The following is a 144,179-nucleotide window of genomic DNA, read 5'->3' on the forward strand; positions in this document are numbered from 1 at the left end:
CCTGTCACAAGCATGAGTCATCAACATAAAGTAGCACTAATATATGATGCAGATTGTTGTTAAAAATATTATTTTTCATTCATATATAATTTTTTTAGATTTTTCAAATGTAAGCTTTTCTGTTTTAATTTTAAAATTCATCTAAGTTTTTTTGTCACAATGTTAACAATTGCACTAATTTTAATTTTAGTTGAATTTTTATATTTTGAAGAAATTCACTACAAGAAAACTTAAAATTGTTTACCAAATTTTGTGAGGGCTAGAAGCCCTCAATAATGTATCGAGGGTTTATTGAGGGCTAAAAGCCCTCAGTGATGCAAAAATCAGTCTTATAAAAAAAAACAAATAAAATATGCATTATTGAAGGCTGAGGGCCGCCAATAATGCACACCGGGAGACGCAAAAGCTAAAAAGTTGACAGAAGCTATTTCACTCTCTCACGGTAGCAATTACTACTCCCTCACCCTCTCAAGTCTCAACAATTATTTCTCTCACTTCCTCACCCTCTCAACCAAACCACCATAAAATTTCATTTCTCCAACTTCACAAAAACCTAAACTTTAACCAAACCATAACTCTAATCACCATAGTCCCTTCACAAAAGCTTCTCCATTTTCAATTCTCTACACCATGCTACCAACTTTTTACTCTAACTCAAACTTTTCTGTCACACTAAAATTACTTAATGTTATCAAACTTTACAGATCTGAGATTTTGAGTTGTTATGCTAGGATCGCAATACTATTTCCTCTTGTTATTCTGAGATTCTGAGTTGTTATTTTGAATGAAAGATTGTAAACATTTTGATATTCCTATGCACCCAAATGTGTAGTTTCTACCTGGTAATACATTGTGAAGAATACAAGGTAATAAAAACATTGTGAACAAATGATAGGAGCGAAGGAGTCTTTGTTTGTTTATAGTAGTTTTTTTTTTTTTTTTTACTCATTCAATGCACAAGTATTGAATTGTATTTTGGAGTCCAAACTCTTAAATCTTAATAAATCATTGATTCATTTTTTTTACCAATATAACCTTCTCTGTCTCTCTTCATTTTCACCACACAAATCTCTTTTCTAGAATCAAACTCGAAACAAAACCATGGACTTGCATCATGTTTAGTATGAGAGAACCACATAAAATGGTGTGTACGGTTCCCGAGAGAGAACCACATAAACAAAAATGGTGTGTACGTTCCCGAGAGAAAGAACCACGTAAAAAAATTAATTAATTTTTTTTAAAGAAAAAAATACTTAGTGAGGGCCGTAGGCCGCCAATAATGTCTGAGACAGCTGACAGACATTAGTGAAGGTCTCACGCCGTCAATAACACTTACTGGCGAGCGTTTTGCTGAGGGTCTTGGGCCGTCAATAATGCATACATTATTGACGGTTTTTAGCTATTCTTGAAGGCTTTTGGCCCTCAATAATGCAGTGTTTTCTTGTAGTGATTGTTGACTTAAAATTTTAAGAAAACAAACAAGATTTTTATATTAAACCAAGAGTTAAATATATGTTTAATTTCAATATTATATTTAAATAAAAAATTTTGGTAACATTACATTAAAGCTAGCTAAGGTAACATAACATATATAAAACAATAAGGTAACATATTTTTTGCAACAATATAAAACATAACATTTAATTTATTATGATGTTCCATTCTATGAGGTTATTAATAATGTACGAGTAATATAAATAATTACTTAAAGTTAACAAACCGACATTATTAATTAACACAAAGGGTGTATTTGATAAGTCCAATAAATTAATTTATTGGAATAGCTTATAAGTTTATTTGATAAAAATTGACGTGCTTATCTGGTAGCAAACTTATCTAATTAGTTTATAGCATTTTTTTAGATATTATTTCAAGTAGGGTATCAACTTATAACTTTTTATATTATTTATAATTTACTTATTATTTTTTTATTTTTTAAAAAATATAATAACTACCCACTAACCATATATTTTTATGTCATATGTATTTACAACAAATAAATTTATCAAACAGTTTAATTTTATTCTACTAATTTTTCAGCTATAAGTTATCACCTGGTTATAAGCTAACTTTTAAGATATGTACTAGTTTATTTTTACCGAATAGAGACAAATTAACATAACACCTCTCTCAAATAACGTAGTTAACGCATAAAACAAAAAAAAACTTGTTTTTCCTTTTTTAATGTAAGCACTGTTATTTATCAAACTATACATTGAGTTAAGATGAAAACTTGTTGAAACTAAAAAACATTTAGCAGATTTTAAGGAGAAACAGAAAACTGAAGTGAAACGTGATCTTACAATTGAATAACAGTTACCGTTATTTGTTATAAATATTATACTTCTCAATTTCCATTGTGGCATTCTTAAAAGAGTGTTCTTCTCTACTCTTCTTGTTCCAAACCCAAAACGTATGAGGTTTCATAAAAGCTTTATTTAAAGTTTGCTTTTTTAATTCACTTTTTTCTTTTCTCATTGTTGACTATTGTTTCTATTTTGTGGATTTTGTTTGTAGTTAAGGGAACAAGAAGAAGAGAAGAACAATGTCAGTGAAAATCAAGGTTGGTGGTGTTGAAGTGGGTGCAAGAACTATGTTACACAGAAAATGGGTTTTTTTGCTTTGTTTGGCAAGTTTCTGTGCTGGAATGATCTTCACTAATAGGTACCTTTGTTTCTGGGTTTTTTATTTGATCATCAAGTTTTGATTTTTCTATTTTTTTCTTCTCAGTTATGATCTCAATGAGTAATGTTTCTATGTTGAATTGGGTTTGGTTTGAACCTAACTGATTTTGAAGGATATTGTAGATATTGACAGCTAATTGTTAGTATTATATTATTGATTTAGAGAAACTTAATCTGAATTAGCATTTTTTTTTAATATTATTATTTTAAATTTAAACCAAGGTGGGGGTTGTTTAAATATGAATTAGTGTCATTGGTTTTGAACTGCATTGCCATGGATTAGGGTACGTTTAGATTGACTTATTTTTGAGTTTATGGTAAACGACTTATGCAATAAATAAGTTTTTATGCATTATTATAAGCTTTTCAAGGTAGTTTATAAGAAAACAGCTTATAAAGAAACAATTTTTGTTACTGAAAACTTATGAATTAACATAAAAATTTCTTTATTTGCATAAGCCATTTTCATAAGCTCAAAAATAAGCCAAATCCAAATGGGCCCTTAGTGTCATTGGTTTAAATATGATTTTTGTCCTATAAGTTTTAGAAAATCTCCGCTTGTAAAGCTATGTTTCTACATCAAGGGTTGATCATATCATTATCTGAAAACGAAGCCAGCCGCCCCCCACCACAATTTCTACTACTAGTTATTACATTGCTATCTCAAGGGAGCTAAAATTTACAATATCTTAATTCTAACCCTAAATTATGCATCAGGATGTGGTCAATTTCTGAGAATAAAGAAATTTCAAGGAACTCTAAAGAGATCAAACCAATAAAATTAAACTCTGATGGTTGTAATCTTAATCTAGTAAGTGTATTAGTCAGATTTCTAGTCATATTTATTGCTATGATTCTATCATGCATTTCTCTCCTACGATGGACGGTTATTGAGCTCCTACTGGAATTTATAACAATCTTAAAAGTTATGTTTCTTTTGATAACAATCTTAAAAAGTTATAACTGCATCTTTTGTTATTTACAAATGTGGTCATGACATTTTTTTGCTATCTATGTTTCTGCCGTTGTCCAAAGGTTGTAAAGCCTACCTCCAATTACAGCAAACTGGAAGTTTCAAATACCCCGAACATTATCAAGTAAGCCAAACCAATGGTTTTATGCGCTGAATCTACTTCTATTCTTATCAAATAACTTTGATTCTAAAACCATTATTATACATAAACTGCAGGAAATCAAGTAAGACTATCTTCATCGGAGCTAAATCTTAAATTTACTTTGCTAGCTCATTGCCTGTATTTATGGTCATTGATTATTCTGTATCAGGAAAACCAGAGAGAGTTGAATCAACTCCAAGGAAAAAATGTTTCATTGTTATAGGGATCAATACAGCTTTTAGTAGCAGGAAACGAAGAGATTCTGTTCGAGAAACTTGGATGCCACAAGGTGGTTTAATGATATTTCAGCGTTTTCTAGTTTTTTTTTCTTCATTTTTTGATACTATGTACCTACCTAATGCATCTGATCCATGGTTTCAAATATAACTCCCACAGCTGAGGATAGAAAGAGATTGGAGGAAGAAAAGGGCATAATCATACGTTTTGTTATAGGTCACAGGTCAGATTCACCGGTTTTTTCAGCATACTTACATATTTATGATTATTATGTTGCAGTTAAATTCATATTTCTTCGTGGTGTTAGAATTAATCGATTGCACATATTTAGTTAACCTTTTTGTCTATAGTTCAACATCAGGTGGAGTTCTTGACAAAGCTATTGAAGCAGAGGAAAAGCTTCATAATGACTTTTTGAGGCTGGTGATCTTTCTCTCCTGTTATTTTTCATTTAGATATATAATTCTATGTCCTATGTGTTTTGTACTCTCTTTTTTATGAAACAAAATACATCCATGTTTGAACAGAACCATGTCGAGGGATACCTGGCACTATCAGCTAAAACAAAAACCTACTTTTCGACTGCTGTTGCTTTGTGGGATGCAGAATTTTATGTCAAAGTTGATGATGATATTCATGTGAATTTAGGTAAGTAGAAGAATTTTTCGGTGTTCACAGTTAATTATGATAAGTAGCAGTTCTTATTTAACTCATAATTGTTGATCAGTATAAACATCCATCATTAACTCATTGTGCTATTTATTTCTTCTAAATCTCAGCAACACTTGGATCGACTCTGACTATGCACCGTCTGAGACCTCGGGTGTATGTTGGGTGCATGAAATCTGGTCCTGTCCTTTTTCAGAAGTAAGAAAAGCTGAATTGTATTTATTTTTTTATTTTTTTCCTTTTCAGTAAGTTCAAATCTATTTCCTAGTGTAACTAACTGTCTTGCCACAGGGGAGTGAAATACCACGAACCAGAATACTGGAAGTTTGGTGATGTTGGGAACAAGTACTTCCGTCATGCTACCGGACAAATATACGCCATTTCACAAGATTTGGCAACTTATATATCAACAAATCAGTAAGTTTTGTTTTCGTTGCTTAGAAATGCACATTGTGTGGCCGTCTTTACTCCTATATAATTGAATAGTTTTCTGAAGAATTTGGTACACAGTAGTTCTTTGATAGATTGTTAACAGTTTGATCTTATAATGTCAGGAATGTGCTGCATAAATATGCGAATGAAGATGTTTCATTGGGATCATGGTTTATAGGTTTAGATGTGGAACATATTGATGATAGGAGTATGTGTTGTGGTACACCTCCTGGTATGTTGTTTTGATACTCTTCACAGTATATAAAAGAAAAATCGCATGACACCAATTGATCTAGTACACCTTTTCAGAAGCATTATATATATAACTGGACAACGAATGAAAAACTTTGCATCTTAATGTTCTTACGGTTACAGTTTTTGTGATGCAAAGTTGTGATTCTATGAAATTAGTTTTCTTTTCTCATATTCAAAACCCGGATATGATCATTTTCAATAGTTTCTGAGAGACATCATGAATATATGTTAAAATCTAGGTTAACTATTAATTAACTAACTTTGGAGTATTGTTACCCTTGTGCAGATTGTGAATGGAAGGCTCAGACGGGTAATACATGCGCTGCTTCATTTGATTGGAAATGCAGCGGGATTTGCAGGTCTGTTGAGAGGATGGTTGAAGTTCACCAACGTTGTGGCGAGGATGAAAATGCATTGTGGAGTGCAACTTTCTGATACGTCGCAAGTCACAATTCATCTTCTAAGCTCAACAAGCACAAGATTCAGAAACTTGAAAGAGTAAAGAGTAGTAGATTTGCTTCTTGAGAGCCCTTCTTTTTAAAACTTAGGAGAATGAGATAACCGCGGAAGAAAACGAACAAGTAAAGAGTACAGTAGTAACCAACCCATTCTTTTGTTAAGTGGCCGGAGAGGGCATTATATTCTAGTGCTCTACCACGACTAACGTTTCATAGCAATAAGTTCACATTACAACCAATTTTAATATAATTTGAGTTATTTCTCATGATTATGTTAAATATCAAATTTTGACAGAAGTTTGGAACTTGGAGAGAAATAATGAATGACTAAATTTGAAGTAATATTGTTTATTTCATAAATGAGAATGCTTATTTTACAGGCTTACAACCAATCTGAAATATACCAAAAAAATCTCAACAACTAAGATTTTATTGGTATTATTATTATTAAAACAGATAATGAAACAACAGTTAAGATTTATTCAAATTTCTAAGGCAAACTATCAGAGCTTTAACACTCTTTCTTTAGCTATCTTGATTTAGGAAGTGCTTTAGTCATAGTGTCAGCAAATTACACTTGAGTTGAGCAATGATGCACTTCATGATGCCAAGATCAGTCATCTTGAAGTTGGCCTGATACTGTAATGTAAACTACTTCCTGTCACAAGCATGAGTCATCAACATAAAGTAACACTAATATATGATGCAGATTGTTGTTAAAAATATTTTTTTTCATTCATATATAATTTTTTTCGATTTTTCAAATGTAAGCTTTTCTGTTTTAATTTTAAAATTCATCTAAGTTTTTTTGTCACAATGTTAACAATTGCACTAATTTTAATTTTAGTTGAATTTTTATATTTTGAAGAAATTGTTGACTTTAAAATTTTAAGAAAACAAATAAGATTTTTATATTAAACCAAGAGTTAAATATATGTTTAATTTCAATATTATATTTAAATAAAAAATCTTGGTAACATTACATTAAAGCTAGCTAAGGTAACATAACATATATAAAACAATAAGGTAACATATTTTTTGCAACAATATAAAACATAACATTTAATTTATTATTATGATGTTCCATTCTATGAGGTTATTAATAATGTACGAGTAATATAAATAATTACTTAAAGTTAACAAACCGACATTATTAATTAACACAAAGGGTGTAATTGATAAGTCCAATAAATTAATTTATAATTTATTGGACTAGCTTATAAGTTTATTTGATAAAAATTGACGTGCTTATCTGGTAGCAAACTTATCTAATTAGTTTATAGCATTTTTTTAGATATTATTTCAAGTAGGGTATATGAACTTATAACTTTTTATATTATTTATAATTTACTTATTATTTTTTTATTTTTTAAAAAATATAATAATTACCCACTAACCATATATTTTTATGTCATATGTATTTACAACAAATAAATTTATCAAACAGTTTAATTTTATTCTACTAATTTTTCAGCTATAAGTTATCACCTGGTTATAAGCTAACTTTTAAGATATGTACTAGTTTATTTTTACCGAATAGAGACAAATTAACATAACACCTCTCTCAAATAACGTAGTTAACGCATAAAACAAAAAAAAAACTTGTTTTTCCTTTTTTAATGTAAGCACTGTTATTTATCAGACTATACATTAAGTTAAGATGAAAACTTGTTGAAACTAAAAAACATTTAGCAGATTTTAAGGAGAAACAGAAAACTGAAGTGAAACGTGATCTTACAATTGAATAACAGTTACCGTTATTTGTTATAAATATTATACTTCTCAATTTCCATTGTGGCATTCTTAATAGAGTGTTCTTCTCTACTCTTCTTGTTCCAAACCCAAAACGTACGAGGTTTCATAAAAGCTTTATTTAAGGTTTGCTTTTTTAATTCACTTTTTTCTTTTCTCATTGTTGACTATTGTTTCTATTTTGTGGGTTTTGTTTGTAGTTAAGGGAACAAGAAGAAGAGAAGAACAATGTCGGTGAAAATCAAGGTTGGTGGTTGATGACTTCACGTCATTACTATGTTTTAACCACATTTTAGGGCATTTCTAGATAGCATTTAGTATGTTTTTATGCAAGAATAAAGAGGAAAAGAATCATGACAAGAATGCTCGGAACACAAGGATTTGAGGCCAAAAAGTGAAGGAATAGAAGTGTACTGCGCCTAGACCAAGAAAGCATCACGCGTCGCGCCCAGAAGCTGCTAGAAGTGTCTGTAGATTCTGTCAAGCTGGCGCGCCGCGCAGAAACGATGCTGGAATTGCCTGAAGATTCTGTCAGTCTGCGCGTGGCGCAGACGGGCTGGCGCGGGGCGCCGGTACGCAGATTACACCATATATATACTTTTTCTGTTCAGAATTAGGGTTGGACAGTTTTGACGGCGACAGAGGCACTTTTGAGATCAAGTTCAGAGCACGAAATTCTTCATTGTTCTTCATTGTAATGAATTCTTTCACTCTAATTATTGTTATTTTTATGATTATGAGTAACTAAACTCTATGATTGGATCCTAGTGGATTCTAGTTATTATTGTCTTGAACCATGAATTTCATATGATGTTTTAATATAATTACGAAGTTAGTTTCATTCTATTATCTCTTGTTCTTAATGCTTTATACAACGTCGTGAATTGTATGATGATGATAATTGTTTGTTTACTAAGACATTAGAAACGAATTGATTGACCTAGAGATAATTGTACAATTAACTTATTCTTTAGACATATAGGTTTGTTAATTGTGAATTCAAGGATTAAAGGGAAACAAACCTCAATTGATTATAGGTCATCCTAAGACATTAGGGATTGATAATCAATTGAGAGGACTATTGATCACTGCATTTTGGCACATATTTTCTAGTATTATAATTTAGCATATTAGTAGTCTTTCTACAATAATATCGAGTTTTTATTATGTTTCTAAACTTTGGGTCATAATTGAGCTCTAATGTATTTCTTTGATTAATTTTCGGATTTAATTGCATGTTGATCCTTCTCAGTCCGCATGTCATAACTTGAGCTACGAGTATCGGATTGAGGTGTGCGAATATGCGTTGGAAAGACAAGAGAAAGAGCTACAACTTTCATGTTAAGGCCAGAACCCAGTTCGGAGCGCAAAGCAGTCAAATATTTACATTTATGTTCCAGACTTTATGAAAATAATGTAATTTCGGGTCAAACTTATGTTTTTCGACCCGTAGCTTTTTAAGCCCAATTTTCTCTGAGTACTTAAGCAAAAACACAGCTAGGGTTTCAGGGACAATTCTGATTTCACGCAAAAAAATAGAAAAGAAAGGCTGCTACATTCTCATGGAGAACTAGCAACCCTAGGTTGATCCATTGGTATACGGGAACATCGTTCATGACTTCTTGAGGTTCAATTCTTAATAGTAATTCAGTTTATTTATTTATTGTCTTCTCTTATCAATTCATGCTCTTTATTTATTTATGAAACTCGAATATAGTGATGCTTAATCTCTATTTTGAGTTATATATTGTGAGACTTTTCGGATTGATTCATCGCTTGTATGACTAGTTCGAATAGGAATTGATATAGGTTTTTTCGCGCTTAGCAAAAAAGGGTTGGTCGAAATCTGTCATGATACAAACCGTGTTCTAAGTGACGCTTGTTCACTACTCATGGTTAGTTGAACACATTCTTTGCTTAATCGAATGAATTCGTATAAACTGTTTATCGCTTGTATAATCGGTCTTATAAACCAACCAAGGCATGAATATATAAACAATATTTTATGTGAACCGAGGATAGAATCATAACGAAGTTTGCCTAAAACCGATGGATTGATCGTCTTTTTTTTATCAATTGAATTTCAAATACTCTTTCAATCTAAAAACCAAAACCCCATCTAATTGTGTTATTCATTGTTCTTATTTTTACTAATTATTAAATTAGAGATCCTTGTGAGACGACCAAGGTTAACTCCCTTGTACTATATTTTATAAAACTTATTTTTGACCGCGTACGACAGCGATCAAATTGGCGCCGTTGCCGGGGATCTCTGATTAGGATTAGTAAAATTGAGAACTAACTAACATTACTAACAATTTTGTTTTGTGAGTTTTAGTTGTGTTTCAGGTTCTGACGTTGAATTTTGTAGTGAAGCTGAAAAATAATTAATTTTCGGTTCATATCTTGGATTGATCCGAAATTTGGTGCACAAATCCGAAAAAAATCAAGGAACAAAACTTTCGTATCTTTGATACGAAAATTCAGGCTGAGATTGCGAAATTCCTTCGTTTAGACCACTTTTTATTTTTTTTGAATTTTCCATATATTTAAAAAAATCCAAAAAAATTATATATAGATTTGTTTGATTTTTAGAGATTTTAGGTGGTATTTTTATTTTTTTTAGATTTTATTTGACTCAATTTTTTATTTTTCTCTTCATTTCATTTAGACAAAAAAAAAAAAAAAAAAACCTATAAAAAAAATGGAAGATTCATTGGACCAGTTGACTTATATAATTAATTGCTTGGATGCAAGAAAACAACAAACTTGCTATCAAAATCATATTCCAACTGTGATGTGTAATATTTGTTCTTCGAGTTTTCATATTAGTGATGCATGTCCTATATTGTTAGATACTGCTCTTTGTGGTGAGACCCAATTTGTAGGTAATTTTCAAGGACAATACTATCAAGAACAAAATTCATATCTTGAAGAACAGCCTATTTGGTCACATCCACAGTTTCAGCAAATTGATTCATTGGTAGTTGAACCACAACCTAGTTTGGAAGAAATGATAATGCAGATGGCTGAAAATAATAAGAGAATGGCTGAAGATCATTTGCAATTTCTTCAACATATGCAAGTTATGAAAGTCCAAACTGATCAAGTTGAACAAATAATCTCCACCGTCCATCGAATTCAAGAGGAGAAGATGTCTCATGTTGATGTACAACCTGCTGCACTATTAGAGGTAATGCAATGTGATACAAGTCTTGATGAAACTCCAAGTGAGCCCATTGAAACAATACTTGTTTCCGTTGATGAACACAAAATAAGCAACATAAATTCAAGTGAATGCATGGAAGAGATTACACCACAAAATTTATTGAAATCTGATTTAGATGAATTATATACTTCTCTTGAAGTAGATAAATCTTTTGAATTTTTTGCTTGTGAATGTGGTGTTTGTAATATTTGTCATGAGATCAATGCAGCTATTTTAGGTGAAGACATTTTGATTCCGGCAACCAGTTGTGCAGAAATCCCAACAAATTCAATAACTCTTGAAGTTAACACAAAAAGTGTGGATTTTAGTCGGAAGCAACCATTGTCTATAGCAAAAAGATTGTTGGTGGAACCTCTGATTAAGCCGCACAACAAGCAGCCATCCTTCATCATTTGTCCACCATATACATTGGCTATTCCTCCTAAGCCACCAAATTTTTTACTAAAGGGCAAGTCCACTTGCCACTTGCTTCTTCCTGTTACGTGTATTCGTAGTGTGGAACGACCTCCTCCAAAACCACCAGACATGAAAGCTACACCTTAGCCCTCGGGTGTGTTCCTTCCTTTTCTTTATGCTTATTGTTATACATTGCGGACAATGTCTGTTTTAAGTGTGGGGGGGACATTTATTTATTTTATTTTTTTGTCAATTAAAAAAAAAATAGTAATAATAAAATAAAAAATAAATTTAGCATGCATGCAATTGTTATGAGTAGTTACATGTTTTAAGACTAGAGCAATATAGCTGTAGGATTGGTGAAATTTTTGGAAATTCTTGTTTTCATGCTTGATATGATGATCTTTGCACCTTAATGCACAACTGCTGAAAAACATGCAAACTTAGTAGTGGCTTGATAAATCTTTAAAATACACAGTCATTATCCTAAGTTGTCTGAGTATAGAATATGATAAAGAGGTATGATTAGGACTAAGTTTGAGGGAAAGCTGGATTACTTGATTGTAGGATCATGGCTAGATTAAATGATGGGATACTACACAATAAAAAAAAAAATTAAAAAAATTAATTATAGAATAAGTTCCTGTGCCCGAAACTGGAAGAACAATAATGAATATGTTGAGTTCCTGTGCCCGAAACTGGAGGAACAAATGTTGTGTAGGGTGCTCTATTCGGAGTAACAGGTTGGACTCATTACAAGTGAGATCCCGTCAGGTGAAAAGGTAGAGTAGCACCTAAAACATAACTAAAATGAACTTAAGTAGTATCCTTGCGTATAAAAATCAAAAAGCCTGTGAGAACAAGAAAAGCGTAGCTTCCCCTCAAGCTGAAATCCGAACTCAAACTCTGAGTTGTAGGAAAGAAAAGACAGCTTAGTATCCTGACTGTGTAGTTTTCAAGAAGGATCATGTCATGACTCTGGTTGACAGTAATAGGCAGTACACACACACACGCAGGGTTATCGTTGACAGCTGATATACAAGAGTTATGTCAATCTTTGAAATACAGTCCACGGTTGGAAGCTTGAATCCTAGAATTTGTTGATTGCTTGTGATGATTGTAGCATGCTTTGTTCTTGAGTTTTGCTCAGGAGAGCAAAAGAATAAGTGTGGGGGAATTTGATCACTGCATTTTGGCACATATTTTCTAGTATTATAATTTAGCATATTAGTAGTCTTTCTACAATAATATCGAGTTTTTATTATGTTTCTAAACTTTGGGTCATAATTGAGCTCTAATGTATTTCTTTGATTAATTTTCGGATTTAATTGCATGTTGATCCTTCTCAGTCCGCATGTCATAACTTGAGCTACGAGTATCGGATTGAGGTGTGCGAATATGCGTTGGAAAGACAAGAGAAAGAGCTACAACTTTCATGTTAAGGCCAGAACCCAGTTCGGAGCGCAAAGCAGTCAAATATTTACATTTATGTTCCAGACTTTATGAAAATAATGTAATTTCGGGTCAAACTTATGTTTTTCGACCCGTAGCTTTTTAAGCCCAATTTTCTCTGAGTACTTAAGCAAAAACACAGCTAGGGTTTCAGGGACAATTCTGATTTCACGCAAAAAAATAGAAAAGAAAGGCTGCTACATTCTCATGGAGAACTAGCAACCCTAGGTTGATCCATTGGTATACGGGAACATCGTTCATGACTTCTTGAGGTTCAATTCTTAATAGTAATTCAGTTTATTTATTTATTGTCTTCTCTTATCAATTCATGCTCTTTATTTATTTATGAAACTCGAATATAGTGATGCTTAATCTCTATTTTGAGTTATATATTGTGAGACTTTTCGGATTGATTCATCGCTTGTATGACTAGTTCGAATAGGAATTGATATAGGTTTTTTCGCGCTTAGCAAAAAAGGGTTGGTCGAAATCTGTCATGATACAAACCGTGTTCTAAGTGACGCTTGTTCACTAATCATGGTTAGTTGAACACATTCTTTGCTTAATCGAATGAATTCGTATAAACTGTTTATCGCTTGTATAATCGGTCTTATAAACCAACCAAGGCATGAATATATAAACAATATTTTATGTGAACCGAGGATAGAATCATAACGAAGTTTGCCTAAAACCGATGGATTGATCGTCTTTTTTTTATCAATTGAATTTCAAATACTCTTTCAATCTAAAAACCAAAACCCCATCTAATTGTGTTATTCATTGTTCTTATTTTTACTAATTATTAAATTAGAGATCCTTGTGAGACGACCAAGGTTAACTCCCTTGTACTATATTTTATAAAACTTATTTTTGACCGCGTACGACAGCGATCAACTATGAAGTAGCAAAGTTTTTTCACAAGAAAGGGGGGTTTGAATTGTGAACCTTTTTAAATTTAAACTTAAGTCACAAAATAAAAGGTTAGTAATAAAATTAATTTTGTGCTCAGTGAGATCGTTCTAAGAACGATCTGTGCTGTGTAAAAACAGATGCAGAAAATAAAAGTTTAAGGGAAAGAAGATAAACACAAAGAGTTATCCTGGTTCACCCCTAATCTTTGGGTTACGTCCAGTCCCCACCTCCTGTGAGTTTGTCCACTAGAATCACTTAAATGTTACAGATCCAAGACTTACACATTCACCTTGATCTTGACCTAAGATCAACAACTTACCAAAGCTCCTAGAGCTTTGAACTTTCCTAGTCAACTTGACCAATCAACACTCAATCAATAGTCACGTATTGACTTGAGCAATTACAATATTGATGATTTGTTTCTAAGCTTAATTTCAGACTCACTATAAAAGAGAAGCTTAGATGAAAGCTGTAACACCCAAACCCGTTATTTAATTATCTCTGCCTTTATAAAATCTTTTTCGAAAATACGCAGCGGAAAAATTGAAAATCTGATTTATAAAGCGCTGGTTTGAATATCACAAACTCCATTCAAAGATAATACTAATACATTTATCTAGTAAAATATTCGAATGAACTAAAAACAAAACCTCGCATCGAACGAATGCGTTATTAGTTATACAAAACGGATACTTTTCAAATGAAAGCTTAAGACCAACAGAGTGTACTAAGAGGACTACATGTATATACATATAAAAACCCCTTTTTCCCGTGTCTCAATCAGAGCAGAGCTTCACCATTGCACTCGGACGAGGCTAACACATAACCTGTCAACCTGGACCCCCAAAGGTCCAGCAATTAACACAAAGCAGAGAGTTAGAAAACATAAACATAAATATAAGTGTGAGTAGTATACTACACACTTCACACGCTATCATGCATTTCTAACTCACGCACATACATCGTCAAATACGACTACCAATTAATCATTCATTTACAAACACACCAATCATATAGTTTCACGTCTTCTCGGACACTAACAAAGTGTTCATTTTATAGTCATGACGGACTCTACACCTGTTCATTTTATAGTCATGACGGACTCTACACTTGTTCATTTTATAGTCATGACGGACTCTACTCACATACCAAATCATGGCAACAATCACAGTATTAAACAATTAGTAAATACCAAAGCTTAACACATACGGAAAACACATTACAATCCAATCGGATATTGTCACATAACAATTATCAAATACATGTGCATTTACCCTAATGCATCTAATGCCAATTATCCAATGTCATGTCATCCCTAGACACGACTAATGCATGTGGTACCAATTGCCTTTTACCCCTCATGGATAAGTTAAACAATTTTACATCTTGCTGGATTGTTCGGAACTTACCAAACCTTCATATCCCTCATGGATAAGTTAAACAGTTTTATATCCTGCTGGATTGTTCGGAACTTACCAAACCTTCATATCCCTCATGGATAAGTTAAACAGTTTTATATCCTGCTGGATAGCAGCTCTAGATCTTATGGATTCATCTAATCCGATCCTCGGCTTCCTTATGGACTCAAAAATCCATTTAAATCTATTGGAACCCAAGTTTCCAATTCAACATATATATATACATGAATGCATGTATGTTTGCACATATCATCAATATGATATTTCTAGCTCGAAGCTACTCATTATGAATGCGGAAACACAATTCCAACATCTAACACATTAGGATAACACAATATCCTATCACTCTAATCATAATTATTCACATGATAATTATCTGCATACTCATTTTATACACACAAGGTTTCATTTACACTTATGTTATAAAACACACATCATTTCCTTAACATTGCAAATTATTGCTAAAACATCACATTGCTCACTTTAAGCTACAACTTATTGCATACACGTTTATCAATCATATAACGATTAACAATAAGTATTAACAGTATCAACAATCATGTAAGGATACCCTTAAACCATGTTACAAGTGCCTAACTACACTTACAAACATCAGCAAAAATTGCTGTCACAGAGGCCTTCGCTAAGCGAGGGCTTAGCGAGACATGGCGAACCTCACCAGAGAATCACCTGCTCATAGCGAGCTTCGGCGAGCTTCAGCGAACCTGTTCGCTACAGCGAACTCCTGGTCGCTTAGCGAACTACACCAGAAAGAAAATATCTGTTCTTGAGTTTCTAAGGCGGTTTAACCTTGAATCAACTCAAAAATTCATCCAAACATGTTATAAATTCATATAAACAGCCATTTCAAACATATATGGTATCAAGGAACATTAATCATCCCTTCCAAACATCCAAATACCTCTAACAATCAAAATCATGCCAATTTCTTGCAAAATAAGCAAAGTTGCATAAACATGCAAATCATTGATCAAACATCTACATATACCCACTTTCAACTCCCCAAAGTTGTTTACCTCATCTACCATGAGTTCACTACACATGTTAGGATCAAAAGAATCCATTTTCCATTAAGAAAATCACCCACAAAACCCACAAGAAAATAGAGTGGAAAGAGTTTGGGAATGGAGGAATCGACATCCTCCCCTCTTTCGAATCACTCACGAATATGTAATCTAACTCTCGTACCTTAGTTCGACGATTCCTCGAGCTTGCTCTTCTCTTTCTCTCCCACGAGCTCTCCCTCTCCCTCATGAGCTCCTTGCCCTAGCTAAGCTCTCAATCTTCCTTTCTCATGAAACATGAATTATGAGACTATTCATGGTTTGACTTGCTACTTATAGCTCTCTCTATTCTCATGGATCAAAGCCCAATTGGCTAAGCCCAATAACCACTTACACGCCCCAAGGCCCAATCAACATAACTTCTCGCTCATTAACTTACGTTCTCGCTAAATGATTATTCGCCGCTTAATCATTTAATCATAAATCACGCCCTCGCGTAATAAAATAATTAAATAACGAATACTAAATTTTGGGTCGTTACAATTCTCCCCCACTTAAAATATTTTCGCCCTCGAAAATGGCTCGACTAAGAACAACCTCGGATGAACTCTCTCATCCGACTTTCTAATTCCAACTTACATTCTAACCAATGGGTTTCCTCATACTACCTTAACCAAAACATACAAAACACTTCATGCAAATTCGCCCATGATGGCGGCAAAACAATCCTATACGTCACTTTTCCGAATCATTTTACTTCCCTCGGTATTCCTTTATACCATCTCCGGTCAAAATAACACTTCTTCCGGATTCACACCAACAATTATTCAAATTCCAAACAAACCAAGTCTGACAAAATCAGTTTATTCCAATCTACACAATGAAGTTTACTACCAACAATAGATCAAGGATAGCTAATCCCTCGATTTGTCGATAGATAGTCAACAATCGTGACAACGGTATAAATCATTCTTATCAAACTACTTAAAATTTCAACTTAACATCTTACGATACTCGCAGCACCACTCCAAAACAAAACCACTTAACCCAAAATACTCCGAAAGACCCTTCCGTTGCATACTTCACAACTTTTCAAATTCCATAAGTTCTCAACATTTTCTTAAATCGTTTCACTGTGCCGAATCTCATTCCAACCATTCATTCGGTAGCACAACTTCTACACTCATTTGTTGTCCAACTTCTCAAAGTTCTTAACACATTCCAAAAATATATTATTTCCAACCGTCAAATTCTTTTCCTTCGCAATTCCCAAATCGTTGCGTCAAACCCCATCATAACTGTTTTATTTTCCAAACAATCTCTTATCCAAATTTCTAGGTTCCTTAACACGACATTTCCAATGTCACTTTTCCGTCGAGGTACTTTTATCCAAAATATTACCTTAAGTCACTCGTCGACTAACTATCATTTCATCGTCCATGATGAAAATATCCAAAATATTTTATTTCCTTACCACCTAGTATTACTATACTACTCCAACATATACGATGTTCCCAACATCACTTAGTTTCCAATTGCTACAAAACATCTCTGATACTTACTTCAAGCATCACTTCTAAATTCTCAACACACATTTTCCAAACACAACAATCACTTATGTGTGAGATAGTCCTTTCCGCAAATTCTTACTTGACATAAGTCACTTTCTTACGTCTCTCTAATACTCGTGCTCGACACGTTTCTAAAGGCTAACTTTCTTATCCCCAAACATCCAAAGGTAACACTTCGCACTTAGCTTCTCAAATCCTTCCAAGAAATGACCACTCGGTTCAAACATACTCAACCTTTATAAATCCTTCCTAGGCTCTTCTTGATCACCTAGTAATTCTGTATTTAAATCTCAGCTACTATCAAAAGTTGATTTCCAAACAACCATGATCTCCGTCTTGTTGATTCCAACACAACTCTCATCAGATTCCTCTGAAAACTTTTCATCAACAAAGCTTCCATCTTTATCACTCTTCCTCCCCTTTGAGGATGAACCATCAAGTGAAAGACAACCAAACAATGGAACATTCTTGCTACGAGTTCCGCTAGAAACACCACCAGTCCCACTTATTGTAATCGGGTTTTCAGTTCCCTAACCACACCTTCCATCCTTGACATCAATCTCCCTCTTAACTTAACCCTCAAGGTATCCACCATTCGCATACTCGTCGTATGATCATCACTAGGTTTTCTTACCCTCGACGCACCCGTCTTCTCCGTTTCCCAGCAACGGTGTTCACTTAACATTCAATCTGCTCCATCGTTCCCCAATGGCCACATTCTCCCTACGGCTAAACAACTTCATTCCGACTTACTCCGAAATGATCATCTGATACTTCCTCCAAAGTATTCTCCAAATAAGAACTCCACTTCGAACAATGCTACTCAATCTTAAACAATCCACTTCAAGAACATCTCTATTCGTCCTTACTTCTCGCGTTCGAAACATCTTGGAGAGACAAAATCTTCTCCCCCACTTATCTCAAACCCACCTTTACACTTCCACTAGAACATCCGGTGTAAGCACCTAACCGTCCTATCGATTCCAAATCTATTCCTCCCAAGAGAAATCTAATACCGACAGCATTCACATGCATGTCGTATGCAAAGGGTAAACATAAGGTAAGATATCTAAGCATCTACTCAAAACCCCGGTGCAGTCCTCTTGACATACACACCACTACAAAATACATAAACACATTATTCCCATCTATGCTAATGTAACAACCTACGTAACAACTAGCATACATAAACACAACAACATGTCAATACATATATTTATAACTAAAATATGTGTAAGACAACAAAACATCCATGTACACAAGACATCGAGTCAAGTACATGCATTACATTTCACTTGCCCGCATACTTACAACACCTACTCAAACATGTATAAAACATAGCATGTTCTAAAACAAGTTCTCATCATGAGAATACATTCACATAGTTCAATTAAAGAACCACACTAAGTACTAGTAATCAATCTACCACATGTTATAAACAAACATATAACAACACACATTAGGATCTACTTACATCCTACTCCTTTCTCACTCTAGTGAAAAATTCATTTTCACTTACTCAAAAGAAAATAATCTTATGTTTTCAACAAAATCTTCATCACATGCAGTTTTACATCATGCTGGATCATTGACAATACAGTTTTACATCATGTCGGATCATCAACTATTAGCAATAAGCATCTACAAACCAAAAGTTCAAACCACACAATTTTTTTAAAACTTTAAGCATAAAAATACTCAACCACTACTTGACTTGATAACTTATAACAATGATAAGTATCAATCGCATCAAGTACACACAACAAGAAAAGACAGACACAACTGGCATACACGCTCACTCGATCTGACTACACAGAACGGCTCTGATTGACACATAACCTCACAGTCCGAAGACAACTGCTCTGATACCACTTTGTAACACCCAAACCCGTTATTTAATTATCTCTGCCTTTATAAAATCTTTTTCGAAAATACGCAGCGGAAAAATTGAAAATCTGATTTATAAAGCGCTGGTTTGAATATCACAAACTCCATTCAAATATAATACTAATACATTTATCTAGTAAAATATTCGAATGAACTAAAAACAAAACCTCGCATCGAACGAATGCGTTATTAGTTATACAAAACGGATACTTTTCAAATGAAAGCTTAAGACCAACAGAGTGTACTAAGAGGACTACATGTATATACATATAAAAACCCCTTTTTCCCGTGTCTCAATCAGAGCAGAGCTTCACCATTGCACTCGGACGAGGCTAACACATAACCTGTCAACCTGGACCCCCAAAGGTCCAGCAATTAACACAAAGCAGAGAGTTAGAAAACATAAACATAAATATAAGTGTGAGTAGTATACTACACACTTCACACGCTATCATGCATTTCTAACTCACGCACATACATCGTCAAATACGACTACCAATTAATCATTCATTTACAAACACACCAATCATATAGTTTCACGTCTTCTCGGACACTAACAAAGTGTTCATTTTATAGTCATGACGGACTCTACACCTGTTCATTTTATAGTCATGACGGACTCTACACTTGTTCATTTTATAGTCATGACGGACTCTACTCACATACCAAATCATGGCAACAATCACAGTATTAAACAATTAGTAAATACCAAAGCTTAACACATACGGAAAACACATTACAATCGAATCGGATATTGTCACATAACAATTATCAAATACATGTGCATTTACCCTAATGCATCTAATGCCAATTATCCAATGTCATGTCATCCCTAGACACGACTAATGCATGTGGTACCAATTGCCTTTTACCCCTCATGGATAAGTTAAACAATTTTACATCTTGCTGGATTGTTCGGAACTTACCAAACCTTCATATCCCTCATGGATAAGTTAAACAGTTTTATATCCTGCTGGATTGTTCGGAACTTACCAAACCTTCATATCCCTCATGGATAAGTTAAACAGTTTTATATCCTGCTGGATTGTTCGGAACTTACCAAACCTTCATATCCCTCATGGATAAGTTAAACAGTTTTATATCCTGCTGGATAGCAGCTCTAGATCTTATGGATTCATCTAATCCGATCCTCGGCTTCCTTATGGACTCAAAAATCCATTTAAATCTATTGGAACCCAAGTTTCCAATTCAACATATATATATACATGAATGCATGTATGTTTGCACATATCATCAATATGATATTTCTAGCTCGAAGCTACTCATTATGAATGCGGAAACACAATTCCAACATCTAACACATTAGGATAACACAATATCCTATCACTCCAATCATAATTATTCACATGATAATTATCTGCATACTCATTTTATACACACAAGGTTTCATTTACACTTATGTTATAAAACACACATCATTTCCTTAACATTGCAAATTATTGCTAAAACATCACATTGCTCACTTTAAGCTACAACTTATTGCATACACGTTTATCAATCATATAACGATTAACAATAAGTATTAACAGTATCAACAATCATGTAAGGATACCCTTAAACCATGTTACAAGTGCCTAACTACACTTACAAACATCAGCAAAAATTGCTGTCACAGAGGCCTTCGCTAAGCGAGGGCTTAGCGAGACATGGCGAACCTCACCAGAGAATCACCTGCTCATAGCGAGCTTCGGCGAGCTTCAGCGAACCTGTTCGCTACAGCGAACTCCTGGTCGCTTAGCGAACTACACCAGAAAGAAAATATCTGTTCTTGAGTTTCTAAGGCGGTTTAACCTTGAATCAACTCAAAAATTCATCCAAACATGTTATAAATTCATATAAACAGCCATTTCAAACATATATGGTATCAAGGAACATTAATCATCCCTTCCAAACATCCAAATACCTCTAACAATCAAAATCATGCCAATTTCTTGCAAAATAAGCAAAGTTGCATAAACATGCAAATCATTGATCAAACATCTACATATACCCACTTTCAACTCCCCAAAGTTGTTTACCTCATCTACCATGAGTTCACTACACATGTTAGGATCAAAAGAATCCATTTTCCATTAAGAAAATCACCCACAAAACCCACAAGAAAATAGAGTGGAAAGAGTTTGGGAATGGAGGAATCGACATCCTCCCCTCTTTCGAATCACTCACGAATATGTAATCTAACTCTCGTACCTTAGTTCGACGATTCCTCGAGCTTGCTCTTCTCTTTCTCTCCCACGAGCTCTCCCTCTCCCTCATGAGCTCCTTGCCCTAGCTAAGCTCTCAATCTTCCTTTCTCATGAAACATGAATTATGAGACTATTCATGGTTTGACTTGCTACTTATAGCTCTCTCTATTCTCATGGATCAAAGCCCAATTGGCTAAGCCCAATAACCACTTACACGCCCCAAGGCCCAATCAACATAACTTCTCGCTCATTAACTTACGTTCTCGCTAAATGATTATTCGCCGCTTAATCATTTAATCATAAATCACGCCCTCGCGTAATAAAATAATTAAATAACGAATACTAAATTTTGGGTCGTTACAAAAGCACTCTAAAGAGGTTTGTACTCAGATTTACAAAAGAGTGATTAAAAAGGGACTTTGAGCTAAAGAGATTGAATGAGATTTATATCACTTGAATTGCTTGGAAAACTCTTGCTCTTCCCCTTGGACTTGATTGCCTTTTATAGATGCTTGCTTGAGGTTGAAGCTTGGCCTTCAAGTATATCAGTTAGAGGGCAAAATAGAGTTGTTACTCAGTGCTCTACATGCAGCAGACAACTTCTGCATAATGTGCAGATTCTCTGTTCAGTCTTGGAACAGTCTTGATTTCCTTTTGGCTTTGATCCATAAGATCCAAATATGTGTGAGCTGTTACCAAGTACATATGAGTTGTTTCTTACTTCCTTCCACTGTCATGTATCAGATATAGCCGTTTGGATGCTCAGAAAAGGACTCATGACAGTTGGAAATGGTTTTGAAAAACTGTGTGCAGGATCAGTCTTGCATCAGTCTTGAAACAGTCTTGACTGTACCAGCAAATAAGATGAACCTTCATCCTTCCTTTCTTGTGGCATGCAGCTGTATAATAGCTCTAAGTGCTGATCAGTAGTAGCCTTAGCTTGAGAATAAAACCAGCTGGAATAGTACATGAGGATATAAGACAAAAATGTACTTCTATGACAAATCATAGAAGAATGTTCCACTTGTGTACTTTTGCATAAGTACAATACAACTCATAGTTTAAATATGGTTGTTCCTTTGTGATTGGTCCATGATATTATATCAGATGTATTCATTGGTTGGCCAATACCACAATTGATCAACCTCATGGTTTTCTTCATGATATGTGACTAGGAAAGCATATACTTAAATTCCATCACATGTTGTTGATCCCAAAAGAGATTATCTCCTGTAGTGATTTGGTCCATAAGTCCATTTTAAAGTGCTTATTTGTTTTGTTCTTAGTTGACTTGAAAAACCAGAAAGCACTTATTCCAAAACGTGCTTATTGTCAAAACTGCAGTCTGTCTGCTAAGAATGTTCATAGAATGGTCTTGAAACAGCTTTGCAGGATTTTTACTTTGCAAGTGGTTTGTTAGAATCTATTTAATCTTATGCCACTTAAAAGCACTTGTTAGATAACAAAATGATCAGAATCATTTAAAATATAATTAAAGATGTTTGTAATCTTTAAAACATCAAAAGTGGATTTTGCCTCAACAGACTATGTACCAAGACATTGGACATAGTTATTTATTTTAATCGAATCATGGAACTAAGTTTGTAATTTGTTAATACGCATGAAATATCCGAGACAATAGTGACCAGATGAACCGAAAAGGTCCAATCGCCTTCACATCTTGAAAGAAAACCTTATTTTCTTGTCGTTTACTTTCTCAAGTCTGAAATCTGAACACTTCCCCCTATTTATTTTATTGCAAATTACTCTCGTATGATACCAATTTACTCCTATTTGATTCGGAACAATCCCTGTGGATACGATAATTATATACTTACTTTGATACTCCATCAGTGGTGTTGAAGTGGGTGCAAGAACTATGTTACACAGAAAATGGGTTTTTTTGCTTTGTTTGGCAAGTTTCTGTGCTGGAATGATCTTCACTAATAGGTACTTTTGTTTCTGGGTTTCTTTATTTGATCATCAAGTTTTGATTTTTCTATTTTTTTCTTCTCAGTTATGATCTCAATGAGTAATGTTTCTATGTTGAATTGGGTTTGGTTTGAACCTAACTGATTTTGAAGGATATTGTAGATATTGACAGCTAATTGTTAGTATTATATTATTGATTTAGAGAAACTTAATCTGAATTAGCATTTTTTTTAATATTATTATTTTAAATTTAAACCAAGGTGGGGGTTGTTTAAATATGAATTAGTGTCATTGGTTTTGAACTGCATTGCCATGGATTAGGGTACGTTTGGATTGACTTATTTTTGAGTTTATGGTAAACGACTTATGCAATAAATAAGTTTTTATGCATTATTATAAGCTTTTCAAGGTAGTTTATAAGAAAACAGCTTATAAAGAAACAATTTTTGTTACTGAAAACTTATGAATTAACATAAAAATTTCTTTATTTGCATAAGCCATTTTCATAAGCTCAAAAATAAGCCAAATCCAAATGGGCCCTTAGTGTCATTGGTTTAAATATGATTTTTGTCCTATAAGTTTTAGAAAATCTCCGCTTGTAAAGCTATGTTTCTACATCAAGGGTTGATCATATCATTATCTGAAAACAAAGCCAGCCGCCCCCACCCCAATTTCTACTACTAGTTATTACATTGCTATCTCAAAGGAGCTAAAATTTACAATATCTTAATTCTAACCCTAAATTATGCATCAGGATGTGGTCAATTTCTGAGAATAAAGAAATTTCAAGGAACTCTAAAGAGATCAAACCAATAAAATTAAACTCTGATGGTTGTAATCTTAATCTAGTAAGTGTATTAGTCAGATTTCTAGTCATATTTATTGCTATGATTCTATCATGCATTTCTCTCCTACGATGGACGGTTATTGAGCTCCTACTGGAATTTATAACAATCTTAAAAATTATGTTTCTTTTGATAACAATCTTAAAAAGTTATAACTGCATCTTTTGTTATTTACAAATGTGGTCATGACATTTTTTTGCTATATATGTTTCTGCCGTTGTCCAAAGGTTGTAAAGCCTACCTCCAATTACGGCGAGTGGAGGCGCGTGAGGCATCTTGGGAACTTCAATTGTTTTTGTTCTTTTTACGGTAAAATAATAAATAATTTTACGAGAATTTTGGTACCTGTTTGGTAATTTTTGGACACTCGTAGCTATTTTTAAATAATTATTTGGAGTAAAACTATGATTAAAAATATTATAATTTTGTCAAAATTTCCTAAACTTTTATGTACAGTATTATGAACATTTTAGAACCTGTTAGTGTAACTCACTCTCCTTGGTTTTATATTCTCTTAAGAATTTGAAATTATTTCACAATAGTTATTAATTAAATTGATGTAAAACTGTTATTGATGTCGATTTTACATGATATAAAACTATTGGTGTTGATCCTACATGATATAAAACTGTTGGTGTAGTATATTATAATTGGTGTAGTATTGGAGTAGTAATGACGTAGCAAAGATGTCTTGCTTCTTTGAGTTAAACTTATTTCGACTAATGAGTTGGATTATTTTGTTTGATGACTTGTGTTTTTTTTATTAAGTCGTGTAGTTGTTGTATTTGGATAATTGTGATTGTTTGTATATTTGACCGCCCAAAGGCAACATTATGTTTTGACTATCTCTTGTACTATTTCGAATTTGGTTATCTTATGTGATTGTGTTACTCACCCTTGCTGCCCCTTCTGGTTTGACCCTACGATGTGCAATCGTAGATTTTCAGGTAACAATGATGCTTAGCTAAGAGTCCGGAGATGGCATTAGGAGCTGTTTTCCTTTCCCGTTTTTAATAAATTGAGTCGCTCTGCTAGGAAGTCCTATGAGGGAACTCTATGTTTTTAATTCAGTTGTTTTATTGTTTTAAAGATTTTTAATTGAACCGTGATGTCTATTTCTAAAACCTTGATAATTTGAATTTTTCAGACAATTTAATTTCCTTATGAGTTTATTTCCGCTGCATTATTATAAATAAGTCGATGCATAGTAGTGTGACACTCCTCGAAAATAATTAAAGAGACATTTTACAAATAAATTAAAGGGTAAAATTTGGGGTGTTACAACTTGGTATCAGAGCAGTCGATCTAGCCCGGTTAGGTACTTAACTTGATTTTCTTTGTTTCCTCAGATGGCAGGGCGAAACGATCAAGCTATCGCAAATACTTTGACTGATGTAGCCCAGGCTATTGCTCAGGGAAATGTTGCGACTATGGGTCAACAAAATATTCATGGGACTACTGAAGAGAATAGGGTGGACCGTTTTACGAGGCAAAACCCGTCGAAGTTTAAGGGTAAATATGACCCCGATGGCGCACAAGAGTGGATAGACGACATTGAAAGAATTTTTCGAGCAATGATTTGCACGGATGCTCAAAAGGTGATGTTGGCTACCCATGTGCTGGTTGGAGAAGCGGAACATTGGTGGAGGAATACTCATCAGAGGATGGAAGCTGCTGGTACTCTTATTACCTGGAATGGATTCAAAACCGAATTCTTGAGAAAGTATTTTCCGTTGGATGTGCGCAACAAGAAAGAAATGGAGTTTTTGTCCCTCGCTCAAGGTAGCATGTCGGTCGGGGATTATTCGACTAAGTTTGAAGCATTGATTCGGTTCTGCCCACACTACAACACGACAGGAGCAGAAGTGTCAAAATGTGTTAAGTTTGAGAATGGACTGCGACCTGAGATTAAACAGTTCATCGCCTACCGTCAGATTCGTCAGTTTCCAGATTTGGTAGATGCTTGCCGTATTTATGAAGAAACCAGTCAAGCCAGGAGTGATCATTACAAGGCTATCGGTGAGAGGAAGCATAATGGTTCGAACAGAGGGAAACCATATGACAAGCTTAAGGTAGACCAGGAAGATAAGCAGAAGGCTACTTATGAGTGTGAGATAAGTGGGGGAGGGAGCCCTAGTACTCCCCGCTGTTTTAGGTGTGGTGCGGTCGGGCACAAGATCATTGACTGCAAGACCGAGAACCCGAAATGTTTCAGATGTGGAAAGTCGGGACATTTCGCCAACGAGTGCAGGAGTTCCGTAATTTGTTATAACTGTTGGGAACCAGGTCACATCAGTACTCAATGTGACCAGCCGAAGAAGACATCAGATGCTACTCCAGCAAAAGGGAAAGTGTTTGCCTTGTGTGGCACAGAGCCAGATTCTTAGGTAATTTTCGAGGACGAAAATTCTATAAGTGGGGTTTTTAGAGATCATAATGCTGATTTTGTTTATGCTTTTACTGAACCTTTAGGAGTTGCATCTTCATACTTTGCAGAACTTTGTGGAGCAATGAGGGCAATTGAAATTGCCTTTGAAAAGAATTGGTTAAATATTTGGTTGGAGACAGATTCCTCTCTTGTAGTTGCAGCTTTCAACAATCCAACCAAACCGGTTGCTTGGCCTCTAAGAAACAGATGGCAGAATGTTTTGTTTATGACCAATCATATGAATTTTTTTGTTACTCACATTTATAGGGAAGACAACAAAGCTGCGGACCTAATTGCTAATCATGGTTTGACTTTATCATCCTTCATCTCTTGGAACATTGCACCTTTGTTCATCACTGATTGTATGTCTAGTAACAAACTAGGAATGCCTAGTTTTAGACTATGCTCTTCTTAATGGAGTTTTGGTTTGGTCCCCTCCATTTGTACTTGCTTCTTTTATTTTATAATATTTTGTGTGGTTAGCTCTTTGCTTCCACCTTTTGATCAAAAAAAAAAGAATATAGTTAAATTCTAGATTTATTTTATTAACACTTGTTTGTCTTGATGTGTTTACGTGTCATTTCTTGTTTGTGTTGGTATGTGAATTAATTAGTTAATTGATATAAAAAGAGTTCTAGAGTAGAGGAGTTCCAATGGTGATATGATATGATTAAATAATTAAGTATGGAGAGGGGTGGCGAGATAGCGCGCGAATAAAATATTAATAAACTAAAATCTAGATTTTAGTAAAAGTTAATGAGACGAGAAACTAAAAATAATAATAATAATAATAATAATAATAATAATAATAATAATAATAATAATAATAATAATAATAATAATAATAATAATAATATAGTTTTGATGAAGAAATAGAGTAGAAAATACATTTAATTAGATAACAAGGTAGGGGGTGGGGATAAGATTATGGTAGAGATAAAAAGAAAACAAAAACCATGATTTTAATTTTAATGAATTCACTTCAATTGTATTAAATATCTTGTCCCTTGGAATTAAGTGGTTTAAAGGGGAATAAGGTTAGGAAGAGGTAGTATACTGATACAAACAAAATAAAATTAAGAGTGCAAGTGGGAGAAAGAGGAAAGTCACGTGGGAAAGAAGGGAAGGAAGGAACTCGATCTCAAATCTTAGGGATTCACTACTAATCAAGTAAGGGGTTTAACCTTTCGTTTAAGTTTGTTAAATTATAGATAGTATGAGTGTAGTCCTTTACTTGTTCTTCTTTATTTAAGCTTATTTAAATTTGGCAAGGCTTAATTAGTAAAATGGTCCCTTAAAGACATTTTTGGTTTCATATTGGTCCCTTAAAGAAAAAAAAGGTCCAAATAGGTCCCTTAAAGAAAAAAAGTCTGAATAGGTCCCTTAAAGACATATCCGTTAATCAGTTTGGTCCTATTTAGACCTCTTTTTAGGGACCAAACTGATTAACAGAGATGTCTTTAAGGGACCTATTCGGATTTTTTTTTCTTTAAGGGACCTATTTGGACCTTTTTTTCTTTAACGGACCAATCTGAAACAAAAAATGTCTTTAAGGGACCATTTTATTAATTAAGCCTTTAAATTTAAATTCTTGATCGATGATGGTGTTGTTATTATTTGTTTATGCTTTATATATGAAATTGAATTCTTATCCTTATTATGTAGGTGAATTTAATTAACGTGTAGTTTTGTGATTAGTTTCAATTTGATTTGTTCCTGTTTATGATTAATGATTTTTGGGTCCTATTGGGTTGTTGTTAATTCATGAAGTTGCTCCTTTTAGTGCTAAAAGATATAAAGAAACTAAAAACATGATTTCAACCCTTAAATAGCCAAGTTAAACCTTTAAGACGTTTCAAGAATTATAATCAGTTTCTAAATACCTTGGGGATCTTTCTGAGACGAAAAACACATCAACCCGAAGCCTTGAACAACCATCATTGGAGTTTTATGTTTTCAAAACCGTATGAACCTTTGTCATCTTTAAAACGTTCGTTTCGATTACCTAATATTAAAACTAATACCGGGAATCCTTCCTAAATTGAGTGACGATCAAAACGGTATAAAGAACGTCGGGTTTCGTTGAGTATTGAGGGAGATATGGACGGGTCGGGTAACCGGGTCGCATGACCCGTTTTGCAGGAATCCGGGTAAGGAAGATGATGAACAGTGTCGCGCTGGCTACGCCCACTCTCACCCACGGAGAGTGGAGGCGCGTGAGGCATCTAGGGAACTTCAATTGTTTTTGTTCTTTTTACGGTAAAATAGCAAATAATTTTACGAGAATTTTGGTACCTGTTTGGTAATTTGTGGACACTCGTAGCTATTTTTAAATAATTATTTGGAGTAAAACTATGATTAAAAATATTATAATTTCGTCAAAATTTCCTAAACTTTTATGTACGTTATTATAAACATTTTAGAACTTGTTGGTGTAACTCACTCTCCTTGGTTTTATATTCTCTTAAGAATTTGAAATTATTTCACAATAGTTATTAATTAAATTGATGTAAAACTGTTATTGATGTCGATCTTACATGATATAAAACTATTGGTGTTGATCCTACATGATATAAAATTGTTGGTGTAGTATATTATAATTGGTGTAGTATATTGGTGTAGTATTGGAGTAGTAATGACGTAGCAAAGATGTCTTGCTTCTTTGAGTTAAACTTATTTCGACTAATGAGTTGAATTATTTTGTTTGATGACTTGTGTTTTTTTTTATTAAGTCGTGTAGTTATTGTATTTGGATAATTGTGATTGTTTGTATATTTGACCGCCCAAAGGCAACATTATGTTTTGACTATCTCTTGTACTATTTTGAATTTAGTTATCTTATGTGATTGTGTTACTCACCCTTGCTGCCCCTTCTGGTTTGACCCTACGATGTGCAATCGTAGATTTTCAGGTAACAATGATGCTTAGCTGAGAGTCCGGAGATGGCATTAGGAGCTGTTTTCCTTTCCCGTTTTTAATAAATTGAGTCGCTCTGCTAGGAAGTCCTATGGGAGAACTCTAAGTTTTTAATTCAGTTGTTTTATTGTTTTAAAGATTTTTAATTGAACTGTGATGTCTATTTCTAAAACCTTGATAATTTGAATTTTTCAGACAATTTAATTTCCTTATGAGTTTATTTCCGCTGCATTATTATAAATAAGTCGATGCATAGTAGTGTGACACTCCACGAAAATAATTAAAGAGACATTTTACAAATAAATTAAAGGGTAAAATTTGGGGTGTTACACAATGAATCATACATTAGTGAATTCAAAGGTGACTTAAGGAAAGAGTTTGAAATGATAGATTTAGGACTTATGACATATTTTTTGGGCATTGAGTTTCTGAGAAATGAGCAAGGAAACTTAATGCATCAAACCAGATATGCATCAGAGATCTTAAAGAGATTTGAGATGGACAAATACAATGTTGCATTGTCACCTCCTGAACCAAGGTTACAGTTGACAAAGTGTACAGAAGAAGAGGATGTAGATCCTACATTTTATAGAAAACTGATTGGTTCTCTGAGATATTTGTGCAACACAAGGCCTGATTTGGCTTACAATGTTGGAATTGTTAGCAGGTTCATGGAAAGGCCTAAAAGCTCACACCTAATAGCAGTAAAGAGAATACTTAGGTATGTGAAAAGTACCATAAACTATGGTATTATGTTCCCTGCAAGTGACAGAAAGAAAGAGTGCAAACTAATTGGCTATACAGATTCAAATTGGTGTGGTGATCATGAAGATAGAAAATCAACTGCTGTTATATGTTTTTCTATGGTGGAGCACCAATTTCATGGTGTTCAAAGAAGGAAGCTGTGGTAGCCCTATCCTCCTGTGAAGCAGAGTATATTGCAACATCACTCAGCACTTGTCAGGCTATTTGGCTGAAAAATTTGATTGAAGAGATAAGCCAAGACAAGTGTGAAACAGATACTTTGAAGATTGATAATGTGTCTGCTATCAACCTTGCAAAGAACCCTATTGCTCATGGCAGGAGCAAGCATATAGAGTTAAGGTTCCATTACTTGAGAGAGCAAGTAAACAAAGGCAACCTGGCTCTGATACATTGCAGAAGTGAAGAACAAGTTGCAGACTTGTTGACAAAAGCAGTGACAGTCCAAGTGTTTGAAAAACTGAGAAGTGAAATGGGAATTGAGACAGTGGACAATATGAATTAAGGGGGAGTGTTGAAATTCATATTTCTAAGTTGTCACTTGTTGTGTAAGTAACCAAAAGTTTGTTGCAACTACTTGCTTAGGTGGCAAGCAATTAGTTAGTTTGTTAGTTAGTTGAGCTAACAAACTTTAGTAGTTAGTTAGAAGTGTCTTTAGAGTTAGTTGGAGAGTTTGTTAGGAGTTAGTTTCAAATTTTGTGGATGTAATTGCTTGGTGTGTCAAGCAAAGTATAAATGCACTAGATGCATCAATTAGTGATTGTAACCATTCTTTTTGTGCCCCTATGTGGAAGAATAAAAACTTTCTTTTTCTCTATATTTCATCATCTTCTTCAACATACTTTACAATCAATTCTTCTTCATTCTTTTCCATTCAATTCTGATCAAGCCTGCAAGATTAGTGATTCTGCAACTGTGCTCATAGGCAAGCTGTAACACCCTAACCCATACTACCCTTAAAAACGTAATTTTAAAAACTTTTCAACAAGTGTAAAGGCAGAGTGCCACGCGGTAATTAAAACACAAGCATACACACAGAGCATCATGAAATTTAACATGAAAAGCAACAGCGGATTCAATCAAACCAAGCATGCATATATATACATATATATATACATAAGCCATATTCATCCCTAAGGATGTCACTTATACAAGAACTAGCATATCAAAAGGTAACACCGATATACGATGAAATCCAAGAGTAAACCCCGACTCGATGTTACATTACCAGAGCATTCACTATTTACAAACTCTAGTCAAAAGCTAGTACTAAGAGGAGTAATCTATGCTAAGTCTCCTCACCAAAAGGTACTTCAACACCAGGCTAGAACAGCAGTCTAAACGTCGGCACAATCCTCAGCCTGAATATCTGAACCCCCAAAGGTCCAGCAAATAACACAAAGCAGAGAGTTAGAAAACATAATCGCATATCATACGAGCATAAGAAAGACCTTACACTTTCGAACTACATCATACATATTCTAACTCACGCCAAAACATCGTACTAAACAATTATCAATTAATAAGGTTCAACACAATGCAACCAGATAATGTCACTTACCATTTATCAAATATATGCGCATTTACCCTAAGGTATCTAATGCCAATTAATTCACTGTCATGCCATCCCTAGACATGACTAAATGCATGTGGTACCAAGATGTCACACCAACGGTGGACCAAGAACAGTTTTATATCATGCTGGATATGTCGGAACTTACCGAACCATCTTATCTCCCTTGGATAAGCCAAAACAGTTTTATATCCTGTTGGATAGCAGCTCTGGACTCATGGATTCATCTAATCCGATCCTCGGCTTCATTATGGACACATAATCCATTTTCGTTATTGGAACCCAAGTTTCCAATGTTCACATACAATCATGAATGCATGTATGTATGCACATATCAACCATATGATGTTCTCTAGCTCGAAGCTACTCTTTTATGAATGCGGGAACACAAATCCTAACACATTCACTTAACATTGCACATTAATGCCAAAACATAACATTGCTCATTTTAAGCTACAACTTATTGCATACACGTTTTTCATTCATATAACGATTAACAATAAGCATTAACAGTATCAACATGTATCAACAATCATGTAAGGATACTCTTAAACCATGATACAAGTGCCTAATCACACTTACAAACATCAACAAAAAATTGCTGTCACAGAGGCCTTCGCTAAGCGAAGCCTTAGCGAGACATGGCGAACCTCACCAGAGAATCACCTGCTCATGGCGAGCATTGGCGAGCTTCAACGAACTATTCGCTGAGCGAAGGCTTAGCGAGCCTAAGCGAACCTCACCCGGGAATCACCTGCTCATGGCGAGCATTGGCGAGCTTCAACGAACTATTCGCTGAGCGAAGGCTTAGCGAGCCTAAGCGAACCTCACCCGGGAATCACCTGCTCATGGCGAGCATTGGCGAGCTTCAACGAACCTGTTCGCTACAGCGAACTCCTGGTCGCTTAGCGAACTACACCAGAAAGAAAATATCTGTTCTTGAGTTATCTAAGGCGGTTTAACCTTAAATCAACTCAAAAATTCATCCAAACATGTTATAAATTCATATAAACAGTCATTCCAAACATATATGGTATCAAGGAACATAAATCATCCCTTCCAAACATCCAAATACCTCAAACAATCAAAATCATGCCAATTACTTGAGTTTTAAGCAACTTTCATAAACTTTCCAAAAATGATCCAAACACATACATATTCATCATGGGATCAAGCTAGTGATTAACACATACAAAGTGATGATGAAGAACATCATACTCACATACAAAAGCTTAATCAAAATCTAAAAGAAATTGAGTGGGAGAGTTCGGGAACGGAGACATAGACAATCTCCCCTCTCCTTACCACTCAAGAATCATGAATTCTAATCTCTTACCTTAAGTTTGGTGATGATCCAAGCCTCTCTTGCTCAAGCTTTCTCTCTTGATCAAACCCTAGCTTAGCTCTATGGTTTTGCTCTTGCTCTACTCACTCAAAGCTCAAAGAAATGAAGTTATGATACTATTCATATGTTTGACTTGCTACTTATACTACTTCTCATGTCATGAACCAAGCCCAAATGGCTTAGGCCCATGCCTCTCACGCCCCTTTAAGCCCAAAACAAGGTTCTCGCGTCTAATAACTTACGTTCGGCTAAATAATTATTCGTCGCTCAATAAAATAATAAAAGCCAATTAATAAATAAAATAACATTTAATAAAATATACGAATACGAAAAATGGGTCGTTACAATCCTACCCCCCTTAAAAGAATTTCGCCCTCGAAATTACCTAGAAACAGATCGGGATACGAATCTCTCATCTTGCTTTCCAACTCCCACGTTGCATTCTCACCAGCCGGTCCTCCCCACACGACTTTCACGGATGCAATCTCTTTGTTTCTCAACCTCTTCACTTCTCTTCCTTCGATTCTCAAAGGCACAGTCTCGATGGTCAAGTCATCCCTCACTTGAACATCGTCCGATTCAATCACGTGTGTCGGATCAGACACATACTTGCGCAACTGTGATACATGGAAAACATCGTGCAAATTCGCCAATGATGGCGGTAATGCAATCCTATACGCAACTTTCCCAACTCGCTTCAAAATCTCAAATGGCCCAATAAACCTCGATGTCAACTTCCTTGACTTCAACGCACGTCCTACTCCAGTAGTCGATTTAACTCGTAGGAATACATGATCCCCCTCTTGGAATTCAATGTCCTTCCTCCTCTTATCATGATAACTCTTCTGTCGACTCTGAGACGCTTTCATCTTCTCACGAATCATCCGAATCTTCTCTGTTGTTTCTTGTACAATCTCTGGTCCAAAAATTGCACCTTCTCCAGTTTCATACCAACACAGAGGTGTCCTACACCTTCTCCCATACAAAGCCTCAAACGGTGCCATTCCGATACTAGAATGGTAACTATTGTTGTATGTAAACTCTACCAACGGCAAACAAGAATCCCAACTCACGTTTTGCTCCAAAACACACGCCCTCAACAAATCCTCTAAGGATTGTATCGTCCTCTCCGACTGACCATCTGTCTGAGGATGATACGCTGAACTCAACCTCAACTTCGTTCCTAAAGCTTCTTGCAAGCTTTCCCAAAATCTAGAAGTAAATCTCGGATCTCTATCCGAAATAATACTTGTTGGAATACCATGTAGCTTCACAATCTGCTCCACATAAATCTCGGCCAACTTTGGCACCAAAGTACCTTTCCTGATAGCAATGAAGTGAGCACACTTCGTCAGACGATCTACCACTACCCAAATCACCTCGTTACCTTTCTTGGTCTTCGGTAAACCTCCCACAAAATCCATTGCAATGCTATCCCATTTCCATTCGGGTATAAACATTGGTTGTAACAAACCAAACGGCTTCTGATGTTCAATCTTCGATTTCTGACAAGTTAAGCATGAATAAACAAATTTAGAAATTTGCCTCTTCATTCCCGGCCACCAAAACAACTTCCTCAAATCCTGATACATCTTGGTTACTCCAGGATGAATACTCAAACCACTTTTGTGACCTTCTTCCATGATCATTCTCTTTAATTCGGGTACATCCGGTACACAAACTCTTCCTTGAAATCTCATGACTCCACTTTCGTCAATCTTGATATTGGTCTCCTTGCCTTCATTGATGAGTACCATCTTCTCCATCAATTTCTTATCCGATTTCTGACGTTCTTTAATATCTTCAAGAAAAGGATTCGTCAATCTTAACATTCCAAGCTTCACACTTGTAGAAGTAACCTCGCACACAAGACTCAAGTCTCGGAATTCTTCAATCAACTCTAACTCTTTCACCATCAATGATGACATATGCAAAGTTTTCCTACTTAATGCATCGGCCACCACATTGGCTTTTCCGGGGTGATAACTCAATTCAAAATCGTAGTCCTTTAAGAATTCGAGCCATCTACGTTGCCTCATATTCAACTCCTTCTGGTCGAATAAGTACTTCAGACTCTTGTGATCACTAAACACTTCAAACCTCGATCCATACAAGTAGTGTCTCCACACTTTCAAAGCAAACACCACTGCGGCTAACTCCAAATCATGCGTTGGATAGTTCCTCTCGTGAACCTTCAGTTGCCTTGAAGCATATGCTACCACATTACCCCCTTGCATAAGCACTCCGCCAAGTCCTAACTTCGAAGCATCGCAATACACGACGAACGACTCTTTGGCATCAGGTAAAATCAACACGGGTGCAGTAGTCAATCTTCTCTTGAGCTCTTGGAAACTCTTCTCACAAATACCATCCCAAACAAACGCTTGATCTTTCCTCGTCAACTTGGTTAACGGTAAAGCCAACTTCGAAAAACCTTCGATGAATCTTCTATAATAACCGGCTAAACCAAGAAAACTTCTAATCTCTGAAACAGATTCCGGCGTTCCCCACTGTGACACAGCGTCAACCTTCGCAGGATCTACCGCGATTCCTCCACTTGAAATTATATGCCCTAAGAAACTCACCTCTTTCATCCAAAATTCACACTTTGACAACTTGGCATACAACTTCTTGTCCTTCAAGACTTGTAAAACAATCCTCAAGTGCTCCTCGTGCTCTTCCTCGGATTTTGAGTAAATCAAAATGTCGTCAATGAACACCACCACGAATCTATCCAAAAATGAATGGAAAATTCGGTTCATATACTCCATGAAAACTCCAGGTGCATTGGTCACACCAAACGGCATAACTGAATACTCGTAGTGCCCATACCTCGTCCTAAATGCAGTCTTAGGTATGTCTTCCGTCTTTACTCTAATCTGATGGTATCCAGATCTCAAATCGATCTTACTAAACACACAAGCTCCAACTAGTTGATCCATCAAATCATCTATCCTCGGAAGTGGATATTTATTCTTGATCGTCACTTTGTTCAACTGACGATAGTCTATACATAATCTCATACTTCCATCTTTCTTCTTTACAAGCAATACTGGCGCTCCCCATGGCGAAACACTCGGTCGAACAAACCTCTTCTCAAGCAGCTCTTCAAGTTGCTTCTTCAACTCATTCAACTCTGACGCTGACATTCGATACGGCGCCATCGATATCGGACTAGTTCCAGGTACTAGGTCGATAGAAAACTCTACCTCTCGCTTTGGAGGCACGTCAGATATATCATCCGGAAACACATCTGGGAATTCACAAACGATCGGTAACTCTTCTATCTTAACTCCTCCTTCGAGTTTCAATGATGCAAACATCATGAACATCTCGGCATGTTCTTTCAACGCTTCCGATACTTCCTTCCCGCTCATCAAATGCAAGTTCTCCTCCGGCTTCGGAAAAACAACGGCCTTCTCACGACAGTTGATATGAATTCGGTTGAAGATTAACCAATTCATACCAAAAATTACATCCATACCACTAAGTGGAATACACACTAAATCCATACCAAAATGCCTATCGAAAATGGTTACGGGGCAGTTACGACATACTTGTCGGGTAATCACTGACCCATTAGCAGGAGTTTCTATTTCCATCCTACCCATCATATCCGTTAAAGGAATACTAAGACGCTTCGCACAATCCAAAGAAATAAAAGAATGTGTCGCTCCCGTATCTATAATCGCAATTAAAGGAGTGTTATAGATGAAACACGTACCTCTAATGAGATTGTCCTCAAGGCTAGCATCCTCTCCACTCAAAGCAAACACCTTGCCCATCACCTTCTTGGGCCTCTTACAAGTCAGACTCTTGTGGCCTTCATCTCCACAGTTGAAACACACCACTTTTCCTCTGCAAGCTTCGGTCTTGTGGCCCAACTTTCCACAATTCTTACACCTATCTCCTTTCCTCGGGCAATCATAAGACACATGACCCCGTTCTCCACAGTTATAACAACTTCCATTCATCGGCTTCTTACTTCCACTTGTATTACCCCTACCGCGGTTATCATAAGGTTTTCCGCGCTCTTGCCCTTTCCCTTTTCGGTCGTTCACAGCCTTATAGTAATTCACCTTAGCTCTACCATCCTCATCACAAATCCTACTCTTGTTCACAAGGGTCGCAAAATCCCTTATCTGTGAAAATCCAATCATATGCTTGATGTCTGGACGTAGACCACTTTCAAACTTCACGCACTTGTCGTCCTCCGCTTCCAAAGTGTTGTAATGCGGGCTAAACGCACACAAAGTCTCAAACTTGACGGCATAGTCAGCCACCGTCATATTTCCCTGTTTCAACTCCATGAATTCCACCACCTTCTTATTCTTCACATCCACAGGAAAATACTTAACCAAAAATTCTCTTTTAAACATTGCCCATGGTATAGCCATACCACCGGGTCCTAGCCTCAACTTGGCATTCTTCCACCACACATTCGCTTCCTCGCGCAACACATATGTTCCAAGGGTTGTCTTCCCTTCCTCGGAACAATCCATCGCTTCAAAAATTATTTCAAGTTCCTCCAGCCACTTGTGAGCTCCATCCGGGTTGTAACCTCCGGTAAATGTTGGCGGTTTCTGCTTCATGAACCTTTCCAACCTCATCTCTACCTCTCTTCCAGGTTGATGATCTCTAACCACAATGTTGGTGAGTGCGGCCAAAGCTTCCGCAATCTGAGCATTCGTCCTTGCAGCAGCCATGATTCCTGAACGAATCACAACTAGACGTTAGAAAGTACCAACAGTGTTCCCTACACATGCTCATACGGGGAAAAGAAAAGTCCTAATTGGTTCACACGAACCGACCTGCTCTGATACCACTATTGTAACACCCTAACCCATACTACCCTTAAAAACGTAATTTTAAAAACTTTTCAACAAGTGTAAAGGCAGAGTGCCACGCGGTAATTAAAACACAAGCATACACACAGAGCATCATGAAATTTAACATGAAAAGCAACAGCGGATTCAATCAAACCAAGCATGCATATATATACATATATATATACATAAGCCATATTCATCCCTAAGGATGTCACTTATACAAGAACTAGCATATCAAAAGGTAACACCGATATACGATGAAATCCAAGAGTAAACCCCGACTCGATGTTACATTACCAGAGCATTCACTATTTACAAACTCTAGTCAAAAGCTAGTACTAAGAGGAGTAATCTATGCTAAGTCTCCTCACCAAAAGGTACTTCAACACCACGCTAGAACAGCAGTCTAAACGTCGGCACAATCCTCAGCCTGAATATCTGAACCCCCAAAGGTCCAGCAAATAACACAAAGCAGAGAGTTAGAAAACATAATCGCATATCATACGAGCATAAGAAAGACCTTACACTTTCGAACTACATCATACATATTCTAACTCACGCCAAAACATCGTACTAAACAATTATCAATTAATAAGGTTCAACACAATGCAACCAGATAATGTCACTTACCATTTATCAAATATATGCGCATTTACCCTAAGGTATCTAATGCCAATTAATTCACTGTCATGCCATCCCTAGACATGACTAAATGCATGTGGTACCAAGATGTCACACCAACGGTGGACCAAGAACAGTTTTATATCATGCTGGATATGTCGGAACTTACCGAACCATCTTATCTCCCTTGGATAAGCCAAAACAGTTTTATATCCTGTTGGATAGCAGCTCTGGACTCATGGATTCATCTAATCCGATCCTCGGCTTCATTATGGACACATAATCCATTTTCGTTATTGGAACCCAAGTTTCCAATGTTCACATACAATCATGAATGCATGTATGTATGCACATATCAACCATATGATGTTCTCTAGCTCGAAGCTACTCTTTTATGAATGCGGGAACACAAATCCTAACACATTCACTTAACATTGCACATTAATGCCAAAACATAACATTGCTCATTTTAAGCTACAACTTATTGCATACACGTTTTTCATTCATATAACGATTAACAATAAGCATTAACAGTATCAACATGTATCAACAATCATGTAAGGATACTCTTAAACCATGATACAAGTGCCTAATCACACTTACAAACATCAACAAAAAATTGCTGTCACAGAGGCCTTCGCTAAGCGAAGCCTTAGCGAGACATGGCGAACCTCACCAGAGAATCACCTGCTCATGGCGAGCATTGGCGAGCTTCAACGAACTATTCGCTGAGCGAAGGCTTAGCGAGCCTAAGCGAACCTCACCCGGGAATCACCTGCTCATGGCGAGCATTGGCGAGCTTCAACGAACTATTCGCTGAGCGAAGGCTTAGCGAGCCTAAGCGAACCTCACCCGGGAATCACCTGCTCATGGCGAGCATTGGCGAGCTTCAACGAACCTGTTCGCTACAGCGAACTCCTGGTCGCTTAGCGAACTACACCAGAAAGAAAATATCTGTTCTTGAGTTATCTAAGGCGGTTTAACCTTAAATCAACTCAAAAATTCATCCAAACATGTTATAAATTCATATAAACAGTCATTCCAAACATATATGGTATCAAGGAACATAAATCATCCCTTCCAAACATCCAAATACCTCAAACAATCAAAATCATGCCAATTACTTGAGTTTTAAGCAACTTTCATAAACTTTCCAAAAATGATCCAAACACATACATATTCATCATGGGATCAAGCTAGTGATTAACACATACAAAGTGATGATGAAGAACATCATACTCACATACAAAAGCTTAATCAAAATCTAAAAGAAATTGAGTGGGAGAGTTCGGGAACGGAGACATAGACAATCTCCCCTCTCCTTACCACTCAAGAATCATGAATTCTAATCTCTTACCTTAAGTTTGGTGATGATCCAAGCCTCTCTTGCTCAAGCTTTCTCTCTTGATCAAACCCTAGCTTAGCTCTATGGTTTTGCTCTTGCTCTACTCACTCAAAGCTCAAAGAAATGAAGTTATGATACTATTCATATGTTTGACTTGCTACTTATACTACTTCTCATGTCATGAACCAAGCCCAAATGGCTTAGGCCCATGCCTCTCACGCCCCTTTAAGCCCAAAACAAGGTTCTCGCGTCTAATAACTTACGTTCGGCTAAATAATTATTCGTCGCTCAATAAAATAATAAAAGCCAATTAATAAATAAAATAACATTTAATAAAATATACGAATACGAAAAATGGGTCGTTACACAAGCCCTGAGCCATAGCAGATGTCACTACAACAAAAAAGGGCCTTTAATAACGCTTATTTTGGCTTTTAATAGCGCTTTAAAACGCTATTACTGATACCGCTATTATAAGTCTGGATGCCTATAATAGCGTTTTTAAAACGCTATCATATGTGCACTTTTAATGGCGGTTTTTCTAAAAAGCGCTGTAGTATGTAACTGTGCGACCAAAGAGGCTTATGAAAACGGGTTTCGGTAGCGCTTTTATATAGAAGCGTTGTTATATGTTATCTATAATAGCACCCGCACTAATAAAACGCTATTATAATTCTTTCTCTGGACCAGCTTTTAATAGCGCCTGTGTAAAAAACGCTATTGTATGTCCTGTCCTTTTTTTTTTACTAATCCTGTCCTTTTTTAAACATTGCTGTTTTTTACAATAAATTGCACTTTTTGTTTGACAACTTGCTCTTGAACTTTTAAAATAGTATCAATATATATATATATATATAGACTTTCGAAACAAAAACTCTTGTAATACATTCATTTCATAAACAAAATCAATCCGACTACAAGACAAATCCGAATTGAATAGTGCAAATACAAAGACCACTACAAAAGAGATATGTCAAACTTTGGCCATACTTATGAGAAAAATCAATGAAATTTTAGTACAAAACAAAGACCACTACAAAAGAGATTGTCAAACTCTAGCCCTACTTTCTTCTCTGACCTGTCACTTGATGAGAACCACCTAGTTCATTGAGAAAAGAAAGGCCTCAAACTACCTGTATAATAAAACATAGTCATTATATATATAGATGTACAAAAAATCAAGTATATAGGCACTTGCTTGATAATACATCGTTTGGTGCATCAGCATGCTCATAATTATACATTCTAGTGTTTCAATAGCCCATTTAAAATTAATCTTTTTAAGAGGAAAAATAGTATGACCTTGGGGACATTATCATTATCCCCATTACTCTAAAATTTTAGTGTCACAATACCAAACTACATTTTCTACCAAGCACAACAGCCAGATCAGAATATATTTGGATTATAAAATATCTATAAGATACAACTTACCAATTAATGATCAACTATTATTTTTGCCGCCTTTTTGCATCATTAATTGATAACATCTTCAGCCATATAGGTAGTCGTACTCCTCCTTCACGTCATCTAGTGAAACATAAGCTCTGAAATAATATATTCATTTTATAAACAAACCGAACCGGGAACAAGACAAACCCGAATTGGACGGTACAAGAACAAACACCGCTATAAAGGAGAGGCTAGAGATACAACAAAAAAAAACAACTAAGCTATGAATGACAACCTTTAAAGCAAATAATTTTACAACCCACTTATGGCGAACATGTTGCACTACATCACTGCTCCCTTTTCTGATTACTTTGATAGTCGAAAGATGGTCCAACGTGAAGTCATAGTCGAGATCCATAGAATTTGAAGGCTGCTAGAGACCAAAAACAAAATAAACAAACCAAACACAATTGTAAACTCATGGTGATAAAGTAAAAAGTGTGTAATATTAAATAAAAAGCATGCTTGTACAAAAATAAATAAATAAAAAAGCATGTTTATCATAAATTTAGTAACAAATGGGCATAAGCAAGATGACCTGAGAATGAGAGCTACTCACTTGGTGAATGACCTGAGAAGGTGAGAGTATTCAAGGGAAAAAAGATTCTTACTGTCTAGAAAATAGAAGTGGGTGAATGTACTCCCTTGATCATATTTTGTAAAGAAGTCTATATTTATAGATGACTACATAAACACAAAAAATTAAACTTGGTGAAAAGATACCAAGCAAAGCCACATATGTGATTTAATGATCTGCAACACATGATATTGTAAAAGAAAGAAATAAACAACTCAAATATCTATGTCCATTAGACCATGAGTTATTATTGACAGCCACAAACTCCACCAAAACACCTGCTGAAATTACTGTCTAACACAGCAGAAAATCTGCCGCAGAGCAGAGAAAAAATAACAAACTCTGTTGCACCTGTGAGGTCCCAACTAGACCACCTATTATCTCTCCAAACTCTCCAAACCTGACACCAAAAGCCATCGAAGTCAAACAGAAGCTCAAAATTATTTGAAACAACCTATAGCATAATTGAAATTACTAGCTTGATTCAAGGAAACTATATTTTAAGCAAGGAACCATAAATATGAATAGAAACTATACCAAAATACTAACACAAACAAGCTCATAAAATCAAAATTCAGTTAGTGAGTGCAACTTACATCTTAGAGAAATCTGGTCCGAGATTATCCTTTTAACACTTTCTAAAGTAAAAGTCACATGAGAAAGGAAAAGTCAACCTCTTTTTGCCAATTTTGTTAACACTATTACAACAACCGATATAATTACATTAAGATATGTCATGTTGGAGTTCACATCCATAGTACCTTGGCCTTAAGCTATAAGCATTATCCACAACTTGTAATTACTATAAGCATTTCTATTATATGTCTAAAAGAAACACACAAATTGTTGATTATAACTGCCTAACAATTCCAATAATCACCACAACTCGGCAAACAAACACAAGTTAAAATGAATAATCTATTATTTCTTCATTTGCTTTGAGGCTTGACTACAATTCATTTATTAACAAAATCAAGCACTCCATACAACTACAAAGTAAATCAAATTTCTCATTTGAACTTTGAAAATCAACAATCCTATGACTAATGTCAGGTGCCATAAAATAAGCTATATAATATTGCAAAACACATTGCTTGCACTCTATAACTAGCTTAAGTTATTAAAACAAAATTGAATGACCCAATAATCATCTCAAGATCCACATCAAATAAGTTGAATTACCTCACAAAACAGAGCATTAATTTGCTTCATGTCCTTGTCAGCCAAGTCTAAGAAGATAGGATAATCAAAAACTTAAAATTTATTGTAGATACATGGAACCATAAAAACAGGAGGGAAATAGAACTCAACACTGGAGTACAGATGTAAAGGATTGAATACCTGCCATCGGAATGGGTAGATAAGGTGACAAATGGCCTCTGATACAGTGATGCTATAGTTAGAAGTGAATATTGGCCAAAAGAAAATACAGACTAAACAATCATTTTACAATTGAGTTGAATATACAGTCTAAATGAAAAATTACCAAACAACTGAGATAAAATTGAGGGAGAACTATGATCAGTTGTAATATTTACTACATTTGGAAACTAGTCATCAACACTAATTCACCCCAAAAATAATCATGCAGGAAATATTGATAGAGTAAGTACTCCAAATCTCAGTGTATCAGACACTTTTATGTAAAGTAACTATCAAATAAGTGGTTAAATAACAAAAAGAAGTGAGTAGTGTATAATACAAAAGTGAATCTTATCATCAATATGAATCATAGAGAAAATACAGGTGAAAGCATGCTTGTTCCCAAAAAAATAAAAAGCATTGAAAACTCACCTAGTGTTAACGAAGATAATGAATTGAGCTCTGTGTTCGATTGATTTCTAGGGTTTCAATTGATTTCTAGGGTTTCAATTAAATTTTAGGATTTCTGAGTTCTAGGTTCAATCAGTTTTCATTTTAGGGTTCAAAGAGGGGAACGATTGAGATAAGAAGGTTTTAAGGGTTCAAGCGACGATTTTGACGGAGAGAAAGAAGGTTTTTGTTCGATAGAGAGATGGTGGTTGATGAGTTCGACGGAGAGAAAAATGGAGGCTGGTTTAGGTGAACACGTTTGGGGATCGAAGAAGGTAAAGAAGGAGATTCACGAAATAATGAGTTCGATGAGGGAAAAGGTAAAGTTCGAAGAAGGTGAGATAGGCGAGATATTGAGTTGAGTTTGAAGAAGGTCTCTGAAGCCAAAACGCTAAATAAAATATTTTACGCAATTTTTTATTTAATTTGGTAGAAAGTCCTATAATAGCGTTTCTACAAAAAGCGCTATCAAAGAGGTACCCATATAATAGCGTTTGTAACGACCCAATTTTCGTATTATTATTTTTATGTGTTAAAATATTTTATTTAACGTGGAATTTTAATTAAGTTAATAACTAGAGTTATTTATCGAGTACTTTAGTTATTAAGCGAATAGTGAGAGTTAACGTGTTATTGGGCCAAGCCAATTGGGCTTGAGGCCCAATGGGCCTTGTGTGTGTGTGTGGCGCCATATGGCCATGAGAGGGAGAAGAGAAATTCATTTTTCTCATGTTCTTATGTTCTTGAGAGAGGAGAAGAGGAGAGCTTGGGAGCTAGAGCAAGGGGAGAGCTAGAGATTCGAGATCTTCGTCGTGTTTTCTTCGAATCCAGGTAAGAGAGTAGATTTCATATTCGTGGGTGACTCGAGGAAGGGGAGAATGTCGATTTCTCCTCACCCGAACTTCCTCCACCCCATTTTCGTTTTAGCTTAGAACGGGTTTTCTTGATGGAAATCGTTCCTAAGGTTCTTAATATGTTTAACATGCTTTTAACATGATTAATGAACGGATTTAATGGTTAAAAACGAGTTTTATAACAGATTAAACTCAAGAACTTTGTGTTCTTGAGAGTTTTGATGAAAAAGTGTCAATCTTTACTTTTTCGATGTTTATGACGTAGATCTGAGAAATGAACCGTCCTTTTGTGTTTAGATATGCTTGTTGCACTTGAATATGAACTTATTTGGGGTTTATAACATGAAAAATGGCTTATGTGAGAGTCTTGAGAGTTTAGAGTTTGAAATGAGAAATGTAGAAAATTGTTATCTATGAGGTCTGAACCTTTACGTGCAATTTTGACCTCTTTTCGTTGTGAACTGGTTTTAGTGGCCAACATAAAAGTTGTAGCCCTGTTTGTTAGCTTTCCAACGAGTATATGTGCGTCTCCATTGGACTTTCGTAGCCCAAGTTATGATCGTTGCAATGAGAGGCTGTCCAATAATTCCGCCTGAAACGGCAGAGCAGTGAGCAGCCAGCTTTTCAGATGATTTTCCGCCCCAGGCGTAAACATTTCCGCCTCAGGCGTAAAGTTCCGCCCCGGGCGTAAATATTTCCGCCCCGGGCGTAAATACTGCAGTTTTCACCAATTTTTCATCTGCTGTCTTCCTTTGCATGTATTTTCAATCAGTGGCTTATTCTTACATGATTGTTGATGATTGTTGATGCTTGTTGAGGCTTGTTGATGCTTGTTGATGAAGAATGATGTGTTGATGAATTGTTGATTATATTTGTGAATTATAATTGTTGTTGATTGTTGATGATGTTTGTTTAAATATCAAAGAAGTATATTAAGGTGTTAATCAACTTAATAAAGAAGGATATTAGAGTATGTTATTCTAATAAAGAAGTATATCGAATTATGTTATTCGATAAAGACGGATATTAAGGTATTGATTATCTTAATAAAGACAGACGTTGGATAGTGTTCCACGTTATTGTTGACGGGCTATATGCCAAAATTATTGATGAATATATTCATGAGTTTGAGTGCATGCATCATGAATATTTAGGGATATTGGCTTGTCCAATAAAGAAGGATATCGAACTATATTTGTTTGATAAAGACGGATATCGGAGGTGAAATACTCTGATAAAGACGATGGTACCACATGCATTAGAGGTGTCTAGAGGACATAACATGAATGTGAAGCATTAGATTGCATTAGGGATTATGTGTGCATTTTATAATAAATGATGTTTGACACATACTTGGTAAATGTTGATTGTTAATCCGTATGTGAGGAGCAGAGTCCGTCATGACTATAAAATGAACAACGCAGGGTCCGTCATGACCATAATCTGAACAATGTATTTGTTGATGTTTTGGTATTGTCCGAGACGACGTGAAACTATATGTTTGGTGTATTTTGTGGATGATTGATTAGGTGATAAATGAAGTATATGCATGATATATGAATATGCATGAATGATGGTGATGTATATGTATAATGTATGATTATGCATGTTTTTATGAAGAAGTGTTTAAGTACCATTTACTTACACTTGTATATTTTGAGTATGTTATCTAACTCTCTTTTATGTGTTATGTGCTGGATCGTTGGGGGTCCAGATTTTACAGGATTTTGTGGTATTCGATGTCGAGTCGTCGATGAAGCTCCGCTCTGATTGTGACACGGGAAAGGGTTGTATTTAGACTATAGGGTCTTTATGACTTTCGATATTTATTTGTAAAACTATACATTTTGAGAAATGATTATTTTGTATAAACACTGTTTTTACTAATTAATTACATTAGTATTATTTTGATAGAGGAGTGTAATACTCGAACCAATATTCAATAAATTAAATGTGATTTTCCGTTGCGTATTTTGAAAAAGATTTTACTAAAGGTAGAAATATATAAATAATGGGTTTGGGTGTTACAATTGGTATCAGAGCCCCGTTGTCTTCGGACTGTGTGGGTTATGTGTCGATCAGAGCAGGTCTGTGCAGTCAGACCAAGTGAGTATTGTGTGTCAGTCGTGTTTGTCTAACAATTTTGTGGTGTTTGTTTTGTGAAATCACTTTTGTTGTTCATTTAGGAACTATGAGTGGTGTGAATTGGATTAATAGATCCATTGTTTTGTTGAGTAATGGTGTGAGTGCTATACTTCTATGTTTATAATAGTTGTATATGCTTAGAGTTTAACCTTTGTGTAGTTTAAACTTGATTGATTGATGCTTATTTGCTAATTGTTGACGATCCGGCATGATATAAAACTGCATGTGATGATCCGGCATGATGTAAAACTGCATGTGACGATCCGGCATGATATAAAACTGCATGTGGTATTGATTTGAAATAATTTTAAAAACTAATATTATTTCTTGAAGATTTTGGTGAAAATATAGAGTTATTTTCTTTTGAGTGAGTGAAAATTAATTTTCAAAATGGTGAGAAGAGTAGGATATTAATGTGTCCTGATATGTGTTTGTTATATGTTTGTTTATAACATGTGCTAGATGATTACTAAGCATTGAATTGCTATGCGTTTTATGAGTACAAACATGAAGATCTCATAATGCTATGTTGTGATTGTTGATGCATGATTCTAATTGTGCTTTCAAGTCTATAATGATGTTATATGCTTGATGTTTTGGATTTTGTGGATTAGTGAGTCGAGAAAACGAGAGTTTAGTGAGCGTAAGTTCAAAACCGTAGCAGAGCACCCAGATTTTTGGATGTGCTCGCTAGGCGAAGAATGAACCTCGCTGAGTCTCGCTAAGTCTTGCTATATCCTGTGAATGTTTTTGACTTGTCTCGCCGGGAGCTCGCTAGCTTTTGCTAAGCGAGGGAGCCAGACAAGAAATTTATTTTGTTGATGTCTTGTTCTGAGTTGATTGAATGTGAGTATGAATTATTGCTATGCAATGTTCATTTTTCTCGTGTTGTTTTGATTTCCTAACTCTGAGAAGTGAGGGAAGTATAGGTTACTTGAATGCTTGCATGAATTTGTGTTAGTGTTTAGGTATCGTGGGTTAGGTTTTGTCCCTTGTATGTGACATGCGTGTAAACGATGTCGATACTAGTTTCTTCTTTTGGGAAGAATGTGTTTAGAGACGATAGAACCGTTAGGTGTGAGCACCGGAAGTTCTAGTGGAAGAGTACGAGTGAGTTTGAGATAAGTGGGGGAGAAGGTTATATCCCTCTGAGATGTTTCGAACGTGAGAAGATGAGATGAGTAGAGATGTTCTTGAAGCGGAATATTCAGGAAGTGGTGACGTTGTTCGAAGTGGAATGGATGGGAGCAACAAGTTGTGAGAAACTACTAGAATAGGAGTTGTCGGACCAAGTGTTTCATCGTGGGGCGTTAGTGAGATTGGTTAAGTAAGATGAAGAGCATTCGGGACGATCAAGGATCATGTGTTGCACTAAAAGTTTGAAGGCATCATTTTTGTGGACCAAGGTTGAAGTACCTGTTTGATCGGAAGAAGTTGAATATGTAGAAGTGGAAGTGATTAGGATTCTTGAGAGGTGATGATTTTGAAGTAAGTTGTCATCCAAGGGGATCAGATGTTGTACCGGATGTTGGAGTAAGAAGTTCTACGTGAGTCGTGCATATGGTAGTAGGTTGAATTGGTTGAACAGTTTGGACTTCTAAGTCTAGTGTGTGAAGTAATTTTCGTAAGAGATGTGAAGATTAGTGAACCGTTGGTGTTAATTAATCAAGGAAGGGAAGTAAGTTTTAAAGTAGATGAAAATGGAATTGAGAAATATCATAATAGGATTGGTATGTTTGTTGAATCGTTGGAAGTAAGGATTGTATGAGTAGTCGAGTTAATTCGAAGATGGAAGTATGATAACGATTCGAAGGATTTTGTGAGAGGCTTGCCGAAGAAAGGGTAATTGGATTTGGATAATGACAGGGCAATTTGTGTCGAAGTTGAATGAGATCCTAGAAGTGGAGATGAAGCTAAATGAGAGGTATCATTTTTGAATGATGAAGAATAAGAAAGTTAGCCGTTGGAGAACGTGTTGAGAATGAGTAGTAGGAGGTCATGTTGGAAATGACTTGTGTTAAGTGAGAATTTGCGAAAAGGATTACCGCACATATGAGTAGATGTTGTGTTTGAGCACATATAGTAAGGAGTTGAAGGTGATGCCTAAGGTAAGTGTCAGAGAGCATTTGGTAGTGCCCACAAGATAAGAGTGAGTAAGTATTTGCTAAGGAATTTGGATTCATGGAATGGAAGAGTCGGTAGAGACTAGTTTTGTTAGATGCATCGTGGATGTTGATGAGGTATGGTCACAATCGGTGACAATGAAGTAAAGGATTTTAAATTGTTTCATCATGGATGATGAAACGGTAGTGACTTGGTGCATAACTTAAAATGTATTTGGACGAGAATTTTGGAAATTTTCTAGAGATGTCATATTGGGATTAGACAAGGAGTCATGAGTAAGAATACTAAGACAAAGGTTGATTAGAATTTAATGGATGGGATTAGATCGTATGACGAGTATTTGGAGCTTTGTGGATTTAATTCGATGAGTGAATAAACGGAGAAGAGTGTGCTTGTTGCAATACAAGATGATGAGGAACATCGATAGATGGATTATGGGCAAATTGAAGATGTCGTTTGGAATCAACGAGATAGAGGTTATGATTGTTTGGAGAACCAATTTTAGGCGGTAGCCTAATTTTGAAGTAGCAAATTGCTAAGGGATTAAGGAGAAGTGGTATTGGAAAATGTTTGCGTTAGGGAATGCAAATATTGGTTGAGAGATTACTTGGGAACGGAATAGTCGTGTTGGGATTCGACTCAATGTGAGAAAAGGAATTTGACGGTTAGAGACGGTAGTTTTTAGCATGTGTCAATGGAGTTTGAGAATGTTGGTCATCAAGTGATTGTTGGAATTGAATTATCGAGTGATAAGTTGGAATAAGATTCGAATATGAATAAGTGATGTAACACGGTTAAGTGATCCATGAGGGAATCAGAGACTTATAGGATTTGTGGAGTTGTGGAAGTATTCCACGGAAGTATCTTTCGGAGAGTTCGATTGGTTATACCTGTTTTGGGGTAGAGTTGTGAGTACCGTAGAATGTGAGTCTGTGGATGTTTCGTGCGGAGTGGACGTTTTAGCGGTTTGATAAGAATGGTTTATGCCGATATCATGTTTGTTGACTATCTATCGACAAATTGAGGAACTGGCCGTCCTTGATCTCTTGTTGATAAATAGACAAAAATTGTGTTGGATGGGATAAATTAATTTTGTCAAACTTGGTAATGTGCAGTGTTTTGAACGTTTCGTTGGAGGGTCGGATACAGGAGTTATCCGGAGTTGTTTTAGTAGCGTAATTTTCGAGGGCGAAAATCTTTTAAGTGGGGGAGAGTTGTAACGACCCAATTTTCGTATTATTATTTTTATGTGTTAAAATATTTTATTTAACGTGGAATTTTAATTAAGTTAATAACTAGAGTTATTTATCGAGTACTTTAGTTATTAAGCGAATAGTGAGAGTTAACGTGTTATTGGGCCAAGCCAATTGGGCTTGAGGCCCAATGGGCCTTGTGTGTGTGTGTGGCGCCATATGGCCATGAGAGGGAGAAGAGAAATTCATTTTTCTCATGTTCTTATGTTCTTGAGAGAGGAGAAGAGGAGAGCTTGGGAGCTAGAGCAAGGGGAGAGCTAGAGATTCGAGATCTTCGTCGTGTTTTCTTCGAATCCAGGTAAGAGAGTAGATTTCATATTCGTGGGTGACTCGAGGAAGGGGAGAATGTCGATTTCTCCTCACCCGAACTTCCTCCACCCCATTTTCGTTTTAGCTTAGAACGGATTTTCTTGATGGAAATCGTTCCTAAGGTTCTTAATATGTTTAACATGCTTTTAACATGATTAATGAACGGATTTAATGGTTAAAAACGAGTTTTATAACAGATTAAACTCAAGAACTTTGTGTTCTTGAGAGTTTTGATGAAAAAGTGTCAATCTTTACTTTTTCGATGTTTATGACGTAGATCTGAGAAATGAACCGTCCTTTTGTGTTTAGATATGCTTGTTGCACTTGAATATGAACTTATTTGGGGTTTATAACATGAAAAATGGCTTATGTGAGAGTCTTGAGAGTTTAGAGTTTGAAATGAGAAATGTAGAAAATTGTTATCTATGAGGTCTGAACCTTTACGTGCAATTTTGACCTCTTTTCGTTGTGAACTGGTTTTAGTGGCCAACATAAAAGTTGTAGCCCTGTTTGTTAGCTTTCCAACGAGTATATGTGCGTCTCCATTGGACTTTCGTAGCCCAAGTTATGATCGTTGCAATGAGAGGCTGTCCAATAATTCCGCCTGAAACGGCAGAGCAGTGAGCAGCCAGCTTTTCAGATGATTTTCCGCCCCAGGCGTAAACATTTCCGCCTCAGGCGTAAAGTTCCGCCCCGGGCGTAAATATTTCCGCCCCGGGCGTAAATACTGCAGTTTTCACCAATTTTTCATCTGCTGTCTTCCTTTGCATGTATTTTCAATCAGTGGCTTATTCTTACATGATTGTTGATGATTGTTGATGCTTGTTGAGGCTTGTTGATGCTTGTTGATGAAGAATGATGTGTTGATGAATTGTTGATTATATTTGTGAATTATAATTGTTGTTGATTGTTGATGATGTTTGTTTAAATATCAAAGAAGTATATTAAGGTGTTAATCAACTTAATAAAGAAGGATATTAGAGTATGTTATTCTAATAAAGAAGTATATCGAATTATGTTATTCGATAAAGACGGATATTAAGGTATTGATTATCTTAATAAAGACGGACGTTGGATAGTGTTCCACGTTATTGTTGACGGGCTATATGCCAAAATTATTGATGAATATATTCATGAGTTTGAGTGCATGCATCATGAATATTTAGGGATATTGGCTTGTCCAATAAAGAAGGATATCGAACTATATTTGTTTGATAAAGACGGATATCGGAGGTGAAATACTCTGATAAAGACGATGGTACCACATGCATTAGAGGTGTCTAGAGGACATAACATGAATGTGAAGCATTAGATTGCATTAGGGATTATGTGTGCATTTTATAATAAATGATGTTTGACACATACTTGGTAAATGTTGATTGTTAATCCGTATGTGAGGAGCAGAGTCCGTCATGACTATAAAATGAACAACGCAGGGTCCGTCATGACCATAATCTGAACAATGTATTTGTTGATGTTTTGGTATTGTCCGAGACGACGTGAAACTATATGTTTGGTGTATTTTGTGGATGATTGATTAGGTGATAAATGAAGTATATGCATGATATATGAATATGCATGAATGATGGTGATGTATATGTATAATGTATGATTATGCATGTTTTTATGAAGAAGTGTTTAAGTACCATTTACTTACACTTGTATATTTTGAGTATGTTATCTAACTCTCTTTTATGTGTTATGTGCTGGATCGTTGGGGGTCCAGATTTTACAGGATTTTGTGGTATTCGATGTCGAGTCGTCGATGAAGCTCCGCTCTGATTGTGACACGGGAAAGGGTTGTATTTAGACTATAGGGTCTTTATGACTTTCGATATTTATTTGTAAAACTATACATTTTGAGAAATGATTATTTTGTATAAACACTGTTTTTACTAATTAATTACATTAGTATTATTTTGATAGAGGAGTGTAATACTCGAACCAATATTCAATAAATTAAATGTGATTTTCCGTTGCGTATTTTGAAAAAGATTTTACTAAAGGTAGAAATATATAAATAATGGGTTTGGGTGTTACAGCGTTTATACAAAAAGCGCTATTAAACGTGTCCGTTTATTTTCGTTAACAACTTATAATAGCGCCCGACAAGTAAACCGCTATTATAAGTCTCAGTGTGACATTTTTAATAGCGTTTTGTTAAAAAGCGCTATTAAATTGGCGCTATTATATGTCAAAATTGTAGTAGTGTGTGTGTGTGTGTGTGTGAGAGATCTTGCAGTTCAAGTGTGTGTGTGAGTGTCTTCTGCTGCGCCAGCATAGACAACTTGTACGGAGGACAAAAAATTGTCTCATAGTTCAGTGGGGACAATAATTTCTATTTTGGTCATGTCCTTTGACCCCCAATTTTTCCGGTACCAAAAACAATTTTAAAACTAAATATATATATCGGATAATGTTCTCTTTTATAATTTTGTGGGTATGTTTGATCTATAAAAAAAATAAGATATCGGATAAAACAACTCCAGTTGTAACTATATAGTTACAACTGGAGTTGTTTTATCCGATATCTTATTTTTTTTATAGATCAAACATACCCACAAAATTATAAAAGAGAACGTATCCAATTTGTTTACTTCGGTGCTGGGCTAGCTGGACTTTAAAACTTACTCAATATTTACCCGTACTCTTTTATTCACATATTACATTTTTTTTATAGTTATTATGCAATAATGTTACGTCATATATGCTACGTAACCTTATCATAAAAGGGTAGCTCAATCAATCTAAAGTAATCAAACTAACCAAACACAAAAATGACACTATGAGTTCCAAAAGACAAGCATTGATCTTTTTGTTAGTCTTAACAACATTCTTCTTCACTATCAAAGCATCATCAAGTGATGGCAATATTGCCATCTACTGGGGCCAAAACTCAAAGGATGGCAACTTGACATCAACATGTGACACTGGTAATTACAAAATTGTACTCTTAGCTTTCCTACATGTTTTTGGAGAAGGAAGAATCCCAAGTTGGAACTTCGCCGGCCATTGTGGTGATTGGAGTCTTTGCATAAAACTCGAATCCGAAATAAAACACTGTCAACAAAAACATGTTAAAGTTTTTCTTTCTCTTGGAGGTGCATGCGTTCGGAAACTACTCCCTTAACTCACCAAACAACGCTAAAAAAGTTGCCGATTATCTCTATAATAACTTTCTTAGTGGAAGGGTTACCTTAGATGGTGTTGATTTTGCCATTATAAAAGGTTCAAATCTTTATTGGGAGTACCTTAATTACTAGGCATCTTGACAATAAAAGACATCAAAACAGGTAATTATACTCTTTTTTTGGAATAAGAAATATGTTGGTACTCTTTTCATTTCATATTAAATAGTATTTTTGACATTATGTACAATTATTAACTCCCTTAACTTTTCACAAAGTTCTATGATGAAATGAGTTTAATTTAGTGATGAAGTACATACAACTCATATAGGAAAAGACTATTGAATTTTTTTAAATGTTGGGAATATTGTGGGTTTTAAATTTCTAATTTTCAATTTTTGTAGGAATTAGTTAATGTGAATTTTGTTGCTATTTGAAACAAAGAAATTGAGTTTAATACTCCCTCTGATCAATAAAAATTTATGTATTTGGTTGAAATTTTCGACCAAATACACAACTTTTGTTATACAATCAGCCTTTTAAATTTTGGATCGGATGAATGAAAAATAATAACTCTTTAACTCTTATGTTATGTTGTCGCGATGATGGTAGAATCATCAAACTATTCTTATCATTTCATTATTACTTAACTTTTAACTCTTTCATACTAACTAATTAAATCACTCATAGGTATTTTTACTTAGCTGCTGCACCTCAATGTGTTATGCCAGATCTCTACCTTGACAAAGCTATCAAAACTGGCTTGTTTGATTATGGTACTTGTTCAATTCTACAATAACCCTCCATGTCAATATAATCTACCAAATGGTAATGCAACATTGCTCTTAAAATCATGGAATGCTTGGACAGCATTAGCTCTACCAAATAATACTGTTTATATGGGGCTACCATCAGCACATAATGCAACTCAAAGTGGTTATATACCACCAAATGATCTCATTTCTAAGGTTCTTCCTCACATTAAAAAGACTTCTAACTATGGAGGAATTGTGCTTTGGGATAGATCTAATGATGTTGAAAATAAGTACAGCAATCAGATCAAGGACCATGTTAAACGATCCGCTTTTCGATTGGTGTCACAAGTTTCCAAGGCAATACTCGGGTCTATCTTGGAAGCTTTGAATGTCATGTTGCCGAATTAATATCGAACTCGCAATACATTATATTTATGTGTATGGAATAAGACAGTTTTTATCCTCTACATCCAACTTTACGGTGGTTGTAGATTATCAGATCGAAAAAGAGATGATGACTTGTTAGGTTACATACCTTTATGCATTTTCTAGTTTGAGTTATAGTTGTCTCACATGTAGTGTTGAATGTGGTATATTTTTGAATGCAAATTATCGTATTAAATCCAAGTTTTACATATGTTTTGAATATGCCCCATCAAATCTTAATTAATTACAGGGCAATAAAAAAAACAGATAGACGGACACAAAAGTCGTGTCTGTCTACATGCTCGTAGGACACATAATGGTAAAAGTTTCTCAATTTCTTAATTACAACTTTTAGTTTGGTACTATAACAATGTAGTTTACCCTATTTTGTTTTTGTAAGGAATATTTTTTATTAAGATAAATAAATAAATAAATAAATAAATAAATAAATAAAAGTCAAATAGGAGCAAAAGATGGGCCAAGATGCCCAAAACCAAAGTATGATACAAATTAGACTTTTACTTTTTGCGCCTCTCACGCCCCACTGAAATTCCTAATTAGAATTCCTCACGCGTCCCCTAAAATTACCAAAATAACCTCCTCGTATTCTATAATGTGAACACCGTTTGCATCCTAAATAGCGAGTGACAGTTTTTTTTTACTCAACTCCAACGTCACACCCTTCACGCCCGCCATGAATGAAAATATTATGAAAAGACGCAGTTCACAATCTAGAATGCGAACTCAAATACAGTTCACTATTTAGAGTGCGAATGGAGTGTGCTTGTTTTTCCAGTTTTTTGCTATTTCCACATTCGCGGAATAGCATGCCAACGGATTGCTTCAAGTTTTTTTTATTTAACAAACTTGCATCCTAAGTACTAGTGAACAAAATAAAATTGGAAGGTACATAAAAGTCTCGAGAGGCGCAAAAAAACTTTACAAATTAAAGAATGCCCAAAACCAAGATGATCCAAAACTGCCACCCTCAAACTCAAATATACAACTAAAATTATAAAAATAATTCTCATCGAACAATTGAAAAAGAAAAAAACCCCCCAAATTCATAAATCAACATAAGTCGATTTACACAAATAGTAGAAGTAGCATTATACACCGAAAATTGTTCCTGAAAAAAAGTCATGTTTTTGACCCACTGACCAAAAAATAAAAATCATTCTTGGTAAGATTGGTATAAATTTGGTATAAATAGGGATCTTGGAGAATGAGGGCCCATTTGGTGCACAGGATAAGAGACAGGATAGGATAACTGTATCATATCCTGCCGCAATCCAGTGTTTGATGATACAGCAGGATATGATAAGTTAATCCTGAAGCTTATCCTATCCTGTCTCTCTAGTTATAATTCTTATCCTGAATTTGAGCTGGGTTACCAGCAGGATATGATAAGAAGAAAAAAAAATTACTGATTTATTTTATAAAATATATTTTAAAATACATAAAATAAAATTAATAAAATATAAATAATAAAATAATTAATTTTTAAATATATATGTGATTTTCTCACAGGGATAATTTTGTAATTTATATTATCTAAAAAATCAAAATTTTACTAAAATTACAATATTTTAAAGTAAAATGATTATTAAAAAATTGACAAATAGGGATATTAATTTAAATTTTATAAAAAATTAAATATAATTCTTTTGCGATAATAGTTTTATTATTTACGTATGAGATATATCATATATTTATTTGGCTTATCTAACATGTATATATTATTGAGTTATTTATTTGATCATGATTCATATAAAAAATTAAACTTGATTATTTTCTCATGATTTTTATTTTAAATTATATAAAGTTATTTGATTACTTATTTATATTTTTTATTTATAAAATTCAAAGTATTACAAAATCATTTTTAAAAAATAATAATTGTTTTACAAGAGTAATTTTGTCAATTAAATATGTTATATATCTTATCATATTATTATGAGCAAGTATGTATTAAAAACAAAATATAATAGTTATCATGTTTGTTATCCTGTGTGCACCAAACATAAGATATAATAGTACTTGGTTCCAATTTTTTTTTTTTATTCATACTGACTTTTTACATCTGTGGCTATATATGGCCAGATATATTTATATTTTAGATAATTTTCGCCATAATTACAGGATTGCCACCGCGTTCAGTTATGCTTCTGGTACATTGAAACCAGATGTATAACGTTTTGTCTATATATTTTTCACATCTGTGGATATTGAAACCAGATGAAAAGACTACTCCATATAGCTTTTCACATCTGACATATGTTCCTCAGATGTAACATGCTTATGTAATATGTCATTTTTTTACTAGTGTATTTTGAATGCAAATTATCGTATTAAATCCAAGTTTTACATATGTTTTGAATATGCCCCATCAAATCTTAATTAATTACAGGGCAATAAAAAAAACAGATAGACGGACACAAAAGTCGTGTCTGTCTACATGCTCGTAGGACACATAATGGTAAAAGTTTCTCAATTTCTTAATTACAACTTTTAGTTTGGTACTATAACAATGTAGTTTACCCTATTTTGTTTTTGTAAGGAATATTTTTTATTAAGATAAATAAATAAATAAATAAATAAATAAAAGTCAAATAGGAGCAAAAGATGGGCCAAGATGCCCAAAACCAAAGTATGATACAAATTAGACTTTTACTTTTTGCGCCTCTCACGCCCCACTGAAATTCCTAATTAGAATTCCTCACGCGTCCCCTGAAATTACCAAAATAACCTCCTCGTATTCTATAATGTGAACACCGTTCGCATCCTAAATAGCGAGTGACAGTTTTTTTTTACTCAACTCCAACGTCACACCCTTCACGCCCGCCATGAATGAAAATATTATGAAAAGACGCAGTTCACAATCTAGAATGCGAACTCAAATACAGTTCACTATTTAGAGTGCGAATGGAGTGTGCTTATTTTTCCAGTTTTTGCTATTTCCACATTCGCGGAATAGCATGCCAACGGATTGCTTCAAGTTTTTTTGATTTAACAAACTTGCATCCTAAGTACTAGTGAACAAAATAAAATTGGAAGGTACATAAAAGTCTCAAGAGGCGCAAAAAAACTTTACCAAAACTGCCACCCTCAAACTCAAATATACAACTAAAATTATAAAAATAATTCTCATCGAACAATTGAAAAAGAAAAAAACCCCCCAAAATCATAAATCAACATAAAAAACTGTCTCTAACAAAAAAAAAATAGTCATTGAAAAATTTCCATGTACGGCATCATTTGCCAAAGACAATTTTCTTTTAAAAGAACTTTAAGAGGACATAAAAAAGCTAATAAGCAAGAACTCGAAAATCATCTCCAAAAGGGCAACAATAATTGATTTCAATGAAGGGGAAAAAAGTTGTAAAACTTAAATAACATCAGTCATGTTGAAGAATATCAAGAGCTCTTAATATTATTAATAAGAGGGTTGCTTTTTATCGTGCTTTTTAGCTTTTTCCATAAAAGATACAACAATAACATATATCATGAGCGGAGGACATTATATTTCTTAGGGTCATGCTAAACACCACCTCAGGGGCACTAGTTAAGCATACTAAAAAAGGAAATAAATGATAAAATTAATTATGAGAGGGAATAATTTTTCACATCATTAAAACATTGAATGCACAATTTACGAGATAAAACTTCTATATTTGTATCTTTAACTAGTGCCCCGGGGGCACTGTTTAGCATTTTCCTATTTCTTATATTGTTTCCTCCTCTTAACTTTTGCTAATATTTAAAAATTGTTTGATAAGTGGATGATTATTAAGCATTGACCCGTTATATTGTTTTATAATCAGGGGCGGAGCCAGAAATCATACATATGGAGTAGACATGACAATAAAACTCATATATGCGGGTACCTGTCTAAATCTTCCCTGATTTGACAGAAAAAATTCGAGTTGACTTTGTTTGGGTTCAAATTTGGGTTTTCATTTCAAAAGATGGGGATGAGGCGGGTAATAGGGACATTGATATCCACTCCGAACCCGTCCTGCTTATATCGGAATTATATTTTACTCTTAAATTATATTCATATGTTTATTTTTATATTAAAGTAGAGTATTAAACAAGTTGTTTTCCTCTATTTTTTTTGTTATTTAAAAATATTATATTGTTGAAAAAAAATAGTTTTGGGTTTTCTAACTTATTTTTTAATAAAAAAAAACCCAAAATATAACCGAAGTTTAAGAAGGGTGAAGGGAAATGGGAGTACCGAAATCCGGGTATGATTTTGGGGTTCTACTTTTTATTCTCGTTGAGAATTGAAACGAGTATGGGGATATCCGAACTTTATGGGTTTGGTGAGAGCAAAACTCGTCCCCTCTGTACCCCATTGTGATGCCTATTATAGGGGTCAAGTCTAAAATGTATAATTTAGTATATATACAATGTAAAAAAAGGAAAATTGACAAAAACTACTACATATATAAGAAATTTAAGATCATATAAGTAATATTCAAAGTCAATATATATGTATAGCTTTTTAAGTACAAGGAATATCCAAAAGGCATGACAAAATACACAAACTGTTTTATGCTAAAAGATAAAAACCAATATAAAACTCAATTTAGCACATTACAATGAACTAATTCTAGCACCATGAACCAAACAATATACATGCTTCATACACACCAAAACCGCTAATAAACAAACATATCTCATGCTTGCACACATTTTTTACCATAAATGAAAAAGGTCCAATAGATATATAATACTTTCACCGATCGTTTTTATAAGAAACAGTCAAGTCAACAAAAATTTATCTATGTAAACTATATTATGAACCAAATATACGAACTATTTATTGACTCAATTGTCATTTATTTATAAAAATAAAAGGAGGTATTATAATATTAGTACCGTAAAAATCTCCGCTTAGAGTTACAATTGACATTGCTAATTGAATTGACTCTGTCATTGAAGATAGAAAAAACAACATTGTTGATCCTCATCTTGTATCGCTCACTACTCTATTCCACAATAAAACTCTATGGTTAACCTTCTTTGTAGCAATCTCCACTCGAACACAATGATTTTGGACGATAACAATTATTGAACCGAGGTGCCACGTCAATTTGAAAATTGTGGGTTGTCCCACGACTCCACGAGAGCCTCCCTTAGTCCCAAACTTGGAGTATTTTTTAATTTATGACATTTATAAACATTTATTTTCATTTAATGGAACAGAGTGTCGTATGTGTCAAAAAAAATAGAACAGAGTGTCGTCTCTATGATCATAGCTTGGTTAGTAAGGATATTGCATTTTATATGCAGCTGCCGAGGTTCGAATCTCAAACACCTCATTTCATTTTCATTTTTTTTGAATCAGAATACTTTATTCCATTTATCCATCTTAAAAGTGGAATTTCTAACTATTAAACTACTTAAAATAAAAAAAAACATGGTGTCTAGTCTAGACCAAATATTGAAAGTGTCTAATCAATGAAAAAAAATGGGTTAATTTCTTTTTTTTTTTGGTGAACTTTTCATTTGTTTTTCCTATTTGAACTTGAGGTGCTTGCCTGTATGATTTTATTTTCTTCTTCTATTTATTATTTTGGGATAAAAGTAAATTATTTTATTAATCAAAACAATATAAATAACATTTTCTAATCTTACGAGTCGACCTGGTCCGGTGGTACTTCTCTTCCGTTTCGGTGAATGGAAAGTTAGTAGAACGCGTGAAGTAGAGGTTTTAAGAATAGAGAGAATGTATCCGTAAAAAAAAAAAAGAACAAAGGGAATGTATATACCTGACCCCTCTGCATGAGAGGGGTATATATGGGCTCCGGCGTTGGGTCAAGACCCTTGATAAAAAAATCAATGCCATCAAGCGGCTGTCCTCAAAAAGCGGTTAGAGAACCACGATGAGCAATAAATGTTCATCATTATGATGTCAGACATTACGATGTGTAGGGAAGTAAATGTTCAAGAAGAGGATCTCCTCAACGATTGGTCCTTAGGCCCAGTCCAAAACATTTTCATCATAAATTTACGGCCAATGTGTGACTTAACTCTTTCAACCAATGTGTTCAATCTCAACTTTTTCAACCTATGTGGGACTTAACTCACACTTACTAGATCTCAATATCTCCCTCAAGTGTGAGTCTCTTCGCATCCAAGATCCATCACCACTTACTTATTGCTCCCCAACCCCAACATCAAGCTCTAATACCACTGTTGGGGCCTACGGGGGACCCTCACTGGATTAGTCACTACTACAATTATGACTTATTACTAAGATAAAAAGTTATATTGGCCAAATACAAAAAGTGTTTTTGGCCAAGTGTAAAAAATATTTTCTGCACTAGTGAGGTCAACACATTAAACATTGAACAACTCTACAAGTGACTTTGACACTACATTTTCACCCAAAACCTTAAAGATATTTTGTTTATGAGTCATCTCACCTATAAAGTGTTCACTATTAACTCTCCCAACTAATTGAGAAGAGGTCATACATCCAATACGGGACAGCTAAGTTATGAACATGCCTTCAACCGTATTTTCTACTATAAAAAAGGTTACATTATTTTTATAGTATTTATTCATAGAATAAAAAAATAAAAAATTAAGTATTATTTTTTATTTTTGACTAAAAGTATTTTGTTTGTTTTTTGGACACAGATAAGTGTTACTTTTTACATTCCACTTATGTAAAAGACCTTTTTGTTTTTTGCATAACTTATGTATATAAAAGACATAGTGGCTAAAATCCAAACATGTGTTATGAGCTTATAAGTTATAAGATCATTTTTAGCCTTTCCAAATAAAGCATAAAGCCCAACAAAAAATTATTTTAGCCAGAAATCAACCTTGAACTTTTGGAACAATTCAACCTCAGTAAGAAATCAACCTTGAAATCTTTTAATAATTCGACATTAATGAAACTCATCATTACAATTTAATCAATGTGTGCCTACAACATTTCATTAATTAAAATGTGTTGGTACATTGACTAAAATCTAAAAACTACTAGTCGATAATGTTGTTATCCTAGCAAAATTATGAACAACCTCATTTATTTGTCTTCGCACAAACTCGACACTTGAGTTTCTAGACAACATTAGAGAAAATAATTTATTTTTTTGTAGAATTAGAGAAAATAGTTTTACAATGCTTAATAATCATTCCAAACTCGGTAACATCATGTCTTAATGAAATGAATGTAAACTATGTACCAGTTTCTTAGAGTCAAATTCAAAAATCACGGGTCCAAAGTTGAGCTTACGAACACAGTCAAGTGCCGAGAGAAGATCGAGTTCTTCACCAACGTGTACTTCATATCTTTGAGTAAACTATTTAGTCTTGACTAAGATAAAACCCTAAAAGCCACAAATTTTAGTCTAGTGGTGAGGAGTTTATGCATGATAAACTGATTCCAATCCTCTACTCCATTGTAAGCAAAATCACTTGATAAAAGATGACCTAATTTTTATTTTTTTAACGAAATCTTTTTTGTGGATTATTTTTTATAATCAATATATAATTCATTTATGGGTTTTTTTTTTATAAAGATTTATTTATGGGTCTTGCTTACTAGTGCCTCCAGTACCGAGACACTAGTTTAGGAACTAAACAGGAAAAAAAATATGCATAGACAAAAACAAATGTTTAAACTAGGGGTGTTCAAAAATACAGTTCATTGGATTAAATTGTAATTCGAATTGCATTGAATCATATTTTAAACTGAACCATTTGATATGGTTTCGAACTAAACCACTTTTAGAAACCAATTAATGTTAATGTATTTAAATAAAATTAAAATATTTTGAAATTAAGAAAAAACCTTTATTAATAAAAATCAGTTCTTCTTTACCCCCAAAAATAAATAACTGATTTAAAATCAGTTTTTTTTTAAAATAAAATGGTTTTAAGAAAAAATCGGTTTAAAACCAATTATCTGAATTTAAATCGGTTTAAAATATAAATCGATTTTAAACCGGTTCTAAACTGAATTGAAACTGGTTTTAAAAATAAAATGATTTTTATAAAAAGTGGTTTTAGTTACTGAACCGAACCATATACATGGTTCAATTCAGTGCAGTTCATGAACCATGAACACCCCTAGTTTAAACTTTTAAGATGTTGAATTCACAAGTTTCAAGATAATCAAAGTGTATGTTTGGTTTCAATTCTGGAGCAGCCATAATTGATTCTAGACGTGTAAAATTGATTGTGGCTTGTTTGGTTTCTCAAAAGTAGAATTGATTCTGCCTTCAGAATTGATTCTACTTGAAGCTAGAAATCGTAGCTTCTGATTCTAGAATTGATCTGTACACTCAAATTCTTTGTTCAACTCACTTTTGTATGATTATATTCAAACATAAATCAATTATGTCAAACTCAATTATGTCCCCCGCAAAACCAAACACATACAAAGACTATTCAAAAATTCAGAGTCGTCCCTAGTTTCAAACATTGGTGGTGGTCAAGGCTGTTTACTTGTTTGGACATAGATTAACCTTTTATCATTTTTCTTCGGGTGTATGACACTTTATAATTTTTTATAGTATTTTCGGCACACCTTATCCTGACAAGGTTATTTAGTTAATATATATCTCATTTTTACCTATTAAAAAAAAATTCCAAAATAATACAGTAGTATTAGAGCATCCACAATGGAGCACTCCATTTTTGAGTACTTAAATGGTCCCACATAGACACCTCATCAATTTATTATTTTTTTAATAATAGTACTTAATAGGTACTCAACCCCTCCAATGGAGCATTTCTTAAAAAGTTCTAAAATGGGTCCCATCAATAACTCCACATAATTAAAATTTGAAATTTAATTTAAAATAATATTGCCAAATTAATTTTTTTTTAATATATTAAATAAAGTGGGTCCCATAAAAAGAAAAGAGAGAGAATTCTTATATTAGAAGTGGTACCTATTAGGTACTAAAATGTATTGTGCTCCAATGATAATACCTAATAAGTACCATGAGTACCTAATAGGTACTACACCATTGGAGATGGTATTAGTATCTTTAATTACCTTAAGTAGAGATTATTTTGTTTGACATTTCTCACCAAAACAAAAATATTCTTTTGACTTGATTTTGAAAAAGGTAAGGTAATCTTCAAAAACAGATTTTGAAAGAGGTAGCGGCAATTCCTATAGAGAGAGAATACACAACACACACACAGAGAGACTGCTGAACCAACAAGATAGATAAACAAAACAACAACCTCTGCTATCTATCTGTCACACAAAACTCAACTCTCTCTAACGTTGTTGTGTAAGATTTCATTTTCTCCCTTTCTCTTTCAATTTCACTTTCCACTAAATAAATTGATTCTCTTTCATTCACACGATTTCACCCTTCAATTCCTGAACGAATCTTCCTATGACAACGCATTCAATTTCTTGACCTAAATTTATTCCCTTTCTCTTCACCAGGTACACACTCAATCTATTAACCCTTTTTTTTTTTATTTAATCAATTTTAATTTAATTTATACTAATTGTTTTTTTTTTTCAAAATTAAAAATCTGGGTTTTGTTCTGTTTCATTAGAATTAACGTTAATTTACTTAAAGTTTTGTTTTTTGTTTGTTTTTGTTTTATGGGTGAAAATAGATGATGTTGTCTAGAATGGAAAGTGGTAAGAAGAGTAGTGGGGTTTCTGGAAATCAAAAGAAATTGTTAAAGGATGTTGAAACTATGAATAAAGCTATGTACATGGATAGAAATGTTTCAAGGAGTTCAGTTTCTGGTTCGGGTTCGAATTCTAGGTCTAAAGTCGCTGGAAAATCGTTATTTCCTGATCCAAAACCGAGGGGTAAAGGAAGTAGTAATAGTAATGATGATAATGATGGTTTGCAGAAGGATAAAAGGTCTATATGGAATTGGAGACCATTGAAGGCACTTTCGCATATTCGAAATAAACGGTTTAATTGTAGTTTTTATCTTCACATACATTTGATTGAAGGGTTGCCTTCTACTTTTAATGGTTCGAGTTTTTCGGTGTATTGGAAGAGGAGGGACGGGGTTTTGGTGACTCGTCCGGTTAAGGTTGTTCAGTGTGTGGCTGAATTTGATGAGAAGTTGACTTATACTTGCTCGGTTTATGGAAGTAGGAGTGGACCTCACCATTCAGCAAAGTATGAAGCGAAGCATTTTTTGCTTTACGCTTCTCTTCTCAGTGCACCGGAGCTTGATTTGGGTAAGCACCGAGTTGATCTCACGAGGTTGCTTCCTCTCACTTTGGAGGAGCTTGAGGAGGAAAAGAGCTCGGGGAAGTGGACTACTAGTTTCAGGTTATCAGATAAGGCTAAGGGTGCCGTGATGAATGTCAGTTTTGGGTATACAGTTGTTGGTGATAACACCAGCACGGTCAGAGATAGCCATAATGCTCCTAATGTATTGACTTCGAGGCAGAATAGTCTTGCTTTGATGAAACCAGATGCTAAACAAAAACAGTTTGATGGAAGCAGCAGCATCAGGCGTGCCGGAAGTTTACAAAACTTTAGTAGTCGGTACTCGTCTCAAGCTGTAGAAGAAGTAAAGGATCTTCATGAGGTGTTGCCATCGTCTAAATCTGCACTAGCCAGCTCAATAGGTGTCTTATATAATAAATTCGATGAAGAAAAGGCATGTAGCTCTCTGGACAATGAACCTGATCCTGATTTGTCAAAAGAAAATCTCGAGCCAATCAAACCAGATGCATGTGCTTTGTCTGATATCGGAAAAGAAACACCCGAAGTCCATGCAGGTAATGATGAAAATACATGTCCTCTGCTCGACACACCTGAACTCGATGCATTTCAAGAAAACCTGGAGACAGATGAACCAGCTGACCATCTTTTACTTGATTCTGGAAAAGAAAACATTGAAGACTGTCAAGATAACAATGATTTTTCCATCGTTGATAAGGGTATTGAAATCTCACCAATTGAACCTGTTAAAGAAGAAGAGTCACTCACAAAGGTTTCTGAAGATGCTTCTACAGTTGATAGTACTTTTATCCTTGATACTGCAGCACAAGGATCATCTGAAGATAGTTTTAAACATGATGATTCTCTTGATGAGTCAAATGATGGTTGTAAGTATCATGCCGTGGTAGACGAATCTGCTTGCGAAGAGGACGACTTTTTGACAAATGAACTGCTGCAAGAATTAGAATCAGCTATAAATAGTGTCTCCGATTTGGAGACAGCGGCTCTAGAATCTCCTAAAGTTGCAGAATTTAAATCTGAATATGAGATGAGAAAGACACATAGTTTAGATGATGTTACAGAATCGGTTGCAAATGAATTTTTAAGCATGCTAGACATAGACCATAGTCTGGAAGGTTTGAATTCTGAAAGCGAGCCTGAGTCTCCAAGAGAGCTTCTTTTAAGACAATTTGAGAAGGAAGCTCTTGATGGGGGCTTCTCTTTATTTGATTTTGATATGGACTGTGACGATGAAGCAGATGATGGCTACAATGCTTCTAATGGATCTGAGCAGTGGAACTTCTCTGAGGCTACTCATTCATCCTTGTTCCAACACCTGCAGAACGAGCATCTAGTTGAGTCTCACAATGTGAAGGGCAAACAAAAGGCTCAAATGCTAGAAGACTTGGAAACAGAAGCCTTAATGCGTCAATGGGGATTGAATGAGAAGGATTTTCACCATTCTCCACCGAAAGATTATACCGGTTTAGGAAGTCCAATTCAATTACCACCTGACGAGCCTCCGACATTGCCTCCTCTTGCCGAGGGGTTAGGCCCTTTTCTTCAGACAAAAGACGGGGGTTATCTACGGTCTATGAATCCTGCAATTTTCAGGAACAGTAAAGCTGGTGGGAGTTTAATCATGCAGGTTTCCAATCCTGTCGTTGTACCCGCAGAAATGGGTTCCGGGATAATGGAAGTTTTACAGTGTTTAGCTTCAGTGGGAATTGAAAAACTCTCAATGCAAGCAAAGGAGTTGATGCCACTTGAAGATATCACTGGGAAGACAATGCAACAAGTAGCATGGGAAGCTATGCCTGGGTTAGAAGGAACAGAGAGGTTAGTTTATCCTGTTTTGTATCATTGATTTTGCAGGTAGTGTTTTTATTAGCCATTCTTAGGGGACATAGACACGGACACGTCGACACCTACACATGTCCAACACCGGACACGCTCACACGCCTAATATGAGGAGTGTTCGTGCTTCATAGTTTTCAACTTATTTTCATATATTCTCTCCAAGATAGCTCATGAAAACAACATATGGCTTACATCAAAATAGTTAGACTGTATTTTATCTTTTGTTATAGAAATTTAGCTTATACATAAGCTCTTATATGATAAGTGCTTATGGTAAAGCGCTTAATTAAGTTATTTAATCAAACAAGGCTTTACATGTTTCTGAATGAATTTTTCTTTGCTTTGTTTAGGCAATTCCATTTGCAGAATGATTCAGTAACAGGTGAAGATACTTCTTTTGTGCAAAGGGACTTGATAGGAACACCACCATCTGGACGGAAGTCTGGCAATTTTAATTCAAGTTCGCTGGCCAACCAAACAGGTTCGGAGTTTGTTTCAATTGAGGATCTTGCCCCATTGGCTATGAACAAAATTGAAGCACTTTCAATGGAGGGATTGAGAATACAATCTGGGATGTCGGATGAGGAAGCACCGTCTAACATTGTTGCACAATCCATCGGGGAAATGTCAGCTCTCCAAGGCAAGGGCATTGATATTAACGGAACCCTCGGCATGGACGGAGCTGCCGGTTTGCAGTTGATGGATGTAAAAAACAGCAGTGATGATGGTGTTGACGGGATAATGAGCCTATCATTAACTCTTGATGAGTGGATGAAGCTTGATTCAGGTGACATTGATGATGTAGATAATATCAGTGAGCATACTTCCAAAGTTCTTGCAGCCCACCATGCTAACTCTTTCGACTTTATCCGTGGGAGTTCAAAAGGAGGTGATAGGAGACGAGGAAAAGGCTCTAGCAGAAAATGTGGTTTGCTAGGAAACAATTTCACAGTAGCATTAATGGTGCAGCTTCGCGATCCTCTGCGAAATTATGAGCCTGTTGGAACACCAATGCTTGCTCTTATACAAGTTGAGAGAGAGTTCGTCTTACCAAAGCAAAAAATATTCTGTAGTGTGTCCGAGTTACGGAACAACAACAATGACGAGGACAATGAGAGCGAAATAGTAGCAGAGGTGGAGACGAAGGACACTGATAAAGAGGAGATACTTCCTGAAGCAGAACTCATTCCTCAGTTCAAGATTACTGAAGTTCATGTAGCAGGTCTTAAAACTGAGCCTCAGAAAAAGAAGCTTTGGGGCACCTCGACGCAGCAACAATCCGGTTCACGCTGGTTGCTTGCTAATGGAATGGGGAAGAGCAATAAGTTTCCATCAATGAAATCAAAAGCTGCATCTAAGTCTATTGCGCCGGTTACCACAAAGGTGCAGCCTGGTGACACCTTGTGGAGCATTTCTTCGCGTATTTTTGGTTCTGGAAAAAAATGGAAGGATTTGGCAGCGCTAAATCCACAAATAAGAAACCCTAATGTCATTATACCAAATGACACTATTAGACTTAGTTGACTTAAAGAGTGTTCATAATTCAGTTTTTTCTTGAAGAAGACATGTCCTTGTTCAGTTAATTGAGCCACCAGTGGAGCCTGTGTGCAGAAATTGTTCGATTTTGTTAGAGCATCAATCAAACTGGACTGGTCCTTCATTTTTGCAAGGTATGGGATATGGTTATATAGAGAAAACAGCATATGCATAATGAACTTTTAGCTGTAAGCTAATTTTTCTTTTGTAAAGTCACTTTTTTGTTACTTTTTCTTGCATCAGTTCTATTTGTCATGTACTTTTTTTTATTTTTTATGAGCTTATGTCATCTGAAAGGACTGTGTGCATATTCTATCGCATAAATTATATATTGCAATTTCAAATTTAGGTCGCAAACTTGCGGCCTTGTCCATCTGATAAAAATGTTAGTTTTCTTTTAATAAAAGAAAAACAGATGGAGTGAGTGAATAGACAAATTGGTCGTCAAAATTGTAATCATCTTGAATAACATTATAATGTGTTAGTCAAAATAGTGTATCTATTATTTTTTGTTGGAGATTATGATGTGGCACGTCGTAAAATTATATGTGCTATACACTCAAAGATATCCTCGGCTTTTATTGCTTTTAGTGTGTCGAACCAAGCCCGATAGAAAGAAAATTAACTTGTCTATTGGAATGACTTTTGCGCAATTGTATACTCTACACAACCTAAGTCTAGGACGTTCACGGATTGATCGGCCTGCACTATCCCACAAACACCACCCACTACTAGTCACTAGTCTTCCGGCATCGTAAAACCCGGCATCGACATTACACTTAAGCCAATCCTGCCGAGCTGGTTGTCAGTGAATCAGCTGCATAATAAAAAAATGGGGTTATGTTGCAGTACTCTAATATATAGGTCTATATGACGAAAATAGTAGCTAACATTGGAGCAGAATTTCCAACGGTGAGATCTAAATCCATTAATCTCCACCAACAACGTAACCACACCCATTTTTTTTATATCACAGGATAATAATTAATGTAAGAAAAATACTAAATGTGGCTTAACCACACCCATTGTGCATTCATATATATATATATATATATATTTTATTTTTAAATTCAAAATATTTGTTTCCAAAACAAAATTTCTTCCGCAGTTTTTTAACACGTGCTCTTAGAGGAAGATCACAAGTTAGTAAGACTTAGTTACAAATCAAAGTCTGAAACCTATGTTAGACTTTGTTTGGTTGGTTTGGTTGAACAGACTGCAACGGTGTAGCTAAGATTCTTACCCATGTGAATTATGTGATAAACAAGTTTTAACTACAATGTATAGCTGATAACTGATATGCGATCTGAATCTACTGTTGTAACTGTTTCACGCAGTAAATGATGTCAACCTCGTATCTTTGATTTTCTAGTAGTCAAATTTTGCTTTATTTAAGGGGGTGTATTGGATTGAGATTTCATGAGACAATTTTGGCAAAAAAAGTCTTGATGATTTTATGAGATTTTGTTGGACTATATTGATTTTGTGAGATTTTAAAGACTTTTTTACAGAGACTTTTTTACAATCAAGATTTTTAACACATGATTTGAAATGATTTTGAGAGATTTTTTTCAAAAAACTTTTTACAATCAAGATTTCATAATACTTTATATATTAAGAAACTTTTGTATATTAGGCAAATTTTAAAAGAATCAATAAATTTTAATAAAAGAAATTATATTTTTTTGGGAATCCAAATTTTTAAACAAAAAAAAAGCCTTACATTTTTTTCACGTATATGTTTCTAATCACAAATAAAAACCATTATCACCATTGATGGGAAAAGAAGCAGATGAAGGTAACGAAAAAAAATTTGCCGTAAAAAGTTGTATTGAATCAAAAGTTTGTAAAAAAGATGTAGAATTTGTTAAAATATTTTTTTGCAAAAAAACATATTTGATAGAAGAAGAAGAAGAAGAAGAAGAAGAAGAAGAAGAACTGATATAATGATGATGAAAGTAAAAAATCTTGGAGAGTTTGAAAAAGTCTCAAGTCTTTTGGTGAGATTCTTGAACAAGTGAACAAAGAAAAGAAGAAGGAGTGCAGTGATGATGAACTATGAAAAAATAAAGAAAAAAAAATTTTGATACAGTGATGATGAAAATAAAAAGTCTTGGAGATTTCAAAAAAGTCTCAAGGCTTTTGGTGAGATTGTTGAAAAAGTCTATCAAGTGTATTTTCAACTAAAAAGTCTTTCAAAATCCATTCCATAGAAGAATCCATCAAAATCGATAGACTTTTGAATACCAGTAGACATTTTAAAAGTAGTACCAAATCTCAATTGAATACCAACGGATTTTATTGCCCTGAAAAAAAAATCATGTTTGTCTTAATTGAATACCACAAGATTTATTTAACTTTTGTAAAAGTCTTGATTGAATACCTCAAGATTTTTTTGTCATAAAAAAGTCTTTTAAAATCCCATGAAATCTCAATCCAATACACCCTCCTTAATATCAATCATCAAACTTGATTGGACGGGTAATCCAAAGGGTAGCTGATGACAGTTGCATTGCAACCTTGTATTCTTTTTCCTTTTCCAAATTCAAACAAAACTATAGTTCTAAATCTTGCCATTCAGTGTATATAACATTATTTTTAGAGGGGACCGTAAGAACTTGAATTTTGTATAACATTTTTTTTTTCTTCTGTTGATAGATGAAATGACAAGACATTGAAAATTCACATACAAAGTAGAGGAACTATGTTCGAATTTCAATCATGACATCCGATCTAACAATTTCGACATTATATAATATTATTTTACTATCAACTATACCGCTATTTCCTTAACACTTAACTTAAAGGAGGAGCAATCACTTTTTTAAAATATATAATCTAGCGTAATATTTCTACAAATTTTGTTAAAGATGATTTCTCTCCCGATCCTCCGCATTTCTTTTCTACCCCCTGAATTTCTGTTTTTGCCCTTGGGGGATACTGCGGTTTATACGAACCGAATTTTTTTGTCAAGCTAAAAAATTTCGGTTTATATAAACCGAAATATTGTGTTCCAAATTTTTTTCCAAATTTCCTGCATAAATTCTGCATGAGACCCTCAAATTCCACAATTTATTTGAAATACTAAACGATGTCCGATTTGAGTAAATGACCACTCGTTGGAAAGCTTAGGGTGTCAAGAATACAAATATAATTTTTGTTTTGAGGGTTAACTATCCAATTGGTTCAGTTTGACCAAATAATGGGTACTGGTACAGAAACAAAGTAGAAACTTTTCTCAAATATGCAGGTAGATTTTCTCATACTATACTTAATGAAATTTAACAATTCCGGTGTCAATCTTGTAGTAAATTTTGTCTTCTTTACACTAAATTAAAAATCATTAGCATACGACTTATATTCAGAGAGCTATGATAAATTTACCACATGTATCTCTACAACATTTTGCAGAAACTTTTCTCAAACTTGTAGGTAGATTTTCTCATACTATACTTAATGAAATTTAACAATTCTAGTGTCAATCTTGTAGTAAATTTTGTCTTCTTTACACTAGATTAAAAATCATTAGCATATGACTTATATTCAGAGAGATATGCTAAATTTACCACAGATAGCTCTACACGAATTTTCACATAAATATTTCTTCTTTTGGAGGGGTGTATATGTTATTTCGGTTTATATAAATCGAATTTTTTTTCCATGTTTAAAAACTTCGGTTCGCAAAAACTGAAGTTTGTTGGCAAATTTTTTTCAAACCGCAAGTGGCAAAATAAGATTTTTAGAGGTAGAAAAGAAATGAGGGGGTCGGGAGAGAAGAGTTCTTTGTTAAAAATCTAGTTTTCTAATTTAGACCAACAAAAATATTAACGGTTCTAAATTAGTGCAGAACTACATCTTAAGTAATTAGTAATTAAATTATTTTAATAGAAAAATTTGTTCTACAATTTATATATTTGTGCAAACAAATATTTTAAGGAATGTATATAAGTTTTTAAAATTTAATATGACTGCAAACAAATATTGTAAGGAATATATATAAGTTTTTTAAAAAAGTAATACAAACATTTAATAATATTTAATATTTAACATATAGTTTATGGATGTTTTTTAAAGAGATAAATGTTATAACTTTGTACCATGATGCACTGTGTCTAGACGTCTGTATAAAATTCGATAACTTGCTAGTAAACTTATTGTCGTATATATTTATTGGTAAGGAAAAATGCGGTCCAATAATAATAATAATAATAATTAAATTAAGTAAGGAATGAAACTTCAACACATTCATATAAATAATAATTAATTACCCAAAAAGTTCAAAGATTCCTATAAGTTTGTCCCACTATTTAATTATCTGAAAGCAACAACTACCTACTACTAGTACTAGCAACAATTCAAACACACTTTCTTTCTTTTTTATACGAGTCAAACAGTACACTTTCTACCCCTCTAGTAAATTTTCTTTAACATTGATAAATAACAAAGTTATATTGTTTATTGTCATGAAAATTTAGATGGTAAAAACATTCTCTTATAAATATGAGACCCACAAATGGAACCACTTACATATTCAATTTCTCCTTTCTTAAATTGTTATCATTATCATTATAAAAGCTTAAACACAAGTTATATTACTTTCTTACAAAATAATTCACTTTTCATCTAAACAAACATATTCAATTTCTCCTTCTCAATTTGTTCTTTCATTGAAAACCATAGAGAATATGCTGCATGATGGTTACATCTATTCTACAATTTGAGCTCAACAATGTTGATGGCTTTGACAACTTTCCTATTGAGAGTCCAAAAGGTATCATCATTCATAATTTTTTGTTTAACAAGCAAATTTTTTTTTTTTTTTTTTTTACAATGTTTGAGGGGATAAACCATGCCCCTCAAACATTGCACATTGTACTATTTAATTATCCCCATAAAAAAAAATAAAAAATAAAATAGTACAATGTTTGAGGGGCATGGTTTATCAATGTCCCTTGCTAATAATACATTTTTGTCCATCAAGGAATTTTGAAGCATTATTTATGTTAATTTTCTCTTTGCAATTATTTAATATATTCACACTAATTTCACTTTCTTGAATAAAGATTAATACTTTTGATACTTGCCTAATAAAAGAATTTAATAGTCCTTGCGTTTGATTTGCTAAAAAATAAGGGACTGTGTTTACACTGATTTTTGGTAAACAACCGCTAGTTTAAATTAATTACTTGAGAGATCAACTAGTAAATCTCGGGACAATTGTTCATGCATTTTGTTAAAGTAAATTTGGAAGTTTATCTTTAAAGACATCCTTATTTTATAAAAGAACAATATGTTTAATTTCTGAAACATATGTTAGATGCAATTAAAGCAAGTTCACTCGAACGAGGGAACTAATGAAAAGCAGAATTTGTAAATGCTTTAAGAAAATAAAGACTTATGAAAAAGTAAATTTGCATTTAGAATGTAAAAGTTACAAAGAAAATGTAAAGGTTCACCGATTCATACATCTTTCTCGAGTAACTCGTTTCTCGCTTTAACATGGATACTTTGAGTGTTTGAGATTTTGTGTAAATGAATTGTGACCCCTACTTCGACTACACATACTTCTATTTATAGAAAATTAAGCAACGTCTATCCTAACGTTAAACTACTAAACTTCAGCCACGCGTCCTTTGCATTTGAAATGAACCAAGGCCTGTAAACCGTTGTAACCGTCGAAGTCGAATCACCTTAAAATGATAAAAATGCTCTAAGTCCATAATTCTTGACTACTTCGATTCATTGACTTCCATCGAAAGATTCTTTCAGTTTCGAGCTATGAAGCTTTTCCATTAGGATTCTCTTGTTCTTGAAGACATTAAAGACTAAGGCTACCTAAAGACCTTTCAACAGGTTTTTATAGCAATAAATGTCCTTGGAACTGGAGATTATAACATATTTTACCTTGAGCTAAAATATGGGATAACAAATTGCCCCCAAAAATGCCTATTTCGATTTGAATGACTCGAATGAAATAAGAGATTGGCATTTTTCAAAGTACCTCTATTTCCAAACGCCATTCCTTTTATTTCGATTTGATGATGTCATGGCATTTAAGAAGATAACCGTTTCACTTCTTACAAAACTGTCACGTTCTGCGTTCTTTTGAGTAGTGGGACACGCGTCAGCCTGAGAAGTTGAATCGTAATAGACAAAAAGCGCTTTTTCAGCATTTATCCTTTTTTTATTTAAATTTTGTCTTAATCCAAGATTGCCTATAAATAGAGCTCTGTCACTTCAGTTGAAACTTTTTCCAACTTCTTCCAAAGCTTCTCACGCTCTAGAAATCTCTTAAAATCTTTCTCCCAATCTTGAAACACCAAAGATTCAAAACAAATCTGAACTTTACCGGATTCTTTGATTACCTTCTTCAGTTCGCATCTTTCAAGATCTCAGATCTAAATCTTTTCTCTCGTTTTCCCAAGAACTTTCATGGCGTCTTCATCTAACAGGTTTCAAGTTCCTTTTGCTGGAAAATGGAGCGATTTCTCCGTTGCTGATGATGGGACGAAGCATGTTCCAGAACCCAAAGGTAGCAAAGAACATCGAGAAATCTGGGAAAGTCAGGTAATGATTCCCTTTGCTATTGATAAAAATGTTTATGCTTTTGGTGGTCCGATTCCAGATAATATGAACTTGACTAGGGAAGTAGATGAGATATTTCCATGTCTCGAAACTTGTGAACCCAGAATTTTTGACAGCAAACCCTATAACTTTGAATATATGCTGACAAATTATAAACCCTTTCGATCCCATCCTTATTACGGAAATAGCCTTTATCTTACCTGGCTTGATCGAATAGAACAATCCTTTGGCAAATTCTGGAAAGATTATGGAATCTTCGAGTTAATACAATTTTCTAGGATAGGGCCCAAATACCAACCTGAAATGCTCATTGCTGCGATGCATTTCTTTGAAAAATCTACCAACACCTTTCACTTCAAAAGTGGTATGATGACACCCACCCTGTTCGATGTGTCAGCTATCACAGGGTTAAGACCCACTGGCAAAACTTACAGCCCTGATGATGTTAGTGATAACATCACTCTAAACTACAAAGAAAACGCCTTTTCTGCCTTTATCCTCAAACACTCAGGACCTGAGAATGAAGAAGTCTCAGATGAGGAACATGTGGCCTTTCTCACTCTATGGCTATCCCATTATGTATTTTGCTCTCGATCTCTCCAAATTGCTAGGAAATTTATACCCATGGCTGTGCAAATACATGAAGGATGCCATTTTGCCTTAGGACGCCTTCTACTGGCAACCCTGTATGAGTCGATTGGGGAAGTTTGTGATAACCTAAAAGGTTTAGTTCCTGCCAAATCGAAATCGAAGAAAGCCGCCACTGATGGATGTTTTCAAGCTGCTGGGCCAATGTGGCTATTACAATTGTGGTTAAATGCCACCTTTGAAAAGGAACTTGGTTTGTTCATTCCCACTGAACATCATGCTTCGATAGCTAAAAGGAAAATTGAAGGCACCCGCTTGATAAGGCTTCAACCTAATCCCCTTGAACAAAACACTCAACAGCTTTTCATGAAGTACATGAAGATTTTCTTAGCCATTGACCAATTCAAGCCTGAGCATGCCCCATTTGTGAAGAGAACCATTGGTCCCTCCTGGTTCGTCAAAGAAATACCAGTGTTGAATCCTAATGCTGAGGAGGAAATAAATGAAACCTGGACAGCATACTTAGATCCTACCATTCTGTCTATTCGAATTGGTACCCTATCTTCTGAATATGCATTAATTGGGTATCAACCAAATTTGGTCTCTAGACAGTTTGGCTTTTCACAGCTTCGACCAAAGAGCATGTATATAAGAAAGAAGAACATCGTGCTTGGGACTACTGTGACTTCCACTTTGTATGAAAGGTACATGAAGATTAGTCGTGATAACGTTTATGGCTTCGAGCCATTTGACTTCAACCTTTCTTACTACTGTACACAAGAGTTTGCCAACTGGTGGAGGCGATATTTCGTCAGCAAACACCTAGGAGATGCAGTGCTTATCTCGAGGTTGGAGAGTGGGTTTACTCGACCTCAGATAAAGAGAATCGAACAGCAAGTCAAGACTACAGGTAGCTTGTCTATATATGCACTCTCTTTTACCAAATATTCTCATATTGTTTCGATTTAACCTTTTGCTTATGTTTCTTAGTTACCAAGAAACAAGCTGCAGAATCTGTTAAGACAGTTAAAGAGAAAACAACATCAAAGGCAGTTGAGTCTGAAGAGCCTTCTAAGGTACATACTGAATCGAAACTTGTTTTCCTTTGAAAAATTCTAAGTTAAATCTTTATTTTTCTAACCTACTTCTTCTAGGCACGTAAAAGACCAACCAACCTCCCTTCTACTGAGACTGGCCCATCGAAGAAGCCAAAACCTAACACAATAGTCGTTAGTGACGAAGAAGAGGTATAAGTTTTTTTTTTTTAATTTACTTTCAAAGTTCCTTTAAATCCATTAACTCAAATGTTTCTTATCTCGACTCCTATTCGCAGGAAGAAGAAGAAGAAAGTTTCCAAAGGAAGAGGAAGCAACCTCCTATGAATGTCGAAACAAATATTCCAGAAACTACTTCTGATAGTCTTTCTACTGAAGAGAAGGAAAGGAAGATGAAAGAGAAGAAAGAGAAGAAGGAAAGGAAAGAAAAGAGGAAAGAAGAAAAGAAGAAAGAAGGAAAGAAAAGTTCAGAGGATCGAACCCGGGAGAAAAAGCATAAGAAGTCTAAGTCTTCAAGCGATCCTTCTGCACAAACTCCTTCGATCTCGAGCGAACAACAAGAGGCTACCCCTGAAGCTGAAGTTCAAGAAGATTTTGTTATGCCTGATGCTACACTCAATGAATTGGATAACATGCCCCAGCAAAACATCAATCCAGAGGTATTTGTACTATTTTACTTGCATTTTCTCATTCATAATAAGTAAAGTTATATCCCCTGATATTCGATTCTGTTTTTCAGGACATCATATCGAACAAGTCTAGTGGTGATACTCTCAAAGATAGTGAGACCACTGTTTCTGAAAAAATCATACCAGAGCATCCTATGTCTGCAGAGACTGATAACAAGACTTCTCCTTTCAAGGAATGGAACGAAAATCCAACAGTCGAGGTCAATGCTGATGAAACTTCCTCAGAAGAAGAAGACTTTGATTCTGAAGCCATAAAGGAAGCAGAGGCTGGTGGATCAGAATTGCTACCTGAAACTTCGACATCGAAGCTGTCAGCCAGCCTAGGGCTCGCTGAAGAAGAATTCATTTCCTTGCAAATTCATGATCCTGAAGCTGCTCTAAAACTTCTGATTTCTAAAACGACTACTGATCCTTTAAGTTCAAGTGGACCCAGTAATTCAACTGCTTCAGATTCAGAAATCAATTCTTCGATTCGACAAGATTCTCTGATTTCGAAGCTATATACTGACTTCATCAATGGAGACATCTTGGCGTCAGTTGAAGAACACCCTGCTAATGCTTTCAAGCATAAGTCTTTTTTGAACAAGTTGCACAATCCTCAAACTGATCTCGAAACCTTGAGGAAAGTCATCCAGCTCGAATCGATCTTGGATCAATTTGCTACTGCGGTGCAAAGCTTGAAACGCAACTCTCAGAAACTTGTTGGTCAACAGGCTGCTTATGATGCATTATTCGAGAAGGCCATGGCTGCTCAATCGAAAGTTGACCAAATGAAGGCACAAGTTCAACAACCAGGCTTTGGGATTCAAGAATGTACCAACAATATTTCCAAGTGGGAGGCAGAGATAAATTCTCTTCGAGCCGAGATTGCTGATCGAGAGAAGAAGATCCTCGAAGAGAAAGCCAAGCGTTCGAAAATTGAAGAAGCTGTTGCTGCTACCACTCAAGAATCTATCCGTGAAGCTGCGAAGGAAGGTATCTCTCACTTTAGTGCTGCCACTGTGATCAAAGAAGAGATCCAATCTCTCGAAGATGCAATTAAGATCCAGACTGTCGAAGTTGGCCTTATCAAGGACCATTATGCTGATTTCAAATCTAAGTGTTTGTCTTAGATTTTCTTTTGATGTTTTAATTATTTTAAATTCTCGAACAATTATCTGGCTTTGTTTTTATTTGGTTTGTAGCCTTGACAATTGCCTCTTATGGCACTTTTACTTTGTTTATGCCATTTCAATTTCGTTTCGAATATTTATTCTGTGCTAATATTAACTTCTAAAAGCGTTGGTTTATATTTTTTCAAATACTTACCATTTATACTCAATGTTCGCTTTTCTGAAGTCAATTCTTCTATTTCATACGCACCATTCGAAAATACTTGTATTATTTTAAAAGGTCCTTCCCAATTTGGAGACCATTTGCCTAAAACTCTATCTTTTTTGTCCATAGGCAAAATAACTTTCCAAACTAAATTCCCCATGTCAAAGGTTTTTGATTTAACCTTCTTATTATAGGCCTTTGCTACTCTTTCTTTTTGTCTATTTAAAGTATCAAACGCTCTTAGCCTTTCTTCGTCTAAATCAACCAATTCGTCAAACATCATACTCCAATAGTGATCAGTTGGTATCTCCATTTGCCTTTGAATTCTGATAGATTGCAAATAAATTTCCACTGGTAACACGGCATCATGACCATATGTTAATCGAAATGGAGTAGAATTTGTTGATTCTTTAGGGGAATTTCTACATGCCCACAAGACCTGATTTAAAGTCTTGTTCCAATTTCTTGGCTTTTGAGCAATATGCTTTCTGATTAATCCAATAATAATTTTATTGGCAGCTTCTACTTGACCATTTGCTTGTGCATAATAAGGTGTCGAAGTCAAAAGTTTAAACCCTGTTTGCCTGGCGAATTCTTGCATCTTTCGACCAGTAAACACTGAACCTTGATCAGTTGTGATGGTTTCAGGAATTCCAAACCTATAAATAATGTGGTTTTGGATAAAACTTATAACTTCTTCTTGATCAACATTGGGCAGGGGTATAGCTTCGATCCATTTGGTAAAATAATCAACACCAACTATTATGTATTTTTGATTTTTTGATGATGCTGGTTTTATTTCACCAATTAAATCCAATGCCCAACCTCTAAATGGCCAAGGTTTTATTATCGAATGTAATTCACTTGCAGGTACATGTTGGATTCCTGCATGTTTTTGACATTCTTGACAACCTTTAGCAAAATCTATGCAATCTTTTAACATAGATGGCCAGTACATGCCTTGTCGAACTAAAAGCCATTTCATCTTATGGCCTGATTGATGAGAACCACAAGCCCCACTATGAACATCAGATATTGCTATGTAGGCTTCATTTTCACTAAGGCATTTCAACAGTACTCCTTCGAGGGTCTTTTTAAATAATTCATTACCAATGATCACAAAATTTGATGCCCTATATTTGATCTTTCGAGGAGCACTCCCGATTGGATTTTCCAAATATTCTACAATTGGTTTTCTCCAATCACCATCTATTAAATTGTCAATGACCAAAATTTGGAGTTCATCATAATTCATTTCTTTATCAGAATTATTTATGTCATTTGGTGACATCTCTACCCCCTCAAGTTTTGGTATTGACAATTCCAATTGCATTGGCTCATTAGAAATCAATTTTTCTTTGATTTCTATTAATTGTTCTAGCTTTTCTTTGGACACTTTGTATCCTGAAGCAATCTGGGCTAAGTCATTTGCTTCTTGATTTTCTATTCGAGGAACATGTTCTATGTCAATCGAATCGAAACGTTTTAGTAACGCATTTGCTATGACAAAATAACGAATCAAATGCTCTTTGATACATTTGTATTCTTTTGTCAGTTGTTTCAAAACTAGTTCTGAATCACCTTTTATCTTAACGTCTTTTGCCCCCAGGCTTAATAATATTTCTAATCCTGCTATCAAAGCCTCATATTCAGCCTCATTGTTCGAACAAATACCATTAATCCTGTATTTGAACTTAGTAGGAATTTTTTGTGGGGAAATTATCAAAATACCTATTCCAGTACCATGTTGATGTCTAGACCCATCGAAATACAAAGTCCATGGTTCTAGAGCAATGTAATTTTGAGGTGATTCGATTGCCGAATGGTCAACAATGAAGTCAGCCACTATTTGGCCTTTAATTGCTTTCAAAGGCTTGTATGAAAGTGAGTATTCAGAAAGAGCCAAAGCCCATCTCCCAATTCGACTATGTAAAATTGGTTTTAGCAACATATGTTTAATAACATCATAATGAGAATAAACATAAACATCAATAGGCTTTATATAATGCTTCAATTTCATACAAGAAAAGTACAAACAAAGACAAAGCTTTTCAATACTACTATATCTAGTTTCAACATCATTAAGGACTCTACTTAGATAATAAATGGCCTTTTCTTCGCCATTTTCGTCCTCTTGGGCTAACATACTACCTAATGTGGTATCAGATGCTGAAATATACAACTTCATAAACTTATTTCTAATTGGTGGCATCAGAGTTGGAGGATTAGACAAGTATCTTTTGATTGCATCGAATGCTTCCTGCTGATCCTGCCCCCAAGTAAAAACATCCTCTTTCTTGAGTCGAAGCAATGGTGAAAAAGCTTGAGCTTTACCACTTAGATTCGAAATGAATCTTCTCAGAAAGTTGATTTTTCCCAACAAGGATTGAAGTTGCTTTTTGTTTGTTGGAGGGTTAGTCTCCAAAATTGCTTTTGTCTTGTTTTGGTTTATCTCAATGCCTTTTTTATGCACCACAAAACCAAGGAAATCTCCTGCATGCACACAAAAAGCACATTTCAATGGATTCATTTTCAATCCATATTTCCTCATTCTTTCGAATGACTTTTTTAAACAAAGCAAATGATCATTTTGTGATGATGATTTAACAATAATATCATCAATATATACTTGCATAAAAGTATCTATAAAATCATGGAAAATTGAGTTCATTGCTCTTTGGTATGTGGCTCCAACATTTTTCAATCCAAACGGCATTACGACCCATTCATAGGTACCCAAAGCCCCTGGGCATCGAAAAGCTGTTTTTGCCACATCTTCCTCGGCGATAAAAATTTGGTTATATCCAGAATACCCATCTAACATGCTAAGATATTCGAAGCCTGCTGCTGAATCTATTAACATTTCTGCTACAGGCATCGAATATTCATCTTTAGGGGTAGCATTATTTAAGTCCCTAAAATCTATACATATTCTAAGAGAACCATTTTTCTTAATGACAGGAACTATATTTGCTAACCATTCGACATACCTGGCAGTCCGGATGAACTTGCTTCTCAGCAGCCTTTCAATTTCCTCCTTGATCTTAGATAGGATTTCTGGTGCGAATCTTCTTGGTGATTGTTTAACTGGTTTCTTGTCTAGTCGAATGGGTAATCTATGTTCGACCAAATTTCTGTCTAAACCTGGCATTTCATTGTAATCCCAAGCAAAACAATCTTTGAACTCTTTAAGGAGTTCGACCAGTTTATCACGCAAACCCTTTGGGATATTGGAACTTATGTACGTTGGCCTTTTGATAGAGCCATCTCCAATATCTATTTCCTCCAAAGGATCTTGAGCCTGCATCTTTTGATTGGAACTGGAAGGATCCTTTTCAAATCCTAATGGTTCTTCATCATAGATGCAGTCCAATTTTTGAGTTATTGGCAAAAATTTGCCATCTTCACAGTTGTTGGCTTCGACAGCCATATTTTCTTGCAGCATTGTGGCTTCTAAAGCCATCTTTATCTTGTTTTCGGCCATATAAGCCGAAATCTTGGCCCAAGCATTGGGCTTAGTCATCGTAGTATTCTTCAAGGTCCCACCCAGTTGGGCGGACTTTGCCTTCATCCACATGTGGACCTTCGTCTATCTCCTCTCTCTCCCAAATGAATCCATGAGTTGGATCCAATTTGACAGAATGGTAGACATTATCAGCAGGGGCATAGGCATATCCCTGTTCAGTGCATGGCGATATGTTCGCCAATTTCTTATCAAATGAATGCTTAGTTATGTGGTGTGTTTCAGCCCTAAAATAACTTTGATCGGCTTCGATATTCTCTACTACACCATCATCTCTCCAAATACTTACCCTCTGATGGAGAGTCGAAGGTACTGCTCCAACACCATGTATCCACTCCCTTCCTAGAAGCAGATTATAATTGGCCTTCGATGCTACAACCAAAAACAGAGTTGGCCTAACAGTGCTGCCAACTGCCACATCGACTTGAATTGCCCCCAGCGAGAAACCAGTCTCACCTTCGTAATTCGAAAGAACGATGTTGTGAGGGTGCAAGTCGGTAGAGAATTTACCAATCTTGATAATCATGAATTCTGGCATCAGGTTTACTGCTGCTCCTCCATCAATCAATACTTTGTTGACCCCCACATTGTTTACTTTGGCCTGAATAAAGAGGGGTTTCAAATGATTCTTCATTCCCTCAGTTGGCCTCTCAAAATTGGCCATCTGTTCCTCTAAGCAGCCATTATTCATTACATAATAACACATTGGCTTATGCAAAGCCAATTCAGACTCATCGAACTCATCCTCCCCTTCAGTCACCTCTGACCATACGTCATATTCAGCAGGGAGGATCGAAACTACGTTCACCAGCACATCAAACTCGGGATCTGAATCAAGGAGATCCTCATCTTCTATGTTTTCTCCTTCGAACTCATTCTCAACCTTTCGAACATCCTCTGGTTGAGTCAATCTTTCTTTTATAGGCCTTCTAGTGACTTCGACAACCTGTTTTCCTTTGTTGTCTTCAGTCTTTTGGGCCACTTGAAGGGAGAGCCTTTGTTGGCGCTGATGCCTACGCCATTGTGTGCGGGTCATGGGATTCTTTCCCTTGTAATTGTTTCTGTAAGCATACTTCTTCGAATCGACAGAATGACTCGAACTTCCCTTGTCAACAGAATTTCTGACAAAGTTGGATGCATGACCATGAACCCATTTGTTCATTGGTGATTTGTTGGATGGCACAAAAGTATTTGGGTTGCCCAACCTTTGATGTATTGGTTTAGCATGCGCCATGTTCTGTCTTTTCATTGGCCTTGATTTTGGCCAATTGTCTTTATTACTTCTGAATGGTATAAACTTGTTGAGGCCTTCAGTAGCCTTCTTGTCGAATACAGAACTGCACCTTGGACAAAGCATAACTTCAGATTTGTTAAGCTTACACCTTTGCAGAAAATCAATCAATTCCTCTTCAGCCCCAGGATATGCTACTTTCATTTTCTCATAGTACTCATTCTCTGGAATAGAAACTAATTGAGCGCCTCCTGATAAGTCCATGGCATCGATCATCAAGCATTCGACCGGTTCCACATAGGAAGCATCAGATATTTGTAGTGGATCTTCGTCAATTTTCATCTTGTGTCCGGATTTCTCTCCAAACTTCAGCCTTCCATCTTTCAAAGCCTTTTGAACCAGATCCCTGAAAAGAACACATTGTGAGGTTTTATGACCCAAGAAATTATGAAATTTGCAAAAACCTCTTTTCTTTTGCTGTTCAAGGGGAGGCACTTTCAATCCCTTTGGAACAACAATTTGGCCATCAGTAACCAATAAATCGAATATTTCATCACATTTAGTTATGTCAAATGAATAAGTTTTAGTAACAAATTTATCATTCTTAGGTTCGACAGGATTTTTCCCATTCGAAGGTTTTAATAATTTACAGACATAAGGAGGGCCAGGTTTTAGTTCGGCCACATTGATTTCATTATCCTCTATGTCTCCATAATTTATTACATATTCCTCATCATCATCATCCATAGTTTCGACATAAGCAATCTTTTCCCTCTTTTGAAACTTTGATGATCTAGCCTTTTCAGCCTTAAGGCGTTCGACCTGTCTTACCCTATCTGCTAATTGTGCCATGTCTCTTAGATGTTGCGTATCTAATTTCTTTCGAATCGAATAATCTAGGCCTCCAGCAGCCATTTCGACTAACTCATGTTCAGGCACTTGAGTAAAACATCTGGCCTTGAGTAGCCTAAATCGATTCAGATAATCATCTATGGACTCTGGTGTCTTTCTCCTCACACTGGCCAATTCCTTCAAACTAATCTTAGATTGGCCCATATAAAACTGTTCATGGAAAGCCCTTTCCAATTGAGTCCAATGCTGAATCGAACGGGGGGGAAGAGTTGTGAACCAAGTGAAAGCATTTTTTGTAAGAGAATTTGGGAAATATTTCAACCTTAAATTTTCGTTATCTGCCAAATTTCCTGCCTCGGCAAAAAATCTTGCCACATGTTCCACTGTTGACTCGGCTGTGTCCCCAGCAAACTTTGTGAATTTGGGGATCTTCCATCCCCTTGGCAATTCAGTTTGTAACACGTATTCAGATAATGGGGAAATAAAGTTAGGCCTATGTAGGCCAACATTGAAACCGTTTTGAGTTAAAATAGTTTCGACTAAATTTGCCAAGTTATCTTGTTGCGCAAAATTATTTCTTTGCACATTTCTCACTACTTCGTCAGCATTCTGATTTCTATTAACCAAAATTACTTCAGGCTCTGGCCCATGGTTCACTATTGGGGCCGGTGGTTCCTCTTGTACCACTTGTGGTACTTGATTGTTTGGAACTTCATTGTTCACATGAAACCCTTGGTTCTGAACCTGTGTTTGGTTTCGAATGGGCTGAAGGTTTTGGTTAGGCATTGCAGGGGTGCCAAAGAAATCTGCAATACGCCCCATCTGATGGGCCAACAATTGATAATTGTTATTTGTATGGTTAATCAAGGGATTCAAAATAGTTCCCAATTGCGAAGTCAGAGTATTAACCATTTCATGATTACTCTCGTCCATTTGTTGTCGAAAGGACATCATAGTTACATTGGTTAAATTTTGTAAGGCAATATCTCTGGTCCTATTCCCACAACAGAGGCTGCTGGGGAAGGCATGGTACCCCTGTCAGGATTTGGGTTAGAATTATGTAAGCCTGCCATCAAAGAATCTGGCATTCCTAGTCCTGATTGGTTCAATAAAAACGATCGAATGGGGCTCCTTACATCTTCAGCACCAGGCTGACTGCCCCCTATACCATGTGATACTAACGAAGATATCGACCCAGACACAGTCGAACTCGTTGAGGGCATTGTTACCCCTATATTCCCAAAACTGACTGCAGGAACGCTCGAAGCAGATGTTCCAGAGCCTTGGGCCATGACAGTAGCGTTACTAATTGACGCTTGTGTTGGCTGTCCTTCAGGATTTGGGACATTGTTGTTATTGTTTTGATTATTATTTGGTGGTCTAACCATTTTTGATCTAGATTTGACACTAGTTAAATTTGGTAAAGATTTACCACTTCTCAAATGCATACAAAATCAAAACACAAACTATAAACACCAACTGTCTTAATACTTGTAAAAGGATTTTTAGAAAATAAACTTCTTTTAACAATGTAAATCGCACAAAACAACCCGTCCCACTGGGCGTGCCAATTTGTTTACACTGATTTTTGGTAAACAACCGCTAGTTTAAATTAATTACTTGAGAGATCAACTAGTAAATCTCGGGACAATTGTTCATGCATTTTGTTAAAGTAAATTTGGAAGTTTATCTTTAAAGACATCCTTATTTTATAAAAGAACAATATGTTTAATTTCTGAAACATATGTTAGATGCAATTAAAGCAAGTTCACTCGAACGAGGGAACTAATGAAAAGCAGAATTTGTAAATGCTTTAAGAAAATAAAGACTTATGAAAAAGTAAATTTGCATTTAGAATGTAAAAGTTACAAAGAAAATGTAAAGGTTCACCGATTCATACATCTTTCTCGAGTAACTCGTTTCTCGCTTTAACATGGATACTTTGAGTGTTTGAGATTTTGTGTAAATGAATTGTGACCCCTACTTCGACTACACATACTTCTATTTATAGAAAATTAAGCAACGTCTATCCTAACGTTAAACTACTAAACTTCAGCCACGCGTCCTTTGCATTTGAAATGAACCAAGGCCTGTAAACCGTTGTAACCGTCGAAGTCGAATCACCTTAAAATGATAAAAATGCTCTAAGTCCATAATTCTTGACTACTTCGATTCATTGACTTCCATCGAAAGATTCTTTCAGTTTCGAGCTATGAAGCTTTTCCATTAGGATTCTCTTGTTCTTGAAGACATTAAAGACTAAGGCTACCTAAAGACCTTTCAACAGGTTTTTATAGCAATAAATGTCCTTGGAACTGGAGATTATAACATATTTTACCTTGAGCTAAAATATGGGATAACAGACTGGACAGGACAACTCATGTTGTATTGTGTTTGATTTTAAAACTGTTCCTGGTACTGAACAAACTGGTGGCCAAGGGACAGGACAAAACTTGAAATTCTTGTCCCCCACAGAACCACGGGACAACTTTTTGTCCTCAACACAAGTTGTCTAAAATACCAAAATAACCTTTTGTCCACCAAATATCGTACAACACAAAGTTTGTACAATACCTTAAACGTTTGTCTTGTGCTGTTCTGTCTTGTACTGTCCTGTACTGTTCTGTCCAGTATTTAGGATAGTAGAGAAACAATATGTGAAATTCAGTTGTGATTCTCTTATGACTTGGTTCTTGGATCTTTGTTATTCGATTTCATGTTAAGTTTTCTGCATTTTCGATTTTTTTTATCTTCATATATAGTTTTTTTTGTATTTTACTTTAATGTAAAAATAAATTAAAAAAAATACTTTTGTTATATCTGTTTGATTTTTCACTTTCATAATTACAACATTAGAATTCTTTCACTCTATTATATGTTTTTTTTTTTTTTTTGTAGGAAAACATAATGGCACATTTAACCTAAGTTCATTTTGGGTTGACTCAAGAGACCAAAAGATGTTACGAAAAGCTGCAAAACACATTTTTGATGTTGTTGTTGCAGCTGATGGTAGCGGAAATTTCACTAAGGTGATGGATGTTGTGCATGCAACTTCTAAATCTAACATGAAATGTTATTGTCATACTCGTAAAGAGGAGTGTGTACATGGAGAATGTTGAGGTCGACAACAAGAATCTCACAATGATCAAAGAAATCAACCTCAACATTCCAAGGAAGACCGTGGAAGCCATTTTCAACAACGATGTTTATACAATTTTACATAAGTGACATGTTGAGTCCAAATGGATGGTTAGCGTGGAACCAATCCCCAAATTTTAGACACATTATACTATGCCGAGTATAATAATTTTGGACCAGGAGCAAGCACAAAGAATAGAGTGAAATGGTCACGGTACCTTGTCCTACCTGATAAATGTTAAATTTACAATGGTCCATTTAATTTCGAAGAATCGAACACAATGACTTCTCAATATATGTACCGTTCACTCCTAAATTTGGGGATCGTACTTGAAGAACATTACAGTAACTAATGTAATTACATAAGACATAACTTGATATTTGTTGTAATAATTCCCTACTTGATTATTCAATAATTATGAAATTAACCAATGTAAATTACATATAACATAGCTTGATTTTACATGTAATGATTCTCTACTTGATTATTCAATAATTATACAATTAGCCAGATAGTTTTATATAGCTTTGCATGTTAATTTGGTACTGATTTATATTGTAGAGCTATGCTATATGTTTTATGATACTCATAAAGAATATTATTTCTCGCGTCATAACGTTATCCCTGTTGAGGATCCTAGGCCAGTTCGGTGTGAGAAACTAGGACTGGGATGAATAAAGTGTAATGTTGATGCTGCGTTTGTAGTTGGGTCCGGTGTTACTTCTATGGGTCTTTACTTTCGTGACCCTAATGGGCATTTTGTGGCTGGCTTGACTCAATGGCAGCAGCCTCTTTGTTCCATAGTGGAAGGCGAAGCATTAGCACTATTAAATGTTATGCAAGAGGCTATCCATCATGGATTTGAGCGCGTTCAATTTGAAAGTGACTCAAAGCTGTTGGTTGACGCTATCCATTCGAGAAGACGGGGCAACTCGGAATTTAGTTTAATAGTTAACGACATTATTCTTCTTATGTCATCTTCTTATGTAAACTTTGAGGTTAAGTTTGTTAGGAGACAAGCAAATTTGGTTGCTCATACTCTTGTTAGGGCGGCCAATGTTTGGGCTAGTTTCCATAGATTTGAGATTATTCCCTTATGTATTGAACATTTATTAGTTAATGATATGAATTAAGTTTGTTTGGTTCAAAAAAAAAAAAATGAGATATTAGATTTTTTTTTCCTTTTATTTATTTTTTCTGAACAAATTTTGAATTTGATTTTGGGCCAACTTAGATCCAAACACAAAAACTTCAAACTGCATTGGTTTATGAAAATTGCTTTTTAAGCCCCCCTATATTACTCTCAGGTCCCCCGTCTCGATCATTTTGCCCTTAAAATAAATTTGGATTTCGTAATACGAAAGTGTATAGGTTCGTATTCTAACTACCGAAATAACACACAAGAAATTTGATCTTTTGTCACAACAAAAATCCGTAGCTAAAGGCCAAAAACCATGGGTATAGACCAAAAATGCTACACCAACAGACGATTTGTTCACTGGACTTTAACTCGCTCTACCTACGGCAATTCTCCGTCGCAATAGAGCTATACCCACGCCCATTGACGCCCATTGTATTGTTTTAGCCACAACTATTTCCGTTCGTAAAAGTTTGACACAACTTTTTTTTAATGAACTTTTGCCACTATATTTTTTTTGTACCACACTATATATATTGGAAATGGATAAAAACATCCACTATAATTATTAAACAAAATAAAATGAAACTTTCTATTATATTAATTAAAAACCAACAAGTCTTACGAGTATCTTCAAACATATCTTCGCCTTCATCCGTTGGGCATGCCGTTCCAAGGTGGTTGAGCATTTTACCATTAATCGAAATATGAAGCAGGGAAGACACGTCATCCAAGGTGATGATCATCTCACCAATAGGCAGATGGAAGGTACCGGTCTCGGGGCCATCTTTCTATAAATGTTGTCAATAGCCCCCAGAAAATTATCTAACGGGGGCCAAAATATATAAAGTTAAAGAACAAAAAAGATTGGTTCTTAAATATGTCACTCGTTGACTATAATTTTAAAATTGATCAAAATTTGCAAACACATTCATATGTGTTTTTGTTACTAATTGAATTGACAAAACTTCACATTATAGAGGACTAAATTAGTTACCTAAAAATACATTTAAAGACCAAAATAACTAATAAAATAGAAATTTATGAATATGTTTGTAATTTTAATATATTCAGAGACTATTGTGATATCGTCTCACATTCAAATATGAAAAATTGTTCACGCTAAAACTAAATCACAATGAAAGTTTTGACAAGTAACATAAAATGAGATAGTTATAGAAAATTAAATAATAGTTTAAACTTTATAGCTTTTAGACATTTTGTCATTTTTAACTAATAATCTTCATCTGCTTCAACCTCAAATTTCTCCTTGTTCAACGAACAAATCTAGGTTTAGGGAAGAAAGCAAGAAAAGGTAGTAAGAAAGTAGAAACCATTCTACCAACGCAAGCCTATTCCATTCCCTTTTCTTTACTCTAATTCATAAACAATAATTCTTTACTCTAATTCATAAATAATAATAAATATATAATTTACTTCAACTAAAAAACTAGGGTACTTCTCCTTCAAGTGGAAATAACGGCATGAAACACCAATTAGAATTTCAACTTGGTTAATTTCAGCAACCAATGCCTCAACACTAAAGGAAACGGGCTACAACCACTACCAGTACTCAAAAACCATACTAGAATTGATAGTTGGTAAAGTGGCATTTCATCTATTTTAGCTACATTTTTACTCAGTATTCAACTGGCTATCAGACCAACAGTTTGCATGACAAAGAAAGATTTCATCAATCGTCGCGACAAACACCATATTTTCAAAACAATGAACTATCTAACAAGAAAAGTGGAGCCATAATCAAACAGAATATTCATGTTTTAATAACCATGAGAAGGATGAGAAATATTGACCATAAGGCTCATCAAAATAGTCATATCTACTTCTACACAGTAAGCAAAATAGTCATGATATTCTTGATATATGATATGGGATCAAGAAGATAAAAAATAATCGAAAATCACAACTTACCTGTCCTCTCAATGACACGGCAGCAACGTATTTTCCAAATTCCGGCAACAAGGACAAATCCGTTGGACCACCACCATAACCTGTAACTGGTGGTGGTGCTACTGGTGGTGGGTTTCTTCCCCTTGTTGTTCTCAGCTTTCTTTTCCGTGGTTTTGTTGGGGCTGGTGGTGGTTGTTCCTCTTCCACTTCCATTTCATCTTCCACTAAACAATGACCAAGTACATGAATTACTATCCATCAGCCATTGCATAACTTTGTCCGTAACATAGCATAACTTTGTCTCAAACAATAAAAAGAAAAATTGCCAACATTCAGTCAACCATTTTGAATTAACATAATTAAATTAACATTTTATTCATTCAAGCATTTTGACAAATATATGGTGCACATAAACAAAACTAAAAATTCAAACATTATACCGTAAATCTATATATATAAATCCTAAATAGTTCTCCTACCACTAATCCTAACCCTAATTATATTAACCAATCATAGCTTTTAAATCATTTTCTTTAAAAAATAAATAATAAAAAAATTAACAATTGTAATTAATTGTTTATTTAGCCACATGCCACATTATTTCTAATAATTTGTCATATGCCACATTTAATTTGATTTCTATTCATACACCATTATCCTTTTCATATGCCCATTTTAATTACCAAGAAATCTAATGGTTTCCAATGAAAAGTTGTTTTAAGCAATGAAAAGTTGTAAAAATTTAATTTCATATAAGCACCTATCTTTTCGGTGGACATAAATACTTTTTTATTTCTTTGTTTGTTTTTCAATTCTTTCCACCACCTTAGTCATTTGGAAATAATTGATTTTCTTCTTTACCTATGTTTTTTTTTTATCTTCCTTTCACATTCACCTCTTCATCCTTCTTATTTTTTCATGTAGTTCTTTTTTAATGTGCTTGCTCATCGTATTAGGTACTAGTTCGTCATTTTAACTATTTTCGTTTCCTCCCTTAATTACTTGCATTCAAGATATTTACAGCAGTAGTTTTAATTCATATGCTTTGAATATATACAAAATCTTTTGTTTTGTAGATATACTAATTTACATTGGTTGATCTAACAAATACTTTATTTTAATTTTTGTCCAGGTAGATATTACTATCATCATGGAAGTAGGACCTGGTGTGATTGCTTATCTATATATATAATTCCTAGATAGTTCTCCTACTATCCATCTTAACCCTAATCCACATCACCCACTTACATCCAATTAAATCACACAATAATGCCACATCACTTCCTTATATTATATCATTTTCATCTCTATTTTTTTTTGTTTCCACATCACTTCCTTATATTATATCATTCTCATCTCTATTTTTTTTATATTATATCAATCTCATAATAAATAATAAAGAATTATGTTTCTCCAATTATCCAAAAATTGATGTCACAAGATGTTACAATTTTCTACATTATTATTGAATTATACCTCTCCAATTATCCAAAAATTGATGTCACAAGATGTTACACTTTTCTACATTATTATAACATTTCTTAGTGACAATGAAGATGAACATAGTTGGATTCTCTTTCAACATTTATCCCATTTAAATGTCAACCGTTTTCATAGAAACAACAAAGAGTTTATAATTTAGTCACACAAAAAAATACGAAGAGTGTATACATTATTGACTTAATTACATTATAATTTTAGAGAAGAGTGAAGGTTATGCAAAAAGTTAGGTTATGGGATTGAAATATATAATAACCATTATCATTATCATATTTCATTCAATTTTAGTGTGTCGCCTATGCGTTGCACTATTGCATTGGCTGGCGCACCCCACAAAAAAAAAATTCATTCAATTTTGATGGTCCGTACTCATTCACTATACATATAGGTATATATATTGGTTGGAGGAAGTGATAAGTACATCACTTTTATATTATTATTATTATTATTATTATTATTTTCATTTTATAATACTTATTGTTACAATTTATACGAATAATTTTTCAACATTATAATATAAAATACCACATAACACCTGTGCATCGCACGGGTGTGGGACTAGTTAAAATAACATCCCAAATACATGGCATTCAAAACCTAATCAAAACTCATGTTCAAAACATTATAACGAAAATAATCCAAAGCAAGAAAATGAGAGGCGAGAGAGATATTAGTTTGAAATCTTACTTGTAAAAGTCAAAGATTCAGAAATTTCCAACACAAACCCTTGTTCTTGTAGCGTTTCAGTGAGACGAATAGAGAGGCTTGAATGAAACTCGTTTTTGATTGCGCTTGAAACCGTAAAAATCGCCCTTCAGATATCCCTAAAACATCAGTTTACTTCAAACTAATGAAGTGTTTGGGCTTTTTTTGGTATAACACAGGCCTTCGGTTCCAGATTACGAATCATAGCATTTTCATTTCTAACAATAGGAATCCCACCGTTTTCGGTTCGTAGCAGACGAAGCTTACGTTTTAGCGGTTTTTTTCAATTTCCTTTCTGATGTTGTAGCTGTAAGACACCACTTTGCTATTTACGAAGCGAAGGTTGTAACGACCCAAATTTATTATTTGTTATTTAAGTGTTTAATTATTTGGTGACGTTGTTTTTAAGTAAGATAGTAACTGTAATTCTGGTATCACTAGAATGATGTTGTCTAAGATGTCCCAACAACTACTTTGTGAATAATGTTGTTTTCTATTGTTGGCACATCTTATATAACATATAAAAACTGACAGAGAATAAATAAATGACACAAGTAATTGTTAACCCAGTTCAGCCAACTGCCTACTCTGGGGATACCAATCCAGGAAGGAAATCCACTAATAGCTCTAGTTACTAAGACCTCCAGCAAACCCTAGGATTTACGCCTTAAACTAAGACCTCCAGCAAACCCTTGGTTTACGCCTTATAACCTCGACACTACTCATGCAACTTCTGCCTAGGAACTTCTAGACATGAGATCCCATCTCACTTCCACTCACAGAACACAACCTGTGTTGATTATACAATGTTAAGAATGATGTGGCGACAACTTGCCAAGACAACACTTCACTTTTGCTTAAAAGCTTCAAGTGAATCACACACGGTAAACTCCGTACTTCAAAGCTTAGGAGTAACCTTAAAATAATAAACTTACTTCTTAACTCGTGTTATAGAATCCACAAGCAAGAATTACAATCAAACAATAAAAGACTCAACAAAGACTCAATATGTGTAACTAATATTTTTCAATGAGATCCATAGTCTTGAGCTTGGTCTTCGTATATATAATGATCTAGCACGCTCCTCTTTCTTCATTACTGATAGGACGCTCCTTGTAGCTCATAAAAGGTGATCTGATTTTCTTTTGATCTTCATCAAGAATGTATAGAAACTTTCCAAAAGTGTTTAAGGACTTTATAGGATAATTGTGATCATACCGTTGTACCATTAAGTCTTATCTTATCCTTAAAGCTCCTGATCAGATCAAATCTCCATTGAGCGTGCTCTTTAAGTGGATTTCCATATATAGCAGATGCTCTCATAAATGCGCGAGATTTCCTTGAATAAATATGATGTTGTAACATGTTTTCCAACATCTTGTTAGTATATTTGTTTTAGCAAAATTAAGCCAATTCAAATATCCAACAATCTCCCCCTTTGGCAATTTTTGGCTAAAACAATTTCAGGCCATTACCTTTGAGAGATATAAAGAGCGCAATCCTTCAAATCACCATGGTCACACAAAAGAAGGAATGTTAGAGCATCGTTTAAACAAAATTTCACATAGGTGAAAAATATATGCATCAGAGGCAGCAGCAGCGGAGTTATCATCAATTAGCCTCGAGCAAAATAAAACGTGGTATCAGAGCAAAACATATATCATATGTCATATGTCATCAAAGTTGTTGTGACATATGGGAGCACATCTTCTAGCACCTGTTCGTCCAATCAGGGCAGCATCCATTCAGTAGCAAACTCCCCCTGACTTCATCAGCTTGTGCATCATCTCACGGTAAAAATTTTACTCCCCCTGAATACTTGCTTACTGCTACTTAACAACATGTCATAACAAAAGACACAACAACATGTAGCAGAAATAAACAAAATCAAAGTACTACTCCCCCTTTTTAGCCACAAAATGTGCCAAAACAGGAAAGTTAAGTATCCAAAGTGCAGAATTAAAAGTACAGACCATGCACTCAGAAGGTGCTAAAATCTAGGGCACAAAACACCCACAAACCAAATAACAAAGTACAGTAAAACATTAAACAGATTACAAAATCATTCAGCATCACTGCTATCAGAGGCTTCATCCTCATCTGTAGCAGTAGCATAACCTTCATCCTCATCTGCATTGTTTTGATCACCTGTAGCAGCCACATTTGCACTAGCTTTCACAGGTACCTCATCAGCTTCCAATCCTTCAATCATCTTTAAGAACACATTCTTCCTTTCCTCAAGCTCAGCCTGCTGTTTATCAATGTCCTGACATTGAACCTTCAAACTAGCAATAATTTCCCTTTTGGTCATAACACCAGCTCCAGCAGCAGATGTCCCAACATGATCAGTAACATTGTGATTACCAAAGAGCTTATGATGAAAAGTAAAACCAGATTCCCTCTTCTTAGGTGTGTCAGTCACAACCTTGATGTCTGGATATTGGGCCAAGATAATTCCACATAGCAGAGATGGAAATGCTATTGGCATCTTCACAGCTGTTGATCTAATATGCTTAATGGTTTGATCAAAAATAAAGGTCCCATAGTCATAGTCAAACTTGGTTCCTACAGCATATATAAATCTACCCAGGTTTGTAGCAACATTGGTTGCATGCTTGGTTGGCACCTAATTTGTTGACCCTATCCTATTGAGGATGGCATATTTGACATTCAATTTACTAGTGGGTATCAGCTTCTTCGTGGGCCAGACCTTAACCTTACCAGCAGTTATCTCAGCACTTACAACATCATTGGCAACCTCTAATTCAGCCTTAGGTTCTACAGACCTACCTAAGTAACTATTGATCACAACAGGAGAAAAATTGATACATTTACCTCTGACAAAAACTTTGTGGTAGTCCTTGCTCAGTGGGTTATCACATTCTTCAGGGATGTTCACAAGAAACTCTTTCACCAGCAGCTCATAGCAGGGACTGAAGTCACAGACTGTCTTCATCAGACCAGCTTCCTTAATGTAGTCAAAAATGTCTTGACATTTGAGAGCATCTTTGGTCAGTTCCCTTTCAACAGCCAATCTCCTTTGGTAAATGTAGTCCCATCTCAGTGCAAAGGCAGCACGATGGAAGGAGATGTTATCACAGGGGGCTTCTTCAATACCTTGAGGAACCTTCTTTGCAGTAGCCTTCTTAGGGTTTGGAGATGAGATGTTAGCAACATCTTCAGCAGCATCATAATCTGAGTCACTGGATGACTCCTTCTTTCTCTTCAGTGTCTCCTTCTTCTTGACAGGAGGGGAGAGAACTTTGCTCCAACCTTTGACTGGTCCAACACCTTTTGTTTTCACTCTTGGTGCAGGAGTCTTGCTTGCAGTGGCCACAACCTTCCCTGTACAGCTTCTCAACCTTTTTGTTATACCACTAGTAGGTTTTGCAGCAGTCTTGGTGGTGACATAATCATCAACATCTACTACATCTCTCTCTGTTTCCTTCTCAGCTTCTTCAGGCTTGTCATCTTCAATCTCTTGCTCTTCTGTGGGTATTGACTGGTTACTTTCCTCAGATTGAGTGTCCCCTTCATCATCAGAAGTACCCTCATCAGCAGTTCCAGTTTCTTCATCTGTGGACTCAGATGTTGTGGCAGTTGTCTCAACATCCTTTTCAGCAACAGTTTCCTTCACATGTTCTTCCTCAGCAGTTGCAGTTTCAACTTCTTCATTCTCATTCAAGGATGTTTCAACATCCTTCATAACAACTTCCTCAGTAACAACATGGGTTGATTTTTCAGCCACCATCTCAGCAATTGTTGGTGATTTTTCAGAAATATTAGGATCAACCTCTGTAGGAGTGTCTTCCATCTCAGTATCAACAGGCAAATTATTCAGATCTCTCTTCTCAGCATCAGATCCCAAATTATCTTGATTAGGGTTTCCAGCAATTGAAATAAGTGTTTCAACAACTTCAGAGACAGATTTAGGGTTCTGAGATTCTACTTCGGTTGCTTTCTCGGATGTGTTAACATTCGATTCAAAAACCAAATCGGACATAGACAGAGCAAACTTAGATTTATAATCCCTTCTATTCCTTTTAGAAGTTCCTTTACCAGATTTAACAGTCGAAGGAGAGATATCATCACTTACTTTTGAAGTTTCTTTCTTTTCAGCAGTTTTTCCTTTCCCTTTCTTCTCAGCGACATTTGTTTGGGCTTTAGATTTGGAAGCACGAACAGTTGTAACAGGTACAGCATCCTTGATGATTAGTGCCTTTGATCGAGTAGAACGACCGGACTTTGTAGTTTGGGAAGATTCAGACATGTTTGAATGATGATTTTTGAGGTTTAGGAAGTTGAATGGATGAAAGTTGAAGTTGGAAGTGGAAGAATAGGGTTCACGATAAAAAATTAGGATTTGAATGAAGGTGTATTGATTGCGTGTACAGACACATTTAAGGGAAGTTTGTAATGATTTCCCTAAATTAGCGTGCATTGAATGATGGGAGAGAAAACGGTTTCCTTTTGCACGCCTCAACTGCTGTAACTGCTATGCTTCTTCATGCAGGCAAATTCCCAATTTGCCCCTTAAAAATTCAAATTGATTAGCATCAAGCGCCTTTGTAAAAATGTCAGCTAGCTGTTCACTTGTACCAATGTGCTTGAGTTCCACACAATTTTCTTCAACAAGGTCTCTGATGAAATGGTGCCTGATGTCTATGTGTTTGGTTCTTGAGTGTTGAACTGGATTTTTTGATATATTGATTGCACTCAAGTTGTCGCAATATAATGTCATGACATCTTGGTCGACATTATATTCTTTCAGCATCTGTTTCATCCACATCAACTGTGAACAACTGCTACCTGCAGCTATGTATTCAGCCTCTGCAGTGGATAGAGACACACAATTCTGCTTCTTGCTGAACCATGAGATCAAGTTGTCACCCAAAAAGAAGCATCCTCCTGAGGTACTCTTCCTATCATCAGCACTTCCAGCCCAATCTGCATCACAATACCCTATCAAAGTAGAATTCTTTGTCTGGGAGTACAGAATCCCATAATCACAGGTGCCCTTTATATATTTCAGAATCCTTTTGACCTGTACAAGATGGCTCATCTTTGGCTTGGCTTGATATCTTGCACAAACACCCACAGCAAAGGTGATGTCTGGTCTACTGGCTGTAAGATACAATAGACTGCCAATCATGCTCCTGTATAGGCTTTGATCAACATCAATGCCATTTTCATCTTTGGTTAGCTTTAGATGAGTAGCAGCTGGTGTTCTCTTGTATGCTGCAGTGTCCATTCCAAACTTTTTGATCATGTTCTTCGCATACTTGCTTTGAGAGACAAATATGGTGTCTTCCATTTGTTTTACTTGCAGACCAAGGAAATATGTCAGCTCACCTACCAAACTCATTTCAAACTCTGATTGCATTTGTTGTACAAAATGTTGCACCATCTTTTCAGACATTCCACCAAATACTATGTCATCAACTTAAATCTGGGCAATCATCAGCTTCTCTTCTTGTTCTTTAACAAACAGGGTTTTGTCATGGCCTCCTTTTCTGTATCCTTGACTAACAAGAAAATTTGTCAGCCTTTCATACCAGGCCCTTGGAGCCTGTTTCAGTCCATAAAGAGCCTTCTTCAGCTTGTACACATGATCAGGATTAGCAGGATCTACAAAACCTTTTGGCTGCTCCACATAAACTTCTTCATGTAAGTACCCATTAAGGAAGGCACTCTTGACATCCATTTGGTACAGCTTAAATTTGAAGATGCATGCTATACCAAGAAGTAGCCTAATAGATTCCAGTCTTGCAACTGGCGCAAATGTTTCATCAAAGTCAAGTCCTTCAACCTGAGTGTACCCTTGAGCCACTAACCTTGCCTTGTTTCTTGTTACAACACCATTTTCATCTGACTTGTTCTTGAACACCCATTTTGTGCCTATGACATTAACACCATTGGGTCTAGGAACAAGATCCCACACATCACTTCTCCTAAACTGAGTTAATTCATCTTGCATGGCTTCTATCCAGAACTCATCAGTGAGAGCCTCTTTTACATTTTTAGGCTCAACCTTTGAGACAAAACATGAATTAGTAACCACTTCATTTTTCCTTCTTGTAGCAATTCCCTGGTTAGGATTTCCTATGATGAGATCCTTGGGATGGTTCTTCTGTATTCTTATTGAAGGAACTTTGCTCACAGGGCGAGGTGTAGGAATGGTTGATTCATCATCTGAATCTGATTCCTTTTCTGCTACAGCTTCTTCAGATGTTGGCAAAGTTGTTGCAACATCATCTTCAGTATCAGATGTTTTAGCAGATGTCAAATCATCTATCACAACATTGATAGATTCTACTATTACCTTAGTTCTCTGGTTGTAAACTCTGTAGGCCCTGCTGTTTGTTGAGTATCCAAGAAACAATCCTTCTTCACTTTTAGGATCCATTTTTCTTCTGTGCTCTCTATCAGATAGGATATAGCACTTACTTCCAAACACATGAAAGTGTTTGACAGTTGGTTTTCTGCCTTTCCACAGTTCATATAGTGTAGTAGAAGTTCCAGTTCTGAGTGTGACACGATTGTGAATATAACAAGCAGTATGCATAGCCTCAGCCCAGAATTGATATGGAAGATGTTTTGCATGCAACATCACTCTGGCTGACTCTTGTATTGTCCTGTTCTTCCTCTCAACAACACCATTTTGTTGAGGTGTGATTGGAGCTGAGAATTCATGCTTGATTCCTTCAGAGATGCAGAATTCAAGAAAGCTTGCATTCTCAAACTCTTTACCATGATCACTTCATATCCTAACAATAGCAGAGTTCTTTTCTCTTTGGAGTTGAAGACAAAGTTCTTTGAATGCATCAAAACTTTCAGATTTGTCTTTTAGAAATTCAATCCATGTGAACCTAGAAAAGTCATCTACCATGACAAACGCGTACCTTTTTCCTCCAAGGCTCTCCACTTGCATTGGCCCCATCAAGTCTATGTGCAGTAATTCTAGAACCCTTGTTGTGGTAAGATGTTGCAACTTTGGATGCGACATCTTTGTCTGCTTCCCTATTTGACATTCTCCACATATACTTCCTTCCTCTATTTTGAGCTTTGGAAGTCCTCTGATAGCCTCTTTAGCTATTGCCTTCTTCATGCCTTTAAGGTGCAGATGGCCAAGTTTTTGGTGCCACAACTTTACCTCATCTTCTTTGCTAATAAGACATGTTGGTACATCTTCTTCTTTAGGGATCCAGAGATAGCAGTTGTCTCTTGACCTTACTCCTTTCATTAACAACTCTCCTTGCTCATTTGTAACTAGACATTCAGCTTTCGTGAAGTTAACTTTCATGCCTTGATCACAAAGCTGGCTTATGCTGATTAGATTTGCTTTAAGCCCTTTTACAAGCAGCACATTATCTAGCTTTGGTAAGCCATGGTTTGCAAGTTTACCAACTCCCTTGATCTCTCCTTTGGCTCCATCTCCAAAGGTCACAAAGCTGGTAGCATATGACTTCAAGTCTTCAAGATAATGTTCAACACCTGTCATGTGTCTAGAACAGCCACTATCAAAGTACCAGGTTTCTATTGAAGAAGCTCTCAAGGATGTATGAGCTATTAGACCTGTGATCTTCTTCTTTTCTCTCCATTCCTGTCTTGTTGTAACATTAGGAAAGACAGGAGTATAGAATTCTTGATGAACTCTCCTTGGATATCCGTGCAGCCTATAGCAGAAAGGCCTAATGTGTCCTTTCCTGCCACAATGATGACATGTCCAGTTATAGAACCTGGGCATAGAATGTCCCATCAGATGTTGCGACAATCCTCCTGACACAAACGTGCTACTGATTGGAGTATGTATAGTAGCATTGTTGAACTTCATCTGCTGCTTTACTCTTTCATGTTCAAAACCAATGGGCTTAGGTTTCCCATAGTTTTGTCTCTGTAACATTTCCTCAAAGGCATCAGTACCTTTGGTCATCATTTTAGCCACTTTAGTGACTTGATCTAAATCAGCATTTAATTTGGTTACTTCTTCATTCTGTTCAGCAACTTTACACAGGAGGTTAGACTTCTCCATTTCCAGCTGTTGAATTTGACTACTCTGATCTTCAACCTTAGCATTGAGATTATCAATGTTTATGAGTAAGTCATTTTTCTCAGCTTGTAGTTTACCATTGATCTTCTTTTGTTTCTCTAATGCTTTGCAAACTTCTATACTTCTAGTATGAAGATCTTTATAAGTAGCAGCTAGTTCCTCATAAGTTACCTCCTCATCACATGATTCTGAGTCAGATACACAAACTCCTGTTAAAGCATTAACAAATTTGGCAGATTCTTCCTCCTCTGAATCTGTATCAGACCATGAGACCACAAGACTTTTCTTTTGCCTTTTTAGAAAGGTTGGACATTCAGGTCTGATATGTCCAAAACCTTCACATTCATGGCATTTCATTCCTCTTTCATCTTCATTTGTCTTTTTCTGAAAGCTGGACTGTTTGTTGTTGTTGAGTCGACCATTTGGCTTGTGCCTTTGATCCACTTTCTTCATCAACTTGTTGAACTGTCTCCCAAGCATAGCCATAGATTCAGCTAAGCTTTCTTCACCTTCAGATTCAATTTGTAAATCATCAGCAGCACTTTTTGAAGCAAAGGCTAGATTCTTATCTTTCTTTTCATTTCTCCTGTTTAGGCCAATTTCATAGGTCTGAAGTGATCCTATGAGTTCATCAAAATTTAGACTTGAAAGATCATGAGCCTCCTCAATAGCTGTCACCTTCATATCAAATCTTTTAGGCAAAGATCTGAGTATTTTTCCAACTAGCTCCTCATCTGAGATAGGTTTTCCAAGTGCATCAAACGAATTTGCAAAATCAAGCACATTCATCTGAAAGTCATGAATGGTTTCTTCCTCCTTCATTCTGAGATTCTCAAAATTGGTTTTGAGCATCTGAAGTTTAGATAGCTTAACTTTTGATGTTCCTTCATGAGCTTTTCTCAGAATTTCCCAGGCATGCTTAGCAGTAATACATCTCTTAACAAGCCTAAACATGTTTGCATCCACACCATTAAAAATAGCATACAAGGCTTTGGAGTTGCCAAGTGCCAGATCATCCTCATCTTTAGTCCATTCATCATTTGGCTTCTTGACATCAGTTTTATTGCCATCTTTGTCAAGAACCATTGGTGGTTCCCATCCACGTAACACAGCCTTCCATGTCCTGCTGTCAATTGATTTTATGAAAGCCTCCATTTTAGATTTCCAATAATCATAGTTCTCAGGACCTGTCAGTAAGGGGGTTTAGACACTGACCCTCCTTCTTTATCCATTGTACCAGAAAGTACTCTCCCTGGAGCTCACCCAAAATAACAGAACAGGGTGCCTGCTCTGATGCCAATTGTAATTCGGGTATCACTAGAATGATGTTGCCTAAGATGTCCCAACAACTACTTTGTGAATAATGTTGTTTTCTATTGTTGGCACATCTTATATAACATATAAAAACTGACAGAGAATAAATAAATGACACAAGTAATTGTTAACCCAGTTCAGCCAACTGCCTACTCTGGGGGATACCAATCCAGGAAGGAAATCCACTAATAGCTCTAGTTACTAAGACCTCCAGCAAACCCTAGGATTTACGCCTTAAACTAAGACCTCCAGCAAACCCTTGGTTTACGCCTTATAACCTCGACACTACTCATGCAACTTCTGCCTAGGAACTCCTAGACATGAGATCCCATCTCACTTCCACTCACACAACACAACCTGTGTTGATTATACAATGTTAAGAATGATGTGGCGACAACTTGCCAAGACAACACTTCAATTTTGCTTAAAAGCTTCAAGTGAATCACACACGGTAAACTCCGTACTTCAAAGCTTAGGAGTAACCATAAAATAATAAACTTACTTCTTAACTCGTGTTATAGAATCCACAAGCAAGAATTACAATCAAACAATAAAAGACTCAACAAAGACTCAATATGTGTAACTAATATTTTTCAATGAGATCCATAGTCTTGAGCTTGGTCTTCGTATATATAATGATCTAGCACGCTCCTCTTTCTTCATTACTGATAGGACGCTCCTTGTAGCTCATAAAAGGTGATCTGATTTTCTTTTGATCTTCATCAAGAATGTATAGAAACTTTCCAAAAGTGTTTAAGGACTTTATAGGATAATTGTGATCATACCGTTGTACCATTAAGTCTTATCTTATCCTTAAAGCTCCTGATCAGATCAAATCTCCATTGAGCGTGCTCTTTAAGTGGATTTCCATATATAGCAGATGCTCTCATAAATGCGCGAGATTTCCTTGAATAAATATGATGTTGTAACATGTTTTCCAACATCTTGTTAGTATATTTGTTTTAGCAAAATTAAGTCAATTCAAATATCCAACAGTAACTTTAAGTTAATTATCGAATACTTTAGTTAACGCGCGAGTTTATGAGTTTTAACGAGAGTTGGGCCAAGCTATTGAGCTTGAGGCCCATTGGGCCTTGTGAGCTAGAGGGGGGGCGCTATTTTAGCCCTTGTAGTGAGAGAAAGTATCATTTTTCTCTTTGTTTTGGAGAAGTAGAGAGAATGGAGAGCTTGAGGAGGAGCTAGGGCAAGAGAGAAAGCTAGAGATCCAAGAGCAAAGTTCGTGATTTCGTCGATCTAAGGTATGAGAGTTAGATTGCATATTCGTGAGTGGTTATAAAGAGGGGAGGATGTCGATTCCTCCATTCCCAAACTCTTTCACTTATTTTCGTTTTGGGTTGTGAGATTTTTTCTTAAGGAAAATGAAATCTATGGATCATAACATGCTAGATAAACTCTTAACCATTTGTATGAACGAATTTGGGGAGTTTTAAATGGGAATTTGTAGATCTTTTGGTAAGAACTTGATAATTCATGAGTTTAAATCTAAATGTGTCAAAAACCATGAAATAAGTGATTATTGATGTTAATAGGTTGTTTTTAAGTGTTTTTGAGCATGTATAATCTATGATTTGTGGCATTAGATTGCATTAAGTTAATCTATGATTCAACCATAAGTGATTATTGTTGTTAATAGGTTATTTTATTTACATGAGTTGTGGCATTAGATTGCATTAGGATTGTTGTGAATTCTGATTGAATAACACTAATAAAATAATTGATGTGTGGAGCAAATAACGATTAAGCAATCAAATAATGAGATCGACAATAATAATCACAAATCAAAAGATAAAGCGATAAAGAAAAAGGAACACAAGAGAATTGTTTACCCAGTTCAGTCAATGTGACCTACTCTAGGGGAGAGAGCAGCTCTCCGATCCACTATCAATCTTGTTCCTTGATTACAATGAAATTCACCACAAGAGTTACAAGATTTAGAGTTTTTCCTAAATCTACCCTAAGCCCGAATTTCTTCCCGTGACCTAGAAAACCAATATGAAAGTGTTTCCTAAGGTGATAGAATGTTTCCCTAACCCTAGAGTCTTCCCAAGATGATCTCTCTTAACCCTAGCCTTTTTGTTAGCCTTTGAAACCCTAAAATCCCCTTGAAAAAGTCAGGAAACGCATAACATATATATAGGCTCGCACGCACTACGCCTGGGCGCAACCTCCCACGCCTGGGCATGAGCAGGCAGAGTTCAGCCCAATTTTTCACGCCTGGGCGCCAGCTCCCACGCCTGGGCGTGAGCAGGCAGAATCTACCAAAACATGATTTTCTGATTTTTACATTATTTCAAGGCAATATTCAACAATTCTCCACCTTGCCTTTAAATCAATGGTGATGCCGACTTCTCATCAACCACCGTGCTGCTCTCTCCAACCTCCGTATACTCTTCAACGAAGTTAATCAAGTCCAAGCAATGCTTGAACTTAGCTCTAGGTAACGATTTGGTGAACATGTCAGCTGGATTCTCCTCCGATGCAATTTTCTCCACCATGATCTCTTTTGTCTCAATCATGTCTCTTACAAAATGCAACCGAATGTCAATGTGCTATGTTCTTTCATGATACACCTGGTGATTTGCCAAATGAATGGCACTCTGACTGTCACAATATATCTTCACACATCCTTAACTAATCCTCATTTCTCCAATCATACCCTTAAACCATATGGCTTCCTTGACCCCTTCAACAAGGGCTATGTATTCTGCTTGAGTTGTTGACAAGGCTACAACAGATTGTTGATTGGCCTTCCACGTTACCGCTGTACCGAACAATGTAAACACAAAACCCGATAAGGATTTTCTAGTGTCTATGTTACCTGCATAGTCTGCATCCACATATCCCTCCAAAGCATCTCTTCCTGGATCAGTTCTTGTGTACTTCAGACCACCCTTCAAAGAACCATTCAAATACCCAGAACCCACTTCAAAGCTTGCCAATGAACTTGGCCCGGATTTGCCATAAACCGACTTACCACGCTAATTGCATATGATAAATCAGGCCTACTACAAACCATGCCATACATGATGCTTCCAACCCCACTTGCATAGGGAGTACTCTCCATCTTCTTTCTCTCATCCTCGGATTGAGGACACTGTTTTATCGACAACTTTGAATGGTGACCAAGTGGCGTATTCACTACCTTAGAATCTGTCATTCTAAATCGCTCCACCACTTTCTTCAAATAATCATGCTGAGATAAGAACAACTCACCTTTACTCCGGTCTCTCAAGATATCCATACCAAGTATCCTCTTCGCGTTGCCAAGATCCTTCATCTCAAATTCACCATTTAGTTTCTCCTTGAGCTGTTGAATCTCTTGCTTGTCAGAACTTGCCATAAGAATATCATCTACATAAAGAAGAAGGTAGAGAATGACTTTCTCATTCCTCTTCATCATGCACACACAACTGTCATAGTTGCTTCTCACAAATCCAGTCTTCAATAAGAAATCATCAAATCGACGATACCACTGCCTTGGACTCTGCTTCAACCCATACAAAGATTTCTTTAACAAACACACTTTTGAATTGTCTTTCACAAAACCTTCAGGTTGTTGCATGTAGATAGTTTATTCTAACTCTCCATGTAAGAATGCGGTCTTCACATCCATTTGTTCTAACTCAAGATCATACATGTTAACAATCGCCATAAGTACCCTTATAGAACAATGTTTCACCACAGGTGAGAAGATTTCGTTGTAATCAATCCCCTCAACCTGAGTAAAACCCTTTGCTACAAGTCTTGCCTTATACCTTGGTGCTTCGACCCCTGGTATACCTTCTTTTCTTTTGAACACCCACTTGCTACCAACTACCCTTTTTATTTTTAGGTAATGGCACAAGCTTCCAAGTCTGGTTCTTCTCCAATGAAAGCATTTCCTTATTCATTGCCTTCAGCCAGTCTTGACTATCTATGCTTTCTGATGCTTCCCTGAAGTTCTTTGGTTCCGAGTCTTGCACTTCTTCAGCTGCATTCAAAGCATAACAAATAAGGTCAGCATAACCGAGTCTATTAGGTGGATGAATAACTCTCCTCTCCCTATCTCTTGCTAGCTGATAGTCAGGAACAGTTGTTTCATCACTTCCACTTTCATCAGGTACTTGAGTCTCATCCTCCTTTTCCCTCTCATCTGTGGAAGGCTCCACCTCAAACTGAATTCTCTCCACCCCCGTTTCTGGTCTTTTCTCAAGGTCTTTGCACTTCATCCCCATTCGGGTCTCATCAAAAGTGACATCCCTGCTTATGATAAACTTTGATCCTCCAGGCTCCATCTTCCACAACTTGTAACCTTTCACACCTTCAGGGTAACCAATGAAAACACACTTCACTGCTCTAGCATCAAGCTTATCTTGCTTGACATGTGCAAATGCTAAAGCTCCAAAGATTTTCAAGTTAGAGTAGTCTGCCGGCTTGCCACTCCAAACCTCCATAGGTGTCTTTAGATCAATTCTTGTTGATGGACATTTGTTGATCAAATGTGCAGCAGTGTTAACTGCCTCTCCCCAGAAACTCTTGGGTAATCCAGCTCCCAACAACATACATCTCACGCGCTCCAGCAAGGTCTTGTTCATCCTTTTAGCCAGTCCATTCTGCTGCGGTGTGTATGCAACGATCTTATGCCTCTTTATACCTAGTTTCCTGCAAAACTCATTAAACTGCTCTGAAATAAACTCCAGGCCATTGTCAGTCCTTAAAAGTTTTAGTTTACTTCCTGTTTGATTTTCTATTAAGGTATGCCATTCTTTGAATTTTTCAAAAGTGTCACTTTTATTCTTTATTATGTAAACCCATACCCTCCTAGAGTAATCATCAATTATTGAAAGAAAATATGAACCTCCCCCATGAGTAGACACAGATGCTGGACCCCAAAGATCCGAGTGAACATACTCGAATGGCCTAGTAGACTTATGCACTCCCACCCCAAACTTAATCTTATGTTGTTTTCCTAGAGTACAATTATCACAAAAGTCTAGTTTGTTCAATTTTTCTTTCCCTAGTAAACCTTGTTTAGCTAGTTCAACTAAACCTCTTTCACTAACATGACCTAACCTCAAATGCCATAGTTTAGTTATGTCTGCATTTTCAACACTAGTTACTAATGCATTAGAAATGACAGTTGAACCTTCTAAAATGTAAAGACCATTCATTTTAGACCCCTTAGCAATTACTAATGCACCGTTAGAAATTCTCACTACCCCACGTTCAATCCTAGTACAATACCCTAGATTATCAAACATGCTTATGGAAATTAAATTTCTTTTAAGTTCAGGAATATACCTCACATTCTTCAAAAGGAAATCACGATCGTCATACATTTTAAGACGAATAGTACCCATACCTTGAACCTTGCACGCTTTATTGCTACCTAGACGGACGACTCCACCTTCTTTAAGCTCCAAAGTTTCAAAGTACTCCTTTCTTGGACAAATGTGATATGAGCACCCCCGAGTCCATGACCCAGCTCTTCTCAGGTTCCCAACTTGTAACTTTCAATGCTCCTGCACTCTCATAACCTTCCTCTTCACTAACGGCAATTTGAGCTGACGAAATACCACCACCCCTTCTCTCAGGGCAGTCCTTCTTGAAGTGACCTGGTTCATGACAATGATAGCATCTTAACTTGCCACCACCATCACCCTTTGACCTAGTCTTGGACCTATGCTTCTTTCCCTTCCCCTTACTTTTGTTCTCGCTTCTTCCTCTCGCCACATTCAGCCCTTCTCTGCTGTCATCAATCCTCAAGTCTCTCATCTTAGTCATCTCCTTGGTTCTCAAAGCCGATTGGACTTCATCCAAGGTGATAGTACCTTCTTTGCCATAAAGCAATGCATCCTTGAGATTTTCAAATGACTTAGGTAAAGCACACAATAGGTGAAAAGCTTTGTCCTCGTCCTCCAAATTCACATCAATGTTCGCCAAATCGTTAATAATCTTATTGAACTCCGAAATCTGCTCAACCACGGACTTGTTCTCCGACATACGATAGAAGAACAACCGTTCTTTCAGACACTGCTTATGTGCCAAGGACTTGGTCATATACAATGCATCAAGCTTCGACCACATCCCTGCAGTAGTCCTCTCCTTTGCTACTTATCTCAACACATTATCCGCGAGGCACAAGATAATGGCACTCAATGCCTTATCATTCATCTCGTTCTTCTCTGCTGCTGAGAAAGTATTAGGCTTGTTCGCAATTCCTGACAATGCTTCTGAACACTTCTGTTGTGTTAATATTGCCCTCACCTTCACCTTCCACAACCCAAAGTCGTTACTCCCGGTGAACTTCTCAATGTCCCACTTAGAACCCATGATACTTAAATCGTTTGATCCTTTGCCCCACCGTGGGCGCCAATTGTTGTGAATTCTGATTGAATCACACCAATAAAATAATTGATGTGTGGAGCAAATAACGATTAAGCAATCAAATAACGAGATCGACAATAATAATCACAAATCAAAAGATAAAGCGATAAAGAAAAAGGAACACAAGAGAATTGTTTACCCAGTTCAGTCAATGTGACCTACTCTAGGGGAGAGAGCAGCTCTCCGATCCACTATCAAACTTGTTCCTTGATTACAATGAAATTCACCACAAGAGTTACAAGATTTAGAGTTTTTCCTAAATCTACCCTAAGCCCGAATTTCTTCCCGTGACCTAGAAAATCAATATGAAAGTGTTTCCTAAGGTGATAGAATGTTTCCCTAACCCTAGAGTCTTCCCAAGATGATCTCTCTTAACCCTAGCCTTTTTGTTAGCCTTTGAAACCCTAAAATCCCCTTGAAAAAGTCAGGAAACGCATAACATATATATAGGCTCGCACGCACTACGCCTGGGCGCAGCCTCCCACGCCTGGGCATGAGCAGGCAGAGTTCAGCCCAATTTTTCACGCCTGGGCGCCAGCTCCCACGCCTGGGCGTTGAAGTAGCAAAGTTTTTCACAAGAAAGGGGGGGGGGGTTTGAATTGTGACCCTTTTTTAAAATTTAAACTTAAATCACAATATAAAATGTTAGTAATTAAAATAAATCTGTGCACAGTGAGATCGTTCTAAGAATGATCTGTGCAGTGTAAATCAGTAGCAGAAAATAAAAGTTAAGGGAAAGAAGATAAACACAAAGAGTTATCTTGGTTCACCCCTAATCTTTGGGTTACGTCCAGTCCCCACCACCTGTGAGTTTATCCACTAGAATCACTTAAAAGTTACAAATCCAAGACCTACAATTTCTCCTTGATATTGACCTAAGATCAACAACTTACCAAAGCTCCTAGAGCTTTGAACTTTCCTAGTCACCTTGACCAAACAACACTCAATCATTAGTCACTTATTGACTTGAGCAATTACAATATGAATGATTTGGTTCTAAGCTAATTTCAGACTCAATATAAAAGAGAAGCTTAGAAAAGCACTCTAAAAGAGATTTATACTCAGATTATAATACAAAAGAGTGACTTAAAATGAGCTTGAGCTAAAGAGATTTTGAGTGTGTTTGTATGACTTAGATTGCTTGAAAACTCATACTCTTTCTCTTGGACTTGATTGCCTTTTATAGATGCTTGCTTGAGGTTGAAGCTTGGCCTTCAAGTATATCAGTTAGAGGGCAAAAAAAGAGCTGTTACTCAGTGCTCCATATGCAGCAGACAACTTCTGCATAATTGGCAGATTCTCTGTTCAGTCTTAGAACAGTCTTGATCTTCATTTAGCTTTGATCCATAAGAGCCAAATATGTCTGAGCTGTTAGCAAGTACAAATGAGTTGTTTCTTACTTTCTTCCACTGTCATCGATCAGATATAGCCGTTTGGAACTTCAGAAAAAGGACCCATGACAGTTGGAAATGGTTTTGAAAAACTGTGTGCAGGATCGTTCTTGCATCAGTCTTGAACCAGTCTTGACTACATCAGCAAGTGTGATGAACCTTCATCCTTCCTTCCTTGAGAATAAACCAGCTGGATTAGTACAAAGGCATGCAAGACAAAATTGTACTTCTATGACAATGCCATTGAAGAATGTTCCTAAATGGTCCTTTTGTAAGTACATCACAACTCATAGTTAGAAATGTGTTGTTGCATTCTGATTGGTCTAGGATTTTTGATCAGATGTTTTTATTGGATGATCAATACCATAAAAGATCATAAAGGATCAATGCTCATAATTCATTGCATGAATTATGACTAGGAAAGCATATACTCAAATTCCATCACATGTTGTTGATCCCAAAAGAGATTATCTTATGTAGAGATTTGGTCCATAAATCTATTGTAAAGTGCTTATTTGTTTTGTTCTTAGTTGACTTGAAAAAACAGAATGCACTTATTCAAAAACGTGCTTATAATCAAAACTGCAGTCTGTGTCTGAAGAACGTTCTTAGATTGGTCTTAAAACAGCTTTGCAGGATTTTTACTTTGCAAGTGGATTGTTAGAATCTGTTTAAACTTATACCACTCAAAAGCACTTGTTAGATAACAAAATGATCAGAATCATTTAAAATATAATTAAAGATGTTTGTAATCTTTAAAACATCAAAAGTGGATTTTGCCTCAACAGGCGTGAGCAGGCATAATCTACCAAAACATGATTTTTTTTATTTTTACATTATTTCAAGGCAATATTCATCAAGGATTATGTGTACATTACGTGATAATTGGTGTGTGACACATATCTGGAACTTGTGATGAATTGTCTATAATTGCTAAATGATGTGTTGATTACAATTATATTGTAATCTATAATTGATTGAAGTGTTAGATGTTTTATTAACTCTAAATGATACTTCTACGTGTTGATGCATAATAATCTTATAATTGAACTAAGACTGAGAATGTATTCTTGTGATGCTTTGTTGTTTATAAATATGTTTTGATTACAATTATCTTGTAATCTATTATTGAATGAAAATATTAATGTATATTTGTGAGTTAGAATATGCATGATAATAATGATGAAGTGTGAGTATATTTCTCACACTAGTATGTTGATGTTTATGTTTTCTAACTCTCTGTTTTGTGTATTTGACTGGTTTGGGACCAGACCCATATGTTATGTGTTTATCGCTGTTCAAGTGTTGGTGAAACTTCGTTCTGATTGTGACACGGGAAAATGGTGTACTTAGTGTATAGAGTCTTTAGGACTTATTGTATTTATTTGGAAAAATGTATCTTTTCATAAAGATGATTTATTTTGTATAAACACAGTTTTACTAAATACATTACGGTAGAAATTCTTTAAATTAATACTTGGTAAATTAATAAACTCTTTAAAATAATAAATTTGTTCGGTTCCGACTTGGGCCAATGTAAAAAATTGAAAAACTCGATAAAATAATAAGATAATAATTTTTCGGAATATCCCTTTATAATTTTCGGTCCCAAGAAAATTATAAATTAATAATTCATAGAAAGTGAAAAAAAATATATTACACTCTATTGAAATATATGTCAAACTTGCTTAAGAATACATTGAACACATTTGTTCCTCTTATTTACATTTACTGTACTTCAAAAGTAAAAAAAAAAAGTCATTATTGATTTTCAATGCATATGAACACAGTAGTTACTAATTTGCGTTGAGTCTCAAGGTTCGCTGCAACGTAATTATAAGAGGCATAGACTAATTTTCCTTTTTGTTTGGTATGTACAGTATAATTACTTAAAAACTCTTTAAATTAATAATTATTAATTTATCGATAAATTAATAACTTTATAAATTAATAAATTTCTCCGGTCCTGACATTATTAATTTAAAGAGTTTCTACTGTAGTATTATTTTTGTAATGAGAAGTGTAATACCTTAAACCAACTTCTTATAATTGAATTGTGATTTTTCGTTGTGTACTTTGAGAAAAAGATTTTCAATAAAGGTAGAATTACTTAAATAATGAGTTTGGGTGTTACAAAGGTTACCGGATTCAGATTTTACAATACGAAAATCGTGAAGATCGTATTGTAGGAACCAAATGAAATTGTGCCCTGGAAGAGTTGGTCATCGTATCCGAACCAATCCAAAAGTAAAACCGTAAACCGAACCAATCCAAATCGAAACCGCAAAAAACCGCATTTGGTTTTAACCGCACGGATCATGTTTCTTCTAAACCGGATGGTTTGGTTTGGTTTGCGGTTTTCATTTCAGAAAACTGAACCAAACCAAACCAAACCAAACCAAACCGTAATACTTAACTTAACTCTATCCCTGTTCAAAAAAAAAACTTAACTCTATCAACTATTAGCAATCAACCCAAATTGAGTCCATAAAACAGTAGGATGTCAATCCATATCATTTCACGCGATCCAGAACTATACTATTGGTATTAAAAATAAGTTATTATGTAAATGCAATTTCTGTATATGCATATTATATCATGTAAACAATAAAATAAATTAAATTTTCCTATGTTTATTTTGTAACAAGTTGGAAATATTGTCATATTTTTTATATCGTGATAAACCGCACAAACCGAACCAACCCTAACCGCATTGGTTTGATTGGGATTGGTTTGGATGACTTTTTAAAAACTAATCAAATCAAACCAAACCGAACCGCATGCATTTTTATCTCGCGGTTAGGATGCCTTTTATGCTCAAAACCGAACTGTCTTGGACTGGGCCTTAAGCCCAGTAGCAGAGGAAAATCCATGGATCAACGAGCATAAGCCCAAGTAGTGAACAACCCATGAGTCCAATCTCCCATGCACCAACGTTCACAACGCTCGACGCGTTGTAACGGCCGTTTATCGGAATGATGAGCATTAACTGCTCATCAAGGCTTTCCAGCCGTTTTTCGGGAGCCACTTGATGGCCATTAATGCCATCAAGGGCCTTGGCCCAACTGGAGGCTATATATACAAGACTTCTTGCCATTTCTCAAGGTACGTATAATCTAGCATAAGAAAACCTTCACTCCACCCTTACCGACTTGAGCGTCGGAGTGCCTGCAGGTACACAACCCCCCTTCGTTTCAACAGGGGCTTACACGAGCAAACGTCGGCACGGTCGTCCTCTCTAATTAGGTAAGATCACGAACCAAACCGCACCGCGAGCACTCTAAGTTGGTCGAGCAAGCGAACTGAGTTAGTCATATAAACTAAGAGGGGTGAGATCATCTAAGTGAATTCTTAACTAATCTATAATTTCTTCCTTAACTCGAATACTCAGATTCTCTAATGGATATTGATGACGTATCGTCACACTCTCTAATCCATGCCTATTTGAGTAACATTAGATGCATTTTAGTAGGTTTTAAGCAATAAATTCAAGAGAAATCTACTCGGAAGCAGGATTACTTGTTCTGCATGAAAGCAGGAAAAGATGCAGGAAAAATATCACGTGAACTGCGCTGGGGGCGTAGCCCATCACGCGCTGCGTGATGGAGGTCTCAGAGAGCCAAGTTTTTCAATCTGATCACGCGCGGCGTGATGCCTATCACGCGCGGCGTGAAGCTTTGATCAAGAAAGGATTGCTCTCTGACTAGTATCACGCGCGGCGTAGCTCTAATCACGCGCGGCGTGATGAAAGGAAAGTTAACTACGCCGGGGGCGTGGAGCTATCACGTGCGGCGCAAAAGATGCAGAGTTGCAGACCAAAGACCTCAGTTTTGATCACGCGCCGCGTGAAACCGTTACACGCGCGGCGTAGTCAGGAGATTTGCAACCACGCGCGGCGTGGTTGCGTTTATTATATATAGAAATCTCATTTTCTGGTGCAGGGGTTCGATTTTCTGCTACTGTTCATCTGCATTCTGATTTTTGAAGCATTCATACCTTTTGGATCCTGGACTTCATTGGATAGCTTCAAGCACCTCAGCAGCATGGATTCTCAAGCCGTGAAGTTGAAGCTAGGAGGCGACCGAAGAAACTGTTAGTGTAAGCCCTAGAGGCCAATAGTTTTATTTGAACATGGTACTTGTATCGAATTATTTATTATAAATAATAAGGCATTTCTTTATTATGTTTGTTTTTGCAAAGTAGTAAAGTCCCTAAAATAGTCAATCTGTTTAATGGAACATTAAGTATGACTTAATCGTGAGACCCTATTGAACTTTAGGAAACTATTTTTTAAAGTATCCGTAGTCAAGGCTTTACTGTGAAGTGGGATAACAGTAAAACATAGAGACTATTATGTGAGTAGACTGATGACCACATCTCACGGGTCATGGATATGAGATATCAAGTCTTCACATAGATGTAAATATTAGGAGTAATATTTATATTGGATTGACCCGCCATGAGAATACTACATAGTGTGTTATGTAAGTGTCATAAGTTATTCTCATAGTGATAGTGGTGTATACCAACCTTCGACCTGAAACCGCTATGGACCCTAGATGTGGAGTCGAGTACTTTGTTGCCATTCAAACGTTGTCCGTAACAGGACAACTATAAAGTCGGTTAATGGGTATTTTGCGAATCATGCTGAGGGACATGAGTGGCCTAGATGGGATTTGCCCCTCCTATATAACAGGAGTAATATCTATGGGCCCGTTGATCGAGTATGACTGAAAGTGTGTGGCCACACCAGAATAAGTCAATATGAGATATTGGACTTGGATTAAGTATACTCGGGTATCAAGGAATATCATAATTGGACTATACAAGGATGACACATACTATGTCTTGAGTTCAATTTAGATATAAGGGCAAAAGGGTAATTATACACATAATCATTATCACAGAAAGGTTACGTCAGATCACATGACATTCTCGTCACTTGGGTAGCAGTGATGTGTTGCTAGGTACCACTCACTGTTTATAATATTAAATAGTAATTTAATATTATTGCCAACGTTCCGAGAACCTATAGGGTCACACACATAAGAACAGATAGAAGAGAGATTAATTAAATGGATGAGATTCATTTATAATTTGGTACACCGTAAGGTACGGTGGAATTAAGTGAGAAATACAGTACACCATAAGGTATGGCACACACAAGTGGTTCTATAAATAGAACCTTTGTTGTGACTTATTTATTCACGTGAAAACAATTAGAAAACCTAGCCGCACTAGGATTTCTTGTTCTCTCAATCTCTCTACTTCCGATCATTCACAGCTAGCACTGTAGACGGAGGGGCTGTTCGTGTGGACTGAGTAGAGGCGTTTGTCGTTCGTGCAGCGCTCGTGATCAAACTCCTCGACGCTTCAAGAGGTAAACATATGAACTCATAGTGATTCTTGTTGTTCTAAGTGTTCTAGGTAAAGGGGTTTTTCCGCTCTTGAGTTTGATTTTTAAAAGAGTTTTAAAAGTCTACCTCTTGATAACCCTACAGCAACATGAGGAGATAAGCTTCTTGTGGAGGTAGGATCAAGGATACCTTAGGATGTAGATTGATTGATAGTAATCTGCTGTATGTGTATGAAACTACTCTTGTAATAGTATTCATTTAATGCAAATCTGAGTTTAATGCCTTATGATTCTTCATTAGTGTTGTAATGGATTTAGATTTAAGTCACGTATGAGAATATTGATTTAATTTCTGAACTGATTGCATTAAGCACTTGAGTGTTTCCGGTCGAGAGATTGAAACATAGAGTGTAGCGAACGATCAACGCGTTTTCAAATCATTCGTTGTAGGTAGCTTACATCCGAGAGATCGGAGGAGTATCGACAACGAATAGGGTGGATTTTGACAAGAGATTGCGATTCACCATATTGTTGATCCAGTTGTGAATACTTGAGTGATTTCATATTATATGGTGGATTGCATGTGATTAAGCTATAGACTAGGTGATTCCGATGATTCTAGCTCGCTTTTCCATCTATTGAACTAGCACGTTTATCTTACCGTCAAATTACTCAACCAACCCCCCAATTTATGTTTTCGTATTACATGATGTTTATAGACACTATTATAATTGTTTAGTCGCGCAATCCTTGTGGATCGATAACTCTTTTTATTACTACGTGGCGAATTCGTTCACTTGCGAATAGGTCATCAAGCTTTTGGCGCCGTTGCCGGGGATTGTTGATCGATTCGACAAGGCAATAATGTTTATATTTTCTGTGTTTTCTTTGATTTTTCTGTTTTTTTTTTTTACATTTTTCTGTCTAGAGCGTTCTACTTGTTTGTTTCCTTGTGCATGCGGAGGACAGGTCCCATCGAGCTGCAGTTTGATCCATAAATTGAGAAGACAGCTCGTGCTAATCGGAAAGTGGCAAGGGAAGCTCAAGCTTCTAGAGAAAAAACTACATTAAGTGGTGAACCGGACTGTCAAGAACAGAGTTCAGCTGCTATGGAACAAGAACAGGATCCTCCGGTCATCGTTCCACCACTTCCTCAACCACAAAGACGTACTCTTGGTGACTATGGGCGAAGAGATAATGACGCTTTGGCAAATCAGGGTTTTCAACCGGCAAACCCGGTCTCCTTTGACATAAAGAACACAGTCTTATCTGCATTAAAAGAGAACCCTTACTCCGGATCGGAGTCTCAATGTCCTAACTTGCATCTATCACATTTTTATGAGGCTTGCGATTATACCGAACCACCGGGGGTAAGTGAGTCGGATAAAAGACTAAGATTGTTCAAACACTCTCTCACCGGACGTGCCAAGGATTGGTTGGATACCATACCCGCTGGAACCATCGAGACATGGAGACAACTTGAGAGGAAATTTTTGGACCGCTACTTTCCCATTCACAAGTTCTTGGAAAGGAGAGCGGAGATTAGTAATTTTGAGCAAGCGGATGGAGAAACACTTTATGATGCTTGGGAGAGATTCAAGGTGTGTCTCAAGAGGTGTCCCAATCATGGTTTCGACGGCCACAATCAGATGCAGATGTTTACGCAAGGTCTTAGGGCGCAAACACGCATGATACTCGATGCATCAGCTGGTGGTTCTCTGAAAAATAGGGATGAAGCTGAAGCAAGAGAGCTGCTAGAGAGTATGGCACAAAATGAGTACCGTGCCACCAATGATCGAGGTGCAAAGAAGAGAGGAGGAGTATTGGAACTGGACACGCAAACAGCTCTCTTAGCTCAACAAAAGCTAATGACGAGCCAAATGGAAGCAATGATGAAGCTGCTGTCCAATCCTCAAGTTCAAACTTCTTCGGTAGGTAAAATTGATAATGTACGTTGTGATTTCTGTTTGCAGGACCATCCCAATGGCGGTTGTTTCCCGGAAGGTTCAGAGGAAGCTATGTACTTAGCTAACTTCCGGAAACCGTATACCAACAACAGTAACGGTTCCGGATGAGGAAACAATATGCAATCTCAAGGTTTAGCTCAACAACAGCAAAGACCTCCCTCAAGAATTGAGGAGACTCTCAATCAGTTTATGTTAATGACCCAAAGCAACTTCGAAGCAATGAAGTCAATTCAAGAGACCTCAAATAAGAACCATGAAGCATCCATCAAGAATCTTGAGGTACAAATGGGTCAACTTTCAAGGCAGTTTTCAATGTTGCAAAATCAAGGAGGTTTCGGTAGAAACACTCATGACAATCCTAAAAATGAAACTTGCAACGGAATCACCTTGAGGAGTTGAGAGGTTCCGGAGAGGCCAGCAGTTGAGAAGCCTTTGAAAAAGAAAGTCATTGAGGGAGAGGTTGAAAATAAGTGAGATGTTGTAGTTGAAAAAGAGAGAAATGAGGGAGAAGTCGAAAATGAAAACTAGTCCAAAGAAGTGGAGACTAGTGAGGATGAGGAAGAAGAAGTTGAAAAACAGAGGGAGATAAAAGAAAAAGAGAGAAAGAAAGTTGAGAAAGGTAAGAGTGTTGATGAATCGCCATATGCTAGGATGCCTTATCCTAGGAGGAAGAAAGTAAAGAATCTAGAGCGAGAAAAGGAGTTCAAGAAGTTCATGAAGGTGTTGAACAAACTTGAAATGGCTATACCTTTGGTTGAAGCTTTGGAACAAATGCCAAGTTATGCAAAGTTTTTAAAGGAGCTGCTTACAAAGAAAAGGAAACCGCTAGATGATGAAATGGTAAGCATGACTGAAGAGTGCAGCGCTCTTATTCAACGGAAGCTACCTCAAAAGAAGAAGGATCCGGGGAGCTTCACAATACCATGCTCCATTGGAAATCTTACTATCGGGAAAGCCTTGTGTGATTTGGGTGCAAGCATAAATCTGATGCCGTTATCAATGATGAAAAAGATATCGGGAGCGGTAGCAAAGCCGACAAAGATGAGTCTCTCTTTGGCGGATAGATCCATCGTGCATCCGGAAGGTATTCTCCATGATGTGTTGGTAAGAGTAGCTGGTTTTGTGTTTCCAACAGATTTTGTGGTCTTGGATATAGAAGAAACTAGGGATTGGGAACCTTTGCTCCTTGGTAGACCTTTCTTAGCCACTAGCCGAGCCCTAATCGATGTGGAAATGGGTGAACTCATGTTAAGGACTGAAGATGAGCAGGTTACATTCAATGTCTTCGAAACAATGAAGTGTCATGATGGAGACCCACAATGTTTTAAGGTTCAGGTTTATGATCACATTGTTAGAGATGCACTTAAGTTACCTTGGAATGCACATTTCTTGCCACAAGGTGGCATTCTTTCTCCATGACCCTTAGGGGTATTGGACGTCAAGCATCGGGACGTTAAACAAGCGCTGGTTGGGAGGCAACCCAACTGTTACTAATGTTTTAGTTTGTTTTGTTTTGAGGTATGTAGGTAGCGTCTGCAGCAAAAGCAACCACTGAGACGAAACAGGGGAGAACAGTTTTGTACTACGCCGGGAGCGCAGTAAAACCACGCACGGCGTAGTACTTCAGTACAGAGGAAGGAGTTTTTCAAATTGCACTACGCGCAGCGTGGGGGGTGCATCACGCGCGGCGTGAAGACTGGAGAAAGAAGGGCTCTCTAACTAGTGATCACGCGCCGCGTGATGGCCATCACGCGCGGCATGGCCTTGTGGAAGGGATTTTTGACCGTTACAATTTTAACTACGCGCGGCGTAGCAGGGTGTCACGCGCAGCGTGACTACACAGGAAAGCGTGTAAAATTCGAATTTCTTCATCTTCCCAACAACTTCAACCATTCCATCATTATTCCACTCGTCCCTCAACACGGTTTCCACCATTTTTAACCCATTTTCATCTATCAAACCTTTCCAATTTCATCTCTAATCATCTACAATCATCCCATTCTTCCATCTCCACTTAAACCCCATTACAACCATTTCAATTTCACTCTCCATTACTATTTCCATCACATTTCAAATCAAACCCTTTTCAACCTCCATTTTCTCAAGTAATTCGATTCAACATGTTGACTAGATTGACCGGGAAATCAAAGAAGAGTGACAAAACTCCACCACAAGAACCACCAAAGAAGAAGAGATTGATGAAAATGAGTGCAAGCAAAGGTCAATCCTCTCGGTCTACTCAAGCCCCTCGTGAAGCATCACCTCCACGCCGGAGCAATGTTTCTCGGCCACAGGTACACCAACACTTCATTAGTGAGGTTCATCAAGCAAGGTATGACAAAATCCAAACTTTTACAATTAATCAAGAAAAGGGTTTTGGGGAAGACTTGCTTAAGGGTGTTGCTGAGATAGGTGATGAAATTAAGGCTAGAAAATGGGAGAAATTTAATAGGTTGATGATTAAAGATGAAGCTAATCCTGGTAACTAAATGTGGGTGAAGGAGTTTCTTGCAAATGCCTATTTACCGGATAAACCGTTGTTTCCGGAATATTTCTATGTGGTTAGAGGTGTTAGAGTGAGTTATGCTGCTGTTCATATCAACACTCTGCTCGGTTGTAATGTTGGAGGTGCTTGTGCATTTATGCCGGAAAGAGAGAGGATCGACATGAGTGATATAGAAGCTAGGGAGGAACTGAAAAATATAGTGTGTAGGTCGGGTGCAAGGTGGCTACCCCACTCGCCTGCTTCTCTCCCTAGAAGGTTGAGTTTAACAAGTTTTAATCCCGTTCACCGTGCTTGGGGTGAGTTTTGGTTGAAGAATGTAAGGGTTGTTGGTAACAGTTCAGAGATTCAGATTGATAATGCTAGTGCAGTCCGATTGTTGGTTGAAGGGAAGTATATTAATCTTGGATATTGGTTGCAAAAAGATCTTCATGAAATAACCAATCATCCGAATCCTACTTTTACTTTGGGACATTGTAATCTTATCGCCGCTTTGTGTAGGGCGAACAACGTTCCCACGGTTGTGCAAGAAGGTGATCTCCATCCTATCCGTCCATTGTCATTATCTTACTTCATTAAGAAATTTGAGAGAGGACCTATAGTGCCCCGTGGTGAGGGGAATGCTGCTAGGGAAGGGGCTATGAGAGAAGAGGAAGAAATCAACAGGTTTGAAGATGGTGCTCACCCGGACCAACATGAGGTGCCGGTGAATGAACCACAAGGGGTGTCGGAGCAAGCTCCTCCTCTCTATACTCATGATGTTAACCAGCTGGCCTCGATGTTGCACCAGATGGAGATTTCCCAATATTCCGGGCTGCCTAATCTCTACTTTGATACTGCTTCTACTATGTACACCGAGGCGATGACTTATCGATCTACCTTCCCCCCTCCTAATTTTGGGACTTTGTATCCGGTTGATGCCGATTGGGAGGCATACCAGGAGAGGGAGCTGACTACATTTCAGGCCAGTCAGTCTTATAATACTGGTTTGAGGGCTTCAGAGTTGGCTGAGATTGAGAGACGCCGCCGGGTCGAGCAAGAGGAGGCTGCTGCTATGGAGCGAGAGATGTTGGACGTGGATGGGCTGAACTTGAATTTGAACAGCTCCTTCACTGATTATTTCACTGGCCAGCCGGATGATACTGTTTGATGTTCTTTGCCTTGGTTATGGTTTTGTTGTTGCTGCTGCTACTCTATCTCTATTTTACTTTTTGCTACTTTACTTTTGTTGGTTTGTAATAAGTGTTTGACGTTGCTTGGATATTGGCTGGATTTATTATTTTAACTTTGAATTTGAACTATTTCTTGTTTGATTGTGGAATGATTTTTACTTTTAGAATTTGTTTCGATATTTTGGCATGTTCCTTCTAGTTACTTGAGTATCAATTGCATGATTTTCTCCGTGTGTGATTTGTGAAACTTGCAGTGCAATAGCTTGTTGCACTCATGTGATCAAGAGGCAAAAGAAGGGAATGCACACTTTTTGACCGGCTCTTTGATTCGACCCAACCGTGAGGTATTGAGCCAAACACTTCCCATTCTTCTATGTGTGATATCCACTCGTGTATTGTCTCTCGATTTTGCTTGTCGTCTTTTTATTTGATTGGTACTTGTGTAGCACACACGAGGCATGTTGTTTGGTACCTTGAGCCTTTCTATCCACCCTTACATATATTTATCCTTTGCTTACCCAATTCGAGCTGAAAAAGAAAATGTTATTTTGCAAAACCTTAAGAATTTTTTTTGAAAAAAAAAAAGGAATGACTTTCTTGGAGGTTAGGCACCTAATTAGTGGTTGATGCGCATTGCTCACCACTAAGTTTGGGGTTGCTCTTTGGAATTAGAAAACAATAAAGTTTGGGGTGAGGGTACTAGAGAACTTACAAAAAGTTTGGATTTGAAAAATTGAAAAAAATTTCAAAAAGATGCAAGGCAACAATGGGAATGAAAAGATTGAAAAAAAAAGAAAAAAGAAAAGAAATGAATGATAAGAAAAGAGAAAAAGAAATGCAAAAGAAGTGATAGCCTTGAATGACAAAAACAATTGAAAAATTTTGTGTGTTGAAAAGTTTTCTAGTCCACCATGTTTCAAAAGAATAGGGTTTTGGTTTATGGAAATTTATTTGACCTTAGGGAGATCTAACTCCAAGTTTTTCTACTACTTATCCTAAAAAGTCACCATCCACCCTAGCCAAGCCACGTTATAACCCTAAAAGACCTCTAAAGTGTGTGCACAAAGTGAACCGAATGAATTCTTAGACTACTTGCAAAATTATTGTTGACTTGCATTGATGTGTTGATTTGAGTGAAGTACCATAAATGAAGAGTGCATGTGAGTATTGTGATGAAATCATAGAGCCTTGGTCGAAAAGTGTGAATTACTTGAAAATGCCTTGCAGGAACGATTGTCCAATTGAGCATTGTTTGCAGGTGGATCATTGATCATCAGGTGATTCTCACGTATGTATGATTCGAGTGAATCTAAGGAAAATGCCAAAGTCTTGACACAAAAGCTTGAGGTAAAAGTTGTTTCCTTGAGGACAAGGAAAGGTTTAAGTTTGGGGTTGTGATGACGTATCGTCACACTCTCTAATCCATGCCTATTTGAGTAACATTAGATGCATTTTAGTAGGTTTTAAGTAATAAATTCAAGAGAAATCTACTCGGAAGCAGGATTACATGTTCTGCAAGAAAGCAGGAAAAGATGCAGGAAAAATATCACGTGAACTGCGCTGGGGGCGTAGCCCATCACGCGCTGCGTGATGGAGGTCTCAGAGAGCCAAGTTTTTCACTCTGATCACGCGCGGCGTGATGCCTATCACGCGCGGCGTGATGCCTATCACGCGCGGCGTGAAGCTTTGATCAAGAAAGGATTGCTCTCTGACTAGTATCACGCGCGGCGTAGCTCTAAACACGCGCGGCGTGATGAAAGGAAAGTTAACTACGCCGGGGGCGTGGAGCTATCACACGCAGCGCAAAAGATGCAGAGTTGCAGACCAGAGACCTCAGTTTTGATCACGCGCCGCGTGAAACCGTTACACGCGCGGCGTAGTCAGGAGATTTGCAACCACGCGCGGCGTGGTAGATCTGGCGCGCGGCGTGGTTGCGTTTATTATATATAGAAATCTCATTTTCTGGTGCAGGGGTTCGATTTTCTGCTGCTGTTCATCTGCATTCTGATTTTTGAAGCATTCATACCTTTTGTATCCTGGACTTCATTGGATAGCTTCAAGCACCTCAGCAGCATGGATTCTCAAGCCATGAAGTTGAAGCTAGGAGGCGAACGAAGCAACATGAGGAGCTAAGCTTCTTGTGGAGGTAGGATCAGGATAGCTTAGGATGTAGATTGATTGATTGTAATCTGTTGTATGTGTATGAAACTACTCTTGTAATAGTATTCATTTAATGCAAATCTGAGTTTAATGCCTTATGATTCTTCATTAGCGTTGTAATGGATTTAGATTTAAGTCACGTATGAGAATATTGATTTAATTTCTGAACTGATTGCATTAAGCACTTGAGTGTTTCCGGTCGAGAGATTGAAACATAGAGTGTAGCGAACGATCAACGCGTTTTCAAATCATTCGTTGTAGGTAGCTTACATCCGAGAGATCGGAGGAGTATCGACAACGAATAGGGTGGATTTTGACAAGAGATTGCGATTCACCATATTGTTGATCCAGTTGTGAATACTTGAGTGATTTCATATTATATGGTAGATTTCATGTGATTAAGCTATAGACTAGGTGATAATTCCGATGATTCTACCTCGCTTTTCCATCTATTGAACTAGCACGTTTTTCTTACCGTCAAATTACTCAACCAAACCCCCAATTTATGTTTTCGTATTGCATGATGTTTATAGACACTATTATACTTGTTTAGTCGCGCAATCCCTGTGGATCGATAACTCTTTTTATTACTACGTGGCGAATTCGTTCACTTGCGAATAGGTCATCAGATATATAATAATCAAATAAATTCTGACATAACATATTTAACAATTTATAAAGGTTGAACATAATCAAAATTATCTTGTCAATTTTTAACCTATAGAATTATGTTAGTGTGAGTATTCTTAAAAGGCTCTTCCTGATTCATCAATTTCTCTTCTATTTTCACTTACTTTTAATATAAATCTAAACTCCCAAAATAACACCTCAGAATTAGAGGAGCCATTTAAACAAGTGGTCAGAAGTTCAATCACCGACTCTTGTATATAGTAAAAATTCAATTATGAGAGAATAATTTACCTTATGTCTCATAAGTTTTTCAACGGAGATTAATTGCTACTAAGCGACAATGAATATTTCGCACTTACAACATGGTACACCCTCTAATCACTAAAAGAATTTTTAGATTTATAGAATAATTGATGTATCTCATTTAAATATTAGTTATTCAACGAATGTAAAAAATATTTTTCGTTTTTAATAATATCCAAAGGGTGTAAAAAAATGGTATATAACATTAAGAAACATGTAGACTCAGCATCTAGACACACACGTGTTTCAATCATCATGTACAAGGAAAAAGTGCACGAAAATCTAGTCAGACTCCTCATCCAGCGCCAGTTGCCACACCAAAATGTGTTTGACCCAACTTAGCTTAGTTGTCTCCTTTCATGCACCCATTTTTTGAAAACGTGATAAACATTGTTGGGGACGGACACTGCGGTTTCCGTGCTATTGCTGGCCTAGTCGGATATTCTGTTAATGCTTACCAAATCATCCGTATTGAACTGAACACACACATGGAGCAGTATCTTAAAATGTTTGGTAGTGAAACAAGATTCAATCAAATCAAGTACACTAATTACTCCAGCAAGTATCGGCCCAGCAGGACATGGGTTTTCTATTGGAACAAAATACAAACACGTTGTTGTCCTACTAATCGGCCACGGGTTCTCTAAAACATATTTTTCGTTAAAGGGTGAACCTTCAGAGAGAGAGACTAATATGCCTCGGATGGGTGAACGACAACCATTTCATGATGATACATTTGAAGCTAGATTGTCCATTACCTCAACCAGTCCGTTGCGGGAACAACATGCACCGTGTGGAAAGTGCTGAAAATTGGCCCACTAGATATGTTCATCGGATGGCAAACTTCAACAATCTAAAATGTGCTTACTGTGGTATTGTAGTTGGAGATTCTGCTACACCTCAACATGATAACAAAAGTTATAGACGTTGAGTTAAATAGTCAGGGTTCAAAATTTATTGAAGATGACAATTTTGTGGAAGAAACAATGTATCTAGCACATAATTAAATTAGTTTAGTTTAAAAGTGTATATCATTAGCTAGACTAACGACTTTAACCGTTTTTTTTTTTTTTTTTTATGTAAAATGGTTAGAGTCCAAATGTAAATGACTATTCGGATTAATATGTGTGTGAAATGATATTTTGATATAATCATTTTTTTTATTTATATTTGTTAATCGGTACATACAGAGCGAACATGTATAGAGTTCACTGTTACAAAAAATAGAAAAATGGCATTAAAGACATTGAAACTAGAATTTGAATAACAACAGTTTTATTGATTTTCATTATAACCAAAAACAAAATCACATTGAGCAAGACAATTACATCAAGTTCTCACTTGGGGGGCGGATCCCTCTCGATTAGTTATATAGTTTTAAATTTGGGCACAAAAAGTCTCTTGCCGATTACTATATCGCTCTCAACTATGATGATTAAACAACACCAAGATATGACTAACCATTGACGGTAACAATGAACAAAATTAATCAAGAAAAATTGAACAACAGCAAGAATGAGAGAATGAGTAAAAAAAAAAAAAAAGACATAAATAATGCCTATTTATAGAATTCACAATAAACTTTAATTGGCCGAAGCTATGACATAGCTACACACGTGACCAATTACATTTGGCCACATGTCAATCATATTTAATTGCATGGGAGACTTTTTTTTTGTGCCGACCAGTTCACTACGTGGAATGTGAATTTTGTTTGCAAGTTAGCTACGGAACGCTATTTTCCCAGGTTTTACTATTTTACACATTCGTACACCAAGTAGCTAGGGGAGTAAAATTACAAGGTCAAAGGGCGCAGGAGAAGAAAATTTTTCATCCCACCTACCCACTTTCTCACTCACTCCCTGGAAATTCCATTTTTGCCCTTGGTCAAAAAATTCGGAAAGCTTTTTCTGAATTTTTTTAGTTCAAATTTGAAAAAAATTCGGAAAACACATTCCGAAGTTGTTTTTAAAGGCAAAAAAAATTCGGAAAACGCGTTCCGAATTTTTTGATCAAGCGCAAAAATGGAAAAACAGTTGGTGGATGAGAAAGTGGGTAGGTGGGATGAGAAATTTTCGCAGGAGAAGGTCCGGGGAACGCAAAGAAAGTAGAACTGCGTTGGGTCATGTATTAGGAATAGAATCTCTGAGTCAAACTCAAGAAGTACATGTAATCGTACAGTCCAACGAGTTTTTTTGGTTTAAACTTAAAATTAAAAAAAAAAAAAAGAAATTCATTCATTAGGAGAAATTTAGATGTTTGTCTGAGATTTTAAAAAAAAAAAATTGAAAAAAATCATTTTTAAGAAAATCATTTTTTTTGTAGAGATTTTGAAAAAAATTTAAAGCTATTTATCGTTTGTTTACAATCATTAAATTTATTTTTTTAACATGGTAAGAGATGATGAATGATAAAAAAAATGGATTTTGATAAAAATAACTATTGAAAATAGATTCTCATTTTGATGGAAAAAAATAATATTTTTATTAAAATGATTTTTGAAAAAAATCTGAAACAAACACAAGTAAGATAAAAAAATAGATTTTATTTTTGGGAAAAACAGATTTTTTTGGTGAAAAATCTGAAACAAACAGACCCTTAACCACCCAATTCCTAAGTAGAAATTTTTTTTTGGTTACATATATAAACATTGATTAATTGCGCTCCGAGATGAGTTTGCTATGATTCTTACAAGAGCACGATGTTATCTATCATCTTAGTAATACGGCCTACGACAATGAGAAATAAAATAATGGAACTACAAGTTCCATAATCTGGTTCTATACCAATGCGAAATTCTCCTAAATCTACCTTAGCAGTGCTGTTGTAGGGCAAAGAATGAAGCAACACACTACGCTGTGTCGCCGTCTATCATGGGACTAACACCTCTACCTCCACTCGAGTAAAATAGCAAATGCATAGCACAGCCATATACTCTGACATGCTCTACTAGCTTATCAGTGCTTCTAGAAAGAAGCTAGAGGCAAACAGGTTACTTATCATGCTTGTATCAACCAAACTACCAAATTCGGTTCGTTTTTCCATACTACTAGTGGACTAAAATCAATATGGTCCACATATTATGGGGACCACATGCGGCGCATAGAACATATAATGTAGCATGCTAGCAAACATGAAAGAAAAATGAGAATATGTAGCAAAGCGAAACTGTTCTCTGCACAAACAATTATGTTTCCAGGTGCTAAGAACATATAAATATCCCAATATACAGGGAAAAAGTCGGACACATGTTTAAAACCCGTCAACTATCAAATATTTAATAAATATATCCACAAAAGAAATTGACGGAACAGAAACGCACGAAAATGGCACAACATAGAATGTCTAAGCAACTAACTAGCTAGCTGTCAAGCATAGAGTTACAGCAGTGAGAAGAAGTAACTCACAACCCTACAATATTCAAGGCCGAACCCTCTTATTGTTGCATGCAGGACACTTGTACTGCTTGATGTGCTCCGCTCGGGCAGGAGTGATTTTGACACATTTTCCATGATACCATTTCTCGCATATGTCGCAACAGATCCAGAACTCATCAGGTGCTTTTGCATAGCTCTCACCACATGCAGCACACTCCCCTTGATCTTCTTCATCTTCTTCATCAATTTCATCATCTTCTTCTTTTGCCGGCGGCTTTGAATGCTTTGCCGATTCAGATGCACGCTGCATGAGGAAACGATCATAAATGACATTTATAAGCAGATAACTGACAACAACTCCATTCAGCCTTATTATAGACATTTCCTACTTCTATTCAAGAAAATATATATGAATGTACAATAAGGACAAAGCTAGTGTTTATGCTTTGCTAGAGTACAAAACAATGAATAATCCAACTACGATAATAAATAAAAAACTAGAAGAAATAAATATGACAATATACAAGAGGGACAGTTAAAGGATTTTTACCGCTTTTGATCCAGACTTCGATTTGTTGCTGTTGTGGCTCGAGCCTGATGTCTTTTCCTTTGCCTGTTTCTTAGCAGATCCAGTTACAACCTCAAATATTGTTGGCAAATCATTAATCAGAGTGAAAAGTCGTTTCCTACATGAAGAGTTACACTTAATCACATATCAGGATGCAAATAGCAAGTATATTTGATTTGGATGAACTAATTTTATTTTTCAATTTGGTTAACTTGACACTCATCAACACACAAGTTCTGTGTACCATTACACATTCACACCCACACAGAAAATTTTATTGCTAACATCATGTCTCATGTGAACGACGCACTTGCACTCACAAATTGTATTGCTAATAACATGTCATGCAAACAATGCTAAGCATCAAACAAGCGGATGTGCGTGGAAATTTTATTGCTAACAGATTGTCATGTAGATACATGAAAACAAGCTAAGTGTTAAAAATACAATTTTCCATAAAAATAGAAAAAATTAAAATCTCAGTTGCAAATTATTTACGAGGACGATTCCTTTCTGATGACCACATGTGATGTGACTAACAAGAAAGCAGTAAACTATACTGCAAAAAACATTTTGATCCGGCTTATGATAAGGAAAATAAGGAAATTGAATGCCATAAAAATAGTGCCTTGTTTTGATTTCGAAGTATTTTTCCATTTTCTATTGCATAACATAAAACTATATGCTAAATATACACGGTAGATGGATCTTGTCAATAATATCATGAAATTTTGTCATGAATGAAAATCTCTTCATGTGTGAAATATGCGTATCCATGCATCATAAATAAGAAGAATATGATAAATACGGCATAGATACACAGCAGCAGAACAATTTCTAAGTCGTCCTCTGAACACTGTCTCTTATGATGCATGGATACGCATGTTCATCAACTGAATCTTTATACGAAGCATACGACTGACAAGTTAAATCAAATCAATTTTTCCAAATAAGAAACATAAGTTCAAGAATAACATAAAGAATTGGAGAAGAGAATTTTCATACCTGTCAGCTCTGTCAAAACCAAATCTTGCCCCAAAGTAGAAAGCAACTGAGAGTAGCCAAGTATCACTGTGAACAGCGACTAAAGATAGCCAGTCCTTTTCCTGCATTCCATCCCTGGCAAAATTGATGCCCAATGCAGGTTCTGGAAGTTCGGGAGGAACTTCTTCAGCAGGTAAAGCAACTTCCCATAACTCGCCAGGATATCCATACAGGCAAAGATTCTCCTTCTCTGATGTTCATGTTAAAGAAAATACATCAACAAAATTCATAATGCAGTCTACATCTATTAATGTTTTTTTCACTACCTATCAATTACATAATTAAAGAAATCAAACATATGAAAGAGAAAAAAAGAGGCAAATATGCATAGATGAAGGGTTAATTCAATGATTTTTAATTTTTATATTCTTCAAAAAGAAATCAACGAGTTTTATTTTTTCTGGATTTGGGCTGGATTGGTATTGGATTTGGTGCATCAGTTGAGGATCCGTAAGATCTCACAATCCAACCAAATCTATTTGGATAAAATTCTACTCGGATTGGGATCATTGCAGTGATTCAAAAACACAGAATCATATAGTTATACATGTTAAATCACAATTTTTACAGCATTGAAATAAAATCATAAAATCATAAGAATATTATGGCATTTAATAAAATATAATGTTCACAAGCATACTCATTCCTTTTTAAACAATGTGAATCCAAAATCAAATACACAAAGGGTTTATGAAACAATGGGATTTTGATAATTCATTAACATTAGTTTAGTCCAAAATCATTTCGAAAACATAGAGTCTAAGCTGCTCTTAGGGTTTCACATAGGGCAAAATTTCATTAGATTCAACTTCTAGCAAACAAAATATATACCCAAAACAGCGATATATGTAGTCCTAGTGCGGACAATAAACACAAACAAGTTCATCCAAACGGTTCAAAACAATCAGAACATAGAATCAACAAAGATTGTAAATCGGGAGAAGCAAAACATGATTTCAGTCATTTCGATTTGGGGAGTTGGTGAGAAAACCACTCATATAAATCAACATACAACAAGCAGGAAAAACAAGTCTGTCCTAGTGACAATATTGTCAAAACCAGACCGACCAGTTCAACTGGTTCAGTCACGGTTGGTTCACAGTCTTATAGAACCAAAGATTGAATCAGGTTGAACTGCAGTTGGTTCAATCAATGGTTAAACTACTAATTGAACCAATTGAACTCGGATCGATCTCCGATCTGGTTCTAACAACATTGCCCAGCGACAGTGAAACATCAATACACGCACACCCAGAAAAAGAATTACCCAAAATCTTTAACATAAATTCACACAATTCTCAATTTCCAATTTCTGGAAAAACATAAGTTGACACAATCACTTTATTCCAAAAAAAAGAAAAAAATTTTAAAAAATCACAGTAAAATTGAACTCAATTCATCATCGTTAAATTTCATTTTTCTCCAAAAAAAACCCTAATTTTCATCATTGACACACAAATCCGCAAACAATACACTAATTAAGTAAACAAATTAAAAAAAAAAAACATAAATTGAAACTGAACACAAACAAAAACATAAATCGAAACAATCTTAAAACATAAATAAAGATCAAAGTTCAAAACCCTAACCAGGATCACACTGCTGATAAAATTCATCAACATCTGCAACAACAACAACAAAAAATAGCAATTAAAAAACCAAAAAATCAAAAATCAAAACAAAAATCAAAATGTAAACAAAAACAAGAATTTAGCGAGAAATACACACCAGAAGTGAGAGCTTTGATCAAGCCAGCTCTACGACCCTTGAAGTCACGGAAAACAGCCTCGACAGTACGAGGGTCAAACTGAGGTCCACCACCACCACTAGCAGCAACTTCCATAACCGTTTTCTCTTTCTCTTCAAAAAAGTGAGAATTGAAAAGAAAAGAAGTATGAAAAGTAAGAGAAAAAAAGGAATTAGGATTTTGATTTTCTTCAGCAGCAGCAGCTGAAGAAGAAGATGAAAATGAGAGGGAAAGAAAGACAGTAAAGCAAATTTATATAGTAGGGTGTAGATAGAGATGGATCTGATTAATTTGCAAATTTTTTTTTTAAGAAATTATTTATCTTTCATTATATTTTAATTTGACTATATTCAAAGGTAACTGTTATTATTAATATAAAATAAAATTAAAATTTTGGTCAATAAAAGCTTTTTCTTTTTTGATAAGTTTGGTCAACAAAAAAGTTCAACTCTTCGATTAAAAAATTATGTTAGGTAAATGTAAATTGTTTTGACAGATAATGAATTAGTTTTTTACTTTTTTTATTTTTATGGCGACACCAGAATATATTAAAAGAAAGAAATCAAAATGTAAAGAGGGGATATAAACCAAACATTCAAGCTAGCGAAATCTAAAACAAGGAAATTTTTTTTTCTACCCCAACAATTATCAATTTACTCCAACATTAATTTTGAATGGACGAATTTACCATCATATATAAACTAAAACCCTGAAGAAAAAAATTTGGTTACCGGAACACTTTGAAAAAAAGTGTTCTGATATATAAATTTTTTTTTTGGTTACCGGAACACTTTGGAAAAAAAAATGTGTAGGTATGTAAAAAAAAATTACTTACATTACATACCTACACACTTTTTTTCAAAGTGTTCAGGTAAAAAAAAAATTAGAAAAATTTTATATACCTGAACACTTTTTTCCAAAGTGTTCCGGTAACAAAAAAAAATTTTACATATCAGAACACTTTTTTCGAAAGTGTTTCGGTAACCAAATTTTTTTTTTCACAGTTTTAGTTTATATATGAGGGCACATTCGTCCATTCAAAATTAATGTTGGGGTAGGAAAAAAAATTTGTAAAACAAGAAAGACTTAACAATCGGTTTAGGCAGTCCAAGATAACAAAAATGGGTTTTTCCAATTTTGCAATGTAAAACATTAGACACTACGTGCACCCCCACCAACATATATACTTTTATGAAAATTAATTTTTAAACCCGACATCAACTAAAATAATAATATGATGACCTTTATAGCTCAAATATTTACATCCAAGTAAATGATCAGATGTTCAATTATTGGCTCATGTGTATGAAAGAATTCAGTTGAGATGCAGGGAGAATTCCCCTTATGCGTTTCATAGAAAGCTTGGTACTTATTTTTTATGTGTTTGAAATTCTAAAATAAATATTTTTAAGAAAGTAATAAATGCTTTATTGAAATTCTAAAATGATAAAATAATTGAGTGAAGACTCATTGAAGTCCTTTACAATTTTTTGACAGGTCAAATCAATCTCTGACAAAAATAAAATACAAATTAGTCCCAGACATTTTAAATCTAGGAGCAAACTAATCCCTGAATCATTATAATTGAGAGATTAACTTTTCCAACGAGACAACCAAGATTTAATACGATTAACAACTGGTTTCCAAATATCAAGTCTTGTAGGATTACTCATATAGGTAGCCCAAGATAACCAAAAGGGGTTTTTCCAATTTTGCAATGTAAAACATTAGACATTGTCACTAACCAGGAAGCTGACATATGCACCCCCGCCAACATATATACTTTTATGAAAATTAATTTTTAAACCCGATATCAACTAAAATAACAATAGGATGACCTTTATAACTCAAATATTTTCCCAACTCCGGTCAGCAAAATTTAAAGTACCATAAAGAAATTGTAAGTGGGTCACCCTAAAAGACTAATCCTCCACGACCGGAAAATCAGAAAAAATACTAGCATGCATTGAAGCCTTCGGCATAACACTCAACTCTTTCGCTGCAATAAGAAAAAGGAATGGTGACAAAGGAACACCTTGCCTCAAACCCCTTTCAAATTTAAATTCATCCGTCGAGCACCCATTTACTAACACTGACGCCAATGCTAACACCCATATAATCTAAAGGAAAATTCATCTTGGCAATAACATAAAACAAATAATTCCACACCACTGAATCATAAGCTTTCTCAAAATCCACTTTGAACACAATCATCTCTTTCTTCTTATTTCTAGCCTCATCGACAGTCTAGTTAGCAATTAAAATATCATCTAGAATCTAATGTCCCTGTACAAATGTTGACCGGTTAAAAAGGGGCCCATATATAATAAGAAAAAGGAAAAATAATTAAATTGTAAATAAAATAAAAGAAACAAAAAATAATAATTATCATTGTAAATAACATAAAAAAGAGAATAAGGGAGGGATTCGAAACACTTAACCACCCCGTGCGTCTACTTGCACAACCTTTTATTTTAATTGTCCTTTATTTACTTGTTATTTTCTTGAATTGTTCTTTACTTTTAATTGCAAAACTCTCTCAAAACAAACAAAGCGAATGCAAAACACTTTACTTTCTAAATTCCTAAGCGAAACTAGTAATTTTGGCACAATCTCTGTGGAGACGATAACTTACTACTTTATTATTTGATAACGATTATGTGCACTTGTAGAAAAGTTGCATCAATATGCAACCTCGCTTAATCAGGAATCAGGGATATTAACCCCGACCAGAATGCTTTTGTTGAAATTAACCTTCAAACCTGACATAGTCTCGAACAACACAAGAACAACCCGCATAGTACGGACATTAGCCCAACTTTTAACCCCTAACAAGACTGTATCATCGGCAAACTGGAGGTGCGAAATAGAAATCGGATTAAGCTCACCAAAATTATACCCCGTAAACAAGTTGCGCTCCACCAAGGCCTCCATCAAAACGTGCAAGCCCTCAGCAGCCAACAGAAAAAGGAAAGGGGATAACGGATCCCCTTGTTTTAAGCCCCTTTCGAGAGAGAACTCATCTGTTGAGCTGCCATTAACTAAAACTGACGTTGTAGCCATGCAAACACATTCTTTAATAAACTTCCTCCACAGGGTTTGGAAAGACATTCTTCCCATAACGACATCCAGATAACCTCAGTCCACTGAATCGTAGGCCTTCTTAAAGTAAACCTTAAAAAGCATCAATTCCTTCTTAGACTTACGCGCCTCGTCCACCACCTCATTCACAATGAGAATTCCCTGTCCTTTACAAACGCAGTTTAGGACTCGGAAATCACGCTACCTATCACTAAACGTAGCCGATATGCTGAAACTTTCCCCATAATTTTATAAAGGCATCCCACAAGCGAAATGGGCTTGAAATCGTTCAGCCGATGTGGGCTGTCAATTTTAGGAATCAACGCAATGAAGGTGGAGTTTAAACCTTTGTTCAACTTGTTGTTCCGGTGAAACTCCGATATAAAGCGCAAGACATCGCCCTGAAGCTCATCCCAAAAATCCTTGATAAAGCCAAAATTGATCACGTCAAGACATGGGCTTTTGTAGCTATTACAGTCCCACACAACTGCCTTCACATCTGCAGCCGAAAAAGATTTGGTCAAACTACTGCTCTCCCGCAGGTTTAGCCTTTTGAAAGCAAGATTATCCACGCTAGACCTTTCCATATTAATGACCTTAAAGTGAGAAGCAAAATGCGAGGAAACAACTTGCCGAATATGAGTGACACCCTCCAGAGTAACACTGCTCACCTGAATAGAAGATATAACATTCCTGCGCCGATGACTAGCAAGGACCGAGTGGAAATACTTGGAGTTTGCGTCCCCTTCCTTGAGCCACAGCGAGTGAGACTGTTGCCAGCAAATGCTTGCAGTCAGCTGAGAAAGCAAGTGAATGCAGACGTGACCTCAGCTGCTGATATAATGTCCTCCCCCCCCTTCTGATCAAGGGTCAAAAACCGACCTTTCAGAGACTCGATCCGGCTAGGTAAGTTCTAAGTATGAGTCGTATGCCAATCTTTAAGGGCCACCTTAATCATCTTAAGTTTTTTCCTTAATCACATAACCGCCACAACCATCGACCTGAAAAGACTTCCACTTATCTTTCACAAACTGATTGTTGTCGGGGATATCCTTCCAACAATTAAGCATCCTCGATGGATGGGGGCCAAGACAAGCACTACTCCTCAAAAAGTATGAACCTATCAAGGCGACTCATAGAAAGACCATCCCCTTTAAACCAAGTAAACTTACGGCCGCTCAATTGGAGATCAATCAGAGTGTTATCTTCGATAAAGCGATTGAAAGGGATATGATCCAAGGGACGAGGCCCACCCCTAGAAGAGCGCCTTTCGTCAACATTCTTGACAACATTGAAATTCCCACAAACACACACCCTCATCCTCCCCAATGTTTGAATCCGCGCAGAAAGCGAATCCCACAGCTTTTGCTTCGCCCCGAAGTCATAGGGTGCGTAAACATTTGCCACAACAAAATCCTCTCCATACTCAAGGAACCGACCATGACACCAAAGAACATGCTCGCGACTCTCGGTCGACTACAACTCTACCTCTCAAGAATCCCAGATAGTTAGCAGACCCCCCGACGGCCCTACTGAGGGGTGGTAGGAAAAAGCATGGGGTGAGTTTCCCCATAGAGACGTACAAAGAAAATCGTTGCAGGTTTGCAATTTAGTTTCCTGGATGCAAAGTAAAAGCGGGTTCTAGTCACGTACTAGCTTGCGGACCTCCTTCCGCTTCTCTAACCCACCCAATCCTCTAATATTCTAATTAATAATCTTCATCACACACACACTCCCCTGAAGCCTCATACTTACCCTTTCTAGCCCGAGAGAGCACACTGAACATGTTCACATTATCTCCTTTAAACTTAACCCCAATAGCTTTCTCTATCCCCAAAACATCGTCCACGGCTACTGATCATTGTCGTACGCGGTCAAAAATAATTGAATTTATAAAATGTAGTAACAAGGTAGTTAACTTTGGTCGTCTCACAAGGACTCTTAAATCAGTCTAGCAATATTATAATCAAGTAGAAATCGTAAAAAGGGGGGTTAGGTTTGGTTTCGGTAATTGGAAAATAAAGAAAATAGTTTGATTGATAATAGTTATGAAAAATATATTAATGGCTTAATTAGTAAAATAGTCCTTAAAGACATTTTTTGTTTCACATTGGTCCCTTAAAGAAAAAAAGGTCCGAATAGGTCCCTTAAAGAAAAAAAGGTCCAAATAGGTCCCTTAAAGACAAAACTGATTAACAGACCTATTCGGATCTTTTTTTTTCTTTAAGGGACCTATTCAGTCATTTTTTTCTTTAAGGGACCAATATAAAACCAAAAATGTCTTTAAGGGACCATTTTACTAATTAAGCCTAGATTAATCTACTGCTCGGAAATTTTAGGCTTATCATCAATTATCATATTATCAGTTCCTAAGCGGATTTAATTCTCTTTCGATCACAGAAACGATTAACAAGCATATTCGATTCTGTATGAGTTGTATTCCTTTTGTTAGATACCGAATTAAGCACACGACATACAGAATTAAGCAAACGGTTAAGATCACGTGAGTTAACGAATAAGCTAAGTTAAAACACGACTACCTTAGGAAATATATATAAATCAATCGAAATTAACAAATCATATTCTATGAAACTTGAATTAAGCAAACAAGAACAAGAACATAATTGAAAAAATATATATATAACTGAATAATATAGTAGATCAACCCTAGTGGCTCAAGCGGCCATTCTAAAGAATATAGTAGTTTTTCGTAGAAACTTGAATGAATAAAATATGAGAATTGAGGCTCTATTTATAGTATTTTTGACTTGGGGAGCAAGTACCATCGTGGTACGATGTAATCCATCGTGGCACGATGAAGACGACATAATTTGATTTTCGCTCCAACATGAAAGTTGTATCTCTTTGTCTTAGCTTTCCAACGTATGGTAACAGGCCCCAAACCGATACTCGGAGCTCCAATTATGGCATGCAGAGTGAGAAGAGGTCAAACTGGTGTTTATTCATGAAATAAGTAATGAAAACAAAATAAAAGCAAAACTATCATAAACTTAGGAAACACATTAAAAACACTATAAATGATGGGAGAAATCATATAAGTGTCATAGCATAAGATAGAAGAAAGTGCATTAGAAATGCATTGATCAGCTACCTGTTCATTACCCTGCATTACCACCCAATGTTTCCAATCATTATTGATAGAGGCTGGGTTTTCCGTATTTTAGGTGGAGTTGGGGCATAGCGGCATTGGCACAATGTTGCGGTGTTGAGAGAGTGAGAGTGGGTCTATGCTTACCATTTGCTCACATCTAATCAAAGAAATCACAGTTGTTGAAGATTTATGTTGATATGAGAGAGAAAGAGTAGAGATATAAGATAATGGTAATGATTTCCATTTCATAAAGACTAGAACAATAGTCTATAAACCTGGTTTTGTTTCCTTCCTCGTGGATCTAGAGATCGAGTGGGGGGAGAGAGATGAATGATATTAGAGGATGCGCCGTTGGACCATCTAACGATTGATTAATTAGATGTTTTTTATTTAGATTTACTTTTTTTGAGAATTAGTTTTTAACACAAAATTTGTACAAGCTGATAAATGCGCGTACAAAATTGGTATACCTATTAACACAAAATTGGTTAACACAAGCAATTTGGTGTTAACTATTTGAAGCAAACTGTGCATGATAGTTTACACCAAACTATTCGTATTACAATTTCTATGTTTAAGTTATGCATGAAGCATGTTAGAGAAACTTAGAGGGATTAACATTTGGGAATTTTCATCAATTTCATTATGATATCAAAAGTGTTTCTTTACAATGAATGAAGGTCCTATAAGTAGTGTACACATAATTGCCAGCTGGCAGTGCCATGTCAGCAAATCCTAACTAACTAACTGCCATGTCATCACTAAGCTAAAACTAACTTCTAACAGACTGGTGCCACATCAGCACAGTTGTAACTGACTAAATCATTCTTCTTTAGTTACAATTATGATGATTAAGTACATACTCTAATATCCCCCCTTCAAACTCAAGGGGTTTCATGACTAGGGAACACTTTGAGTTTGCATCTGATTGTACCATAATTGGAAGGAGAGAGAGGCTTAGTGAGTGGATCTGCTAACTGATCAGTTGCAGGGACATGGAGCACATGTAGTTTCTTTGAAAGGACCTTTTCTCGGACAAAATGTATGTCAAGTTCAATGTGTTTGGTCCTGGAATGGAGGACTGGATTGTGAGCAAGTGACACAGCACTGAGATTGTCACATAACAGAGTAGGAGTGTGATAAGGGACATGAAGCTCACTGAGAAGAGACTGAATCCATAATAAATCAGCAGTGGTGTTTGCCATGCTCCTATATTCTGCCTCTGTGCTGGATCTTGCTACTAATGGCTGCTTTTTAGAGCTCCATGAGATCAAATTTGAGCCAAAATATATGCAAGAGCCTGAGGTGGATCTTCTATCATCTTGGTCAGTTGCCCAATCAGCATCACTATATGCTCTGAGTGAGAAAGGAGGACTTGAAGGAGAAGGATGCAGCAGGAGACCATGATTGCTAGTGCCTTTAAGATACCTTAAAATTCTTTTTACAGCTTTCCAGTGTGTCTCAAGAGGATTTGACATGAATTGACACACTTTATTCACACTGTATGATATATCAGGACGAGTTAGTGTTGCATATTGAAGGGCACCAACTGTGGATCTGTAGAGAGATGGATCACTCATAGAGTCAGTTCCAAATTTGCTGAGTCTGCAGCTACTAACCATGGGTGAGCCAATAGCTTTGCAGTTTTCCATCTTAGTCCTGCTTAGTAAATCTTTAATGTATTTAGATTGATTTAATAGCAGTCCTCCTGAGGGCATGTGATGTACTTCAATGCCCAGAAAATAATCAACTTCACCTAGCTGTTTGAGTGAGAATTGAATGTTGAGTTTGTGAATGAGATCTTGAATGAGATGAGGTGCAGAACCTGTAATAAGTATGTCATCCACATAGATTAAAACATATGTGCAGGCTCCTTGCTGATGATGAACTAGTAGTGAAGGATCACATTTACTGGTGACAAATCCCATTTGTAGCAAGGCTTGAGTTAGCCTTTCATACCAGGCACGTGGGGCTTGTTTTAAGCCATAGAGGGACTTGTGAAGTTTGCACACTAAGGACTTGTCAGTAGCTTCAAATCCAGGTGGTTGGGACATATAGACCTCTTCTTGTAACAATCCATTGAGAAAAGCATTATTGACATCAATTTGTTGTATAGACCACTTGTAAGTTACAGCTAGTGTGAGAATGACTCTTATTGTAGTAGGCTTAATGACAGGAGAGAAGGTTTCTTTGAAGTCAAATCCAGGAGTTTGAAGGAACCCTTTGGCTACTAGGCGTGCTTTGTACTTGTTTATAGTGCCATCAGGATTCTCTTTCACTCTAAATATCCATTTGCAGCCAATAGCCTTTTTGTGTGGTGGGAGAGACACTAAGGACCATGTGTTATTGTCCATGAGGGCTTTGTACTCACTCTGCATAGCTTTTAACCATTGAGGGTCATTTAGAGCATTTTTCACAGATGTGGGTTCAAGACTAGCTATAAATGTCTTGGGTTTAAGATTTCATGTTTTGCCCCTTGTTATCATGGGATGATTGTTGTGATTGGATGTAGGAGAGGGTGGTTGGATAACAGGTTGAACTTTAGCTGAGGTGGAACTGTGATGTTGACCAGTAGTTTGTGAAGAGTTAATGGGTTGAGATATTAAAGAGTTTATTTGGGTGATAGTTAAGGGTGAGGTTTGTGGGGGTGTAGTAAGGGGTGGGTAGGTTGAATTGCTTGGTGTAGGTGTGTCAGATGTGTAGGTTTGTGTAAGACAGTTTTCAGAATTGCTGCAAGATGTAGAAGATGTAGGAAACAATGAGAGATATGGAAACTGAGTTTCATGAAAAATGACATCTTTAGACACATATATTCTACCATTTGCATCAAGACATTTATGACCTTTATGTTGTGGAGATACACCAAGATAAATACAAGGGTTGGATCTGAATTGAAGTTTATTTTTGTTATAAGGTCTGAGGTGAGGAAAACATAGACATCCAAAGATTTTAACTTGTGAATAATCAGGTTGAGTGTTAAACAAAGTATGGTGGGGTGACTTGAAAGAAGGAAGAGCACTTGTTGGTAATTTGTTTATCAGATAAACAGCTTGGGTAAAACTGTGGTCCCAGTACCTAAGAGGTAGAGATGCTTGTGACAGTAGTGTGAGACCCATTTCTACTATTTGTCTATGTTTTCTTTCCACAGTTCCATTTTGGTGGGAAGTGTGAGGGCAAGTCAATCTGTGTTGAATGCCAAGAGTGTTTAGTAAAGCAGTAAATGGTCTAAATTCACCCCCCCCCCAGTCAGATTGCAAGGCTTTAATGGATGTTTGAAATTGATTTTGAATGTAAGAAGAAAATTGAGTAAAGGCTTTTAAGGCATCTGATTTGTGCTTGAGAAAGTAGATCCAAGTATATTTGGTATAAGTGTCAACAAATGAAATGTAGTAATTGTACCCATAAGATGAAGTAAAGGGAGCTGGACCACATAAGTCACAGTGGACTACCTCAAATGGTTTAGTATAAACTGTATCAGACAAAGGTGAATAAAGGCGATGAGACTTGCCAATGCAACAATGAATACAGAAATCAACAGTATTTTTATTGGAATAAGGAACTTTACACCATTGTAGTACAGTTTGGACAACTTTATTGTGAGCATGGCCTTATCTTAGATGCCATTTATAGAGCTCATTATCTAAGTGTCCAATGGATAAAGCAGTGTTACAATGTGTTTGTTTATTCAAAACAGGACAATGACTAGAATTAAAACTAGAAATAGTAGATTTATTCAAAGTAGATAAAGGAGTTGTCTTGGTCTTGTTGTTGGCTTCAATGAAGTGAAAGGGTTGGAATTTGTATAAGCCATCAGGTCCAACAGTTCCTTCAAGCAGAGTTTCCTTAGAAACTTGGGATTTGACATAGCAATGGTAAGGATGAAATTCAAAAATTACATCATTATCTTGAGCAAACTTGCTAACAGATAATAGATTCTTAGATACATTAGGAACATGCAGCAATTCACTAAGTTTTAACTGTATATTAGGATTGTTAGGTGAGTAAAAGGAAGAATGTCCTAAAGATTGTATTGACACACCTTGGCCATTTCCCATCATGACTTGATCATGACCTTGATAGGGAGTGCGGTAGCCTAGATTGTTGGGATTGTAGGTAAGGTGATGTGAGGCCCCTGAATCTGGGTACCATGAAGCACTGGACAGAGTATCCATATCTGGAATGGAGGAGTAATATTGCGGTATAGCTAGATGTGCTGTGGGACGGGGATAAGGGTTGAAATGTGGTGGACGAGTTGGGGGTCGATTATTGTGACCACGATTGTTAGGTCTAGCAGAGGGAGGCTCATACCTGTACCAGCAGTCTGTGGCAAAATGATTAGGTTTTGAGCAAATTTGACATTGGACCTTACCATTGTTGGGCGCAATTTGAGCTTTACCTTTGCCACGACCTCTTCCTTTACCACGTCCTCTGCCTCTATAGGCATTCACATTGTAGTGTTCAGTACCAGATTCTTGGCCTTCAAGATCCAAATTTGGACTGTTGGATTGAGTTTCCACCTGAGCTACATTAGCAGATACACTAGGATTGGCTAGTTCTTGCCTAAATTTCTCAAATTGTGCTTCTTGAAGCAGGAGTAAGGCTTCAATCTCTTCAACTGTAGGATTCTCAGATTTACTATAAACCATCATCACAAAGGAGTTGAACTCCTCTGGTAAGCCTTCAAGTATGGCGTCAACTTGTTCTTGTTCGGTTACCACGTCTCCCATGGCAATCAATGAATTAACGATTGATTTTATGCGAAGGAGATATTCACTCACCGATCTTGCTAATTTCTTTGTGTTCTTGAGTTCAGAACGTAGTTGACGTGCGCGAGATTTCAAGACTGAATTAAAATATTTATGAATTTTGTCCCATACCTCATGAGCGTGTTTGCAATTGAGGACCCGAGGAAGAACAGAATCAGATATTGTGGAGAGAAGCCATGTGAACAGTGTTTGATCTTTGAATAACCACTTTTGATACTCATCGGAGTTCTTTCCATCCAATCGATCTGTAACTGATGCGTACTGTAGCGGAATCTCTGGATTTACAACAAATCGGTGAAGATTATGCGCTGTAATCACTCCATTAACCTGTTGACTCCACAAGAGAAAATTCTTCTCATCTAATTTGATAGTGAGAGAGTGTGTCAGTCCCGATTTTATCGATTCTTTTGACGTTTGTGGAAGATTGATTTCGGCGGTGGAGTTTCTGACCAGAGGTTCTTCAGTTGAGTTTGCAGAAGCCATGGATGAAGGAGATGAAGCTCGATTTGCGATTGCGGAAGCGAAAAGGGAACGAAAGGGATGATATCAAACCCTAGGGGCTCGTAGATACCATGTTAGAGAAACTTAGAGGGATTAACATTTGGGAATTTTCATCAATTTCATTATGATATCAAAAGTGTTTCTTTACAATGAATGAAGGTCCTATAAGTAGTGTACACATAATTGCCAGCTGGCAGGGCCATGTCAGCAAATCCTAACTGACTAACTGCCATGTCATCACTAAGCTAAAACTAACTTCTAACAGACTGGTGCCACATCAGCACAGCTGTAACTGACTAAATCATTCTTCTTTAGTTACAATTATGATGCTTAAGTACATACTCTAATAAAGCATAAAGCAAAAAGCATTTATCATGCACAACTTGTTACAAATTTTGTGTTAAAAACTAATTCTCAAACAGTTAACCCCAAACTGCTTGTATTACAATTTCTGACTATATATAAATTTGTACGCGTATTAACTCAAAATTGGTTAGATGTTTTTTATGCATGATAAATGCTTTATGCTTAAGTTATTTTGTAATACAAGCAATTTGGTGTTAACTATTTGAAGTTTGGCAACATGAGTTTTGCATACTTGTTGAAGCACTCTTTATTTAGCGTTGAATCTTGTACGAATGTAGCTTGTAGCTAGTACTTTTACATCTGATTTTAAATTTGAACGTTGGAGGGAAAACAACTAACTTATCCAGACGTCCCAAAGTGTAAGAACTCAAGTCTTCTAATATTTTTATATCGACAATTAGACTCTACGATTACGTGGATCCAGTCCAGACAATGACATAGAGTGTTGCTTTAAATTTTCAATTAATGACGCACGCTTTAATTCATATCATAGAATAGTCTGAATGTCCAAAGGATAAAATTGATTTCTACGCAAACGAACAAACATTAGAATACCAATTATTCTCAATCATATTGTTATCATCAAAATTTACGATTAGAGATCATTGTTCTCCAAACTATTTCAAGTTGATAATCCATAAGTCATATTCCAAGAGCACAAAACTAATAAACTCTTACTTGACTCGAAAGATTAATCTCTGCAATTGTGCGTAAAGGATACTCAGGTCACACAGAAATAAAACTTTAAAGTAATTATATACGAGTAATTTCTAATTAATTTTTCATATTAATTTGATCTTTCACATTTTTATTAACCAATCATCTCTAATCAGATTTCAAAATTATTGGAAATTGACTTATACGGAAGAAGTTAATCTACCACAACACTAATGTTGAAACTAAATATCACAAATATTACAAACAAGAAGCTCAACTTCTCAAGGAACTAGTATATGTTTGATGTTAGTTGTTACCAAATACTCAAATGCAGTTTCTACTCTATCCCTTTATTGTTGTCTTCCCTTGCCTTTTTTGCAAAGTTTTTTCAAATTTAAGGCAAATATATTCAGTCTTTATTGTTTTTTGCAGTTAAGATATCTTAGCCCTATTCATGTTTTTAAATGTAAAAAAATTTACTCAGGCTGTCTAGTTTTACAGGTATCATCACAGGGCTCATGTCCTCACATTTTGCTTAAAAGACCCTCTAGTTCTCAAAAAAGAGAACTGAGTACTAATGGCTCTTCTTCTAGAAATATATGGTTGATGCATGTTCTAATTGTTAAAGTTCAGAGAAAAACACAAAGTGATGGCTAGGGTTTCAATAATATCAGGATGACATAACAACTCAGAAAGTTGCAAGACAATAACATAAGCCCACTAATATTATTATCTAACACTAATGTATGTTTCCTCTTATTATTTTACTTCTACATAA

General features: G+C 35.9%; 5 protein-coding genes, 2 long non-coding RNA genes, 1 other non-coding gene and 1 pseudogene across 15 annotated transcripts; 5 read left to right on the forward strand and 4 right to left on the reverse strand.

The window, feature by feature from the left end:
- Positions 1-3,349: 3,349 nt before the first annotated feature.
- LOC123885148 (probable beta-1,3-galactosyltransferase 2) lies at positions 3,350-6,058 on the forward strand. The gene is made up of 11 exons (XM_045934415.1): positions 3,350-3,495; positions 3,720-3,781; positions 3,874-3,881; positions 3,969-4,088; positions 4,196-4,259; positions 4,387-4,459; positions 4,564-4,684; positions 4,816-4,903; positions 4,997-5,122; positions 5,260-5,369; positions 5,679-6,058. The coding sequence occupies exons 1-11, from the start codon at positions 3,403-3,405 to the stop codon at positions 5,825-5,827; spliced, it is 1,014 nt and encodes a 337-aa protein (XP_045790371.1). The 5' UTR covers positions 3,350-3,402; the 3' UTR covers positions 5,828-6,058.
- Positions 6,059-27,832: 21,774 nt separating this feature from the next.
- Positions 27,833-30,019, forward strand: LOC123885271. Its single transcript, XR_006801119.1, has 2 exons — positions 27,833-28,074; positions 29,808-30,019. It is a non-coding gene; the product is annotated as an uncharacterized LOC123885271 (long non-coding RNA).
- A 10,973-nt stretch (positions 30,020-40,992) lies between these two features.
- Positions 40,993-44,626, reverse strand: LOC123882939. Of its 8 annotated transcripts, XR_006800049.1 has the most exons (7): positions 44,119-44,626; positions 43,666-43,703; positions 43,507-43,553; positions 42,921-42,962; positions 41,983-42,724; positions 41,730-41,842; positions 40,993-41,428 (listed from the first exon to the last, which is right to left on the reverse strand). It is a non-coding gene; the product is annotated as an uncharacterized LOC123882939 (long non-coding RNA). The 8 variants fall into 8 exon arrangements; XR_006800048.1 differs by lacking the exon at positions 42,921-42,962; XR_006800047.1 differs by lacking the exon at positions 42,921-42,962 and having other exon boundaries at positions 43,507-43,703.
- An 8,974-nt stretch (positions 44,627-53,600) lies between these two features.
- Positions 53,601-55,248, forward strand: LOC123885692 (annotated as a pseudogene).
- Positions 55,249-64,274: 9,026 nt separating this feature from the next.
- Positions 64,275-68,943, forward strand: LOC123883916 (protein PLASTID MOVEMENT IMPAIRED 1-RELATED 1). The gene is made up of 4 exons (XM_045932874.1): positions 64,275-64,402; positions 64,498-64,563; positions 64,743-67,159; positions 67,531-68,943. The coding sequence occupies exons 3-4, from the start codon at positions 64,743-64,745 to the stop codon at positions 68,702-68,704; spliced, it is 3,591 nt and encodes a 1,196-aa protein (XP_045788830.1). The 5' UTR covers positions 64,275-64,402; positions 64,498-64,563; the 3' UTR covers positions 68,705-68,943.
- Positions 68,944-73,267: 4,324 nt separating this feature from the next.
- LOC123884936 (pectinesterase/pectinesterase inhibitor PPE8B-like) lies at positions 73,268-88,198 on the forward strand. Its single transcript, XM_045934163.1, has 2 exons — positions 73,268-73,487; positions 87,455-88,198. The coding sequence occupies exons 1-2, from the start codon at positions 73,409-73,411 to the stop codon at positions 87,673-87,675; spliced, it is 300 nt and encodes a 99-aa protein (XP_045790119.1). The 5' UTR covers positions 73,268-73,408; the 3' UTR covers positions 87,676-88,198.
- Positions 88,199-116,973: 28,775 nt separating this feature from the next.
- LOC123887781 lies at positions 116,974-117,080 on the reverse strand. The gene has a single exon (XR_006801778.1). It is a non-coding gene; the product is annotated as a small nucleolar RNA R71 (small nucleolar RNA).
- Positions 117,081-127,335: 10,255 nt separating this feature from the next.
- On the reverse strand, positions 127,336-131,259 carry LOC123885449 (PHD finger protein ALFIN-LIKE 4-like). The gene is made up of 5 exons (XM_045934737.1): positions 130,900-131,259; positions 130,761-130,793; positions 129,133-129,361; positions 128,110-128,245; positions 127,336-127,863 (listed from the first exon to the last, which is right to left on the reverse strand). The coding sequence occupies exons 1-5, from the start codon at positions 131,012-131,014 to the stop codon at positions 127,603-127,605; spliced, it is 774 nt and encodes a 257-aa protein (XP_045790693.1). The 5' UTR covers positions 131,015-131,259; the 3' UTR covers positions 127,336-127,602.
- Positions 131,260-133,621: 2,362 nt separating this feature from the next.
- On the reverse strand, positions 133,622-134,038 carry LOC123886082 (uncharacterized mitochondrial protein AtMg01250-like). Its single transcript, XM_045935421.1, has one exon. It carries the CDS (start codon positions 134,036-134,038, stop codon positions 133,622-133,624), a length of 417 nt encoding a protein of 138 aa, XP_045791377.1.
- Between the last annotated feature and the right edge of the window lie 10,141 nt (positions 134,039-144,179).

This window comes from Trifolium pratense, linkage group LG5 (assembly GCF_020283565.1).
Source record: "Trifolium pratense cultivar HEN17-A07 linkage group LG5, ARS_RC_1.1, whole genome shotgun sequence".
NCBI classification, from domain to species: domain Eukaryota; kingdom Viridiplantae; phylum Streptophyta; class Magnoliopsida; order Fabales; family Fabaceae; genus Trifolium; species Trifolium pratense.

What these genes read in the sequence shown, in the direction of transcription:
- LOC123886082 (XM_045935421.1), bottom strand. Translation starts at nt 134,038, where the DNA reads ATGGGAAGAATGTCTTTCCAAACCCTGTGGAGGAAGTTTATTAAAGAA.
- LOC123884936 (XM_045934163.1), top strand. Translation starts at nt 73,409, where the DNA reads ATGATGGTTACATCTATTCTACAATTTGAGCTCAACAATGTTGATGGC. An exon ending in TCCTATTGAGAGTCCAAAAG is followed by an intron (nt 73,488 to 87,454) that starts GTATCATCATTC and finishes TTTTTTTTGTAG; the next exon opens with GAAAACATAATGGCACATTT.
- LOC123883916 (XM_045932874.1), top strand. Translation starts at nt 64,743, where the DNA reads ATGATGTTGTCTAGAATGGAAAGTGGTAAGAAGAGTAGTGGGGTTTCT. An exon ending in GGGTTAGAAGGAACAGAGAG is followed by an intron (nt 67,160 to 67,530) that starts GTTAGTTTATCC and finishes TGCTTTGTTTAG; the next exon opens with GCAATTCCATTTGCAGAATG.
- LOC123885449 (XM_045934737.1), bottom strand. Translation starts at nt 131,014, where the DNA reads ATGGAAGTTGCTGCTAGTGGTGGTGGTGGACCTCAGTTTGACCCTCGT. An exon ending in TTATCAGCAGTGTGATCCTG is followed by an intron (nt 129,362 to 130,760) that starts GTTAGGGTTTTG and finishes CATGAACATCAG; the next exon opens with AGAAGGAGAATCTTTGCCTG. An exon ending in CGAAGTCTGGATCAAAAGCG is followed by an intron (nt 127,864 to 128,109) that starts GTAAAAATCCTT and finishes TTCCTCATGCAG; the next exon opens with CGTGCATCTGAATCGGCAAA.
- LOC123885148 (XM_045934415.1), top strand. Translation starts at nt 3,403, where the DNA reads ATGTGGTCAATTTCTGAGAATAAAGAAATTTCAAGGAACTCTAAAGAG. An exon ending in ATAATGACTTTTTGAGGCTG is followed by an intron (nt 4,460 to 4,563) that starts GTGATCTTTCTC and finishes ATGTTTGAACAG; the next exon opens with AACCATGTCGAGGGATACCT. An exon ending in GGTCCTGTCCTTTTTCAGAA is followed by an intron (nt 4,904 to 4,996) that starts GTAAGAAAAGCT and finishes GTCTTGCCACAG; the next exon opens with GGGAGTGAAATACCACGAAC.